The 120,683-nt window shown below is 30.4% G+C and overlaps 10 protein-coding genes and 1 pseudogene across 14 annotated transcripts; 7 read left to right on the plus strand and 4 right to left on the minus strand.

Annotated features, from left to right (window-relative positions):
- Positions 1 to 5,596: 5,596 nt before the first annotated feature.
- On the minus strand, positions 5,597 to 8,562 carry LOC113874141 (annotated as a pseudogene).
- Positions 8,563 to 18,844: 10,282 nt separating this feature from the next.
- LOC113847321 (patatin-like protein 2) lies at positions 18,845 to 22,026 on the plus strand. The gene is made up of 7 exons (XM_027476337.1): positions 18,845 to 19,162; positions 19,471 to 19,652; positions 19,923 to 20,112; positions 20,579 to 20,740; positions 20,852 to 21,154; positions 21,322 to 21,497; positions 21,628 to 22,026. The coding sequence occupies exons 1-7, from the start codon at positions 19,022 to 19,024 to the stop codon at positions 21,713 to 21,715; spliced, it is 1,242 nt and encodes a 413-aa protein (XP_027332138.1). The 5' UTR covers positions 18,845 to 19,021; the 3' UTR covers positions 21,716 to 22,026.
- An 8,855-nt stretch (positions 22,027 to 30,881) lies between these two features.
- On the minus strand, positions 30,882 to 34,460 carry LOC113874142 (patatin-like protein 2). The gene is made up of 7 exons (XM_027512363.1): positions 34,320 to 34,460; positions 33,709 to 33,890; positions 33,415 to 33,607; positions 32,998 to 33,162; positions 32,221 to 32,529; positions 31,932 to 32,110; positions 30,882 to 30,948 (listed from the first exon to the last, which is right to left on the minus strand). The coding sequence occupies exons 1-7, from the start codon at positions 34,458 to 34,460 to the stop codon at positions 30,882 to 30,884; spliced, it is 1,236 nt and encodes a 411-aa protein (XP_027368164.1).
- Positions 34,461 to 38,239: 3,779 nt separating this feature from the next.
- On the plus strand, positions 38,240 to 49,034 carry LOC113846971. Of its 2 annotated transcripts, XM_027475770.1 has the most exons (10): positions 38,240 to 39,126; positions 42,059 to 43,225; positions 43,343 to 44,485; positions 44,651 to 44,692; positions 45,771 to 45,847; positions 47,132 to 47,216; positions 47,288 to 47,371; positions 47,489 to 47,590; positions 47,669 to 47,767; positions 48,412 to 49,034. In XM_027475770.1, the coding sequence occupies exons 1-10, from the start codon at positions 38,389 to 38,391 to the stop codon at positions 48,520 to 48,522; spliced, it is 3,648 nt and encodes a 1,215-aa protein (XP_027331571.1). In that variant the 5' UTR covers positions 38,240 to 38,388; the 3' UTR covers positions 48,523 to 49,034. The 2 variants fall into 2 exon arrangements, with proteins under 2 accessions (XP_027331571.1, XP_027331572.1); XM_027475771.1 differs by lacking the exons at positions 45,771 to 45,847; positions 47,132 to 47,216; positions 47,288 to 47,371; ... (1 more) ...; positions 47,669 to 47,767; positions 48,412 to 49,034 and having other exon boundaries at positions 44,651 to 45,366.
- Positions 49,035 to 50,411: 1,377 nt separating this feature from the next.
- On the plus strand, positions 50,412 to 54,662 carry LOC113846852 (probable inactive heme oxygenase 2, chloroplastic). 2 transcript variants are annotated; one of them, XM_027475546.1, is made up of 5 exons: positions 50,435 to 50,871; positions 52,447 to 52,670; positions 53,454 to 53,561; positions 53,655 to 53,702; positions 54,329 to 54,662. In XM_027475546.1, exons 1-5 carry the CDS (start codon positions 50,481 to 50,483, stop codon positions 54,356 to 54,358), a joined length of 801 nt encoding a protein of 266 aa, XP_027331347.1. In that variant the 5' UTR covers positions 50,435 to 50,480; the 3' UTR covers positions 54,359 to 54,662. The 2 variants fall into 2 exon arrangements, with proteins under 2 accessions (XP_027331348.1, XP_027331347.1); XM_027475547.1 differs by lacking the exon at positions 54,329 to 54,662 and having other exon boundaries at positions 50,412 to 50,871; positions 53,655 to 54,238.
- A 2,131-nt stretch (positions 54,663 to 56,793) lies between these two features.
- On the plus strand, positions 56,794 to 59,453 carry LOC113874143. Its single transcript, XM_027512364.1, has 6 exons — positions 56,794 to 56,823; positions 56,954 to 57,192; positions 57,529 to 57,787; positions 58,462 to 58,641; positions 58,835 to 58,990; positions 59,289 to 59,453. Exons 1-6 carry the CDS (start codon positions 56,794 to 56,796, stop codon positions 59,451 to 59,453), a joined length of 1,029 nt encoding a protein of 342 aa, XP_027368165.1.
- A 6,561-nt stretch (positions 59,454 to 66,014) lies between these two features.
- LOC113845940 lies at positions 66,015 to 75,014 on the minus strand. Of its 2 annotated transcripts, none has more exons than XM_027473672.1 (16): positions 74,862 to 75,014; positions 73,524 to 73,926; positions 73,222 to 73,447; positions 72,887 to 73,132; positions 72,673 to 72,788; positions 72,030 to 72,128; positions 71,836 to 71,923; positions 70,776 to 71,005; positions 69,691 to 69,872; positions 69,255 to 69,454; positions 68,404 to 68,736; positions 68,198 to 68,299; positions 67,706 to 68,003; positions 66,859 to 67,007; positions 66,501 to 66,785; positions 66,015 to 66,274 (listed from the first exon to the last, which is right to left on the minus strand). In XM_027473672.1, exons 2-16 carry the CDS (start codon positions 73,820 to 73,822, stop codon positions 66,065 to 66,067), a joined length of 3,063 nt encoding a protein of 1,020 aa, XP_027329473.1. In that variant the 5' UTR covers positions 73,823 to 73,926; positions 74,862 to 75,014; the 3' UTR covers positions 66,015 to 66,064. The 2 variants fall into 2 exon arrangements, with proteins under 2 accessions (XP_027329473.1, XP_027329474.1); XM_027473673.1 differs by lacking the exon at positions 74,862 to 75,014 and having other exon boundaries at positions 73,524 to 73,647; positions 73,769 to 73,854.
- Positions 75,015 to 89,265: 14,251 nt separating this feature from the next.
- Positions 89,266 to 89,598, plus strand: LOC113848512 (precursor of CEP7-like). Its single transcript, XM_027478073.1, has one exon. It carries the CDS (start codon positions 89,266 to 89,268, stop codon positions 89,596 to 89,598), a length of 333 nt encoding a protein of 110 aa, XP_027333874.1.
- Positions 89,599 to 96,797: 7,199 nt separating this feature from the next.
- Positions 96,798 to 101,323, plus strand: LOC113846568 (polyadenylate-binding protein RBP47C-like). Its single transcript, XM_027474998.1, has 6 exons — positions 96,798 to 97,367; positions 98,849 to 99,314; positions 99,982 to 100,037; positions 100,123 to 100,253; positions 100,351 to 100,447; positions 100,845 to 101,323. Exons 1-6 carry the CDS (start codon positions 97,011 to 97,013, stop codon positions 101,004 to 101,006), a joined length of 1,269 nt encoding a protein of 422 aa, XP_027330799.1. The 5' UTR covers positions 96,798 to 97,010; the 3' UTR covers positions 101,007 to 101,323.
- Positions 101,324 to 103,235: 1,912 nt separating this feature from the next.
- LOC113846146 (50S ribosomal protein L27-like) lies at positions 103,236 to 108,064 on the plus strand. Of its 2 annotated transcripts, XR_003501640.1 has the most exons (5): positions 103,236 to 103,467; positions 104,391 to 104,500; positions 104,587 to 104,711; positions 104,840 to 107,421; positions 107,540 to 108,064. XR_003501640.1 is itself a non-coding variant. In XM_027474093.1 (4 exons), the coding sequence occupies exons 2-4, from the start codon at positions 104,419 to 104,421 to the stop codon at positions 105,071 to 105,073; spliced, it is 441 nt and encodes a 146-aa protein (XP_027329894.1). In that variant the 5' UTR covers positions 103,236 to 103,467; positions 104,391 to 104,418; the 3' UTR covers positions 105,074 to 107,922. The 2 variants fall into 2 exon arrangements, 1 of the variants encoding a protein (XP_027329894.1); XM_027474093.1 differs by having other exon boundaries at positions 104,840 to 107,922.
- Positions 106,398 to 111,432, minus strand: LOC113846145 (serine carboxypeptidase II-3-like). Its single transcript, XM_027474091.1, has 8 exons — positions 110,932 to 111,432; positions 108,666 to 108,773; positions 107,939 to 108,213; positions 107,590 to 107,850; positions 107,043 to 107,149; positions 106,853 to 106,939; positions 106,650 to 106,755; positions 106,398 to 106,577 (listed from the first exon to the last, which is right to left on the minus strand). Exons 1-8 carry the CDS (start codon positions 111,323 to 111,325, stop codon positions 106,428 to 106,430), a joined length of 1,488 nt encoding a protein of 495 aa, XP_027329892.1. The 5' UTR covers positions 111,326 to 111,432; the 3' UTR covers positions 106,398 to 106,427.
- Positions 111,433 to 120,683: the final 9,251 nt, after the last annotated feature.

Consider the following 120,683-nt stretch of genomic DNA (forward strand, 5'->3'; position numbering starts at 1 on the left):
GATTTCGTATTTGATTTTATTTTTCTCGAAAATGAAAGTTGTGTGGGCGCGATGCAATTATTAGAAATCAACATCCTTACCCTTTCGGTCAACTACGAGGAACGAGACAAAAGCAATTGGTTAAAGAATCTAGAGAACACGAGAAATAAAAAGGAGGAGAATTTGGCAGCACCCAGAAACTTTGATAAAATTCACTATTCTTAGAGTACGTGTTATAATATCCTAATTTTTTATTTGTTTTTTTATTTTTAAAATAAAAGAATTTTATTAAAAAAATTCTTTTTAGTTCAAGCAAAAATAGATTAAAATTTTTCATTTATAATTTGTTTAAGCAAGATGTAACATCCTCTTTTGCATTATTTAAAAAATTATGTTTTGTTTGATATTAAATAACATTAAGATATGTTAAGAATGTATTAAGAGAGGTTAGTACAGGAAATCTCGCTTAAGCGAGAGAAGTTTCGCTTCGGCAAGACCGAGCACTCAAAAGTATCTTATTTTAGAGTAATTTCGCTCAAGTGAGATGATTCTCGCTCAAGCGAGATAAGATAGATTCAGTTCAACTATCACCTCTCCTAGGTGAGAGTGATCTCGCTCAAGAGATTAGTCTCTCAAGCGAGGACTCACAGTAGAAATGTCGTGCTCTCTAGACACCATCTTGCTCAGGCGAAATGGAGCTTGCTTAAGCGAGCATATCAGAAAAACATTAAAAAAATCATTGTCTGCATATCTTGCTAAGGCGACAGACCTGTCGCTCAGGCGAGATGTCGTTGCTCAAGCGAGTTGTTCCTCTGAATTCTCTTTTCCATATCACAAATAAAAGCCTTAGAAATTCCAAAACTTCATCGAATTTGAATTCAAACTTCAACTCTAGAAATCATTGGTGAGTATCTTAGAGGAGCTTGAACCTTTCATTTTCACTAACCCCTCGACAATGATTGAGTGATGTATGATGTAATCATGAACTAGAGTAAAATATAAAGAGATGAGATAGAAATATGGAAAGGGAAATAAAATAAGAAAGGAATATGATAAGAACGAGTATTAATAGTTTAGAGGTATACTGGGAAAAGTTTTAGGTAAATGAGGGTGGTGGATGTTCGTCTTGAATTGTGCAAGACAAATAAGAGTAGGAGCACCACAGGCCTCACACTCGTTTCTTAACTAGTACTTCTGACCATACTTTTGCTAAAAGAGGTCAGGTCGACACATATTGTATCCATGTATTTACAACTATCCAGCAACTATCTATACTAAGGAAGACCTCGGGAGATCCCAGGGACAATGAAAGAAAGAGAAATGAAAGTTTTAAGTAACAAGGAATTTAATGAAAATGGGTTAAATAATTTAATTATATGCTTATATGATGATTGTGTGATTTCTTTATCTGTATTATTGAATTGTTTGTGATTTATGCTTAGTCATATAAATAGAGACTTATCCTTACGTAAACATTTTAAGGAACCAGGATGACAACACCAGAAAGAGAATTAAATTTGAAATTTGATATAAATTAAAATATTATTTATATATTTACTTTATTATGAATTAAAATATTAAAGAAACAATTATTTAAAAGTGAAATATTTTATATTGAAATGAATTATTATATTAACGCTGTATGGCATGAAATCTAAAAAGGAACAAAATTATGTTTTTTGATATATAAATAAAAAATCCCAATGATCATGAAAATTTTTATACGAATATAATATTAATTTAGTAATAGCATTGTGACTTGTATTTAGACGAGATAATTAAAATTTAAAATTTTTTTAAAAATAAATTATAAAATATTAAAATTTTTGAAAATTAAAAATTTAAAAACAGTATTTGACAAATTATTTATAGAGCAAAATGGATATTTAAACAAAAATGTCAATCAACCTAATTTGTTATCTACTTAGTTAATTTCTTGAATAATATAACATGAGTTTATGAGAGAAATTTTGCATGAGATGATAAATATTTTATATTGACGTTATTGTATGGCATAAAATCTAAAAAGAAAATAAAATTATATGTTTTGATATATAAATAAAAAATCCAAATGATCTTGAAAATTATCATATGAAAATGATATTAATTTAGTAATAGCACTGTAACTTGTATTTGGATGAAATAATTAAATTTTTAAAAATTAAAAAATTAAAAAATATGTAAATTATTTAAAATTAAAAATTTAGAAACAATATTTGAAGAATTTTTTAGAGTGAAATGAATCTTCAAATAAAAGTGTCAATTGAGTTAGTTTGTTATCTACTAAGTTGATTTCTTGAACAACATGACATATAAGTACATGAGAGAAACTTTGTATGAGATGATAAATATCTTATAGAATTGAACTCACTTAAAGAGAGACAACTCTTGATTTCTTTAAAATAAAGTTCACTGCCACTTCTAAATAATCAAATTTTAAAATTATCGTATGATAATATTTTAATTTGACCAAGTGAAGACTCCAAAATATTGCTTTCAATTCAGCATAAAGAGAAAAGTCATTATCATAAATAAATAAAAAAGTAAATCAAGTTAATCATTTGTCTCTACAATCTCGTATAACATCACCACAACTCATATGGTCCAACCTGTAATTAGCAACCACATTAATTTTATAGTACTCAAAAGATGATAGATCTCATGGCATCTCTTGAAAAGTGGTAAGTTTGAAGGTTAACTTGTTTGAAATTAGCAAAATATAATCTTTCTTAGGTTGACTAATTAATGAAATTCAAGAAGATTACTACCGTAAACAACTAGTCTAATCATTGATCTTAAAAATTAATACAATAAAATTAAGTAGATCATTAGTACAGTTCCCTATCCATAATTATGATATTTACTGAAATATATTGCTTTAAATATAGAAAGAATTTAGGGGAGGGAAAAAGAAGGAAAACAAAAATTAATTCTTTTATAATGTTTTAGCTTTTATAAGAAAAAAATAAAATAAACTTTAAAATTAGATTAATGAATTGATTTGTTTAATCAGTCATTCATTGAATGATAAATCATTACAAGTGACAGAGATACATGATTTGTATCCCTTCTAGACTAAAAATTTAGCCTAAAAGGTCTTATGTTATTTAGTTTTTTGTCACAAGGTTACAACAATTGTATATGTCCTCAAATATTTTTCTTGATTTGGAAGTGTTTTGATATCCTTTTTTTGTTGTAGATCTACACAGTGTTAGATTTGGACTAGGAAGCTATAGTTTTAGTCAATATGATATATGGGCACTTGGACTACGAAGCTATAGTTTTAGTCAATATGATATATGAGCACTGCATATAACGTGTGGGCTGTTGTTTTTAAAAGAATAATCTTCAAAATCAGATTTGAGTTCAAAAGTTATTTATGCATAAAAAAGATATTAGTATTTTATGATGTCCATTAAACAAAACAGTTATTTTCTAATTAATTATGTAAAATTATTTTAATTTTAAAAATATTTATTTCACTTCCTAAGAAAATAATTGGTATTTTGTTTTATTATCTATTATTTTTGCTTTATTTTCAATTTTCATAATTTAAGAAAAGACATAATTTATAAAATATTATCTTTTTATGTTTTTATAATAAAGAAACACAATTATAGAAAGAAGATATTTTTTATTTTAAATTTGAATTAAAGGAATAAACTATTTACAATAAATATTATTATTTAAATTTTTTATAAGAGAAATTTATATATAACGAAAGAAAATATTTTAAATTATAGATAAAATGTTACACATATTCTCAAAGAACACCAAATAGAAGGTAACACGGTCCAAGTATTGGAAAAGCCAACAAAAAGTGAGAAAAGGGTGCGAAGGTTAAAGAATAAACTAAAAATCTAAACAAAAGTTCATCAAGTAATATTTTTTTTATCTCTCTACACTCTTTATTATGTTGTTGATCTCATTTCATTGTGTGATATTATTTTATTCGCACTTTAAATTGTTTTTATTTCTTTTCTAAGTTCAATAATAAATCATAACAAAAAAATACATTAAATAAGATTTTTTTTTTAAATTTCTCTACACTCTTTATTATGTTATGAATCTTATTTTATTGTGTTGATATTATTTTGTTCGCACTCTCAATTGTTTTAATTCTTTTTTCTAAGTGTACAAGTAAACTCTAACAAAAATATTTCAAATGAGATTTTCTTTATAAATTTTCCCTTTTGATCGTATCATTGATTTTGTTTTATTGTGTTGATTTCCTTTTGTTTGCACTCTTAATCCTTTTGATTCTTCTTCTAAGTGCAATAATAAACCATCAAAATCTTTTTGTTTTTTGCAAATTCTAAAAGAAACTAATCTTTTCTAATCCTAAAAATCTTTCTTTTTTCATAAATTCAAAACAAAACTAATTTTTCTAACCCCAACAATCTTTCTTTTCTGCAAACCCTAAAAATGCAATCTTTTTAAACCCTAAGAGTCTCTTCTTTTTTTTTTAGCAAAACCCTAAAAAAGTATTATTCCCTTTATCAGAAAAAAATATGGATATTTCTTTTTTTTTTAAATAATTTTGAATCCACGTGACGGCCAAGTAATGTTGATAAAGTGGTGGATCTACCTTCAATGTTATTTGAATCGTAAGGGTTTATTGAGTAGTTGTGTGCTAACTTGAATCCTATGAAAGGATGGATTTATTTCCAAAATAAGAAAATTTTAATATTTAAAAAAAAATTTGAATCCATAAAATGGCCAAGTGATGTTATTAGAATAGTTGATCTACCTTCAATGTTGTTTAAATTGTAAAGGTTTATTGAGTAGCAGCGTGCTAACTTGAACTTGTGTAATGATTTGTTTAATTTAAAAAAAAAAATTAAAAATAATAATTTGATTTAAAAAAGTATTTGAAACCTATCCAAACCTAATTTTGAGAAGAATTACGTGACTTTGATTATTCTATTGCACTCGGGAGATATGTAGAAGCAAGAGTTTGATCTATCAAGTCTAAAATATTTTTAATTTTTTTTAAGTTCTAAAACATCATGAGTATCTTTTTTAATTTTCCTTTCATCTAAATTTGAATTTAAAAGAGACAAAAAAACAATTTCAAAATTTTCTTCTTTTTCTAAAAATAAAAATTAAATTATTACTTTTTTAATTTAATGAAAAATAAGAATTTTATTAAAAAAAATTTTTTTAGTTCAAGCAAAAATAAATTAAAATTTTTCATTTGTAATTTGTTTAAGCAAGACTATTGTTGTTGAAGTGAAAATGGATGACAAAAATGGATAGCTCTATGATAGATTGTTACATAAACAAATTTTTTTTTGCTTAAACAAAAATATCAGTAAAAGAGCAACAAATTTTATATGATGTTCTCGCTTAAATAAAAATACCTCTCAAGCAAAAATGAATAACCACTAAGTCATTTGTAATAATAATAAAAAAATAAATACAAAGCATTTGCAAAACATGATGCAAATTTGTAGGGACACATATATAGTTTATTGTGATTGAGTACAATGGACAAATTAAGGATTACCATATAATGGATCGACCCCAGCACTTTGCCTTATCCAGCTTTAACTCTCATATGACACATCTTAATCATACCATTTAACACAATTACTGATTGTTATCCTTTCAATTTCTAAGGATTTCCATTGGCAGATGCTTGAGTTTTTCGAATTCGTTTCTGTTTAGATAGTCTTTCCACAAACCTGAGACATAATATTAACCATGAAACTCATCTAAAATAAGTTAAACTAAAAAAAATGAAGACAAACACTAATATAAACATATATACAGTAATAATTTAATTAATTTCTAATAAACAAAATCTATTTCTACAAGTACAAGCGTAACCAGTAATCATTGATATTTTTATTTGTATACGACTTTTTATTTATAAATGATAATTGATAGGGATATAATTTCTATTCATAAATAGTTTTATCACCCGTGCCATTCTCAATTTTTTAAATAATACACGTCGCAATATTAATTAATATATAGTTTCTTAACCATATATTTGAGATTTTAATACCTCTTCAGGGCTTCCTCATTTGTTTCATACGGTTTAGCGGCTTCATAGACGCCATTCTTGAAATTAATCTTAGAAACCGGTTTCTTTAACAATGATTCCCCAATTTTCACGAGATCATTCAGATTCTTCTCCGTGGCTAAGTCTACCGAAGGTAAGTCCCCAGTTAATGTATCGTCCTGCAAAATTTGAATAAATTTGACATAAGAAATTAGAAATTCATTTTACGTAAATATAAGAATATTTATATATTCAGAATTAATTACATAAAAATCATAGAATGAGAACCTGAATTCGGAGATAATTATGTTCAGATTTGAGTGCTCGAACAACAGAGGATATGTGAAAGTCAACCATGTCAGCACTGGCTTCACTAAATGCATCAATTAAAGGGGTGCTTCCGTTCGTTGTGAATACCCAACTCAAGATGCCCCATTTAGCTGCTTCATCGGCACTGTATTTCATTTCCAGTTTCTGAGAGCCTGTTCCCAACGATAACACCAAAAACCGTTCATATTGCGTTGCTTCTACATTTAAGTTTGCGTATGAACCATGGAGGCTAATTTGGTTCGTCACTTCCGCCATGGCAACCAGGGCCTGGAAAAGCCAAAGTTATCACACGTCCTTATGTTGATCAATCAAGCCCATATTTGGTGCATCTTATGTAATATTAGTCTTATGTAATATTAGGTCATGTTAAAGGTATCTTAAAAACTAAAATAGTTAACTTTAGAATTCGAAGATAAACATCTGAAAGTGTACAAATTTTATTAAGTATAAAAGTATTTATCACTTCGAACATATAAAAATTAGGGTAACAGATATTATATACTTTATTAAAAATTTTACTATTTTTAAATATTTAAAATTTATTTTAAGAGTTGATACTAACAAACTATCTTTAAAATTACCATACATGTAAATTAATAATAAATTTTACAAAATTTATTAACTAATGCCGGTTAGCATCTCACGTTATATATATACAGAGAGACGTATCAAATAATTTTTTTACATAAAAATAAAAAAAAATTAATTATTGAATTTTTATTACAAATAGCTAATATTAAAATAAAAGGTTACTTAACTTTATAATTTGATCATGTATATAACCTTAATTAATATTTAATTTTGACTACATTTATATGATTATGTTGTTTAAATTTATTATTTCGTATTCTGATAAAGTGTCATTAGTGCGTACTGGGTTGTTTGCAGCGACGCCACCGTCTATAAGGTCGAATTTGCCCGTCACAGCACCATGGTCTGTTTTGGTTTCAAAGGAATGAGCAGGAAGATACGTTGGGGCCGCCGAAGTTGCAATGCATATATCCGACAGCAACGCATTCAATTCTGGCCTCATCTTCAGCTGTATGATATCTCATTTTAAAATACACAAGTGAGGGAGGGACATATATGTATATACAATGAATATGATAATATTTTGACTTTTCCCCACTCATATATGCTTACCTATCAAAATGAAGAATTTTATTCATAAAAGAATGAAAATCAGATATTATTATAAACAATTAATATTAAAATATACAATTTATGTGAGTTTTTAAAATTTTAACTATGTATGTATAACCTGGAAGCTGGAAAAGATGGTGGGTTGAAGGCGCTTTATGTCAAACGTTGGGATGACAACACTGGTGAGTGTTTGGTGCAATTTAGTGTCTCCTAGTTTTCCTTTGATAAGATTATGTAAATAGGTGCCGTTATACTTGGGTCCAAATAGGGTCGCGATATATGAGAATAAATTTCTGCACCTATTACCATTACACTGTAAATTAGAACATATTGAGAGGGTACTCTGATTGATATGGTGAAGTGAGGTATATTTACTTGTTTTGTGGGAAGATTTTTGGGCTATGCTCAAGGTAGAAGCCCTTAATATCTTTGGCTGCATATAAGGGTCGATTGTTTTCATTTGGAGCAGTAAGCATTGCAGTCACCAATCCCCCAGTACTTGTTCCCGCAATCACATCAAAGTAGTCAGCCAATCTTGCATCATCACCGTCCAGTTTCTGCACACCATGAATTCACTACATAATTAAAATGTTTAAAACCTAGCTATACTACAATTTATTTACCACAGTACTATGACACTATCAACGTGTTAATTAATTCTATGTTTTTTCTCCTTTCATTCACATAATTTTAGCATTACACGCATACTAGCTTTTAAAATTTCTTCTTGTTCATATAACGAATATCTAAACATTTACTGTGTGTAAGTTACACTAAAAGAAGCATCGTACTATATAATTAATTCGCTAAAGGAAGGTAATATAATCGGTCAAATCATAACTTTCTGTGATCTTATTTTAAGGTTATATTTGAAAGTTGAGTTTAGAAGGAGAGGAGAGGGGAAGGGAGAGCTTAACCCTTATTTGCGAGTTATATTAGCATTAATTCCTTTATGCATATACCTGAAGTTCCGATTAGACGAAACCAAGAATAATTGCTGGAATGATTCCTCGAATGCCACCTCCATCAATACTGAGCACGGTAACTAGGTGTCCTTCATAGCTAGGAATTCGAGTTACGGGTACTCTCTTTGTTTCCATTGAGTTTAATTGAAGTGTTAATGGAGGGAGCTTAGTTTGGGGCAAAATTTGTAAGACTTGTAAAATCCTCAACAAGATTACTGTGTTATTCCGAAAACTTCAGTTTTCATGGTTCAATTTGGTGTGGATGAATTGTATTTATAGATCAGCTATACAGAATAGTTATGTAGATGATTTCGGTATCCTAATTAATTATTGCCGTGTTTTAGCGTGCTAAATTAATTTCTACATACATAGACAATCTCGTCTTCAACAAGGGATCATATGCAGTGTTGATTTCAACGTTATTTCAATCAGATAATTCACATGATAATCATGTTTTCCTAATAGTGATGGAAAGAGATCGTATAGAATATTCATTGGATATTAAATCAATATCAAATGGCATTTCCAGCATAGGGCAAACGAATGTATTTATTGTTATCTACCATACAGTTGAATGATTTTACTAACTACTTTATCTAATTTTTTTATAAGCACTTTTTTTTAAGATTTTAATGATATTTTTTATAAGGTACTTTCTAATTTTTATGAAGTATTTATTATATATATATATATATATATATATATATTTTAATAAAGACTTTGTGAAATCTAAATTAAAATTAAGAAAGAAAGAAAAAGCTAATAGTGTAATTAGGTTCAACAATATTAAATAAGAGTAAACTTTTTATGTTACAATATTTTTAAAAAATAAAAAATTTAGTTAACTTTAATTATCTTTTATTCATCTGTGTAATTTAGTTAAAATTATCTAATAAAAATGATTAGAGAGAGTATTAAATATGTACAACAACTCTTTTTTGACGCTTACTTTTATAATAGTATTTTTTTTTTTCATTTTTAATATATAAAAATAATTCATTAATTTATTAAAAACAATAAAAAACAGTAATATATCATAAATTTATAATATATTCCAAAACTATCTAAAATAATAGTGGTCAAAATGATAACTCATATTAAATAAATAAATAAATAAATATATTCATTTGGACGATAAATGAATATTTTATTAACATAAACTTTATAATAAATAAAAGTATGAAAAAAACTAATAATATTAATAATTTGAAAACAGTATTTATTTCTTATATTTTCAAAAAAATTATAATGATCTTTTATAAATTAATATATATATATATATATATATATATATATATATATATATATATATTAAAATGGGACACAAGATAAAATTCACATGCTAATCGTGTCTTCATCTTAGCCAAATCAAGACGGAGATGCATGGAGTCAAAATATCAAACATTGAAACCCTATACGCACTTGACCACAAAAATGCCCTATACGCAAAATCTGTTTTAATTTATTTTAATCTCTTTGGTGTAGTTTTTACGGTATATTCTAAAACAACTATTTGTTTAAACTCACGTCCTGGGATGATATGCTTGTTTAAACTCAGCATTTATAAACAACTATTCATTGGCTTTAAGCATTCTTATTAGTAATATAATGATATGATCAAGTTCATTAAATATAAGGGGGTGATTACTTGCGGGATAGAGTAGGAAAAATATTATAATATTATACATGATGCAGTTTAATTTAATTTTGAAAATAGGATAAAACAATAATAAAATTGTTTTTCTTTTAGTTAACAATTTTATTGGTTTTCGATCATTTTGATTTAATTTAATAATTTAGAATGATTTATATTGAATACCCTTTAACTTTTTTATAAGAATATTTTAGTTTAAAAACTACTCTTTCATAATAATTTATATAATTAATAATTTTTGTAAGATATATATTATGTTAAAAATAATAACTTACGACAAAAGAAATAGTATTCCTCGTATACAACAAACTACACTTGTTAATGAGCTATACAATGAAAAAACATGAAACCTACCACGATTAAATTATAACGTGAATATATTTGATAAGGTATGGTATATATGTTGCTTAAGTCATTTTTACTTTCTTGCTGACTTGTTTGAATAATAATTGATTAATTCCTTAATACATATCTCATGTTAATTATTGTCTTAACAATGTTTGTTATAAAAATAAAATAAGAAAGATGTGTGAATAGTATAAATCAATTAAGAAAGACGTTTAAAATGTGAGTTGAAAACGGCTTCAGTTATAAGTTACTATTTTGGTTGTGAATTATTAATTTTTTTTAAATACAAAAGCGAAATATATCACAATTATTTTTAATTAATATATTTTTAAAAATTATTATTATTTTTTAAGTTAGAGACTGTGAAACTTTAGAAATTTTTGCTGGTCTACTCGAAATTTCTTTTTTGTCACACATAAATAATTTTTTCAAACTCGGATAGGATTATTTTAACAGAGAATAGTGTAATTTAAACCAAAAATATAAGTTACCTAATATTATATTACACACAAACTCTTAGACATGTGGGACGATAAGAATGATCATGGATTTGTTCACCCTTTCCTTATCTTATCTCGTTGAAAATTTCCATGGCGGCCTTTGACCAATTATAAGATTGAAAGAATCATTTCTTATGGTTATTAAGTACTACTTTTATATTTAGAGATTCATATTTAATTTAAAAAACTATTAAAAAGACCCGTTATTATCAAAATGGTATCGTGCATTGAAGGCAAGAATTATTTAGAAAATATTTATTTCAAAATAAAGTTGTACCCAATTTTATTAAAATAATAATAATCTTTTATTTTGAATGTGATAAGATTAAGTAGTTAATTTAAGAACAGAAAAAAATAAAAAATAAAAAATAATCTCATATCACTCTTTATATATCTACTCCGTGGTGGTTACCTTAAATAATTGTAAAAAGTTAAAATTACGTTAAAAATTTTATCTTTTAAAAAATAAAAATGTTGGAAAAAATAAAAATAAATTAATATACAAATAAATAAGATAAAAATTATAAAAAATAAGTTTGGTTGACAATTTAATTTCAGTTCACTTCTATATATCTTTTAGTGGAATGAAAAATTAATTCATGTAATTATCTGTAAAATAACTATAAATTTATTCGTTTTAATTTAGTTCATTTCTATACATTTTTATTGGGGTAGAGTTACATGTCTTAATGCGAATCTTCCTCTATATTATTTATTCTTTTGGAAATTGTCATTAGGTGTAATTAAGGAGGTGGTGAAGATTCAATGTCGGTTTCTTCAAAATGACGTAAAGGAATCATTAAAAATAACTTGGGTTAAATGGAAAAAATTATGCATGTCAAAGAATGAGGGTCGTCTAACGATAAGAAATGTGGAATAGTTCAATTGGAGCTTGTTAGGTAAATAGGTTTGAAGAGGTTTAAAGTCTCCAAACTCGTTGTGCTTTGATGTGTTATGGGCGTGATATGGATCATGTGCTGATATGTTAATTTCTTTGGAGGTAGCTCATAGTGCTTCAGATTGGTGGAGGGACATGGTGTGGGTCTGTAGATGGGTAGATAGATTCCAGTGTCACACAAGTACTTGTCGATGATTGTTCTTTCAATTTTTGAAATGATAAATGGACGAAAAATATTGCATTGGCAAATTTAGACCAAGGCTGTTTTCAGCAACAACTAATAAGGAGGCGTGAGTGGTAGATAACGAACGACTTGGGTCAATAGGTGTGAAAAATTCCTTAGAGAAGACAATTGTTTTCATGAAAGGAGGATTTACAATAGCAGTTGTGGAAAACTATGGAGGGTAAGAGGCTGAGAGTAAATGTAGATAACATGTTGCTTTGGAAGTGTGATGGTGACAAGAAATATAATGTGCAATCTGCTTATCACTACATTCATTATTTCTTTACTGTTGGTAGTGATTTGAAACTGGGTCTAGTGTAAGCCTTACACAAGATTTAGAAGGTCGGTATGCCGAGATCATTTGGCATCTATTGCTTAATGCAATCCTGGTACGGAAGAACTTGACCAAACATGTATTAACTATTCCCTCAGAAGCTTATGGATTGTGTAAAACTAAATATGAGAACATATTGCATCCCTTTTTGCATTGCGGTGTTTCCATGAAACTGTGATACATGATGTTTGAATGGTTTGATGTCAATTTATGCTTATCTGAAAATTTGCACGAGACATTACTAAGCATATGTGGAATCCAATATCGAAACAAAAATGGAAAAGAGTTGTAATGATATGATTTGCGATAGTATGAACAATTTATCTTCAGCAGAATAAATTCTCTTCAATAATAGTGTGTTAGATGCTGGTAGAATATTTGATTATATTAAGTATCGTTCTTAGAAATGGCTTAAAGTAGGACCTTTGGAAAGATCGATTATATATGTGAATTGGATTAATGATCTCTTAATATGTATGATTAATTTCCTTTAAAGTTGTAACAGATTAAAGTACCCCTTGTAATCTAAATTTATCCTTAATAAAATGTTAATTTTTAACCAAAATTTTTTTGATTTGTTTTAATTAAAGAGAAGGATAAAAAGCATTATACATAATCTAGGATTACCACAATATTACAACTTAGGCGTCATATTTAAAAAAAAAAATATTGTTTGGGTTAATCTTTTAAAAAATAAAGTACTTAATATTTAATTTTAAAATAATTCAAAACTATCAATTTGTCACATGACATGAGATAAATTAAATAAGATGCAAGATTAAAAATTGCCTCACATAAATTAATCATTTTTACATAAAAAAAATATTTATAAAAAATATTTATATTTTATAAATATTAGAATTACTAACCCGTTGTAACATAAGTTTTTTTAAAAAAAAATTAATTAACAAAACATATATCTAAGTTAATTCATTCATGATTAGGATAAACATTTTTAAAAATAATTTAAAATATATTTAAATTATCTAACTGTTACAACTCAAATATCTATTTACAAGAAATAAAATTAATCAGATGCCTCATCTAAATTAATTATTTTATACATAATTAACTATTTGCAAAATAACATGTAATATTATTAAAAAACTTTATTTTGTATTTTTGAAAGAAGAAGTTTATATAAACATTTCTAATTAACTAGTGTACTAATAACATACTTCGTGTAACATTCTTATCTCAAAATATGTACGATGTATGAATTCTTCTTAATTATTTAATATAATACTTCTTTTTTTGTTTCTTTTTTTTAATGAATTTATTATAGTAAATTACTGAAAATTTTTCTTTAAATTCTGTGTGTAAATGAAAATTTTAAAACTTGCAATACTAATATAACAACAATAATAAATATTGGAAAGAGTGAATAAATATCACAAATACAACTTAATAGTCTCTATGAGAAACTTAAATATAAAGTACATGCATTAACATCAAATTTTTACAAATTGTTTGTCAGAATGGATGGGACTTAAACAACATATTCATAACCATAATATTTACACTACATAAACAAGTATAAGTACCAAAGTAGTCTCCCCAAAACCAACTACTGAAGATATGTCCTACTTATCTCCAGCGTTCCAACTCTCAGGCTCATTAAATACATAATTGAGCCTATTATACTAATCTATCTAACAGTCTAATTCTTCCCTCAAGCTCTGTTATCCTGGTTTCTTGAAAATTTTAGTAAGGATGAGTGTCTATTATATCCTTTACAAACATTTAGCATAACATCATAATTTTAACATAAATACAACACATTCAATTTCATGAATTCATATTCACAAATATATTCACATCACATAACAATCAATAATTTATTATCCATTTTCCTTTCTCTTATTCCAACACGCACTCTTCTAATGCAGTGTGATCACAAATACCGATGCCTTCAACACTTTTCAAGGTCTTACTCAACTAGGTAAATAGTCGCCGGTTAGCCTATGCACCCAGATACATGTACAATAATCGGGCCCCTTAGCAAAGGCATAGTTAGGAGTCTAGTCAAAAAACGAGTGTGAGGTCATATGACGCATTCACTCTCAAAAAGAGTGCGTACACATACGCAAATGCTGCTCACCACCCTACATTTCTTCCAGATTATCATTGTCTCCAAACTCTATACCTCAAGTGTATCTTTGTAACTATTCACACTAAATTTCATCTATATCTGACTCTTAGGTCATTCTCAGGGTTATTCTCTTTCTCATTCATAAGATTGTGCTTAGTAAAGCACTTCTAGACTAATTCCATTTCACTCATATATTCATTGATACAATTTCAAACTTAATCATTTCATCTTATTCATACATACTCCACACAATCACATAATAATCATTCAACAAATTCAATCATCGTTCACATTAAGTACTCATCATATAATATCCACATATATTTTAACCACTTAATCCAAGCAACTAAACAGTCCAAACAATTAAACAAACATATTTTTATTCATACTCCACCCAACAAATATCTCAACCATATATTCTCATACCATATTCACATAACAGTACTCTATGAACATAAATAAATATTGTACTATAACGATAAAATAGAGTTTTCTTTACCTCGAAGATGAGCTCATAGACAGATATTGAAAAGGATCGAGAGACAACTATAAAGGTTCTCCTGAATATCAAGTGATATCCATAAAAAATAAAAACAAGAAAATGATCAGAGAAACTCAAGTTTAACCCGAAGAAACTTACTTAGAGTCGATTAGCTTCAATGTCTAAGTTTGACTTTGAAGATAAAACAGAGTTTCTGAGGCTTTTATCTAAGTAAAAGGAAGAGAGAGTTTAAAGAAAACTTGAAAGAGGGACGTTTGAAATAGAATGAATTTCTCATGCGAGAAATCTCTAAAATATTCTAACCCCACGTATTCTCACTTCAGCGAGGGATAATCTTTATAAAAATTAAATTAAAAAAATGTAATTTTTACTTTTCTTCAAGTTTTTAAGTCATAAATATAAAGAAATTCTCACTTTATTTTCCTTCCTTATTATAAATTATTATCTATAATGAATAAGAAATTAAGGATGTTATATTTTCTAACCTATTTTTGTATCCATGTCATACAAAGACAAAGTCTTAGAATCTAAAAATTTAGATCTCGTTTTAGGAAACGATGAAATTATTAAATCTATTATAGAAGACTTTAATATTTTTCTTGATGAAGATGACTTTAATATAATCAATGACAATAACCAAGATCTTTATCCAAACTTAAAAATTGCTTTAGATGATTAAGAGGCCTAGTGCTCTCCATGGAAAGGTACCCTAATAGTAAAATTGTTAGACAAATATATTAGTTTTAACTATTTGAATAAGATGTTAGAGAATATTTCGAGGAAAAAAGGATCCTTGAAAATCTTAGATTTAAATAACAATTTCTTTTAGTTATGTTTGAGAATATAGATGATTACAAATTTGCTCTCTTTAAGGAGCCCTAGTTGATTCTTAACCATTACCTCATAATCCAAAGGTAGAGGCCTTTATTTAGGCTTCAAGTATGGTAAATATGAAGGACTTCACCTTATTTGCTTTAGTTGTGGTAAATATGGTCATAGAGAAATCTTGCCTTGAAACCTATATTCCTAGCCCATCTCATACTAACTCACTTGTCTATTCTAATGAACCAGTAATGGATACGAAAGGAGTGACTAGTTCCTCTTTTATTCATTAAAGTTTCAATTTTGGCTAAAACCAAATATGTTATTCACTTAAAAATTAGTAATTATGGTGTTAAAGAATGGATATTATCTTCAATATATGCCAGCCCTTAGGAACATTTAAGATCTGAGTCCTAGAAGGAGATAATTACTTTCAGTGCCTCTATCAATCTCCCCTGGTGCTTGACTAGAGATTTTAATTTTGTCCTCTTTGAGTCTAAAAAATGAAGGGGCAGACATGCCACATTTCATGTTACTAAAAAAATTACAGATTGCCTCCATCTTTGTGGCCTCCAGGATTTAGGATAGAAAGGTATTCTCTTTACCTAGCAGAGGGGTAGTGTTAAGGAAAGACTTGATAGGGTAGTTGCTAATGAGTTTTGGAGACTTACCTTCCATCTTAGTATAGTTATTCACATTCTTGTCCTAAAGTATGACCATGTTGGTTTATGGCTGAAAGTCAGAAATAGGGATTCCATAGGTGATTATCCCAAACCTTTCAAGTTCCTTGCCCTTTAGATAACTCCTAGACAGATAATTAATTAGTTCCATACACAAGTTCAAAATTATTATTTAATTAACAATTCTTAGACCGATAATGTGAATAGATTCAAGAATAATATTTTTGAATAGAATAGAAATATTTTTGGTATATATTTAAAAATAAAAAATAATTATTCAATAGAATTGAGGGAATATCTAGGAAACTAGCTAGCAGGCACAATCCTTTTTTTGGTTAACCTAATGAAAAAACCTCTGAACAAAATACCAACTTATTTTAGATTAAGATGAATCCTTTTGGTACCATAACTATAGGTTTAATTGAGTTAAATTAGGGAATAGAAATACTAAATTTTTTCATAGAGCAACCACTATTCAAATAAAAATAGTATTGAAGCTATCAAGGATGAAAATGATAATTAAAAATATGACCCTTCTAAAATTATGCTTATTGCTCTACACTATTTCAGAGAGATCTATTTAGATACTAATCCTAATAATTTTAGTCTTTAGTCTCAGTCTTCTTTTCCTCCCTTTAGAGATTTAGATAAAGCTAGGTTGTACTCCAAATTATCCCTTAAAGAGGTCAAATCAGCTTTCTTTATCGGTAATTTCAAATCTCCTGGTTCAGATGGACTTCATGCACTATTTTTTAAAAGTCAGTGAAATTCTTTATCTCTCTTTATTTTTAAATTTGTATATCTTTGATAAGGAAAAATGGAGCATCTATCATGTTTTTTATTTCATTAGTCAACCTAAAAAAGATTATATTTTTCTAATTTTAAACAAGTTAACTCTCAAACTTACCTCTTTTCGAGAGATGCCATGAAATCTATCATCATTTGAGTACTATAAAATTAATGTGATTGGTAATTACAGGTTGGACCATATGAGTTGTGGTGATGTTATACAAGATTGTAGAGACAAATGATTAATTTGATTTACTTTTTTTTTTTATGATAATGACTTTGCTTTCAGTGATGAATTAAAAGTAATATTTTGAAGTCTCAACTTGGTCAAATTAAAATGCTATTATAAGATGATTTTAAAATTTGATTATTTAGAAGCAGTGAACTTTATTATAAAGAAATCAAGAGTTGTCTATCTTTAAGTGAGTTTAATTCTATAAGATATTTATCATCTCATGTACTCATGTCATGTTATTCAAAAAATCAACTCAGTAAATAACAAACCAGCTCAATTGACAGTTTCATTTGAAGATGCATTTCACTCTCTAAATAATTCTTCATATACTGTTTCTAAATTTTTAATTTTAAATAATTTACATATTTTATAATTTTATAATTTTTAAAATTTTTAATTATTTCGTCCAAATACAAGTCCTAATGCTATTACTAAATTAATATCATTTCCATATGATAATTTCCAAGATCATTTGAATTTTTTATTTATATGTCAAAACATATAATTTTGTTTCCTTTTAAGATTTCATGCCATACAGCGTTAATATAATATTTCTTTTATCATTTTAATTCACAATAAAGTAAATATATAAATAATATTTTAATTTATATCAAATTTAATTCTAATCGTGTAAATTTTTAAATCCAAAACATCACACTAAAATATAAATCTTATAACAATAAAAGTATAAATTAAAGAGACGAGTGTAAAAATATATAATATTTCGATCTATAATCATTTGGCATTTTTTATGATCATTAATACAGAAATATTAAAAAATCGAAAAAAATCTTAAGTTAAATAGATGATTTGATTTCGTATTTGATTTTATTTTTCTCGAAAATGAAAGTTGTCGTGGGTGCGAGGCAATTATTAGAAATCAACATCCTTACCCTTTCAGTCAACTACGAGGAATGAGACAAAAGCAAGTAGTTAAATATTAATGATTGACAAGTCTCCTTTGAATCTAAACAAGGAAGATTCAATTCATGTTATCGTTAATCCTATCACGTCTTAAGTGGGTAGGTCTACAATTCTTGAGGATCTTTTATACCCACGTGTGCTACTCAGCCCCTTCGCAATTAAACTAATTATTTATACTAATAGCCATCGAATCTGATATGTGTGAGTCTTTAGTAAACGATGGAAAATTATGCACTCGTTTGGTCTATACACTCTGCATATTCTCGGAAAATAGCTCATTTGAAATAGCGCGTGTCCTGTTATAGGGAGATCAATTCCACTTCTTTTACCATTCTGCAGTCTCTGACTATGTCTTCCTTCAACATTGATGGGTTCCTGCCACTATATATAGCACTATGAGGATATCCAACAGAATCATACCCATACCATTGATTCTTTGTTGCATAGTACTTTCTGCCCTAAAAGAAACAGCACCCTTTGCTTTGATAATAAGCTTTTCTTCCTTTAACATTAATCTTTACTCAAAGAGAGAACACATATTTTGTGCACGTACACAAATCACCAAATAACCTTAATTTTCAATATATCGATCCATGGACGTAACCAATTTATCCATCGAACAAATTCAGCCCCCTACTTACGGAAACTTGATAACCATTCTTAGCATCGATGGGGGTGGTATTAGGGGCATCATCCCCGCAACCATTATTGAATTCCTTGAATCTCAGCTTCAGGTATGATGATAATGCACCTACAAATCTCCAACTAGCTAGCTAAGTACATAACTACTGTTTTTAAGGCGTTCTTAGAGAGGTTAACATTTTTCTAACATATGTAAGATTGCACATGATAAAAAATTAATCAACAATAATGTATTGTTGGTAGAAACTGAATAAGTAAAAAGCATGCACGAATGCAAAAGCTTTTTATGAAAGAATAATATTTTAAATAATTTTTCAAAAAATAGAGAATCAGTTGATGTAAGTATTATTTTATTATTTTAAACGAATGATTAATTAAATAATTGATCTCGATCATGCAGGAATTGGATGGTCCTGATGCAAGGCTTGCAGACTACTTTGATGTGATATCAGGAACAAGCACAGGAGGTCTTGTAACCGCTATGTTGACTGCTCCAGACAAGAATAATCGTCCACTTTTTGCTGCCAAAGATATCAAGCCTTTTTACTTGAACCATTGTCCGAAAATCTTCCCACAATATAGGTGATTAATTAATATTGCTATATAATAAACAACGGATGTCTTGCTTAATCTATTTTTGTTTAGCTACATATAAGAGTGTTTAATTGTAAAAATTTTAGGAAAATAATTTATGATTCCACAGTTTCTTTTAATATATGATATAATCTATTTATATAACAAGAAGTTATACAACAAATGTTTAATTAATTATTGTTACCAATTGCCAACATTGTTGTAATTAGTATGAATTAAGATTAAAAATTATAATGGGAATTCGTTAATATTTGGCAGAGGCCTTTGTGGAACGCTATTAGCAAAGGTAATAAGATCTTTGGGAGGACCCAAATACGATGGAAAATACCTTCATGGGGTGGTGAGAGAGAAACTTGGAGACATTTGCTTGCATGAGACCCTCACTAACGTTGTCATTCCCACCTTCGACATCAAGTGTTTGCAGCCAATTATTTTCTCTTCATATCAGGTAATTCCTTCTCTCGCTTTCTCTCTTCTTTGTTTTATTTTCACCGGAAAAATTAATGTGGTGTTGGGGATTGAGGGCTATATTTATTTGTTTATGGTCCTACTTGGACTTTCGGGGGTCGAAAATTTGACTCCAAAGAAATAATACAGCATCTCAAACAGTAATTACATATATTGACTACGAAATTATTTTCTTTTACAAAATATAGTACTGTTGTATTAATTTGTTTGGTTAAAGTCAGCTATGCTGTTTTATAAAGTAGAACGAACAATTAACTCTCTGATTTAATTTATATAAGTTATAATATATTTTATGTTTTTTCTTAAAAAATCATATAAATTATGAGACGTAAAAGTAATGATTAACTATATGATTGACTGTGAGAGAAACAGTTATAAAGAAATTCAATTTAGCAAAGTCAAGTCAATGATAAAACATAGGCTAAAAAGATTAGAAATTCTTGCAGATTAAGAAGAGCCCATGCATGGATGCTAAACTCTCAGACATATGCATAAGCACGTCAGCTGCACCTACTTATCTCCCTGCCCACAATTTCACGAACCAAGATTCGAAAGGGAATGTACACCAGTACAACCTCATTGATGGCGGCGTTTGTGCAAATAACCCGGTATGCATAACTATAAACTATTCACTAATTAATCGCTGTTATAAGCTTTATTTAATTTCTAATTTTGCAAACATCACTAATTTAATTGTTTTGGGGAACTCCATGATCCAGACTTTAGTTGCCATGAACGAAGTAACAAAGCAGATCATTAAGGAAAATTCTGATTTCTTTCCAATCAAGCCTCTCGAATATGGCCGCTTCCTCATAATTTCAATTGGCACTGGGACAGCAAAAAATGAGGAAAAGTTCAATGCACAAATGGCAGCCAAATGGGGCTTATTGGATTGGCTAACACACAGTGGTTGCACCCCCTTAATTGACGTTTTCTCTCAATCCAGTGCCGATATGGTTGATTTCCATTTATCTACTGTAACTCAAGCCCTTCATTCGGAAGATAACTACCTTCGAATTCAGGTAAATTTCCCAATGATACATGAGTTTAATTTGATATATTACAAATATATATATATATATATATATATATATATATATATATGTTTTTTCTAATGTCAATTGATTAAAAATCATTCTAGCTAATGAAGTATAAATAATGATCAAATTTGTGCAACACAACATTGCAGGATGACACATTGACCGGAACGGTTGCTTCAGTTGACACTGCTACAAAGGAGAACTTGGAGAAACTTTGCCAAGCTGGAGAAAAGCTACTAAAGAAACCAGTTTCTAGGGTCAATTTAGAGAATGGTATGTTTGAGCCACTGAAAAACGGGGAAACCAACGAAGATGCTCTCAAAAGGTAAGCTTAAAAACGACATTTTCATCGTAATAATTTGTACAGCAGTTCATTTAATTACATTGCATGTTACAGTTCAGTTATTACACGTTGCAATTTATATTAATAACGCTTCTGTTTATAATGCATTCAGGTTTGCAAAGATACTTTCACAGGAGAGAAGAGTGCGTGAAATGAAATCCCCACACACTAAAAAGGCTAAATTTGGAGGCACTAATTAATTCCATTGGCTTCATTGGTTTAATTACTGCTCGTAATTGTTGCTTATAGAAAAGATGTCTGTAAAATATTAGAATAGAACGGGTTTTAGATAGAGGTCAAAGATTAAATTGCTTGTTTAGACAAAATGTAACTTTAATGATTCGTTCATTTTTTTTATTTGTACTTTTTGTCATTCTTTTTATATCAGTTGATTTTTCAACTGTAAGTCAATAATAATAAAATCTTACTCTTGATGTAATTGTTACTCTCAAATCTTGTAAAGTCAGTTTGATATTCCTTGTGTATTTGAAATTTTAATTTGTATCCTTGTTAACAAAATTTCTCGATTGTAACTAATTTTTTATATTGTCATCTATATTATCCATAATAATAATTTAATTAATAATTATTACTATAATTTTATTAATTATAGTAAAAATGTATTAGTTACATATACTTTGTTATTGATATAAAATATTAATGATAAGTTTTTATTTTTTATTTAAAGTTCTTCACTAATTTAAAGTTCTTTACTCGCTAATTAGTATTGATAAAAAAATTTATATTTATCTTGTTAGAAGATACATATCATCAACCACATTTAAATAAAATAATATTATTTTTACAAAAATAATTCAAATCACATTTAAAAAATTATTATTACAATTTGTCGGTGATACTTTGATTATAGAAGAAGCTACTGAACAAAATTTGTGGATGACAAAGACTATTTTACAAAGATTTGAGCTTTTATCTAAGCTTAAAATACTTTTCATAAAATTTGTATTATGGAGGTGAATGTGACAGGTAATTTTCTAAACACAATATCTCGATTTCTAAATTACAAGGTGAGATCTTTGTCTTTTCAGTATTTAAACATTTATGTCAGGAACAAACCGAGAAGAAAAAGTGTTTGGCAAAAGCTTATTGAGGTACTTAATCACAAATTAGCATCATGAAAGCACAAATATATCTCTATTGGGAGTAGAATAACACTTCTTAATGCTGTTCTAAATAGTCTTCCACTACATTATTTATCCTTTTGAAAAATGTCACCATGTGTAATTAAAGAGGTGGCAAAGATTTGTCAGTTTTTTTTGGAGTGGAGTGAAGGAATAATTAAAAATAGCTTTGATTGAATGGAAAAAAGTATGCATGCTAAAGCATGAGGGTGGTTTAGGGTGATAAATATGGAATGGTTCAATTGGAGCTTGTTGGGTAAATGTGTTTAAAAAGGATTAGAGTTTTCAAACTCAATGTGCTTTGATGTGCTTAGAGAACAATATGAATCATGTGTTGATATGTTAATTTTTTTGGAGGTAGCATATAATGCTTTAGATTGATGGAGGGAAGTGGTATAGGTCTGTAAGCAAGCCAATAAGTGGATAGATTCTAATGTCACACGATTGATTGACGATGATTGTTCTTTTAGTTTTTTGAAAGATAACTGGGCAAGAAATATTGCATTGCCAAATTTATACTCAAGGATATTTTTCAACAACAACTAATAAGGTGGCTCAAGTGATGGATAATTGACGATTTGAGATGGATTAATGGGTGTAGAAAATTTCTTGAAGAAGACAATTATTTTCATGGAAGGAGGAGTTATAGTAGTAGTTGTGGGAGACTATAAAGGGTAAGAGACTGAGAAAAAATGTGAATGACATATTGATGTAAAAATGTAATGGTAATAAGAAATATAGTATGCAATATGCATATCACTACATTCATCATTGTTTTACTGCAGATAGTGGTTTTGAGTTGTGTCTAGTACAGGCTTTATGCAAAATTTGAAAAGTCAATGCACCAATGAAGGTAGTGGTATTCATTTGATGTTTGCTGCTTAATACATTCTTGTGTGGAAGAATTTGATCAAATGCAAATTGACGATTCCCTTGGAAGCTTGTGGGTTCTGTGATATCGAAGATAAGAAAATACTGTATCTTTTTTGCATTGCAGTATCTTTATGAGACCGTGATACATGATGTTTGAATGATTTGGTGTCAGTTTATATTTACCTAAAAATTTGCACAATGTTGAACATGTGTAGAATCCAATATGAAAAAGAAAAAGGGATGAGAGTTGTAATGATATGATTTGCGATAATATAGATAATTTGACTTCACCGGAATAATATTCTCTTCAATAATGATGTGTTAAATGCTAGTAAAATATTTTATTCTATTAAGTACTGTTCTTGGAAGTGACTTGCAACAAACCTTTGGGAAGATTAATTATATATGTGAATTGAATTAATGATCCCTTAACATGTATTTGTTAATTCTTTTTAGAGTTGTAACAGGTTGGAGTATCCTCTGCACTCTAAATTTATCCTCAATAAAATGTTGATGTTTGAAAAAAATTAAATATTTTTGTAAATTAAACAAAGAAGGTAAGAATTTAGGTAAGTTATAAGGTCAAATAGAAGGAAAAAAAAATTAAAGAACCAAACTAAAATAAAATTAACGACACATAAGCTTTTAACAAAATTTGTGGTTAATTATATATAAAAACATGATTATTATATTTATACGTTGGTTGAAAAGGAGGATATTATTTTATTTTGTTTGACAATTTTATTTATTAATTGTCTTCTAACCTTTTAATATCACAGAACAAATAAAAAAATCTTGTTTAGAGTCATGGATGAGTTTTTTTTGCCAAAATAGGATAAAATTAAAAAAAAAATACCAAAATAAATATGAAACATTTTTCCAATTTAGAATATTTTTTGCTAAGTATCAGTTATGAAAGAGTCGACACTTATTTTTTAATAATAAAAAAGAAAATGTTAGCCTTATATGTTTGAAAACTTAGTTTTTTAATAATAAAAAAAAAGTATCGTCCATCTAAAACTAACACATTATTTTAATAATAAAAATATGTATCGGCTGCATAAAGGCTGCTTGATGGCCTTTTTGGTAACACTTGTCAAGCGGACCAAGCTTCGATGTAGTAATTTGATATCGTCCTCAGGGATTTGTTGATAATAGTAATTTCCTTTCTTGTTGTATATAAAAATCTAAAAAATGTGATGAAATATTGATTTGTTCTAAAATATATAAAAGCAACAATTTGAAATTTAGTAAAAAACCTTATGCGAGAAAAGATTGGATTCAAATATACTTTCTAACTCTTTTATCTTCATTGAATAAATATGATTCCAATTCTATTACTTCCACATTTATTACATTACTTAACTAGATCCCTCAAAATTAAGTCCTAAGGTAATTAATCTTACAACATGATTCCTCTATGTTTTAAGATTTATACCTTACATTAAGAACACAACTTGAACATATGTGGCTAACAACCCCAAGTCTATTCCTAGTACAAGTGATTATTAGGTGTGTGATTCAGTTCGGGTTTTCAAAAGCGTTTTCCAACAGAATTCAAAAGCCAAAGATCATAAACCGGGTGATCAAGTCGAATTAAGCATGAAGAATAGAATCACACTCAAGTAAATAAACTGAAAATCATATAAACTCACGAAGTAATTGAGTTAGGAGTTATATTGAATCTAATCCAAAAGAAATTAGTCACTCATAGTGAGGGCCATATCAAGATGCAGACAGAAATTACAATGAAAAAAAGTGAAGATGTGATTCCCGTTTTGAAGCAATCCTCCCTACGTCTTTCGTTGCTCCGTTCTTCCTTTTTTTCTTTCTCCCCAAAAGTCCCTTCTTCTCTGATCTATTATGCTCTTATCCCCTTTTTACTTCCTAGACCTTTTTTTTTATAGGTGGTCTTCAAAACAAAGAGAATTCGAACAGATTTTAACTCCACGGCTATAGCTATGGATTCACCGCTGTAGTTGTAGCTTTGGCTTGCATTAATTTTCTCACGGCTATAACTACAGATTCACAGCTTTAGCTGTAACTCTCTGGAATCCTCTTTTTATTGCACACTTTCAAGGCTGTAGTTGTGACTTTGGAGCTGTAGCCCTGAATTTCAGACTTCACCAAATTCTGCACAAAAGAGAGATGTTTTAAAAGAAAACACTACTACTCTTGTGACTTCTTTAATTAGATTAATTCATCCAATTAAGAGTTAAATATACCCAGAATTATTTACATTTCAACCAAAAAATGTGCCAAATTAATGATAGAATATGAATTTCTAGCACTTAACACTGACACACAACACACCTTTTTTCTCGCCACCATCTTTCGTTCATTCCTTTTTAGTTTCAGTAGGCATTTGTAAGATAGTTTCTTTTACATGGCCTGACAACCAAAGCGATCCACCACACGAGTACTATTCTATTGTTGGGGTTACCTTGAAGTATCTTTGCATTGCATTGAGTGAAAAATTCACTAACCTTCACCAACTAAACCAACGTGACTACAGGCAAAAAGAATTCCACATATTACTTGACTTGTAGTCTTAGCAGCTGCCACATATTCTGCTTCTATTGTTGATTGTACAACTTTACTTGCTTATTCAAAGCCCACGAGATTATTCTTGATCCTAGTGAAAAGGAATAACCAAATATGTTCTTCGTGTCATCGATCGATCCTACTCAGTCACTGTCGGTGTAGCCAAGTAGCTTTGAGTTGCTCATAGTTTGGTACCATATACCATACTCCATTGTGTCTTGTAGATATCTTAGGATTCTTTTTGTTGTTCTGAAGTGAATTTGGCTTGGACTTTGCATGAATCTTGAAAAAATACTTGCAATATACATTATGTGTGGTTATGAGATATAGTAAGCTCTCAATCAAACTTTTATAACGTAATGCATGAGCTTTTGGTGCTCTATCATTTTTTTTCAAATTCTCATTTGTAACTAATGGAGTGCCAACAGTCATACATCCATTTATCTTAAATTTTTTAAGTAGCACTTCAATATATTTCTTTTGTGAGATAAATATTCCCTCTTTCTTTTGTTTTACCTCTATTTCAAGGAAGTAGTTCATCAAGCCAAGGTCAGTCATTTCAAAGGTCTTCATCATATCTTTTTTGAACTTAGCTATCATTTCAACATTGTTCTCTGTGCAGATAATAGCATTTACATACAAGGAGACTATGAGTATGTCATACTAAGCTTGGATCTTAGTGTATAAAATTACCTCTCTTTTGCTCCTCCTGAATCCTTGATCTGTAAAGTATTGATCGATTTTGTTGTACCATACTCGTGGAGCTTGCTTCAATCCATATAGGGCTTTTTCAGTCTAAGTATTTTGCCTTCATTACCTTTGTTGACGAAACCTTGTGGTTGCTCCATATAAATCTCTTCTTGAAGAATGTCATTGAGAAAGGCAAATTTTACATCAAGTTGATAAATTGTGCAGTAAGAGTAATTAGAGTTCTTATAGTATCTAGGCGAGCAACTAGAGCAAATATTTCATTTTAATCAACTTCAAGTTGTTGTAAGTATCATTTAGCTACTAGTCTTGCCTTATACTTTTGTATGGTGCCATCGAGATTAAGCTTGGTCTTATAGACTCATTTTACCCTAATGATATCTTTATCTATAGGGCAATCTACTAGCGCCCATGTGTTATTTTTTTCAATCATTTTTATCTCTTCTTCCATTGCCTTGACTCATACTTCTTGTTTTGATGCTGCTTCAAAACTCTCAGATTTAGTTATGGCCAGGTTACAGATCTCATATATATCCACTAAAGATTTAACTCATCTTGGAGTAGACTCTGGTGAGGAAATTTGTTGTTGTAGAGATAAAAATCTCTCAACTAAGACTTCTTCAATTTCTTAAGGTTGCGACATTGGTATAGAAATATTTTTCTAAATCTTTTTATCTTTCCAATTCCAAGTAGCATTTTCATCAACTTCAATATCTCGACTAATGGTGAGCTTTTTGATTTGCAAGTTGTAGACTCGATATCCTTTTGACTGTGTGCTATACCCCAAGAAGATACTTTGTACAGTTTTGCCTTCTAGTTTGTGTTTCTTCTCTTCTAGAATGTGTATGTAGCAAATTGATCCAAAAAACCTTAGATATTTTGTTGATGGTTTTTTCCCACTCCAAGCTTCAATTGGGGTTTTATTTTAGACAGCTTTAGTTAGGCATCCATTAAGTATGTAGACAGCAGTATAAGCTGCTTTAACCTAGAAGATATTTAGTAATTATATCTCCTTCAGCATAAATCTAGCCATCTCCATTACTGTGAGATTTTTCTTCTCAGTTACTCTATTTTATTGTGGAGTATATGCGACAGTAAGTTGTCATTGAATGCCTTCATCCTCACAGAATTTATTAAACTCTTGAGAGGTATACACTTTGCCACGATCACTTCTTAATACTTTTACCTGCTTACCACTTTGTTTCTCGACAAGGGCCTTAAACTTTTTGAACATTCCATAGACTTCTGATTTTGCTTTGATGAAGTAGACCCAAGTTATTTTAGAAAATCATCGATGAAAAGGATAAAATACCTATTATTATGAAGTGATGGTGTCGACATTGGTCTGCAAATATTTATATGAACAAGCTTTAATAAGTCTTTTTCTCCCCAAGCTTTCTTAATAGAAAACGGTAGTTGATGTTGCTTGCCAAAGAGACATCATTCATAAGCTTCATTATTTTCTTCAAGATATGGGAGATCCTTCATCATATTCTTTTGAAATAACAATTTTAAGACATAAGTATTCAAGTGGCCAAATCTTCGATTCCAAAGTCGTGAAGTATCAACTTCTGCTTTCATAACAATGTTAGCGCCTTGTTGAAAGCTTATTGGAAAACTTTTGTTTCTTTTCTCCATCTTTAATTGGTCAATATCTTACTTTTTTACTGTCATATATCTTACATGTGTCCCCTTTGAAGTAGAGAGAATAACCTTTCTCCATCATTTGGCCAACACTTAAGAGATTTTCCTTGAGGTTGGGAGCTAGTAAAACATCAGTAATAAGTTTCATAACTCTTTATCTCAACTATAATGGTGCCTTTGCCTTTTGACTCAACGATAATACTGCTCCTTATTTGAACTTTCTTTTTGATGGATTCATTGATATACTTAAAGATATTTATATCCTTGGCCATGTGATTGTTACAACCGCTATCCAAGTACCAATTTTCACTCGTTTCAGTGTTGGTATCTTGGGTAGCATAGAAAAGATGTGATTATCGATCATACTCTTCAACAAAATTTGCTTGATATTTATTTTTGTTGCAACAATAGTTTTTCATGTGTCCAAATTTATTGCAATGTTGACATTGTGATTTTCCACAATATCGACATTCTTCTTCAGTATGATTTGTCCTTTTACAGATGTCGTATGAAAGATATTTATCTTGATTATTTCTATAGAAATTTCTAGAATTCTCTTTGTTTATCCATTTTTTTTCTTCATTCATTCCCTTTATTCTAAGATTGTAATTTGAGCTTTTATCAAAAGACATTTTCAATTGAGTCCTTATCACGCCTTTTCAACCTTTGCTCATAAGCTTCAAGAGACCCTGCCAACTATGTCATTGATAGAGTAGATAGATCCTTTATTTGCTCAATAGTAGTCACAATTGGATCATATTTACGGGGAACTTTGATTAATAATTTTTCAACAACTTTTTTGTCAATAATATTTTTTCCGTAAACTCTCATTTGGTTAACTATTTCTTTTATTTTGGAATAATAGTCTTTTATAGTCTCAAACTCTTTCATTTTTAGTAATTCAAACTCTCACTATATAGTTTAGAATTTTATAGCATGTACCTTTTTGCTTCCTTTAAACTCCTTTTGCAGCACAGTCATGCTTCTTTGGCTGTTGTAACATCCATTATTCTTGAAAAAATTGCGTCAGTCACAGCTTGTTATAAAGTAAACAAAGCCTTCAAATTCTTTTGTTTATTTTCTTTTAGTTCTTTTTTTTGAGCTGCAATAAAAGATGATATATTTGTTAAAGTAGTGAATCCTTCTTCCACAACATCCTACAAATCTTGGAAGGTGAAATATATCTTCATTTTTATGCTACAAAATTCATAATTTTCACCATTAAAAATGGAAACAAGAGATGATGGTTAAGTAGTGCTAGTCATGGGTTAAAATTTTTTTGGAAGTGGTTTATTTTAATTTCAGAATAGTATGGTAATATTTCTATGCTCAGTAAATGATCGAATATAGCTCTGATGTCACTGATAGTTTTTAGTGTAGGTGAGATGAGTAAAATAGTTGAAATATGTTAGTGAAAATAGTTGAAAATGATAGTTGAAGAAGTTTGATTAAGACACTCAAGAGATAGAGAATTGATAGTTTATTTACTTCTTAACATTTACAATGTGATAGAATGCCTATTTATAGGCATGCTCCACCATTATGTTTGGGTGGTTCAATATTTTAGAATTATCTCTAGAAGTATTATGAAACTAAAAGATTTACAATATTCTAAAACTATCTCTAAAAGTATTTTAAAACTAAAAGATTCAAATAGTTTTTTCTAAATTGTTCTTAGTATTTTATTTTTAAACTATTCTAAAAATTTGTATCAATTTCTAATAGAAAAAATGTAGAACATTGAACATTAGCCAAACGGCCACATTTGAAATAGAAAATCTACAAGAACAGTGCTAGTAATATAGACATTTGCTTGGAATGCTGTTTTGAAATAAAGTGTGTTGTGTGTCGGCCGCCTATATATATTTTTTGTTATTAAAATAATAAGTGTACACTCTTTTTTTATTATTAAAAAAATAAATATAGATCATATAAAGAATGATATTCTCTTTTTTATTATTAAAAAAATATCAATTTTTTCATAAATGACATTTGTAGTGACGTGACAAAAAATATTTTAGATTGAAAAATATTTTGTATATATTTTATTTGGATAATTTTTTTTTATTTCTACCTTATTTATGACAAAAAAAAAAAACCTGTCATGGGTTGTATTCTATAAAATATAATTTATATTTTAAATATTGATATCTTGATTAATAATATAATTTGATATATGAGAACGGAGTATTCGGCACAAGGATCCATTTCATCCGACTTAATTATGAAACATTAATACTTTAATAAAACATAAATGAAGGCAAAAAACATGGCACAACCTTTATTGATAATAACCGAAGGATTAAACACAAGGGATTTTGTAAACAGTTTTGGGCATGGGAGATGGGAGTGCATAATCGTTGAGTCGTTGCAGTCGCTAGCATAAATATTAATGTTCAAATACAACCACCAAATTATACACCATACATCATATATCTTCTACTTCTAAGTATTACTATAATTTCTTATCAGACTTTCCCAGATTACGAATTTGCTTCTGTTTAGATAGTCTTTTTGCATACCTGCAGCAAGACAGTTAAGTGTGAAACATTGTAATTAAATAAAATAGGATATCATCAGCATAACTTATTTATATTACTCTGTTTATAGCTTAAGTAAATTTAACGATAAATTATTTTTTTAATGATTTTATATTTTCTCAATATATATTTTTAGACTTGTATATAACTTAACACTTTTTTTTTAATAATTTTTACGATGACTTATAACTTAAAGACTACATTCTACACCCTACTATATATGAAATAATTATAATTATTAATTTTATATTTTATAAATAATAAAATTAATAGTTTATTTAAAAATATAAATATTTTTTATTTTTTAAAATGTTACAAGAATCATAAACATTAATTTTTTTTTTAAAAAAAATACAATACACTCTCAAATTTTCGGATAATTTCCTTGATTCTAGTTAACCACGTTATAGCATTTTTAAAAAGCTTACCAATACTTTGTAAAAGAAATTGTAATATATAAAATGCTGACATTAAGTTCTGTTTAATAAGTTGAAATAATATAAAATAGTCTATTTGAAAATACATTGTATAAATAACACTTAATTAAGTGAAAAAGATTGAATTAGTTAGGAAGGATTTCTATCGTTTATATGGTTATAGATTTAAATCATATTTTTAATATGTAAATATTTATTTTAGTTTCTCAAATTATAAATGTTAATCATTTCAGGTAATAATTTCATAAAAATATCATTTTAGTACTTATTTTCGTTTAAAAAATTACTTGTTTTAGTTTTATTTATTTATTATTATTTTATATTAAAAATAATAAAATAAAAGTCATATTTTAAAGTGAGATTTTTTAAATTAAAAATTAAAGTGATTGATAGTTACAATTTGAAATCTAGAATAGATATTTATACTCAATTATTAATATTATAAATACCATATAGTTTTGTATCTATAAAAAATATTAGTTAAAACATCCGTATCATATGTTCTAATTTTTGTATGGACTTCAATACCTCTTCAGGGCTTCCTCGTTTGTTTCATAATAATGGGTTGCAGGTTCGTAAATGCCAGTCTTCAAGTTAACCTTCGAAACTGGTTTCTTTAACAATGATTGCCCAACTTTCACGAGATCTTTCAAATTCTTCTCGGTGGCCACATCTACCGAAGATAAGTCCCCAGTTAATGTGTCGTCCTACATTTTCGAATAAACAATTAAATTAGATAAAACTAATATCATCTAGAATAAAGTTAAGATAACAATTAACACCATTTATATAGTCCATAATGATTATTAACGTGAACCTGGATTCGCAGGTAATTGTTTTCGGAATTGTGTGTTCCGAAAACGGAGGCAAGCTGAAAGTCAACCATGTCAGCACTTGCTTGCATAAAAGCATCAATCAAAGGGGTGCAACCATTCATTGTGGCTACCCAACTCAAAATGCCCCATTGAGCTGCTTCATCTGCAGTGTATCTCACTTCCTGTTTTTGAGCTCCTGTTCCCAACGATATCACCAAAAACTGGTCATATTGTATTGGTTCTACATTTATTTTTGCGCTTGGTCCATCATGATTAATTTGGTTTGTCACTTCCCCTATGGCAACCATGGTCTGCAAGGCCAAAGAGATCACATCTGTATCTGTAATTTATTAATTAATTCGCTAGCTAATGAATTATAGTTTTAAGTGTTGACATTATTAAAGCCATGCAAACTAATTGAGATGTTTTGTTTATATGTTTTAAGATTAATTCTGAACATTTAAAAGTGATATTATTAGAAAATATTTATTGTGCAAAAATTATGGAAACATAATAAATAATTCTTTCTCAAAAAAAGATCACTTTCAGAAAATTTTCTTAGTTAAATATTTTTCTATTTCATACTTCAAATATGCAAGTAAAAGGAACATTAAGTACATTCTTTTAAGTATTTCTCAATAACTGATTTTTGTGTTTCCATCATAATAACTGATTTTTTTTGCTAAAGCTATATATATCTCTCCAACAGGTTAATTAATTACAGCAAATATGTGTGTGACGTGTACAAGTAAAGTTTCTGCAGAGATATTGGCACGTACTGGGTTATTTGCCGCGACCCCTCCATCCACAAGATCGAATTTGCCTATGACTTTTCCAGTGTGATCTTTGGTTTCAAAGTAATGAGGTGGAAGATATGTTGGAGCTGCCGAAGTTGCAATGCATATGTCCGATAGCGAGGCATTCAAATCTGGCCTTTTCTTCAGCTGTGATCTCTCATTTGAAAAACAACTAAATGTAATGTATATATATTATACAGAATACATAATATTGATTTTTTCTCATAACATATTAATAAATAATGATTTTTCTACGATATGTGTAAAAATATATAATAAAAATCAACGAATAATAATTTTGTATATATTAAAAATTTTAATATACAGATTATTATAGTTTATACCTGAATTCACGTTAAAAACCCCGATTAATAATTTAGGAGATCTAGAGAGATGGACCTGGAAAGTGGAAAAGATGGTTGGTTGAAGGCATTTGATGTTAAATGCTGGGATGACAACGTTGGTCAGTGTTTGGTGTAATTTTGTGTCTCCTAGTCTTTCCTTTAGAAGTCTATGCAAATACTTGCCATTATACCGGGGTCCTAATAGAGCTTTGCTGAGCTTCACGATATGTAAGAATAAATTGCAGCATCTAGAAGGGTAACATTATATTGTAAATTAATACTACACCGTTAGTAGATAAATAGAATGATATTGAGAGAGATGTGAGTGTGTGTGTAAACACGTATTTACTTATTTTGTGGGAATATTTTTGAGCCATGCTTAAGGTAGAAATCTTTGATTTCACTGGCTGCAAATAATGGTCGGTTATGCTCATTTGGGGCAGTGAGCATTGCAGCCACTAATCCCCCAGTACTTGTTCCCGCAATCACGTCAAAGTAATCTGCCAATCTTACATGATCACCATCCAACTTCTGCATACACCATGAGTTGACCATATATTTTAAAGGTTTTTTAAAGCTAGACTTCCAATTAGTTGGTGTATTAGTATTGTTGCTATTAGACTATAACTTTTCCTTTTTACTTGTCAATCAAATTAACCATTCATTCAAGTAATGCAATACAGCGTGATTATATTAGGACTAATATTAAAATGATTAAGAAATCAATAAATTTCTAAAAAAGAAATTATAGGAGAAAAAATTAATATAAAAATATTTTTTTGATAATTTGAAAACAACTTATATTTTTCTATTTTTAAAAATTTTTTAGAAACTTTCTCATTTAACTTATATAAACCTTGAATATATAAGTTATTTTTAATTTATAAAAAATATTTCATTATTTTTTAACTCTCCCATAATGCTGATGTTTAAGAATTTCACACGAACTTTAACTCTTACCTGAAGCTCTGTTTCAAGGAAATCTAGTATGATTCCTGGTATGATGCCCCTAATGCCGCCCCCATCAATGCTGAGAACGGTAACTAGGCGTTCATCATCGATTGTTCTTGAAGGTACGAATGCTTCCGTTGTTGCTTCCATCGTGTGATTTGTGGCTACGAGAGATCGAGAAAGGAATGTAACTACTCTAAATATAGCAACATTCTTTAAACCTTCATTCAACAACGTTAATTATTCTGATATTAAGAAATGTCAAGTTTTCGTATGTTAATTTGATGGAGCTCTTGGGGCTATATATAGAGCGAGATCGACCCACAGAATAAATAAATCATTCTGCATTGCTTAATTTTAGCGTGCTAGGTTTAATTTTCAGATACACATTGGAAATATTATTTTCATTTAATTAGTAGATTCTATAGATCGGTATTGGACGAGAATGATCAATGCACCTGCAAGAGGAGATGTGTATTGGAGACGAAATCACTATTATATTGAACCCTATATATTAGGTAAAACAGTAGTTTTTAAAAATGTCCCTTGTTGTCTTCAACCATACAAGTAAGTTAAATTAAAAATTCCCATAATCAAAATAAATAAATACGTATTGAAGCCCTTTATATTTACTTGTTAATCCTGTTTTCTTAATTGAAAGCTTAATTTGATCTAAATTTAATTGTCTTAACATTAGAGTATTTTTTTTTATTACTGTTAAAATTTATTTATGAAATGGTATAATCTATTTTTTTAATTAATATATCTTGATGTTATACACTCAACTGATTAACTAAATTTGCAGTCAAAGAACATTCATTGAGTTTAACATGAATTTCACTCATCTGCATTATACTCACAAGTCTAGACTTACATTCGATTTAAATATAACTCTAAGCACTAACTGTTACCTCTATATGTATCTCTTCAACTTTGATATTTTTGACACACTATTAACTTTATTAGATATGTGATGCATATTGTAGAAGGCATTAAACATACTTCGATTAAGAAAACGCTTATAATATCACGGACAAATTTACTTTTTGACTAATTAACCTTTATTATTCTTAGTATATTATCTCCTTTTCATTGTCCCATGCGTGATATTTCGTCAGCACATCCTCGTTGTCTTCCCATTCCTTCAAAGTTTTAACACATAATCACGCAAGCTATATGTGCAAACTATCACCATCCCAACTCTAAGGAGATGCAAATACATCTTTAAGGAGGTGATTGAATAAAATAAAATCTTATATTTTATATACTATAAGTTTAAGTGAATATAATTTTTTCATACGTATTTTTAAAATACAACGACATTTATTTAAACGACATTTATATATTTTTTTGTTCAAAAGAGTTACAAACATTAAACAGGTAACAAAATATCAAGTAAATTTTTTGAAGCAAATTAAACTTCTTGTTTTCTTTAAAGGAAAGACACGATTTTACGGAACTAAGTACAAACAAGTGAAAAATTAAAACTAAAAAAACTCAAATTTTAAAAATGTCCCATATATATAGAGAGAGTAACGCCAACGTTATCCCATATTTATAAGATAAGCGCATCAATGATTACCTCATCCCAATTATACGTGAGCCATATCTCTCTAAACTATAATTTTAGTATTATAGCTAATCAAAGTGGTAAAAGTAAAACACTATTTTTTTTTCTAATTTTAAAAACACGTGAGAATTTTTTTAAAAGACTAAAAAATGTAAGGTCAGCTACGCAACTTTAAAAACTTATATATATACACACACAATGTCAATAATGAACCTTATGGTAGAATAAAGATGGTTGTTACAATCACATTAAATAATTATCTACTAGTTTTCTTGTATGTTGTGAGGAAGAGTACATTAAACGAATGTAGAACGGTAATTGGTATGTCATTTTCAGTTTTTATTTGAGTTATCGAAGTAATTAATTAATTAATTCCTTAATTCACCTTCCAGACCTATAATAATATTATTATATTTAAGCACAAGGAGGGTCTGAGTTGATGATAGCTACATGCATTAGAATACCCTTCTGGTTGACAGCTTTCATCTCAAGGCACTACGAATAGAATTAATTGGGAGGTTTATGCCAATATCCTCGATAAAAGGGTAATGAATCCTGCATGTTCTTAATGAATCCGAGTTCTATAGTTATATAATTGTTTCTTATTTTTTTAAGTTATAAGTGTAAACATATAATTACTAAAAATTAAATTATCAAATTATTTTTTTAAAAATATAAGTTGTCAATACATTAGGTTTTTTTTAATATTTTTTTATAATTCAGTGAAGCTTTTATTTGATATTAATAAGAATTGGATGATGATAAAGATAATTTTTTATATAATTTTTCTTAAATTATTACCAGTGTTACACATTTCAACAAAGAAAGACACCCAAATAAATAAATGATTAACTTGCATTCAAAATTTTCAATTATAAATTTGAAATTTACACTATTAATTTCAACAGCATAATAAAGACTTTTGTTGGGTTTAACTTATCTGTCACTTAATCTTTTATCTTTTCTAACAAAAAAACATTGTAAAGAAAAAGAAAGAATATAAAGTAAAAAAATGTTAAGATATAATAATAAATTTAATTTTATAAAAATATATCGTTAATGACTTATAAATAATTTAATACACATGTTCAAATTTTTATTAATTTATATAATAAATATATTTAAACCCTTTAAATTTTATAGGCACAATAGCAATCACCCGTTTTTTTTTTTAAATAAAATTTAGGATTTTTTTATATTTTAACATTAGGACAAATAACAACTCTCTCTCTCTCTCTCTCTCTCTCTCTCTATATATATATATATATATATATATATATAAACTTATAATACAATATATTTACACTATTTTTATCAAGGAAGAAAAACATTATACGTCCAATATTTCATTAATGACTTGATTATCTTTCTCTACAAAGTGATTTTAAAGATCAAGCTAATTTTATCTAAAAATCTGCGCCCTCTTGACACTAGGCAGGGTGGGACTGAGTCGAAAGTAACTCTTCTCTCAAGATGACAAGATCATCTATGGTCATCATAGGTGACGCTAAACAAGTACAAGAAGAACCCAAAACTTGGTCCACTATATTTATATTTTTTAAGATTCTTAGTCTCGTTTGTTTATTGTTTTATAAGCGTATTGGTTCATCCCCACGTGAATCTCGATTGGGTTTTCACAATGAAGAAGCAAAGGTCACAAATCATATAAGAAAAAATAATTAATCATGATGTCAATCAATTAAAATAAATCACTGATATAGTTTTTTTATTAACTATTACAGAAATAAAAAAATTAATTGACATAATAATTCATAATTAAAAAATAGTTTAAAAATGTTATACTATCATTTTATTTAAATTAAATATTTAAAATACATTATAGCATGTAATAATAAAAGTATATTATGGTATAAAAATGATAATTTTATTTTTATTTATTTTTATACTAATAATTTAATTTTAAAAAATATTATAACCACGACATAATGATAGAGATAAACAAAAAAGAGTAATTGAGAATTTCATGCTGAGAAAAACATGTGCTGTTGATTTTTTAAAATTATAAATGATTATTTTATAAAAATATTTTTATTTGAATCAAGAATATTCGTGATATATAATTTTTGGTAAGTAAAATATTAGTAAAATTATATGTATTTTTTAATATAGGAATTTTTAATTTAACTTGTAATATTTATTTGTTCAAAATTTAACTTATAATATAAATGAGAGTCTCATTCATGCTAGTTGGTGGTTTGGGCTATGGTTGACTAAAGCCCAAGCCCAAGATGTGTGTCTCTTCCTTTTCGGCCGAAAATGTTCCGTGGCATATTCGTGCAAGAAAGTTCCTGATATAGAGAGTGAATATTGTCCATCTACCTTAACCTCCAAAAGCGAGATATGCTCCCGCCATATCGCCCGAACTTCTGAAAACATCATCCTCAAAGCAAAAGGAGAAGAAGAGACTCAAGTCAATAAAACAACCTTCCTAATCCAAAAGCCATTAACTCACACCACATTTCAATAAAATCAAAACGAATCACGACAATGCATCGAATCTGTTTTAGAATCCGACCCCTTCTTCGCTTCCCTCGTCATCGCAACATTTCTTCTTCTTCTTCGAGAAAACCAATCAATTCAACAAACACCAATGTACAAGATTCCACAAATGCCCTTCCCTCTATCCCTGACCATAGCCGCACTCTCTCTCCTATTTCTTCTCAATCTCTCTCCCGCACTTCCGTCATCGCTCTCTCCGCCGCCGTCGTGTCCGCTGTCTTCGCCTCCGTCGCGCTTCTCTCCTCCGATCATGACGAATCCGATGGTGGCGTAGCCACTAATCCTCTCTATGCTGGCGCGGAGCTCGCCGTGCACAAGGCCGGCGACTCCCTCAACCGGATTTTTCACCACGCCAAGCGCACTGGCGTCGCTGCCTCTGTCCTCTGGCAGTCGCTTCACTCGGTACTGTCCTCCGCCAACCACGAGGTCCGCTCCGGCTTCGAGATTCGCGTTGCGGCCTTGCTCGCCGACATCGCCGCCGCGAATTCTGGACGCAGGGCCGCGATCGTCGGTGCCGGCGGCGGAGCCGTTGTGGATTGGTTGCTGGAGTCGGTGGCGGTGGCGAAGAACGGCGGCGGCGGAACTCAGGCGGAGTCGGCGAGAGCGCTGGCGTATTTGATTGCGGACCCTAACGTGTCTGCTGCTGTGCTTGGGCGACCTCATGCTGTTCCGAATCTTCTGAGGTTCATTTTTTCTTGCCAGCCTCGTCGTTCTAAGAACAAGAAGGTAACTGATTCTCTATCATGTTTTTCTGTGTGAATAGTTTGTTATAATATATTTTGCTAAGCTTCCAAGGGACCTAGTTTAAGATTGGCATTGGCAAACTGAGCAATCAATTGGTCTTTACCCGAAGTTTGTCACTAGATTCCAGCTTCTTGTCTTAATAAATAGAGTTTTATCTTTTAGGTTTAAATAAAATTTTGGTCTTATACTCAAGTCACATTTGTAAGTTTATCCTTATTTTTTTTTACATGCACATTTATTCTCGATTAGTATCTGTTTGTTGCTTTTCAACTAAACTATGTTAAAAAAACTTTCCAAGTGATTAATGGATGCTACAACCAACGGAATTTCAATTCCAACATTGAGTGTTTTAATTAAAAAAATGGAAACAAATGACGACGTGAATGAGTAGGGTTTTCTAAAATCCCTAAGTTTTCAAATTCGGCAAGGAAACAATAAAAAGAGGAACCAAATTCAGGCACATCAATGTTGAAATAAAACAAAAACACACACAATAGGAGGGAGTTCGAATTGGAACAAAGATTTGAGATTGCGAAAATTAGAGTGTGATTTCTCCCTCCTTCAACATGCCTCACGAGCAAACAAATACCTCAGCACCAACCTCCAAGAACCTCCACACCTTTGCTTCAAAACTTGCCTTTTTTCTGTTTCATTGGCTTGAAGATGGTCTTCATCTGGTACATATCAAGTGTAGCTAGCTCATATAAGGACAGAGCAAAGTTTGCTGGTTGTCCAAAGAAGGAACATGTTGCTTGCAACATGCCCATAAAAAACAAAGCTAGCATGCATTATAGGCATTGATACTACTATTTTCAACAACAATTTGATATTTTAGATAAGTATAGCACTCACCTCTAGTTTAGCAAGGTCTTGCGAATCCAAATTGCATGTTGTGAGCACATGAAGGCCAATGGAGGGATTAGCAGATAATGGAAACTCTCCTAGAGTGGAGTCCCCCAAAGCAATGGCATTGTTGCCTTTGAAATGTTGGAAGTGGGGTGGCAACAATGGTAGTAATTGGCTAGTTAGGGTTGTTATGATATTGGATAGTTGGAGTTCCATTGATTGTAGCATCCATGGACACTGCCATCCTTATGCAATGTCCAAACTTTGCAAATGAAAAGCCATCCATGGGTTCCGCTTGTTGAGGTATCCATTAGTCACGTGTCGTTTCGTTAGAAAGTAACAACAAGGACTAAATCGAGAATAAATATACATATAAAGGACTTATTTACAATTTTTTACATGTAGGAAATAACTTACGAATGTGAGTTAAGCAAGAATAAAGACTAAAATCATAGTTGTAAATCTCGGATAGCGGGTGTAACAGACGACCCTCAAAACGCTATTGCGGAATAGCACATAGCTGGATTGCTGCTATTTTAAAGTTTTTCATATAGATATGAAGTATATACATATGCAAATAATTATGTATATAATAATGCTAAACAAATATGATAAATAGCATAAAAGAACAGAGGTAGGACTCTAGAATCATAGAATAGAGAGAAGAAAGGAAGTGGCTTTTGCCAAAGAAGTCATCCTAAATGAGTGACTCTGCTGGATTGAAAATTGTTGCAAAGCAGAAACGAGATAGAGATGGGAGGAGAGAGCGTCGAATAGAGAAGGGGGAGAAGAAACACAGTGTAGAAAAGTGGGTTGTCGTCATGGGTCTCTAGTTGCAAAGTAGAAGAGCAACAGAGATGAGAGGAAGGGGTGTAGAAGAAAGGAAAAAAACCTAGGGAAAAGTGGGGTTAGGTTTGAAAATTGAGAAGACTATTTTGCCCTTAAAATAACCTAAAGATTGTGTCATCACAAGGGCAAAATGGGAAAATAAGCTTATTACTTAAATATTACAAGTGATCTTTATCTTGTTTTTTGGCTAAAATTGCAATGCATATACTTCATCTTACTTCTTCTCAAGAAAAAAACTTAGATTCTAAAATTTCTCTCAGTAACTCAAGTTTAGCATTGACATCTTCTTTTAAATTCTCAACTAACATTGTATTATCTATAACTTAGAGATAATCTTATGTATATCACTTGTAAGCACATTTAGAAATAGGTTAAACAAATAAGGGCTCAGAACAGAGTTTTGATGTAAGTTTATCCTTGTAGGAAAGTATAGTCCATATAGAAGTTCTCACATGTAGTTATCTCCCAGTACATGTCTTGTATAGTCCAAATATATTTTACATGAACTCCTTTCTTTTCTAAAGTCATCCATAACACTTCTCATGGTATGTATTTATATATTTTTTTCAAGTCAATAAAAATCATATGTATGTCCTTTTCTTTATAATAATTCTTTTCCACCAAATTGATTTTCTGCTGTCCTAGTTTTATTTTGTAGTCTATGGTCCGCCACTTTTTCTCATAACTTCATATTATGACTCATAAATTTAGTCCTTTTATAGTTTGCATAATTTTGTGTATCACCCTTGTTAGGGATCATAGTGTTTTTCTTTCAATCATTTGACATTTTTTAAATCTCAAAATTTTATTAAAGAGCTTAGAACGTCACTCAAGTCCTTGTTTTCCTTAACTTTTCCAAACTTTAATAAGGATATTATCAAAACCAACTGTTTTACCATTGTCCATCCTTTTAAAAGCTTTTTTTATATTTATTTCTTAAGGATATTTTGTTAGCTAAGTTATAATCGTAGAAGTTGTCTTTTGACCTATTTTTTATTTTTATGCACAGGGTGCCCATAATAAAGGTGTATAACTATCTTTTTTGTATTTAGCCACATCTCTGGCTTAGCATAACAAGGTTGTGTGTGTGCTCATTTTCTTACTATGGCCATTGTAGATCAATTTCTAAAATGCAAACCTCAGTAAGGTGTTGTCGATATTGGTCTTTTTTTTCTTCTGATTTTTACATTGGTGACATCATGCAACTTTCTTGTGGCAGAAGCATTCACGACGCAGTGCATTTGACATTTCTGATTCTTTGAAAGGCAGGAGCATGCTTGTGGCTGCCATTATGGATATTGTTACATCCAGCTGTGACAGTGCAGAAGTGGTATCTTTTAAGCCATCATTGCCTGGAAATGCTGAAACCAGAGACATTGCTGCTGCCCTACAAGTTATCGAGGAAGGGGGTTTGCACTTGGATGAGCCACCTGAAGGTGAAGATGATGATGGTGATGGGACAGGAGGTAAAGGGATTGGAATCAAGATACTTGAAGGCACCACTGTTTTAGGGCTTTCAAGAAACAGCTGTGTAATGGAGTCGGATAATTCTAATGCCTCTCATGAAGAATTGTTGAAACATCGTACTCCTCAAACTCTCAGATATCAAAATAAGTATGAAAAGTCACTGGCACAAGAAAATATGTCTTCTGCTGTTGTTCCTGGACTCTGGGATGATTTACACTGTGAACATGTTGCTGTTCCTTTTGCCACCTGGGCATTGGCAAATTGGGCCACCGCTTCACGGTTAAATCGATCTCATATACAGGAACTGGATCAAGATGGAAATGCTATAATGTCGGCTTTAATGGCACCTGAGAGAACTGTAAAATGGCATGCAAGTTTGGTGGTGCGGTTGCTATTAGAAGATCGCAGTACACCTTTGAATGAATCTGTTTCTGATTGGGGTTCCAATCTTCTTTCTACTATATCTCAAGCATGCAAGCATGAAGATTTTTCTTTGGCTCGGGTATCTTTCTCTGCTTTTCTCTTATCAGTTGAGAGGAGCCCTGGAGTGCAGAAGATAGTGATGGAGAAGGGTCTTAATTCAATGAGAGATATCGCCAAGCAGACCACAAAGGATAAGCAGGTGCAAGAATCAATGGCAAAGGCATTAGAACTACTTTGTACTGGAGACCTGCATCTGTCTCTTGAAGAGAGTCAAAAATGGTCAGGGATTCTTCTTCCTTGGGTTTTTGGAACATTTTCCTCTGATACTATACGATCTTCAGCCATAAAGATTCTTTCTCAGATCTTGGAAGACTACGGACCAACAACTGTTCCACTTTCGCAGGGATGGTTAGTCATGATGCTATCTGAAGTACAAAGTTCCATCAAGAAATCAAATGATAAGGGAACGGGTCAACCTAAGAGTGATAATGTAAAGGTATGGAAATATTGTTCTTTCTCTTTCTGTTAATATGACATTTCATTTTATCCGATAGTTCTACTTCAATTCCAAGTCCACTTTTGATCTACATTTTAGCTGTGTTGACTTTTGCAGACGTTAATCAATAATTCAAATATTGCTTCTGCTGCACAAGTAGCTACTCAACTATCTAGTGCTGTTGTTAATCTGGCAGCTAAACAAGTGAGGATTACATCAAATTCTGGGGATGCATCCCCTCTGGCAGATTTTCTTTCTCTGGAACCTTTTGCTGGACCATTTAAAAATTTAAAAAAAGATAGTATGCCTAAATTAGATGCTGCAGACTCTGCTTTTGCAACCCTTAAAGGAATTAAGGTTCTAACTGAAGTTTGTGCTGAAGACTGTGTGTGTCTGGACAAAATTGTTGATTTTGGGATTTTATGTTTGCTGAGGCGCTTTTTGTTGAGTGATGATTATGAAAAACTAGCTGCTATTGAAGCTTACAATGCATCATCTAAAGCACATGAGGGGCAGGAACGGATATCCAATGTAAATGGGGAGCCCCCTATATCAGATGTAAATGATTCAGCTAGTGTCCGGGTTCCACCCACTGCTCATATCCGTAGGCATGCAGCTCGGCTGTTGACCATACTCTCGCTGCTTCCCAAAGTCAAAAAGGTCATCATAGCTGATGAGACTTGGTGCCAATGGCTTGATGAATGTGCTAATGGGAGGATTCCAGGTTGCACTGACCTTAAAATGCAAAGCTATGCCAGGGCAGTGCTTTTAAATATATTTTGCAATGACCAGCTTAAAGGAAAGTCTGAAAGTGGAACTCCTTCTGATGGTGGTATAAAAAATTATAGGAACTCCTGTCCTCGCTATGATGACAGGATATTGTTGATAAATTCTCATCTTCCCCATTGGAAGTGTCCCAAAGAAACAGATCAACAAGATAACTCTAAGGACACAGCTGTGGCTACTTCTGCTGATACTGAGGATGGAACAGAATCCTTGAATGATGGCAACAGCTCTAATTCTATTGATTCAACTAAAAGCAGCCAAGATGCAAATTGTCCTCCACTAGATGTAGTTTTTGTCCATGGCCTTCGTGGCGGGCCTTTCAAAACTTGGCGTATAGCTGAGGACAAATCCTCAACTACTTCAACCTTGGTGGAAAAGATTGATGAGGAGGCAGGAAAGCTTGGAACCTTTTGGCCTGGTGAATGGCTTTCCAGCGATTTTCCTGAGGCTCGGTTGTTTACCATCAAATACAAGGTTTGCTTTAGATAGTTAGGACATGTTTCCCTTAGTAAGATGAGACATTTAGCTTATGAATTTTGCATTCTTTTTTCGCTGGTGGTTCTGACATCTTTTCTAGAGCTTGTCTTGTGGATGATTTACCTACAGCTCCATCTAACTCTTATTAAATGCTTTATGCAGACTAATCTTACACAGTGGTCTGGAGCTAGCCTGCCTCTTCAGGTTACAATTTTTCCTCACCTCATTATTCATTATCATTTACCAAGTAACAGCATCAGATTTTACTGCTCTACCATTAGCTTGGCTTGATAGTCATCTAGCAAGTTTCCAATACTTGAATGTGTGCAAACTGATATTGGCATCTTCGTCCTCTATGAACCTTGTTAAGGGTTATAAGAAATTACCATTTTTAGTGCCAGTCATTATGAATTTGCATTATTTTCTGCATCTTCTTCTATCTGCCCAAGGATAAATGATTTGTCATAAACATTAGCACTATTTTCAAAAACATAAATCTATACATCATTATCATACTACATATTTTTGTGGTTTTAAAATATCTTTTGGTCTCGTCCTTTTAACCTGTGCTTAAATGAATTTTTATTAAAGTGAGATTGATATTTGTGGATGAAGATTTAAATAGTTTTACTATGATTGAGTGGAGGACATGTGAGCAAGTTTCTTTCGTTCTGTGCAATTGGAAGCTGTTTGGTTTTAGAAACCATTTTCTTCTTTCATTTTTAAATACAAAAATGTTTTTTGTTTTCATTTTTTTCAAATATTTATATAGGATTCTAAGAAACAGTGAAAATGACAAAAAGTTTTCATTAATTTTTATATAAATATTTGAAAACAGAAAACAAAATGAAAATAAGTTAACATTTTTGTTATTAAACGTAAAAAAAAAAAATTATTTTCTCAACCCTAACAGCCCCTCAATTTGTTCTTTTTCATTATTTTGTTTTGCATATTACATGCATGCATTATGCATAACAAAGCTCTAGACACTTCTCTAATTTTCCGCAACCCTAATGAAGTTTTCCTCACTTTTTGCATCAAGGAGTATGTTTGGCCATTTGAACCTTTCTATGTACAACTTCTCTAAAATGATATAATCACATCTCTACAATCAAATCCTTAAGACTATCAATCTTCCCATCCAACCCCCCCCCCGGATGGTTTAAAGTTGGCAGTTTCTCCTGTATCTCTTCCTCTGCTTTCCTTGCACTTGCCTATTGCCAGCATCTTTGTTTTCTAGTTACATTCTAGTTCATATACTTGTTTATTTTCAAATTTTTAGGAAGTTAGTTCTATGCTATTGGAGAAACTTGTTGCTGCAGGAATTGGGGATCGACCTGTTGTTTTTGTTACTCACAGGTTAGTATGGCTGCCTAAGAATGCTCACATTACATTTATGCACTGGAAATTGGACTTCTGTGCACTCGTTGGTTTACTTCTTTTTTTTTATGATTATCATGCATCTTTTGAAAGCGAAAGTGAAAGTGATTATTGCTTTATAGGATATTTTATTGACTGCTAAATATATACGCTTCTAAACAATCGTGAATAGTTAGAATTGCACAAGGGAATGCATGCAGAGGACCTGACTATTGTTGCTTTTCTTATTGTACAACTTCTTAATGTTTTATAACAATTTGTTCTTTCTATCTCTCTTTCATTGGCACCTTGGCAGAAGCTCAAGATGAATTTCATTAGGGATTATACAAGATCAACAGAGAAAGGATTTAAATTTAAGAATTTAAGATCAACATTGATTCACAATTGTATAATGCCTAAAATATAAGACGCTAAGATACTGCAAATACTAAGTTCTATATTTTTTTTCTATGATAATGAGTCTTACAAAAAAAAAAATTAAAAAGCATCATCTTTTAATTTTTTACTTTATATTTTAAGTTTTTTAAAAGTTAAAATATTAATTTTTAAACAATACTCGTCTGTCTCCATTATTACTGAAATATTGGCTCCAGTATCAAAGTCGTATAGAGGTATCGGCTTATGTGTTTGAGCTGACAAAAAATAATTTTTAATCTAACACCTAATAAAAAGTATCTGACATGTGTTGATGAAGTGTGCGCGAGAAATGTTGGTGTCAGAAACGTTTTTGATGTGGCGACACTTCAAACAAGAGAGTTGTCAGTGTTTCATAAAATTGTACTCAGTTTCCAGCATTATTTTAAAACGATAAACAAGAAAGTAAATCTAAACAAGGCATGCACTTACAGAAAAGAAAGTTTTACATACTTAAAAATAAAAGTAACAAAAAAGGACGCAGAACCATTGTTTTAGTAGCTGTTGATTATTGGCAGTATTGAGATAACACCGACACTACCTTGTTCTATTTCAGGAAAGAATTATAGCCTGAGTGTGCTTGATGTAGATGTCACTTTTTCTTATGAACAAGTTGTTATAAGTATTTTGTGGTTTTAAAGAAAATTTAAGTCCTGTTTCCTATCTGTTGACTACTTTTATGTTTCTAATATAGACTTTCTTCTAGAAGGCCTTTCAGACAAAGATAAAATTGTTGTTTATTTATTTATGTCTAAATTGCAGTTTCTGAATATCTTTGGCACCAAATTATTTATTTAATCAAATTGTATGTCATTTTGTTTTGTCTTGTGTGCTTTTCTATTGTTTCAGTATGGGAGGCCTGGTTGTGAAGCAGATTCTTCATAAGGCAAAGGATGAAAGTTTTGATAATCTTGTGAATAATACCATAGGAATTGTAAGTATGGACTCCTCATTAAATATATGCTTAAAATCGAGGGTATTTTTTATGCTTTATTTCGGTTGTAGGTGTTTTATAGCTGCCCACATTTTGGTAGCAAACTTGCAGATATGCCTTGGCGAATGGGCTTTGTGCTTCGTCCTGCTCCATCAGTGAGTATTTAAAGTTACCTACCCTCGTTCAACAATAGATGTTGGTTAATTTTTTTCTATTCTACTAATTTCTACATTTAAAATATTTTTAAGCACTTGATTCTTAATGTTGTACAGATAGGAGAGCTAAGAAGTGGATCTTCAAGACTGATAGAGCTTAATGACTATATTCGTCATCTTCACAAGAAACGAGTCCTTGATGTCCTCAGCTTCTGTGAGGTAATCAGCACTTTAGTTACTTATTAATCTGTGCTGTTATCTCCATAAGTCTGAGTTGTCAGTGACTGCTTTATGCAGACCAAGGTAACTCCAATTGTTGAAGGTTACGGTGGATGGGCCTTTCGAATGGAAATTGTACCAATTGAGTCGGCATATCCTGGATTTGGGGAACTTGTTGTAAGTATATTTTGAAATTCTATCTCATTTGACAAGAAAAAGAAAATGAAATGAAGAGTAAAATGTTTTGTCAAATTAAGTCATTTTTATCCCAAGCTGTAGATCAGCTGGTATTTTCCCAGCCCCACTAGAGGTGGAGGTCTGGACTTTGATCCCCCAACCCTTCCCAAATTCGTAGTTGCAAAACCAGCTCTACTACTAACTATGGCTAATGAAAAAGGTTCCTTTTTTTCCTTTGAGGAAATATAATGCAGTAACTAATTGTCAGTTCCACTGTAGTTTAATGAGGTTGAGACAAAACATAGATCAAGTTCCTTACATCATTGCCATCAAGTTCTCCAATTAAATGATGACACAGATTTTTATTTGGAATTCTGTAAAACATATTTAATGGAGGTTATTTGTTATTGGAAAGAACATCCAAATGTCATCATTTGAATGAAAACTTCATGGAAAGAATATAAGGAACTTGATAGATTCCTTTTTGGCTGGACTGAATTCACATTCTTCTTTAAGTATTTTTATGCAAGTCGGTTGCAATGGGCGATAATATTTTAAGTGACCTTTTCGTTTTTGTAGTATTGCAGTCAAGTGTATTTTTTAATATTTTTTTTTTTGCTATTTATCTTCAAATTTTGAAACAGGTATTGGAATCAACTGATCATATAAATTCTTGCAAACCAGTGAGCCGCTTAGACCCTTCTTATACAGAGACGTTGAAGTTCTTGCGGAAATTAAAAGCTTCTTATGCCTGAGCTAGTGTGTTTCAGCCGGAGATATGTAAATTCCTTGAAAAGTGCTAGGTAGGTCAAATGCACGAGAAGCCTGTGTATCCTGTGGTTTGGACTCGATATAGGTTGATATAATTTAACATGTTTAGTGAAGCTTCAAGGTGGACTAACAGATTTCGTGCAAGTCTTCTATTAGATATGGCTTGCCCCTGTACATTTTTTCATTCATCTGCTTCAAATTTCGTGAATGTAGTAGGTCAGCTGGCCCTTGGGGATTGTAACCAGTGTCCTTTGTACATAAATAGGAAACAGAAATATAAGCTGTGTATATTCATGTAATCATATCTTGTTCGCTCATCTGCTGTCCTCAGCAAAGAGATTTTAGACATGGTCTATTATTTTAAAATAACTGTAAAAATTACACATACCTCATTTAGAGAGAATTTGATTTGGGGAACATCACTTTGTTCTACAAAATAGTGTGCAAATTTAATAGCTCAATGTGAGTTAAATTAAATTCTAGTATCATTATGTGTGCAGTGTTCGCGGATACATACGTGAAATTTTAAGTGTAAATAATTTGCGTACTTTCTCATTTTTTTGTCAGGCTTTTTCAGTAATGAACTGGTTAAATAGGAATCAATAGTTTTAATTAAATTGTCAAGTGATCAAATTTTAAATTTCTATAATTTTTTTAAGCATTTTTTTATTCTAATAAAGTTGCACAAAGGCTCATTATAGCGGAAAAAAAATCATTTGGTTGAAGGCAATTGGCAAAGTAGGCGTTGCAGATTTATAGCTCCATTCACAGCTATAAGAGGATTGTCCAAAGTGGCCTTCTCTTTTAGTGTGTTATACTCGATCTAAGACCAAGAAAAATTGATGCGAGACTTTCATATATATATATATATAGTAACCAATAACTTCTTAACCTAATATCTAGACTGAGTTAATGATCAGTCTAAGTTTTATAACAATGCTTTAAATATTAGCCTCATTTGGATCATGTTGCAATGGAGTTAAGTGTTCTTTTGAAAGTAAAAAAGGGGTTATCATTTTATTAAACTTAAGTAACTCTATCTCATTGAGAAATTATCATCTAAATTTTGTGTTGGCTCTCATAATAAAGATGAGGATTGTGCTACTAATTAAATTTACATCTTGTGAAATTATGGGATAATGTTTATAATTGGTCAATTCACTTTGGTTTTAATATTTCGAGGTTGTTCACAGTTTCTCTTTTATATTGTGTCTATCATATTTATAGCCTAACGAACATTTATATGTGTAAACATTCAATAATCCATTTGCATTTATTCTAAGAAATTATACTCATGAGCGACACTTATCAATGACATCTTGAATCTTTGACAATTCTGTCACATTGGTGTACCATATGAGACTGTTTTGAATTATAGTTGTACATCACTTGCATTTAAATATTATATAACCACCAACACATTATGTCATGATTATGTAATTTATTTGCCGTTGATACAAATACTGAGTGGAATATTAGAATGTCTTTCTAGATACAAAACCTCCTTTCCACCATCAACCTCTCATACTTTGTGAGTTGTATTGAGTATGTAACTTTTTAAGGTTCACAGAAAATATATTAGATTAGTTAATTTTGCACATTGCAAGTTCAATCAATTTAATCCCACGAACGGAAAAGAAAATGAAAATTTAAATCCCAATTGTGAAATAGTATTTATTTAAACAAACATTTAAAAAAAATTGAAGTGAAGAAGAAAATTGAAATATTTGTACAAGAGTAATTGAATAAAAGGACAAAAACATCCAACGAGTAACGTGTAATTTACATATATCTTCATCGAAGCATTATACTGTGAATCGTTATGTAAAATCCAACGCATTTAATTTTAATTAATAATTGCTATAAACAACACAACACATTCAATCTGCAAAGAAGAAAGCAGGGACAGTCTTGACAGTAGCAATAGGAATAGGAACGAGTGATGTTGTTAACAGCGAAACCCATGCGACAACTATGGTTCCCACTCCCAGTCCCAGAAAAAGTTCCCAAGTGCAATTGCAGGTTATCATCGATAACATTAGCAAGCACCAACACGCCAATTACTACTCTCACTCACTCTCACACTCCTAAGCCTAAACCGACGGTAAAGAAGAGAAAGAGGTATCGGAGGCTGTACCCTGGAGAGACCACCGGCATCACTGAAGAGATGAGGTTCGTCGCCATGAGACTCCGCAACGTCACCGTTTCCCAAAACCAACCGGATTCCGACACGTGGCACCCCTCCATGGATGGCTTCCTCCGTTACTTGGTTGACAACCACCTCATTTTCACCACTCTCGAACGCCTCGTCGATGAATCCGATAATGTCTCTTGTAAGTCCTATTTTTTACAATTTCAATTCTGATTGCCGTGGCGTTACAATACCTCCATTCATTTTTAAACTTTTATTAGTTTCGTTTCGAACTTAATAACGATTTTATTTTACTTTCTAAGTTGTTGAGACGCTTATCATTCTTAATTCTTGAAATGTCTATCACGTTTGTGTCTGCTGTTAGTTGATAGCAATAACACTTAATAGAAGTGTAGTGTTCATGTGGCACGTTAAGTATTAACTTGGCGTGTTAACTGCCAATTGAACGAGTGTTGGAAGTCGGGTAATGGACCTAATGGAGGTTCAAGGCAAATGAGGAAGAAAATGATAACTTCAGGATTTTGTAAATTTGAGTGTAAATTTTCATAATTATCATCCTAAGACTTTGTTTGGGAGTTAGTTTTTAGAGGGAAATGGAGAGAAGGAGAAGGCTTATTTGGTGATAATTCTTGTTTGAGAGTTTTAAGATGAGAAGTAGAGGTTTTAAACCCTCCAAAATCCTCTTAAGCCCATGCTTTTAAGTTCTCCCAATTTGGAGGATTTTTTATCAATCCTCCTTCCTCCTCCTTTACCCGGCTAAGAGTCACATGACATTGTTTGGAGTGTGATGTGCCACTTAACCTGCCAGGTTTTGGTGTGTCAAATAAGCAACTTCATTAGTTGTTACTAATATTAGTCGACTGCAGGGACTAATGTTTTATACAAGTTAGGTGCTACTAGGGAGAAAAAGTTTATTAAGTCAGGAACTAAAATAGTGATTTACTCGTTCTTTATGCATCAAGTAACATATATTTTAAGAAATGTAATTTATACATGGAAAACATTAAGATTACTTCTTGGGATTGATTTTAAGTGGTTAAAAATGGTTAGTTTTTATTGTGAAAGAAAATATTTATTACATCAAAAATGTGAAAATGTAACAAATGTTTTCTTATTCATTAAAAATTGACTACTTTTAAATGTTTAAAATTAGTCTTAATGACTAATGTTAATGAAATCATTTATATAGTTATTTATATTAAAATAATTAATTCTAGTTTTATTATTACTTTTTAGTATTGTTCATGATTTTTAAACTTGTGATTTAACTCAAACTCAAATGAGTTTATAATCTTGGTAAAAAAATTGTGTCAAATTGCATGTAAACTTAGGTAAACTAGTGAGTTTACACCCAATTTACGAGTTCAACAAAACAAAGAGAAAATCGCATTTTCTCAACAAAATAAAACCAATTGGAAATAGGGCACCACTTTTATTCTTTCTCTGCAAGTTGTGAAACAACACATTTACAATTAGTACTCCAAAATCACATTATTATTATATGATTTGGCTATTTAAGTATGATTTTAACTTTATTACTGTACTTTATCCATTATTATGACTTTTTAATAGTATTTTTGTATGAGGTGTACGCTTAGAAGTCTATGATTTAAGTTTAAGACTATACATAAATTCTCGACTTTAATAACTTTGGTATTGATATTATTCTTTCACATATTAAATTTGTTTTTGTTTCTTTTTAAGTTGACAGATAGAAAAGGAATTGATTTGAATTTTTTATGATGAGAATTTGCAGATGCATACATGAGGAAAACGGGGTTGGAAAGATCAGAAGGGCTTTCAAGGGATCTGGAAAGGTTGGAGGAAGAAGGAAGTGTGATTCCAAATCCCAGCTCTGCAGGGCTTACTTATGCCAAATATTTGGAGGAACTTGCAGAGAGAAGCACACCCTTGTTTCTCTCCCATTTCTACAATATCTATTTTTCTCATATTGCTGCTGGTCAGGTCATTGCAAAGAAGGTAGGTACTCGTTTCCCTTTTACCTGTCTTGAAAGGGAAGCAAGGGACACATTCCCTTCTACCTTAGTTCTGTCTCTCCAATTGAAACATAACACTTCAGCAATACATTGTCATATAAAGAATGTGATTTTCTTAGGTATCATTTTTCAACCAGAGAGACACTGATCAAATAGAAGAGCTAGGTCAGGGAGCCTTGTGAGTGAGTCAGTGATGTAATTTGTAGATAATTTGATTGTGTTTCTGGATTAAAAGTGAAGGGAGTGTTTGAAAGTTGATAACATGAGGCAGGCCCATAAGAGAAATCTAGTGCAAAATAGTTTGTTATATGTCCATAACTCAAGATTCTGATTCCCTTTAAGACTTTAAATTTCATTTGCACTAGCTTGGAAAAGGAGAATCTGATTACAAGTATTATGTAGGTATTTGAGTAATCAATTATTTCTTGAGAATAATGGCCCTTGAAAGGGATTTTGGAACTTTGAATAATATAGAGCATGGTATTAAGCCATTTTGAAGAATATGGTGTGGTGTGGAGGGTGGATCTTGTCCTTTAATTTCAGCAGATATATTGAATGTTAGCTTGCTATTGAATTTGATCCATAAAGATATGCACATATAGGCCTCTGCAAACTCATGCAACCTTGTAGGAATGAAAATATATATATAATGTCTTTCCAATGTTAATTGGTGCTGAAATCTTGTAGTTAACTTAGAATTCAATTATGTACTTATTGTGAGACAATCAAGAACTTTTTGATACTTATTATATGTTGTTGCCTTTAGGTTTCTGAAAAGCTCCTGGAAGGTAAGGAGCTGGAATTTTACAGATGGGAAGGAGATGTTCCTGAATTGCTGAAAGGTGTTCGTGATAAGCTCAACTTGCTTTCAGAGGTTGATTACTAAGAATCCTATAATTGTGGCTTTAGTATTATATTTAGATGCTGTGTCATTCTTATTGTTTTTGTTCGTTTGTGGTTCATGCAGCATTGGTCTCGTGATGAAAAGAATAGATGTTTAAAAGAAACTACAAAGGTATTCCGGTCTATGGGACAGATTGTTCGTCTGATTGTCTCATAAATAGACCTCTGGTTCTCTTTTTCTTTTTCTAAACAACACATCTTTTTTATGGTAAGCTTTCTAAAATCACCTTGTCTTCCTTTATCTTGTTGAATTTGTGGCCTTTAACTGATGGAGGACTAGTAGCCCCAACTCAATGATATTTGATGTATTCTTAGACAATGTATTCAATCCTTAACAGAGAGAGAACTGTTTGTTTCGCTCATGCTTAAATGGAAAAACAATACACTGATCATGTCATCCTGCTCTAGAGCATCCTACTTCTTACATTACATTGTATGTACAAATTGTGTGATTGTACAATTGGACTTTTATTGGTTAACCCCAAGAACTGTGATTCTAGCATGTGCCATTTAGCTTTGCGTATGCTGTGTTGTTCAGGGGGGTTTGACTGAATTGTAGCTTGGGAACCTTTTTTTTTTTTTCCTTCTTGCAGCTAATTTTCTGTGTCCTCGTGTACATGTTAGAAAAAGCGTATTACTATTATAACGTCTCATATTCGTGTAATTTTTTTGAGTCCCCCCATAATAAATAGAGAACTCACCTTGGTGTAATTGTTTTCGCCACACATGTAACAAAAGGAGTGGCCTCACTTCATAGCTCAGATGTAACTTAGTGGGAATTATTCCAGGCTCGGAAATTCCAAAATAATCAAGATTTTTCAGTATTACTGAAGTTTTCCGTCGTATTGTGGCCATTATTTCCTACTTGCACTATATTTTTTGGCTATTTATTAATATGTAGTTCAACTATTGAATCCTTTGTAACTTAAATATTCTCGAGTCTTGAAAGTTCCATTTTGGTTAGACATTCATTATGCTTCCGTTGAAAATTTCCTTAGCATTCTGTACTGTATAAAATTTGTAACGTGTATAGGAGTAACGAGCGTTTCGCAGATGCTCTTTTTTTCTTTTCCGCGTTTTATTATATGTCAAACCTTAATTTGTGTTGCAACTCTATGAATGTCTCTGAACAATGAATCTTCCTGTGGAACATTAGGAAAAGTTTGAAGAGCTTTGCCAATCTGAGTGGCAACATCTACTGATTCTTGACTTCATTCATCAAGTTTCATTATCAAGAAATTTATTCGGTTCCTCGCACGCGCCCTTTGCAATTTTGTTTGTTAGTAGAACCCTGCGATGACACATGTTAGGTGCAGAGAGTAATTTCCATTTTCAGACGATAGTGTCATCTCTATTTTTATGGGTGATACTTCTGTTTACATGTCAAATGCGATTTTAAAATAATTTAAAAATAATTAAATTTAAATTTTAAGATTATAATTTTAAAAAATTAAATTAGAAATTGTAAGAATTTAATTTTGATTGTAGTATTAATGATTAGTAAAAACAAAAGTTGGGCTACGTTTAACTGACATATTTTTTATAAAAATATAAATTATATTTATAATTTATTAAGTTATAAAATTAAATGAAGAATAATAAAATTTAATTTTAATTGTAGTATTAATTTTTAGTAAAGAAATTAGTTAAAATAAATTTAGTTGACATAACATGTATAAAAATAAAAATTAAATTTATAATTATCTGACTCATTAAAATTATAAAATTTTAAAACATTATTAAAAATTGTAAGATATTTATTTTAATTTCAGTATTGATTATTCTAAAGATAATCTTAATTATTTTTATATTCATAATTTTAAATATTTTTTAAAATTTATAATCTTAAATATTTTTTAAATTTATAATTTTAATTTTTTTAAATCATGATTTTAAATATTTTTAAATTTAAATTTTAAGTATTTTTAAAATATAAATTTAAATATTTATTAAATTATAATTTTAAATATTTTTAAATTAATGCCAAAAGTAGATATAATACTATCGTTTAAAAAGAAAAGATACTTATTATAAAAAGTAAGTATCATTTTAATATGTGCGAGATTATTTAAAAAAAAATTAATTAGTATTGTTCGTAGAACTCCAATACACGTAGTCACGTAACAAAAAAAATTTAAAAAAATAAATTTTAATTAATTTTATTTTAAAAATAATTTTTAAAATTATATTATTTATATTAAAAAGACCGTAAGTAATTGTAATATTAATGACCTTACTTTCTCAATGCATTACTAACCAAGCTACAAATTTTTCTATTACTCAAATATCAATGTAAAAGTGAAAAAGTTTACTCAACTATCGTTTTTTTCTTTTCAGATGAATTATACTTACACCTCCGGATGTTAATTAAAATTTCACTTGATACCTTTTCAATTATACAAATTACTCTAATTTTTTATGCATTTATATAAATCAGAGAATGTCAAAGTAATATAACGAGACAAAACTTGGATGCAATTGCTTAAATGCTGTTACTAATCGAATTTAGAATTTTACTTCGGGTAATCTATTATAATATTAAATATAAATATTTTACTAAAATAAAACTCTAATTTTGATTATCAAACAACCTTAACAGTATTTGCAAAATAATACCTAAGTTTTCTGTAATATAGAAAAGGAGAGTTGTACTAGATAAAATTTTATTAAATCTTAGGATGTGGGAATGTAATTTTTCCTTGTTTTTAACAGTTACTTAGAAACTAAAATACTATTCCCTCTACATCGTAAAACTAAAGTTACTTGGTTTGCTGATGCACGGCTTGCTAAGTGCTTGCCCATTAGCTTGTGTTACTAAATCAAATTGATATGGCAAAGAAAGAACTGTGGACCCACTGTTTTGTTTGTTTCTTTCTCATGTCATGGAATTTAATCAAACCGTATACCTTTTTTCTTCTGTCGTCTTCGAGAGAAAGTATCGACAGTTAAATATACACCAACACATACTTAACATAAATATAGCATATACTATTTCTGTCCGCCGTGTAATTTAAGTTAAAAGTTAAACATAGAAAAGAATGGAACCATGGCACGACCAGGTTGCTTGAACAACGCTGAATTTCACGTGGAAACCTCGAAACGCTGAATCTAACTTCAGAAACATAGAGATGAACAAAGGGGTGGACATATAAACAGTGGAGGAAGAAGAGGGTCTTTGTCGTTGTCTTTCTTTACCTTGAAACATGATTGAACAAATATTTATCCTCAAGAAGGTGAGAAAAGTACTACCATTGCTACTATGTTCTTTTTTTATTTTATTTTATTTTTTCATGCTTTGTCTTAATCACATTACTGTACAATATTGATTTGCAAGTGTGACATCTTGTAACTCTTCCATTACAGGACTCCTTGGACACTAAATCTATTAAAAAATTTCCATCAACATTGAGGTTGGTAGTTTTACTCATCGTTGCAACTTGTGGTGTATACATTTGCTCTTTTAATTTAGAGCAACCAAAGGTTCGCATAAATACCAAGTTATTGGAACTTAAGGTCATCAACCACCACTCATGTCACCTTTCTGGTGTGGAAGAGTGGGAAGTCCCTTACTTGCATTATCCAGAGCCCAAAACTCACAGCAGGTAGATGCTTATATATGGTCCATTTTATGTGAAACTCGAGAACAAAATCTTAAACATTAGATCTTATCATGAATTATCAAGATTAAAATACATATAAGTCTGAGTTTTTTTTTATCTTTTTTAAAGTGATTATGTGACTTTCCAAAGCTTTTAATTTTGATCGTTTATAATTGTACGGTCCAATTTTACTTTTCTTACTCTCTTATATAAAATTTACTCTTCTCACTAAATACATCTTCAGTGTGGTGTGTGTATAAAATCAAGTATTAAATTTGGCTCCGGTTTGTTATGTGGGTTTGATTATTTAGCTATATATAATGATTGGTGAATGAGCAGAGAGGAGTGTGCTTGCAATCCCGTTCGTCTATTTTGCATCTTGACAATGCAAAGATCTGGAAGTGGATGGTTTGAGACGTTATTGAACAGTCATATTAATGTAAGCTCGAATGGAGAGATATTTTCTGTGACCAAAAGAAGGGAGAATGTTTCTTCAATATTGAAGACAATGGATCAAGTGTACAATCTTGATTGGTTCACTAGTGCTTCTAAAAATGAATGTTCCGCAGCTGTGGGCTACAAGTGGATGCTTAATCAGGTTGGTACCATGACCACATAGAATTGCTTTTATATACCTAGTTGAAGTGTGTCCCAACTTCATGATCCATCATGAATTATGGGTGCTTAGAAAATTTATTTTTACTTGTGAAAGTAACCTGTGAATTTTTATTTATTTGGATAAATTAAAATTTATTAAATAAGTTCTTTTAAACTACTTTTTTTTAAAATAGACCTAAGTTCAATTTGGATAAAATTTTAGATAAGTTTTTATTAAAAAATTAATATAAAAATAAAATAAATTTTTTTTCATAAGTTAAAAATAACTTTTCTTCTCAAATTTTAGAAAAGGTTAAATGAAAAAGTTTCTCAAAAAAATATAAAAACATAAGTTGTTTCTAACTGATAAAAGAAAATTTATTTATTTTTTATACTGATTTGTTCTCTTATAAAAACTCATTTAAAAGTTTTTAACACAAGTTTATTGTTATTAGTTAAACTTATGAATGAGTTTTTAAATTACTACGCACTTAATAAATTTTTATACTTCTATTGAACATATAAATCAATTATCATTAATTTATTTTAGAAAAAAATTTGTCACTTATAATGATATTATCTAATTTAAGAAGAATTGTGTCCGAGTGAAGGTATTTGTGGTAAACAAAAACAAATTTAAAAGTTGTGATGTTAAATTTTATTCAATATTGGCAGGGTTTGATGGAGCATCATAAGGAGATAGTGGAATACTTCGAAAGGAGAGGAGTTTCAGCAATATTCCTTTTCAGAAGGAATTTGCTCCGTAGAATGGTATCGGTGCTAGCAAATTCGTATGATAAAGATACAAAGCCACTGAATGGAACCCACAAGTCTCATGTCCACTCCACATTAGAGGTCTCTTTCCCTCTCTCTTCCATAGTGGTATGTGTCTTTGCGTTTGTATTACATGTTTGGATTATGCTATTGTATGTTGAGAAAAGTTAATTAACTAAAAGTAACTTTTATACTAGAATTATGTAAAGCAAAACATTAGCTAATTAGTGTTAACTACAAAAGGGAATCTGTTAAATTAATTCTACTTGGGCAGGCTGGAATTCTCGCCAAATACAGGCCATGGATCAATACCACGTTGCTGATGGAAGAGCTAAAGCAAACAGAGAAGACAGCTACAAAATGCATTGAATACTTTAAGAACACTCGCCACATTGTTCTCTACTACGAGGATCTTGTCAAAAATCGCACGGTAAGTCTACCAAGGCTAAAAGCATGTGCTATTCCAGTGCCACCACAATTCCACAATTATCTTTTTTTATTTTATAGTTTAGTTTTGACTCATTGTCAGGCCACATAAAATTTTATGCTATAAAGTAATCATGTAATAATGATAATGTATTGATAAAATTTTTTGGTTTTTGGGTTATTAGTTGTCATAGCAAAGTGTAAAAATACATTTATCATAACACAATATATTTTACGCAGTCATGGATCAAAACTCAACCATATTGGGATATAATTTGACCTTGGGTTTTTTTCATCCTCAGAAACTGAAAGATGTTCAAGATTTTCTGAGATTGCCGTATAGAGATATGCACAGCAAGCAAGTGAAGATTCATACTGCTCCATTATCAAAGCAAATTGAAAATTGGGATGAAGTGCAGAAAACGCTTAAAGAGACACTATACCATAATTTTCTCCTCTCAAACTAGTTGAATTTAGTATGAAACAATAGCTGATTTTGACGTGAATGGACAAAGATTGTTCCTTGTCGTAGGTCGTACGCACGAAATATAGTACACGTGAATGCAACTTATTGGAAACTTTAATTTAAAGCAATAAAGCATTTAATATGGTCAACAGAGAAATGGCTTGGGTCAACTTGATAAAATATTTTTAACTTCAAATTAGTTTTGTATATTTAAAATTGATACTATAACTTTAAGGTACCGTGAAAAGAAAGAAAGATACAACACACGAGTCTAATGGAATCTACATTTCAGTCGCACAAGAGAGGCAGGGAGAATGCAACTGAATATAAGTTTTAATTAAGTTTAACTTTCTTCTTTCTTGGACATAGATTTGAATATTATTTTATTATTAAATAACATGATACAAATATTATATATATATTATGAAATGTTAATTTATTATGAATAGTTGATCACTTACTAATTATATTTAATAAACATTGTCTTTTTTACTCCATAATAATCATTTCATATTTTTCAAGATTTTAGGATCTAAATTATTTATGTATATCAACTTGTGTGCATTGGAGAGAGTTAGGACACAAGTCATTTATAATTAAAACCTCGTATCAACAACCATTAAAAAAATATAAACAAAAGTAGTATGTCAATAAATCATTTTCATAATAGTGATTGAACACATGATTTCTTACATAGTTAAGATTGTCGGTAGAATACCAAAGTGTTCTTTTCAACTTCCATCCAACGTGGTCTTCGATTTATTTAAGGACAAATCTTTTAGTGTTATTTTTAAATTAAAATAAAAGTTTTACATTAGTAAGAGGGCGTGCACCAATAAATTTCAGTCGGTTTCAGATAAAAAAAAATTGATCATGCATATTAACTTTCATTTTTGTCTGAAATATTTACCGAATTAGGCGACTTTTGTTAAAATAATGAGTGAATTTGATGAGTGATTTTATTCAGTTAAAATGTCTGAGATATTAAATTTTTTTTTTTGCTTCGCACAATCATTACACTCACCCTTCTTTACCCATCTCATTGCTAACTTGAATTTCATATTATTTACTTGCTTTAACTACTCATGCTATGGATGTGGGAGCATCAACTTGGTTTGCAATGAAAAAGAAAAAGAAAGACAAAGAAAGAAGGGAATAGAAAAATTGCGACCCATCTTCATGACAGATCCTTGAGAGTCAACAGATAGTTCAGTCAACCTTTTAGGGTGAGTAGAAAAAGCATAGTTGATGAGTTATTAACTCATATAGTAAATTGAATGTTTCTAGCACTTTTCATTGAATAAATGATCTAAGTTAATATAATTAACTGAAAATTTAAATAGAAAGATATTATTCTTGGAATGCACTAAATTGTTCAATTATTAATATTTTGTAGTTTTTTTTTTAAGGTTTTAAAAGAGTAAGTTGCAATTGAATCGAGTGGAAGGAAGTGAAATATTACAGGGCTAATTTATGGACACACACATAGCTGATTGTGGAGACACAAATCTGACAGAATATATAAAAATAGAATTTTTTGCTAAAGACATCACCTTTTTCTTATACCTTTTAGGCACAGAATTTTAGATTTTTTGTACATCTTTTATGTATGAATGTTATTCAGTCATTTCTTCTTTATAGGATTTTGATAGGAAGTAAGGTTATATCTCTTCATTCTCTTTACTCTTTAATGAAACAGTGATTTCCTACATTTTATATTTCATGTAATTTTCTTACAGCTAAACATGATGTTTATTTCTACAAAATCTATTTCAATTTCTTCTCTTTTATTATTTCTGCAATATCTTACTAATTTTATTAGGGCTTGAGGATGGATGACTTAATTCTTAACTCATTGAAATAATATAAATCTAAGATATAACTTAGTTTACTTCTATTCTAACTTATTTAACCCCTAAACTTAATGTTTCTTAGCATTCAGAGTTGATAAAGAGAATCTTCTAATTGAAACATTTGAATTATTATTGAAAATGAATTAAGTAGCTCATTATGTGTTACCTAGAAATAGGAATCTTTAATGGTGTAGTCACTTTGATTTCTAACTTAATCTTAACCTTTCCTTGATTGCCTAAAGAATTAGGAACTGGGAGTTGGTTTAGAACCAATTAATCAAGGAATTGATATTAGGTACCAAGAAAATTTGACCATTAGATTAGTTGTATTTTGGGTTATTCATACTTTTTACAAAGGGAAAGAATTAAGGATTCCTAATTCAATATATTAATTATTAACTGTTTTGTTGAATTTACACTCATTTCTATGCTACAATTTATTTGTCATTTTATTTTAGTTTCTTACACTTAGTTTTATTCTCACATTGAAGTAATACTTAAAGTTTATGTTAATTTTAATTAATGGATAATATTTAATTTTTTGCATTGAATTTGTACACCGTTTATCACCCAACTAGAGATATTCTTGTTTGTAGACAATAAAATTTAATTGTTATTGCAAACGATTTGGTACACTTACTAATTTGTTTATCAATAGTGCATCAAGCATAATGTTTGTTTCTAGTAAAGTACAACATATAGCCACACTGATCAACGGCTCCAAGATTCTAGATAGTAGTCAAATGATTGGAAGATGTTCTAGACTAACGTAACCAGTACCTCTAATGATAGAAAGCCCACTGGTTACTAGATTATGCTAGCAACTTCACAGTGCGCATAATAGAATTGCATTTTTTCAGATTGAATTGGATAACAAAAAATCTTAAATCTAAAATTGAATTTGACCATATAAATCCATTGTAAACTAAAATTTTTAAAATATTGATCCAAAACTCATCCCAATCCACCCGCTACACAGTTTGTTCTTCTTAATCGGTGCGAGTTTGGCCAGATTGTTACGGTATGTCTACCCGTTACATGAGCTATTAGCACAAAAATAATTTTTAGGTAAACTAAAAATGACTTTTTATATAAATTCTCCTATTAATATAAATTCAGTCAATTTAATAAGTTGTCACATTTTATATTGATTAATAATTGATGTTTTTACATCAATTTTATTAACAAATAATATAAAATCTATATATCCTACATCAGTTTTACTAACAACTGATGTAGAAACTAATAATTTTCTACATCGATTAGAAAATCATTGTTCATGTAGAGATTTTACATTGGTTTTAAACATAATTATATAAAAATTCTATTTTTTTAATATACTTTTCATTTTATATTATATCTTAAAACTTAAAATCTAAATATAATTTAGACACAGCAAAATATATATATATTATAATTATAATAAAAAAATAGTATGTACAAATGAATATTTTTATATAAATTAAAATCAATTGTAATGTCTAAAATATTTTGAAAAATTACTAATATGTAAAACAAAATTAGCCCAATATTTTTAATCTTCTCTTTTGGCATTGGATTGCCATCTTTAAATATCTACAAGTTTAAATTACAAAAAATATTAACTTTAAATATTATAAAGTTATAAGTAATAAATATATTTATCAAAATTTAGGAATTAGTAATAGTGGTTGTGATGACCATTTTTATATGTCTCACCACATAATATTCACACCTTCTACTCTCTTTTTTTTTGTTGTGACTAAAAGAAAAATAACAAGCATTTAATATTAGACTATAATAAGTAATTTACTTAAAATTAAAAAGAAATTAAATATTGAACAAAAAGAATAGCTAAACATACACATGGGTAAATCTATATAGGTTTTTTTCTCGTAATATGTTTACCCACCAACACATTGTATGCTTTCATACATCTATTCAGGGTAAAGATATCATAAGAGTGAATTAGGTGACCATTTGATTACATATAACATATAAAATAATTTATAACAAGTATACTTATATACTTACACATCAATAATGACTTTTATTTCTTTCTTGGGCTTATTCCACACGAGCATAAAAAGACAACTTCGTTACATTTAGGACAAATTATAAACAATTGTCAATGGCTCCTACAAACCAAAATGGTCATTAGAGAAAGTAAAACTAATTATATGAAAATGTTCATTAGCAAAACCTTACCCATAATAAAATAGTTAAGGTATTAATGCTTGATTCCTTCACACAACCTTCTTTGAATGCATATCTGGATAGCTTCACACTTGTTCCTTAAGCTTTTAATTTGAAGAGAGTAAAGAAATCCATACAAAGCATTCATACCTTTTGAAAATGAATGTTGATGTAGGTAACTACAAAATGGTCATATAAAATTAAGTATTGGTGCTTTAACATTTAATTAACATATCAGTAAAAAAAAAAACAATGAACTTATATTAACCAAAATTGAATAACTGAAATGCAAATTATTTCTTTACTCATTGTAATTTTTAAAATGTCCTTTTGTGTCAAATATAATGGGATTGATGATGCATTACCAGTTATTTTCAAACTGTACTTGCAAGGGTTCCTTTCCTAACTTCATTGCTATTAGACATAAGCATTCGAGTACATCAAGTTGGAGCACCTAATATTCTTTGTAGTTTTACTATACAATTTGATGTACTTAATAGATATTAAATTTCAAATAGTATATATAAGGAATCATTAAAAGAAAGTATACCTGATCAATAGAAAATTGAATAAGGGATTTCTCTCATTATGCTAACCTCCTCAGTTAGCATAGGGACAACAAGAGTATCATTATCTTCAACTTGTTCAACCATTACTCTAAGTGAACAATCATCTATTTTTTGATGGCCCAACTTGTGCACTGAGTCATATGTCACTAGCTACAGAGAACCCTCTACAAACAACTTACACTTATGATTGACAACATTCTCAGCTAGATCCACTGGGGTATAACTCCATTTGGTGTTGATATGTTTTTCAGGATGAGAGGCTTTAGGAACACAAGTTTGGAAATTTATATTCCCTTGAGAGAGACCTAACAAGACAAATTCCTACCAGCTCTCAAATCGTATTTGATCTCTTCTTTAATTGTCTCCAATTCATCGCATGTAACTACTCCTTTCTTTTTTGGGTACTTAGTTCAAAGTATTGTCGAATACCCACATCCCTTCCAACAATAGAAATATGATCAGGGTGTTCAAGTTGACCAATAGCAGCAAAAAGAATGTCATTATGTCCAACAAGTGTAAAGTTTCTATGTGAGTTTTGCTCTAGTAACATATCCTACAAAAATATAAATAGTTAATAATTAAATTAAAAAATTATTTTGTCACATAAATAAAATAAATTAATAAACAGCTAATAAATAAAGAAAGAAGTGATACAAAATTAATGTTTCATTAAATAATCACAATTTTGTTACTAATTACGCGACTCTCGTTGTAGGTGTACTCTTCTAACTTATTTAGATGTGTTTTCTTTCTTTTTTCGTGACATGTAGGTGGTAATAGAGGAGAAACAACATTAAAAAGATTAGATTGAGAGGCTTGAGAAGATTATAGGAGGGAATTAGGGTTAATACTTAACATTTTATATATTTGGCTAAGTTCTCTCTATAGTCATTAATAATTATATAATCATATGAGTTGCTCCACAACTTACCTATCGAGAGTTATATTTTAAGATATGACTTATAGATAAATATATAACCTATTATTTCTCGTAGGATTGAGAGATCAAATTTAACAACGTTCATAATAAATAAGTCTTTAACAAGTAAGCTTAAAACTCTATTATAATAATTATTAATATTTTTAATTATTTTTATTTTTTTAATTTTATATAATCTTGTTTGAATAAATTTTTACTTACAATGAAGTAACTAAAAATTTAAGAAAATAAAAACCTAACTCATTTTTAGTTTTTAAAAAGTTTTTTGTGGATACTTTTATAAAATTTTGATTAAGATAAAGATTTCACTATTTATTTTATGTAATTTCATATCTTATGTTTTTTACTAAGTTCATAGTTCTTTTATAAGTTATAATTATTTTATTTTTTTGAATGGACAAATTTTTTTTATTTGAATATTTGAGTAATATTATATTTCAATTTATAATTTTTTTTTCAAAATTCTTTTTTATACAAAATAAAAGATTTAAAAATTTAATATAAATATTTATGTTACTCAAATAAAAGAATCCATATCAAAGTACTGATATTCTCTAAAAAGAAAGAAATTCATATTGTTGTCAACTTAGTTAATTTGTTTAGGTAAGTGTAGGTAGTATTAACTTTTTTAACAAATATTCATTAAAGAGAAAAGAATAGTTCAAAAACTTTTCTTTGAAAAAGTTATTTTCTTTAGTGAATTTAATTATTATAAAGTTACTACATTTTTTAATAATTGTTTAAAATTTTGATGGGATTTGAGCATGAGATTTACCATGAAGATTTGATCCTATTTGCTGAGTCGCTGATCATTACAACTTTGTTACTATATTTTAGGAACTTTTTTTTTTTAATTGTTTGTTGATAAATCGTGCTGAGTTTCACAAATTGAAATGTTCTATGCTATTCGAGAAAAGACCAATCACAAATGAAGTATCGAATGCGCGCACTCCCAGCTTCGGTCCATCTCACTTTGCAGAAATAGAAGAGACAAAAAGATGAGGAAACTAAATTTTTTTCTTTCATTTCTTTAAATTGCTGCCTAAATAATGTTACAAATAACTAAATCAACAAATCATTGAACTGTCCCGTTGGCTGTGGTAGCACCATCATTGTTATCTGTCCGACCAATAACAAAATGATCAACAATTTTGACTGTATGTACTGGATCCTGGTGGGCAGTGGCAGCCCTCCATTTGCTGGGAAAGCTTCTCAAATGACTCAATTGCTGTGGATGTTTCGTCTCTCCGTCCCACTCAGGATCAAGTTTCCACTCCTTAGGAACCTACAAATTGAAATTTTCAACGATGATTAATATAATCTGGAGAATACTAATTAAATTCCACCACAAAAACCAAACATTAGTGGCTACGAAATTTAAAGTTTTTCTCAAACACGAAAACAAGGTAGTCATGATACCAAGAGAAAATCTGTGTCACTCTGTTCTTGATGCTTTCACTAATTCAATACTTAATATGAAATAATAGATTTAAATCAGTGATAGTTTCTACCTTATCCACTGCCAGAGTAAAAACTTCAAGATCACCATCAGAATTGATGTGAAATCGTGTGAATGATTTGTAATTAGCTATCCGGAGAGATGAAAAGGCTTCGTCAAAGTGTAAGTGAAGCCAGTTGATGCAAATGTACAAGTAGCTCCCAAACACTAAGGAAACAACAGGGGTCGAGAAGACCCAAAAATAAAGGAAGACAGAAGCATAATATATTATAGCACCCCCTCGTGAAAGAGACTCTAATCCATTCTTGCAAATATTGCTCCGAGAGACAGCCATGACCTGAGAAAATAATCTCCATGACAGTATCTATTGTGAGAAAAATCAAAACACAAAATCCAGAGAATTCTCTTACCTCTGGCACATCAAAAGCTGACATTAAATATTTGATGCATGCTGGATAAAGTCCAAATGTCCATTGTTCAATACGAGCTCTGAGGCCAGTTGGATCAGGAAAGTGCTCACTTTCCACTGATCGATACCACTGATACAAAGAGTGATACCCTGCGTTACACAAAAAAGTTGACATTATAACCCAAAATATCATCATCACTATTCACACACGCAATCCCACATTACGAAGCATAAAAATCCTTTTCCATAACTGTGACGAGTAATGGCAAATAGTAACTTGATCATGTGTCAAACTTCACCAGATTAGGAGTCATGTCCATATCACCACCAGAGCTAAGTTCTATCAGTTCATTATCAACCTACTGAATCTAGCTTCCAACATTGAAATGAAACAAAAAATAAATAAATAAATATAAAATGTGGAAGTTTATATTTTATAAGCTCTATAGCTATGAACATGCCCTAAAGGATGTATCAATATGATGTGACTGACCAAAATCTGGCTGCAGGTTACATACGATAAAGACCTAATTAGTTTGGTGTAGATGTAGCAGTCAGCTGACAAGGCAATACAATTTGTCATAGTTTTCTGGACTTTCAGGAAAAATGACAGCATAATGCTACATCAGTGAAAGAGTGCCATGTAAACATCAATTTGACAAGGGGATTTAATTGCATTAATTTCAAACCTACGACTGCAATTAGAAGTGGGGACCAAAATAAAAATTTCATGAAACTAAAAGGATTAACAGTATAACAAAGCCAAAATGTATTGTTTACAGACTTAGGAAGAAAAAGTTATAAAAAATTATATCAATACAAAGCATTCAATAGATAGTAAAACAGACCTGAATTTGCCAGCAACTTATGTCGGATGCATGTTTCAATGCCTACTTCAAGAAGCAACATAAGAATCAGAGCTGCAGCAAGGTGAGCAGAAACATGAAGAACTCCAATTATTGCTCGTTTCTTCCGTGACAATTTTGGTGGAACAAAAGAATATGCTGCAATTAGTAATAGTATAGCTCCCACTAGTGACACACACGAGTGCTGCAGAATATATATAAATCCATTCCACACTGTACCAAGGAAACTCTTTACGTGACCAGAAAATGTATCATCTTGGAGGATGTGATTCAGCTCACACTAGAAAATAAGTAAAAGAAAACAGTTGCATCTTAGCGACAGTTGATAGTGACTTAACAGATAAGCAAAATGCTATTCTCTGCTTACTCTATGGACCAACAAGAAAGAACAAGAATCCAGTGGCTCAAAAACCATAATCAACATTGAGATCATAAAAAGAAACTAAAAAATAGCAATGATATGGAGGAACTCACTTGTGGAAACATTGAGAAGACAAGCACAAAATATATAATGCCACCAATAAAATCAAATTGCCAGTTCTTCTTACGAAATTTCAGGATATTTCCCAATGCAATCTGCATCAAATTTAAAGATGTGTTACACCATAATATGCAAAACAAGGATTTAGTGCTTAACAGTTAAGAGAGGGATGACAAGCAATTATTAACATTCATCATACCCTGCTTGAATCTTCAAATGAAGGATATGAAGCCTTGCATTCATAGGAAACTCCATTAAGTTTTTTAAATTTACTGAAAACATGGGTAGGATGTAGAAATGCTCCACCACAACCATTAACAAGAAGATGATGAACATGAACAGGCCCATCTGACTTTACATGAGAATGACGCATGTAATGATGCAAGTCCCCAGCCATACGCAACTTACATCTTCCTCTCAAATAATCACAAATCAGGTGAGACACATTCTTTCCAGTGGCATCATTCCAATACCAGTCAGTGAGCCAATTAGGTTCATGTGTCATAATGATCACAGAGTCATCCTCTTGAACCTTAATACAGAACAGTGACGAGCAGGTGAGCTAAATCAGTACATAGGTCATATCACATAATTGAGGTTTTAAGATAAAAAGGGTCCAAAGTAAGATCCAGTAATAAAAAGAACAGTATAACAAAAACAGAATACCAAATATCTGCTAATCAAAGCTTGTTTTGTAGAGCAGGACAGAGATTTATAAGCAACAAGTTCATAATTGAAATTTGAAACAAAGCATCTATATAAGCTTAGATCTGGGAAATAAGTTGTTCCCAAACATTCACTTAGCCAAGCATGACACTGTCAGTTATTGCCAGAACATTTTCTAATTAAATAACCACATTCTATAAAAAATCACTGCCCATCTCAATCTTTGTCCTGAGACTTGACATGCTGACCTTTCAGTGATTCTACCATAATTGACAGTATAACTGAAACAAATTTTGCCAAGAACACAGTTCCTTTAAAAATGTGAACAGAATCATTAGTGAACTTCACCATTCATAAATATGAAGAAACAGATAGAATATTTACCTTTTCTTTTACCAGTTCTGAAAAGAACTTGAATTGGTACACATCAATATCTCCATGAAGGGCAAGATCAAGCCCAAAAACCCACCATCGTTTAGGGAGTTGTAAGGCAAAATAACTCTTCTTCTGAGGCATGAGCCATCCACCTAACCAACTTCTATGACATATATACCTCATAAAGGTCTGGAGTCCATCAAACCAGTCTTTCAAGCAACAACAATAACAATTACTACATTGTATTGGCATTGGGCATAAATACAAGATTTAAAAATCTTTTAAAAACTGAGATAAAGTAAAATGACCAAAATAGCCACAATAATCACTGGAACAAAAAAAGCTATATAATAGCTACAGAAGGGCAATGTACAGTTATTCAATAAATACCATGAAAAATAACAGAAGGAATTTGGTAAGGCTTAAATGAGGAGCTAAAACTAACCATGGTTTCCAGGAATAATAAAACACTGAGGTCCATTGTACTGTTTAATTGGAGCCCCAAAAGGTACCTCAGGCTTGTTCACAGCTATCTGCTCTGCTTTATACCAAGGAGGAGGTTGAAGAGCGTACTCAAAAGGAACAAAAAGACGCCTTTCATATGTGAATGCTGATGGATTTGGATACCTACAACAGACACAAAAATTAGTCATTGCAGAAAATAAATATAGCCCACATAACATTACAAGAGAGAGAGAGATTTATAAGTTAAAACTGCAAATGACACTACACAGATTCTTTAATTCAGTTGAAAAAGCAGTTTTGGTGTCCCACAATAAGCTAGAAAATTACAAACATGTCCAGCAAATATGATTTTCACAGAAGTCCTACTAGTCAGCCATCTGGTCAATGGAAAAAGGGTGAAGCAGAAAATCAGTAATTAACATCATAGCATGCAAAGACCTGAAATTGGTAGAAACCAAGCCGCAAATACTTTCAAAAGGGTGGTAGATTTGGTGGGATAATTGCAAAATCACAGTCAATAATCTAAAAGCTTGAGATGAAATTCACAAGTTCAAGATAAATATTCTATGCTTCTACTATGGGGATTTATAATTCACATGTTCCCAGAAAACAAACAAAAAGTAAGATACACAACACTTGCTAAAATACTCCTAATTTCCTAGCATTCAAGTAGAAGTTGAAAAATTGATCCCCATTGATATAACTACAAAATGCAAAATCCAGTAAAAAAGATACATTTTGCCTTTAATATGTACACCATTACTGAAGCAAAAAGAAGTCGGGTATTGTTCTAGCAAGTTAATGTGTAATATAAAAGAGTACATGATGGCATCTGGTCATAAGCCCTCAACAAAAAATGTACAAAAGTGTGGACAGGAGACTCAATTTCGTTTATCATGATTTTGTTTTAGACCTAGGAATTCAAAATTCTCAATCAAGAACATCATTAAATGGTGTCAACTGACTCAACTTATCATTCCCAGAAAGCTTTCAAATAATAAATAATAATTAACCAAATCATGTAATAATAGCCATGAATACAATAATTAGGTGCAGTCAACTTACGCAAGATCACCCCCAATAAGCAGCAAGTCCCCACGTGGTAAAGTAAGCTCAGAATCATCTTTCAGTGTCCGAATGAAAGGCTTAGCAAGTAGCCGTGCAACAGCATAAGATGAGTTTCCACCATCACCAGTATCAGCCATAAAGTCAAACCAAAAATCATCTTTCTCAGTAAAATGATCATATAGAAGGTCACCTTGTTGATTTCGATCACTAACCCTAGTCATTGCTGCCTGTCAATGAAAATGAGACTTATTATATTCTGGAATACAAGCAAAACAATATTCCTGTAACAAGACAGAGGATGAATAGAAGGCAAACTTCTTCACATCATCATAGAATAATGTGTCTTAAAAGTCCCACTTTCCTTGCTGTGTAGTTAGTGAAAATTATTCTGATATTAGGATAGTTGATTAATATGGGTCTGATGCTAGGAAAGTTAGTGATTACCCTTTACTTAGTTCAGCCAAGAGTTTACTGTAACATACAGCCTTCTAATTTTCTCAGTCATTCAGAAATGATATTTTCAGATCTTCTTTCAACTATGCATGATCAACATTCAGATAAGAATTTAAAAAATGCCCTGTATGAAGACTCATTATGATTTTATACATAAAATTAACTACAAAGACAGCTAAAAAATGGTTCAACCGTAGCAAGCTACACAGAAAGTGAAAATCTGCACAAAACAATTTAAATCTAAATCTGGAGACCAGAAATTATACAGTACTCAGAATTTTAAAGGCATTAATGATTTGTGAGTGCACAAATCCACAGTTCAGGCCTTGATTTTGTTTTATTGTTCTTGGAGAAAACAAGACCAGAAACAAGGTCATGGGCAACAATATCGAAAACTACTTTCTACAATCCTATTCACATTGCCCAACATCCAATTTGGATTAACTAAGCCCCTTTAAAAGGTATGCAAATATATGCAGTGACTGTAGTTGTATATTTAATACAACAAAGTGTATACAGTCAGCCAAGTATATCAGGCTATAAATTTAAATGACATGTTGATAGAACATTGTAAATAGTGGGCATAGGAAAATAAAAATATTACCTGCATCATACGCATATCAAAACGCCCAACAAACACAGTTACTGATACCAGCAGGTCAAAAACTGTTTTGAATAAATCAGCAGATGTTCTGCATAATTTAACGAGTGTAACCACACATTCAAAATAACCTTCAGCACCCCCTTGAAATATACTAAAAAGTAACTGGGAAACATAATATAGTTATATATACATACCCCGAGTACCAAGGAACCATGTCCAAAAAATCAGGCTTCATCTGCTTCTTCTTCAGCTTCTCATATTCTTTAACAGATAATGGGTGAGTGAGAGCCCACCTGCATAAAAACAAAGATATTAAAAGAAAATGTTGATACAATGTATTATTAATGTGATGCCCCCCCATAATAACTAATTGTTCATTGTGCGCTGTTATGCCAAGGGCTCATGGCACCATTGCACATTGTTTTATGGAGAGAGATATAGTCCAAAATAATAGAATTGCAAAAATAAAACAACTAATATTCATTACCAAAACAGACTAATAATACATAAGAAAACAAAAACTTTTTTTCCTGAAAATTACATTGCGATGGCTGGAAAAAAAGAAAAAGAACATTGCGAAAAAATTTATTGCAAGAACTGTAGATGCAAATTTTCAAAAATGTTCAACAGCAGTCATTTTCCAAGAATAAAAAATGACATCACATATTGACTTAGAAATTAGAGGATATTTTTTTTCAGTGTCAGTAATTTCCATTAAAATTTAACATCAGAATAGTTTTATACTTTGAAACATTAAAAAAATTACTCACACTATGTGGAGGAAGATAACAAAGTTTAGCACAAAATAAGATCAGGTATAAAGTACCTACTACTCACCCTGTCGACCTCTCCACCACATAATTCGCAATGTAAAGCCCAATAAATGTAGCCCAAAGTGAGTAGATGGGAGAAATCTCATCTGATGAACCAGGACATGATCCATTGCAAGCTATCTAAAACATAAAGATAATGTTGGCATCGTACCATCTAAAGAACCACAATGAAAATAGATATAGATTTATGAGTTAACGCAGCAGACAGTATTAAATACCTCGCCATAAATAACCCACTTTGACAAGAGAGGATAATCACTTGCAGATCCAACTGGAGCAAACCAAGATGAGCAAACCTGGTCTTTCAACTCATTCATGCGAAGAAACTTAGCGAGCCATGTGTTTCTATCCTCTTTCTTCCAGAAAGAAAACCAGTTAGAATTTTTTCGGTCAAGTGGTCTCTCTCTTAACATGGCTCGATTGCCACAATGACTATAAAATACACAGCATGCCACGCTAAGTACCTATTATTTATTAAAGAAAAATAAGCAGCATAAAAACAACATTTCTTATTTTAAGGACAAAATTACAAACAATCATCTTTCAAACTTACTGCACAGTTTTGTAGAATGGTCAAGATCTCCGGTCTCTTTCCAGCCACACGTGAAACAAAGCCAATATACCAGAGGCCAAGAAATATAATGTGAAAGACAAGAAGAAATAAGATCGAAGAGACATATATCGTCAAAAACAATGATAGACTCATCCTCATATCCACCCCCATTGACTGAAAGCTAGGAAGATGATACACAGCTGCCACTAAAATCCAGGCTATGTACCTGCAGAGTGGACACCTAATTATTTCAAATTCCATAAAATCTTTCATAAAGAAATAAATTTGTCAAAGCAACTCACCATCGACTGAAATTTGAATAGCTCGGCTTGAATGTCTTGCCTATAAATGGTGAGGAAAAGAAATAAAAGAACCCAAACAAGCAGGCATACATAGACCACCATTTAATATTGTTGTCTAATTTTTCTACAAGAGTCTGTATATTGTCAGATGAGATGAAAAAGAGACAACCCACAACAACAGCAATTACAGCATGGCGTGAATGCTCGTGAGGGTAAGGATAAGTGTGGGTTAGAATAGTTCTAACTGTCTCCATTTTGAGTGTATCAAGAATGCGAGCAGACTGCTTATTAGAGCCCATTTGAATCAAACAGGACAAAAATCTAATATAATGTATCAAATTTCATGCAATGAAGTTCACTTTAGGAGTTCAAGAAAATTATAGAGAACAGCACCAGCAGAATCCTGCACAAGAAAAGAAAGAGAAAAACAATAATATCAGTATTAATGGCAACAAGGTAACCACATCATTGACACCAAGAGGAACAATAATATCCTAAGCTAAGCTAAGAATGAATTTAATGTTCAATTAAGTAATGGCATAATGGCCAAGCATGGAACACAAAACAACAACAAAAATTTAATGAAAAGAACAAAAACAAGATTTAATAGTCATAATTACCCAGGACTGGCTCAGTAAATCCTAGTTCAAATCAACTGAAATTCTACAATTGTCGTTTTCCTATTTTCATGACTCACGTTCTCCTCCAACACTGACAAATTCCGTCTCACTTCTTTGCTACTCTCATCCTTGCCCTTTATCCTTCCTTCCATTTCCCTTATAATCGAATTCCTTCACACTTTCATATCCAGACATTTTCACATGCGTATGAATAGGGAAATCATCGTCATTATTAAAATAAACAAGTATATGAACTGGAGGAACCGGAAATGTGAGTAATTCAAGAGAATAATGCATGGTTAAGAAAATAAAAATTAGTTCCTATTAAGCAGTTAATTGAACTTCGAAAATTAGTTATATATTAGTTAAACCAATCAAGTTTGGTAAGAAAACGAAGCCCTAATCTTAATTTATCGTCATTTCATTTATTATTACTCTTTCCTTTGGTTTTCGTTTTCCTTATCCTACAAGATTGCGGCAAGATAATCGAAGAAAGCAATATAATCGGAAACAAAATCTTCAAGCTACAAAGATACGACGCGAAGCAGAGGAAAAACAAGAATAGATAACAACCGCAAGAAAAGCAAAACCAAACGCGAAAGAAAGAAAGCGTTGGAACCAAAACGCAGATACAGAGAGACAGCAATCACAAACGACGTTACCGATGTTGAAACGACGAAAATTAAATAGAAGGAGAGAGGGAAGAAGAAGAAGGTACCTGGGATCGCAAGAGAAGGCGGAATGGAAAAAGATCACATGTGAAGTGCGTGCAATATAAGGAATTAGGAAAAGAAAACTTAACAGGGGCATCTCACTCAGACCCACTTGGCATCTGAGAATGTCTGCGAAGAACATAGCAACGGCATATTCTTTTTAAAACCATTTATTACATCTTCACCCCAATCCTCAACCCAAATACGCAACCAAACCCAGTTTCTTCTTTATTTCACACATGCGCCACACCCCTCGTTAATTAATTAATCTTCCTGATTAAGAAATTAATAAATACTTTTTTACTTTTGAAATTTGAAAAATGTTAAGAATCGCAAATAAAAAATGTTATGAACAAAAAAAATATTCATTAAAATATATTTTATTTATAATTCTTTAATCTGTTTAACTAAGTTACGGTATCGCTATTTATTTTCCAATGGCAAATAAGATTCACGTTTCAAATCACGCTTTCAAATCGCATTCAAAGTTTCCGCGGCTTCCTTCCGCGTCATTCTCACAACATGCGTATTGCAATTTCCATCACCGTCCTATTGACTACAAAGACCGCAACTTGCAGGACCGTTATCCTTGGGCCTATTGGACCCCTTCTTCTATCATAAAACCAAGCCAAGGCCCATTTCTTCATAGACTTCTACGACCCCCAAGCCCAGGTCAGTACATGGAATGAACAGAAAAAAAAAAAAAAGGCCGGTGCTGGCATCACAAGTGAAAAAGCAGAAAGGTTAAAAACAGCAAACGCTTTCTACCAAAAATAAAAAACAAAGGTTCAGTTGTACCAAAAAATCTGTGATGTCAACGCACACTTTAAGAATCTAGGGTTCGAGACAGGAGAGTTAGATTTGGTATCTTCGAAATGGTTACTTTGTTTGTACTAGATTTCAGAATCCCTGTGCATGCTTAAATTACTTGTATACCCTCGCTACTTGCCACCCGGGAACTTGTAATTTGTGGGGCTTCTGCCCTTTGCAATATTATAACCAAAAAACGCACATTTGATTCTAAACAATAATGAATCACAAACATTTAACATCAAGTTTAGTATAATTAACTTTCAATTATTTAAAATTAATTTTAACTGTAAAATTTTATTAAAATAGGTATTTTTTATTAAAGATATGACAACTAATTTTCTAACAAAAATCTAATTTATCAACTTTAAAAATCTATGATTATTTTTAGGATAAAATTTTCAATCATTTAAAACTGCATATTTCTTCTCATAAAATAACAATGTCTAGTTTTATATGATTATTATTCTTAATTCATTTGGAAAAACACTAGAAAAAAGAAAATTAACTACATGAAAATAAGTAATACAAAAATTTAGTACGTTTTCAGACTAAGTGAATATTTTACAAAGAAAAACATAAATAATTAAAAATAGAATTATATTTATATTAAATTTTAAGATATACTTTAGATATTCGAATATTAATACAACCTTAAGACAATTTCCTTTATTACCGACTTCGGCACCTTAAAAAAGGATAACGAGTGCAATGGCATAGAATTAAGAACGACATTAATCAAAGTCACCCTACCTTCAATCGATAAATACCTATGCTTCCATGACGCTAACCGCTTTTTAAGAGCCTCTAACACACCCTTCCATGCACTAGGCTTTCTCGGGTTAACACCTAACTGTAACCCGAGATACTTTAATGGGAAACTACCAATCTTACAATGTAGGAACTCCGCAGCCAAGTTTTCAAAGTTATCACCAGTGTTAATCCCCAATACAAAAGATTTATGGAAGTTAATTTTCATACCTGACATTAATTCAAAGCTACGCAATACTGCTTTCAAAGTCCACAAATTCTGCACCGAAGCCTCTCCCATAATCAATGTGTCATCCGCAAACTGCAGCAAAGAAATATCTGGTCCCCCTTCCCCAATCATCACACCAGAGAACAACCCACAAGTCACTGCCTTCCGCATAAGAACTCCTAACCCTTCCGCTACCACAAGAAAAAGAAAAGGGGCAAGAGGATCCCCTGTTTTAGGCCCCGCTCAATATGAACCTCCAATGTAGGACAACCATTAATCAAAGCTGATAGGCTTCCCCCACACATACAAGCTTCCATCCAACTGACCCATTTGTTTGAAAATCCAAAGCTATGTAACATAAACAAAAGATATCCTCACTCTATCGAATCATACGCCTTCTCATAATCAAGCTTTAACACAAAACACCTCTTATTATACCTCCGCACATAATCAACTGCTTCATTAGCCACAAGTACACTATCTAACATGTTCCTTCCCGGGATAAAGGCTGATTGTTCTTCTGAAATTATTGAATCCAAAACTCCTTTCAACCTATTTGCCAAAAGCTTGAAAACAATCTTATAAAGACAACCTAATAATGAGATAGGCCGAAAATCAGATATCTGTTGTGGGCAAGACACTTTTGGAACAAGTGCTACAAAATAAGATAATAAAGACCTAGGTAGCTTTCCATTTCTACAAAATTCAGTAAGCATACCCATCACTTCTTCCTTGATCACTCCCAAAAACCTCTTAAGGAACACAAAATTGAAACCATCAGGCCCCGAACTTTTATCACCCTCACACTCCAAAATCATCTTTCTCACTTCCTCCTCCGAAAAAGCATTAACAAGCTCCTCATTCTGTAGAACAGAGACTCTTGGTAAATTATTAATATCAATAGTAGGTCGAAGCCAACTTCTACTACTAAAATGAACCGCAAAATAGGACACCACACCTGTTTTAATCTCATTAACCTCTTCGACACATCTCTCTCCAATTTGGAGCGCATATATATTATTTCGTCGCCGCCTCCCATTAACACATAAATGAAAGAACTTTGTATTTAAATCACCCTCTTTCCCCCATCTCACCCGAGCTTTTTGGGCTATGAGACTCTCTCTATTCTTCCTAGCCTTCCAAATATCACCCACCAACATTTGTTGACGCTTCTTCTCCACATCGGAAAGTTCTATCACAGAATTTTTATCATCAATCAAACTCAACTCAGTTGTCAAATCAGAGATCACCTTATCAACATTTCCAAATACCTCAATATTCCATTTTTTCAATGCAATCTTAACATTCCTTAACCTCTGGCTAGCTCTCTGGGCAGCCCATGGAAGGGTAATATCTCTTTTCCACGCTTCCTCCACCACCTCCACAACTTCTTTATGAGTCAGCCAACAATTATTAAATCGAAACGGCTTCGGACCTCAGTTAACCACTTTGTGCTTAAGAATAATGGGACAATGATCAGACACATCTCTGCTCAGAACCTGAATAAAACCATCTCCCCAGTAATCAAGCCAGGAACTAGAAACAAGGACTCTATCCAGCCTGCTCATCATAGAAGCATCCCCTTTTATCCATGTAAATTTTTTACTCACAAGTGGAAGATCCACAAGTTCCATTTCCTGAATGAAAGAATTGAAGCCCTCCATTTCAGAGATACCATAGTCTGCCTGACAACCCTTCCTCTCTGTCACTTGTCTCACAGCATTGAAGTCACCCAATATACACCACATAAATTTGCCAAGACCCCTTCTTGTCATGAGCAAATCATCCTATAACTTTCTCTTCTTACTTAGTCTACACGATGCATAGACATTCACCACAACACATAGGTTTTCAGTAGCCAATACCTGCAAGCAAACACCCAGGAATCCAGTACCAGAAAAGGAGAAAAGTATTTTACATTTGGAAGTATCCCAAAGTGAAAGCATACCCCCACTTCTGCCAATGGAAGGCAAGGCACACCAATCAAAATTCACAGAACCCCATAAACGCGTACATAAATTACTATTACATATTTCAAGTTTTGTTTCCTAAATCGCTAAGAACTCCAGACCTTCAGAGCGAACAATCTCACACACCTTCTTTTGCTTTACCGCACTCCCCAGCCCTCTACAATTAAATGAGCCAATCTTCATTTAGTATCAAAGCGAACCCCATATTCTTTCGCAATTGTTCTATCACGTACCTCCATCTCAATCAATTTCTCTTGAACCTGCTCATCATTCCCATGTACCACCAAACCAACCTTTTTGCCAATGTCTAGTAACTTCGATGCCATTACCTCATCATTACAATCTGTAGCAACCATTCGCTCCCCCACCTCCACTGAAGGATTGGAAGGATGCGAGTTGTCGGAGCTCTTGGAAGCATTAGCTGAGATTTCATCAGTTAGCGATACCTGTCCTCTAAGTTGCGATGACATTGACGCTTCTTTATTATGATTCTTAGGGTTTTTTCGAGAAGGTTCTATGAAAACTGCGCTCTTATGTCTCTTCCCTCCTTCATTACCTCGACTACCTTTCACAGAGCGTGCCTTCCAAAGGGATTCACGCACATTGACCCTCTCTTTCTCATTTTTGGATTGAACTGGATCAACTTGCATTGTCCCAATTGTCTTCATATCCCGTGTTTCTGGATTTTTCTAAATCAATGCATCTAATCCAAACGGGTCTGACAAATTCAATCTATCTCTTACTATTTGGACTCCCCTCTCCACATTTTCAGAAGGCTCATTTACAGCATCACAGATAGCCACCGTCGGACCCATAGCATCCACACCACTAGCCCCCAAACCCTCATCCACCAAACACCCTTTTGCTGTAATGGAAGGGTGTTAAGGATGGATCTAAAATTCCCTGGGTGAAATGGAAAACTGTATGTAGACCGCGGAAGAATGGTGGCTTGGGCATTAGGAATGTGCAGTGGTTTAATTGGGCGCTTCTTGGTAAATGGTTGTGGCGAGGTGTTAACTGTTCTAGTTCATTGTGGGTGCGGGTGTTGGAATCTAGATATGGAAGATTAGCTTCTTCTCTTCAACGTTCATCAGTTCACAACAGATGTTCTTTGTGGTGGCGTGATTTGCTGGAGGTTATTCATCAAGGGAATTCATGGGTGGATGAGAAGTTTGATAGAAGTGTGGGTGCAGGTTTACACACTCTTTTTTGGAGAGATAAGTGGGTAGGAGGGGTGCGATTGTGTGAAGCATTTCCGCGATTATTTGCAGTGGCGAGAAATGTTGAATCACGTGTATTGGAGAATGGTTTTCATGATGGCACTAGATGGGTTTGGAATGTTAGTTGGCGAAGAGGACTCTTTCAACATGAGATCTCGAGCTTTAATCTTTTGTTGGAGCTTGTGGATGAAGTTTCTATTAAGTTACTACAAGAAGATAAATGGGTATGGAGGGCAGATTCTTCAGGTTGTTATTCAGTGCAATCTGCGTATTCATGGCTATTTGAACTTTTTGGTGGTCCTAATAGTGTAGATCAGTGTACGGCAGATGCCTTGCAAAGGCTATGGAGAGGGAAGGTCCCTCTTAAGTGTCTGGTTTTTTCTTGGCAATTGTTGTTGAATGCACTTCCTTGTAAAGGTTTACTGATTGATCGTGGTGTTCAAATTGATGATATAACTTATTGTTTCTGTCATGGTTTGGAGAAACTTCCCACTCATTTATTTTTAACGTGCTCAGTTTCATCTCAAATCTGGTACTTTACTGCGCGTTGGCTTGGATTCTCACTGGTTTTGCCTTCAGATTTATCGACTCACTTGCTTTTTTGGGTTGGTGTTGGCTGTAGTAAAAGAGAAGGAATATGCTTATTAATTATCTGGGTAAGTACAGTGTGGTCTTTGTAGTTGCATAGAAATAGAATTATATTTTTCAATGGTGTTTTGGATGAGAGGGAAGTCCTAGATTCTATTATTCTGAGATCCTGGAAATGGTTTTCACTTGTTAGTAAGGGAGAAGCTATTATGTTAGCTGATTGATATTTGAACCCACGAAATTGCATCTGTCTTAATTTTGCATAAGTATATTTTTGCTTTTTATTTCTCTGAGTAAGTAATTTTTTGTGTATATGGGTTTTGAGTTCCCCTTGAACTATTTTTAATAAGATTTGTTTTGCCTATAAAAAAAAAAAAAATACAACCTTAAGACAAAGGTAGTATAATAATCAGGCAAAACAACTTTATTGATCCAATGGGAACAAAGGTGGAATTCGCCTCCCTCTTTCCCACAAAATTTTCTTGAAAAACTATAAACAAAGTCTATTTTTTATAAAAATGAAATGAAATTATTATGTATTAATGTTAAAAATTTTAATAGTATCTTCAACCAGAATTAGGAATCCAAACAACTTTTAGACCTAATTTTAATTAAAAAATTTAGTATATTCTCTCTTCATTTTATATTTTATTTTAAGTTAATCTTTTAATTATCCTTTCTCATTTGACTCTAACTTACAAACGTATTTTAAATAAATTATCTTTTATAAAAAGAATACTAACTCTATTGAAAAATGATCGTTCATAATCCCTTTTTTTATTGTGAACTATAGTGAAACATGCTACATTTTAGCAAAATTTTTAGTTGTTTCTATTTTTTTCCTTTCTTCTACTTCCTCTCACCCTTTGTCTATGCTTCATGAACCATTTCTTTTTCCTAAGATGTCATCCCTCCGTTCATCGTAAGTATTGTTAAAATATCAAATTTAGGCCTAAATTTCAGCACTATCAACTTGAATTCTTGTAATACAACTTAATAAATGATAAAATATAAAGTATTAATTCAACATTTAAAATGTCATATTTCTCTTTTTTATTTTAATTAGAAGGTATATAAAAAATTCCATAAACCTTTGAAAATAATATAATTCATAAATCATTTTAAATTTAATGTTAATTTCAAATGTCATAAAAAAAAAAGTTGAAGACTAAAACTGACTCACTTAAATGAATGTACGATGTTTCTTTCATATTTTAAATACAAAGCCTCTCCTCATGATTCAAATTAACCACAAGCCAAAAGAGAAAAATAGGTCATAAAGGAGCAAATAAGCAGCAAAAAGATGAGGAAAAAAGGAGGAGAGAAAAAAATAAGACAATAAAAAAATTATCAAAATTTACTATGTTTTCATTAAAATTTATTAAAAAAATAAAGAATAAAGAATAATTTTTTAACAGAGTTAACATTTTTTATAAAAAAATATTTATTTAAAATACTTTTATAAGTTAAAAGAATCAAAATAAAAATATATATATTGAAAAATAAAACCAAAGTAAAATCAATAATTAAAAAATTAAATTTACTAATTTTATCTTTAAAAATTTTTTATTACTTTAAAGGTTTAAAATAAATTAAAAGTGTATTTTGTAATATTTTTCTTTTATCAATGTAATAAACTCTTTTAAGTAGACTACGAAGACTATAATCGAATAACCCATCACGCCTAATATTTTATGTTAGTAAATAAATTTAAACTTTTAAATATAATAAATTATGTAGTCTATATTTATTTAAATAAGAGGATTTAATTATATATATATATATATATGAAAAAGATTTTTTCAGATTAATGTAAATTTAAAAATTCTTACATTTAATATGAATATTTTATTTATTTAACTTACATCTAATAATTAATAAAATAATAAATTACAATATATTAAATATAAATTAAATGAAAGATTTAGATTAAATGTAAGAATTTTTAAATTTACACTGATATAAAAAAATATTGTCATATATATATTTATACGAGGCAGAATCTTCTTAGATTAAGTCTAAAAATTCTTACACTTAATCTAAGTTTTTCATTTAACTTAAATCTAATGGGTTATAATTTATTATTTCACTGACCATTAGATTTAAGTTAAATGAAAGGTTCAGATTGAGTGTAAAAGTTTTTAAACTTACACTAATGTAAGAAAATTCTTTATATATATATATATATATACAAACACACACAAAATATTACTATTAGTATAAAAACTTAACGTATGTTATCAATAAATCAAAATATTAATATAACAAAACACACTTAAGTGTATATAAATCCATAATTTTTATATAGTAAAGTACACACTTAATTTTTAATTTAATTTATTTATATAATTATATGCTCTAAATTTAGATTTAAATTTTTATATTAAAAACATTTTTATATTTATGGATGCATAGAAATATATCTACTTCCCTTAATAGTAAATGTTGAGTACTTATTATGTTTAATAATTTTTTGAAACAGTAAATGTCATGAACATAATTATATGTCAAATTGCATTCAAATAACATTAAATATCAAATATAATAAAATGACACTTTAATAATTTTTTTCCAAATTAACTAACAAATTACATGTTAGTTCGTGTATATATATATATATTGCTTTAATAGTTGCTCCATTAATATATATAAATTACATTTATTTTTTATATTCATTATTCATCTTCACTTTTTTTTCCTCTTCAATTATATCATTCATTATTAATTTTTTTATCTCTCTCTTGTTCCACCTATTTCGCGCACTATTTTAGAATCTTAGCACAAAATTTTCTATATATAAAATATAAGATGGTATGCACAAGAATCTTCATTTGTTTTGGATCTAACCCGCTGCCATTGCTTTCTATCTGCAGACCCTACCATCTCTGCCAACATCACATATCGAAACCCTGATTTATCTTTTTTAAATTGATTTGACACCATAAACATTAAAATAGTGCTCATCGCTGGCACCCAGGTCCATTCTTCCTTCGATGGTTCCCTGGCTTGAGGAGCCAACCCCAAGTTTCCATGAACCTCTATTGTTTTCTTTAATAATGGACAGAGAAATGACCTTCAAAGTAAATTCACATCATCATATTCATTTGACTAATAACTTTGATTCTGGGTTATTATTATATTTTATACTAAAGACATAAGGGTCCACAGGGATCCTTGTGGGGTTCAGAAGTGTATATACCTTCCTTTTGCTAGCAATTGGTTTTACATTTCAGTGCGCATTTGTTGAAGATCGCTTACACTTTTAGTAACATATCTTGACATTGAAGGGGCCAAGGAAATGATCTGCTACGGACTCTTAATTGTCTGTCTATTTATTTAAGACACTGAACTCAATATATTGTTTTAATAAACTGTAGATAATCTATTCATTCACCCCGCACCCTGCAGAATATCTTTCCTTTTTGGCATGGTTATTGCTTTTAATAATAAGTTTCTAATTAATAAATAAATTATATTAATGATAAAATGCATGTTTTTATTTGTTTATTTAAAATTTAAAATTTAACATTTTTCAATAAAAAATATATTAATATTTTAATGTGTACAAAATTTACACAAATAGAAACACTTTCCCAAAAGAAAAAGTGTTACGTATTTATGCTAAAATAATGGAGTTGAGTGGTAGGACATTATCATCTCGAGGCAACGAAGGTGACGAGTTTTACAACTTAAAAACTCCCTCTACAAAGCTCTAGAGCGTCATAGAAGATGCTTTGGTCAAAATATTACCCCACAAATCTTTAGTTTGATCTTCGTCATAATAACGTAATGAGGTACGTAATTTAATTATTAAGTAAAGTCAAATAGAGGAGTATGCTTATTTCATCAGAATTAATAAACCATAATGTTAAAATATAACTAGTGGAGTAGTAGTTAAGTAAATCAACATCATTTTCCTCATATTCTAAAAAAATCTAGGATGTGTATCTATGAACGAAGGCATATGCTTGCAAAGTATATTGTTTTTAATATGTTATAATATTATATATCAAGTAAAATTTATGTAGAATTTATTTAATGAGACAGACAATTTTTACCTAGTAATAATTTTTTTTTTAAAAACGTGTGTTATTAATATCGTTCATAAAAAAAAACATTACAAAATAAACTTACTCATTTCAGAAATTTATCCCTTTGTATTTAGAAATAATAATAATAATAATAGTAGGTAAAAACAAGTTACTGGGCGTTAAATGTTACATCATTCTTTCACATTATTTTTTCATTTTAATACAATTAAATTGCAATCCTTCCTAAGGAATTTACAGCCTAATCCCTAATGGTTCCGATTCCAAAGAGTACTCGCACAATCATAATTATCTGAGCAAATTCTCATTTTTTTTTTTAGTTCATACTTAGAGTGAATTATTACAAAATATATAGTCTAATAACTTAAAAATGATATATACACATTCAACATCCGTTACTATCATTAGGTTCAAACTTATACACTATCATCATTTAATTTTTTTTATAAAATAAAAAATTAATTAATTTAATGGTTGATTTGAAAGTTTTTGTAAAATTTTATATAAAAATATAATTAATAATTAATAAATATTAAATTATATTACTATTTTAATAGATATTATATTTTTAAAATATAGATACTTATGAAAATTTAATTAATATACTCAAGTGTGTAAATCATATGAAATTTGATAAGCATATTATAAAGATAATATAAAACAATGGAATAGTTAAATTAGTTTTATATTTTATAAAAATTAAATATCCAAATTTATTAATTTTATTTATGTTGTTCTTACACACCAATTAAAATATATATCATTTGAATTAAAATATGTAAAATTTACATTTAACTCACCAATTTTTACTGATTTATTATTGTGATCATGTACTTCCGCAAGTTTAGCTCCAAAAGTCACAATTTGCTTCTTAATAACAATGTTAAAAATATATTCTCTAATACATTTTTTGACACATTTTTATTTATTTATTAATTTATTAAAAATTATAAAAATATAAAAAAAATTATTAAATTAAATTAATTTTTTTAATTTTATTAAAATTTAATTAATAACTAAAAATATATTAAAGAGTGTTAATAATATTTTTCTCCCTCTAAGAAGCTATAATTACAGTGAGAACAAAAGGTAATCCAATCTAAATTTACTTAAACATAATAAGAAATTTGTACTAATAAACTTAATAGAATTATTATACAATGAATTTATTTAATGAAATGACAACTTATTACTTCAACTGTATTTATATTTTGATTAAAAAATGTTTAAATAAAAGTAAATTTTTACGTTTATACTGCTACGGAAAAAAAATTTGTATATTATGGCCAAAAGTAAATATTTTTTCTACCAAGCCTTGCTCATTACTCAGAAAGGAATATCATCTTTCTGAAATTAGGTAAAAATTAACACTGAAATAGTTATTATTTAACATATAAATTTTTAGGATAAAAAATTTAAACAGAAGTATTTTATGACTTCTTCAATACTCATATAAAATGACATGATCTAATAATTTATCAAATCTTATCATTATAATTTAAATTTTTATCTAAAGTAGGGTGATGGGTTAAGAAGCATTAGGATAAGATAATGTTTTCTATTACCTTATTATATATATTTTATATTCTTTTAAATATTTTATAAAAATAGTAGTTAATAAAATTAATTTTAATATTTTTATAAAAAATATTATGTGAACATTTTTAATAAAAATAAGTTTAGAAAAAATATATTTTTTAAAAATATTTTAATTATTTTATAAATATAATTTAAATTTTTTATAATTTATTGTCTAAAAATAAATTTTAATTGTAAAAATTATTATAATTTAATATCAAAATTTTATATTTAAATATATATGTATATATTAAATAGTCAAAAGATAAATAAAAATATATTTTTTAATTATATTAATTTTAATAAAATAATATTTTTTCATTTAAATATATTTTATTTTGTTATATTATTTTCTGTTTATTTCAAACATTAAACATAATGATATAATGTTATTTAATTTATTATCTTAATGTATTTCAAACATAAAATAAGACAAGAGTTCATCATTTTGTTATCATTATCATTTTATTATTTTCTATTATATCATATTCACTAAATGAATCTTAAGCAGTTGATGTATTTGATTAACTCAGTTAACACATACACACATATTAAGAAAAAAAATAATATAAAAAATAAATAAATTTTATCTCATAAAAAATAATTTATTTCTAATTTATTAAAGATATTTTTATTTATTTCTTATTTTAACATTTTTTTTGAAAAATTTCCCACACTGAATAGACTTTATAGTCTAATTTGCCACTGACTTCAAACATGTAAATTCCACCAATTTGGTTCAGAAGACTGGCACAGGAATCCCCACGTTGGTTCTTGCTATGTGGGCAATTTCCTTTCTGAAATTGCATGATTGCAAACTGTTCTCATAACAATTTATACTCTCTCTTTTTTCTCGTAACAGTCGAACACTAGACATACACAGTTATTCTAATAGAGATTTAAAGAGTAATTTGTCGTTTTGTATATGAGAACTAATCGCGAGTTTTTGTTGGTAGTCTGTTAATTTTGTTGTTTCATAATAGGGTCGGGGTGAGTGGGGGGAAGAGAAGATGGAGAAGCAAAACCATTGAACACAGACCAAAGATCATTGATATATGAAATCACTATTTTCAACCAAACAAATTAGAAATGAGAAAATCTAGGTATATATTTAATTTTAAATTAATTTTGTACGTCCATTTAAAAATGGGTATTGAACTGAAGTTCTAGTTCAAAGTGTGTAGGACACTTCTTCACCATGGTGGACGTGAACTATGATGAATGATATAGTTACTTCCAATAACTTGACTCTCTCACAGTGATCAAGTTAGTGCCGCCAAACAAGTTGGAAATTTTGAAGTCTGAAGTGGGATTCGGACCAGAAACGTCTCATCACGCTAGACATAGTGGGAGTGTGTAGTCGTGTAGCACTGTTATTGATGAGTGAATTTTGCCAACTGCACAAGACATATTGTAGAGCACACCATGCAAAAAAGAAAATTTCAATAGAAACCCTGTAAGATACTCTCTCAGTTGCACCAAAAGAGACTTGCACCCAAAAGTGAAAGTACTTCCTATAGGATTTGTAGTCAAATAAAGTATATTCTTCTGTTTCTTATTGTATATAATTGTATTTTTATCCCATCATTTTAAATTATGAATAATTTTAGTTTCTTTTTTTCTTTTCATTTTATCAAGTTAGTTTTTAGTAAATTTAGTGTTGTCATTCATTCTCTTTTATTTAAAATACTCAAATTTTAAAAGTTGACAAGTTAAAAATTTGATGAATGATTTTGTAGGATGTTAGACTAGGGTTTGAAGATGAGAATTTTTAAATTTTATTTTATGTTATTTTGAATACAGTTTGATGATTAAATTAGTGAACTGAAGTAAAATAAAGTCTAAATTAATTTAATCATTTTAACTTGTAAGATTTTTTGAGTAGAAATAATTTGAAGACTTTCTTTTACTAAAATCTAAAAATAGAGAAGTTTATTAGAGAAAAAATTACATATAATTTAATTTAAAAAGAAACAAATATTTATTTATTATTTAATATAAATTATTACAAAAAATTTAATTATCATTCTTAAAAATAAAATAATCCTTACAATTATATTTATTTTCACAAAAATGCATTATTTTATTTTGTGCCATAATTTTTCTTTGATTTTGATCACCCAATTTAGACCATCCAACATGACTAAAATTAATGGTCTTCCAATCAATTTTTAATACAATTATATTTTTTAGACTTAAAACTGGTATTATTAATTAAATTAAAACAACGCATCTACTAGTGTCGTTGAGTTATGTGTTTGTTAATTGGGTTATATATCTTTTAAAAATGTGCATTAAATTATATTAATGTATTATTTTTAATTAAAAATATTTTACATTAATTCTTGAATCAATATTGAATATAATATAAATATATACAAATCATAATTAAAGAAATCGTTTAATGGTTACAATAAAATTTTAAGACATTTTGAAAGTAAAATTTTAAAGTTTGATTTTACTTAATAAATTTTTATTATCAATAAAAATTTGTTTTTTAATTAAATAAAAAATTAAATATTTTTAATATTTCACTTAAATATGAATCTAAGGTAAAAATTATAAAAAAATAAAAATAAATTCATACCCATTTAAAAGTAAATCTAACATACATTATTAATAGTTAAGTTAGTAAACTCAATTAAACAGTTAAAATATTGTTTAAGAGTCAATTTTTGAAAAAAAGAAAAGAAAAGAAAAGAAAGAAAAAACTTATATGATAATTATTCTTGGAAAATTTTATACAAGATAAGGAGTTTTAAAACCCTAAAAAGCTCTTCTAATTCTATATTTTAAAGTCCTTTAATTTAAATAATTTTATATCAATCATTTTTCCTATTGTCCTTTAATCACTTTCTTTTTCTCTTTTTAAAAACTAAATTCACACCCACATGTATGTTGCCGAACTATAGGATTGTCTGGTCCCATAGTTCCTGGAAGATTCGCCTTGCAAAAGAGAAAGAGAATCTGAGGGAGCATAATCATGTCAAGTTTATATTCACCATTTTAAATATATTAGTTTTTCCACATTCTCATTAAAAATTAGATTAGTAATCAATATTATTCGAATCGCAAGGCCTCCTCCCTCATGGCCTATATATACCCTCCACGCACACAAATATCTTGCAAGCACCACTTCACACTTTTTCTCTTACGTCTTCACATTTATTCGAATCTTTCGAGTTTCCTCTAAAACCTCTCACTCCCTAAACACAATGCCCAATTTGAAGATTGTGTTCACTGTCAATTCTATTCTTCTAGCCTTAATGTTTTTCAATGGAAGTTTTTCAGCTATGGGAAGGCCACTGAAAACATCATACGAAAACAGTGTTAAAGAAATGGCTACAGCAGAAAACAATATTCTCCTGTGGCGCCGTAGCATCTTAGAAAATGCTTTTGCGACCAAACTAGATTCTAAGAATCCACGTGATTATAACGTTGTTGAAAAATGGATCGATGATTTCCGACCAACGGATCCCGGTCACAGTCCCGGCGCTGGCCATTCCTCCCCAAACCCCAGGGAAGCCAACTTGGCTCAAAGGCCATAGGTGTATAATATACATCATTTTCGTGCATATAATAATGCTTCATGGATTAATTAATGTTCATTATGGCTAATTGGCTATGTCATAGAACATGTACTTCATGCTTTGTGTTTTCCTTCCAAGTCTTTTAATTTGTGCATTTGTATATCATATTCATAAGGCAGCGGTTAATTGCTGCTTCCTTCTCACCTTGTTTTTTATATCTCATGTTGATGTAAACATCTGATTATGAATAATAATTAGTGTTAATTAAATAATTATGCTGTTTGAGTAAAGAATTCTTTTATGATTATATTTAGTTTAGTTCTTTAGATAACCGTTGTTATTCTTTGGTGCAGGAGAAATGAGAAAACTATAAAAAATAATGACTATTTGCATCTTATCTGACCTTTTTACATTATCTCGGTTCCTCCTATTTTAAAATAAAAGGCTTATTTATGTTTTTTTTTAATTTTCTATAATTTTTTATTCTACTCCCTTTTTAAATTTTATTTTGTCCTTAATTTATTTAAATTTTTCACTTTTAATCTCTAATAATGATGTGATTGACTAAAAATTCATGGTATATCATTATTTTTGTAGACACGCATTATTAATGAAAATTAAAATTTATTAATTTTAAAAGTTTAAAGTCTAAAATTTTAAAAATAATAAAATGAATAAAATAAAAATTTTGCAAGAATATATAGAAACTATAAATATATTTAAATACACAAACTTTTACGCTTAATTAGCTTTAAGGTTCTCTTGATGATTTGAAAAAAAAAAAAAAGCGAATGTAGATTGATGAGTTTTTTTTTTTTATTGGTCAAAATAGACCGATGAGTTTTGTGCATCTGAGATAACGAACTTTCATGCAAAACAATCTTAGTTACAAATTCAGATAAGTTATACATTATTGTCTAACTTACATTTTAGTCAAATGATAACTTTTTGTTTGCACATTCTTATCAATACAAAATATCAATATTATTTATCAATCAATTTTTTAAATATTTATACCACAAAAAAGCTACACTTTTTTTTAAACTTTTTAGCTAAAAAAATCTAAAAAAAAATAAAATTTTATAATTTATATTATATTATGCCCTTCTACTAATGTTACTCAAGGTTTCAAAACTCTTAACCACAACTTTGTTTGTGAGTGCAAGTTTAACCTTATCATCCTATCATCATAACAAAGCATACACACTGTTATTTTAAGTATTAACCTCAACTTTGCGGGGTTTCTCTTATTTTATTTTATTTTTTTCAAAATATTGTATGGGGTTGAAGGCTAAGCGTTTTTGGGCCTTCCCTTATTGTGGAGTTGACCTGGGTCTTTGACCCAAAAAATTTACGAAACTTTAAATTCATCTTGTTTTCCAGTAATACAATAAGCTGTGACTGTGCCTCTCTTAATAATTTAGTAAGAAGTTAGATAAATATAAAGAACATATTTAAATCTTGTGAAGTGCAAAATCACACCTCAATCACTTTTTTCCAAAATTCTCATCCCTCTCCCTTGAATTAAAAAAAAAAAAGAAAAAGAATTGTGACATTACGACCGAAAAATTAGAAAAAATGACAAAAAAAAAAACAAAAACCAGTATTGTTCTTAGTCAGAGAAGTCTATAATTTTAGGATTTTTTATAATTTTATTTTAGCGTGTTTGAGATTTTTAAAAATTAATAATTTTGTTCAATTTAAAACGTGTTTTTAGTTTTTTTTTTTTGTTTATTTATTGTGCATTATTATAAAATTCTTATGATTTGGCATTTTTTTTTAAATTGCTACTGAATAAAGAGTTTTTTTTTTTTAATTTATTAACCTTTGAAGAAAAAACTGATAAAAGTAGGCACTAAATTTTATTCAAAGATTAACAACCATATGACAATTTTATTTTGATTGACTTATACATTATCATCTAACTACATGTTATTAAATTGTTAACTAAATTTAACCATAAAATTAGTAAATGGTCAATTTATTTATTTTTACAATATATACTAGTATATCATTACTTATCAAAATTAACCTAAATCAAATAATATCTATTAAAAAATATATAACATTCACAATCGTCTTTTTTTTTTCTTTTAAAATTTTTCCATATATTTCCTTGTTTGGTCAAGTCGGAAAGGTAGCGTGCAGATTCATAAAAAAATAAAAATGCAAACACGCACACAAATTAACAAAATATTTTATGATACCATTTTTGTAATAAATTCTTTTCTACACAAAGTACTAAAATTGCTTAAAAATACAATAAACCGTCATTTTAGTCCGCTCATTCATAAAATTTTATGGAAATTATTAATTATTTGAGTTTCTTAATTAATCTATTGTTATTTATTTATTTATTTATTTATTAAAAATAAGTAAAAAGGCTAAATGATTATTTTTGAAGTAAATACAATCTATCTTTAAGTAATTTGGAGCTTGCATTGTTCAGTTGAGTATCCTCATGCTCAACAAGTCAGCCACATTCATACTTTCCCAAAAAATTCTTTAACACAATCGATTATACTAGAGACAAGCATGATTATGCTTTTTATTAACCTACGTTTCAACAAATAAAAGTAATTTATATTTGAAAAAGTAATTATAATTTATGATTTTAAAATAATACTTGAAGCTTCTCAAACAAAAATTTTGTTATGTTATTGAACTGTGACTTTTAATTTTTTAAAAACTTAAATAAACGAACAATAAAATTTTAAAATTATTTTTTCAAAATAATATTTTTGTTTAAAAAATGAGCAAACTAACACTTTTTTTAAAACTATAATGTCACATTATGATATTATTAAAAATATTGTGACTTGATAATTGATTTTACTCAAAATGCTTATAACAGCTCTGAAGTGGACGAAGGAAGTAAGAATTTTTCTTAAGAGATGTTTGGGTTTAGGGAATTAGAAGAGAATTAGAGTGGGGTGAATCTACCAAATGAGAGTGACAGGGATGGAGATTTCCAGTGGGTGTATGTGATGGAGAAAATTTCAAGCAAAATTAAATAGTTACATTGTTTTCAAAAGAGATTAAGTTTTATAACAATAGTGTGTCTAGATATGCAATAAACAGAAAATTACAAGACAAAGTTAGAGTGTTGTACATGAGAATGTGTCAAAACCATTGATTAAGATTAAAGTGGAAAGGAGAGGTAGTGTTGGTGGGCAAAACTATGCATGTATGGTGAAAAGAAAGGGTGCTGTTGGAGGGACAAACAAGAATGCGATGTGAGTAGCTAATAAAAAATAATGGTGTTACAGCGACATGTTGATCAGGATACAGTTGAGAGGTGTTACAAGTCGGTGATGGAAAGGTTACACTAGCCAAACTCAATAGTGTGGCTGACTTCCTTTAATTGAATGAATGTCATTACTATGGGTGGACGATCGGTTATGTTAGAATTGGAGGGTCCAGAGGATATGAGGAGGTTATAGCTAGGTATAAAGATGGCATGTCTAAGCTGTTTTATATCATTGATTAGTAGCATCCTTGTATAATGATTATTAACAAGGGTATGTGTGCTTGTTTGTATTGTAATGTCCTGAATTTTTGTAATATTGATTATTATTATTATAATTATTATTATTAAATGGATGTTAGAATGTACCCTTGAATGCGTGATGAATACTGAATGATGTGTGTATGAATGTGTATGGATAATTATGCGATTATATATATACGGTGATGAGGAAATGTGTGTATGTTTGGGGTTAGACTGAAATTTGGTGTTTTGGTGCAGGGTGTTCTCGCTGTAATGAGAAGGCCCTGTGAGGAAGGTGTGAAACTGTCGCCTTATTGCTGTAGTGACAAAGTAACAATTTGGGGATGCATTTCTGGGTGCAGTCTCGCTGTAGTGAGAGGGTCTCGCTATAACGAGATTCTACAGAAATCAGGGTGTAGTTTTCTCTTATATTTTCGTTGTAGCGACAGGAAGTGTAGTTGCTGCGAGAGCGTCACGAGCAGAGGGTATTTGAAGGGGTTATGGTTGGAAAAATTCATTTCCCATCTTTCCTCTTCAAAATCTCTTTGATTCTGTCAATCCAAAACCCTATTTTATCGATTAAATTGCCTCCAAAGCCGTTCGTGAGCTAGATTGAAGCTTAGATTTGTGTGGGGAACGCTTAGAGGTAAGTTTTAATAGTTAGAGTTACAGTTTCTCATCCTTATTCTCTGTTCTTTTGGTTTTCCTTGATCCTCATAAGATTCCTCCATGTATTTAGGACTAAGTTCGTGTGAGGAACACTTCCTAGAACTAAATTCGTGTGTGGGTCTTCAATCTGAGGTAAGGGGAGGGGGACTCTACCTTATCTCATTATATTTTGTTTATCATTATCTTGCTAAATATTGCAATATGACTGAGTTAAAGGAAAGAAAGTGTGTGATTAATAGAAATTATTGTGTGTTTGAGTATAATGTGGTTTGATTGTGGGGTTGACATACCCTTGATTGAGAATGTGAGTGAATGGGTGTGAGCATGTCAATGATTGATGATTGAATAACGCAAATGGTTAGAAATGAGTGTAGATGACATGTTTAATGTAAATGTGAATGTTGTTGAAAATGATGTGTAATGGAATATGGGCACTTGTGCCGTGTGTTGTAAATGAATGTTAGCTTATATGTCGTGTAATGTGAATGAATATGGGTCGTGTGTCGTGTGCTGTAAGTAAACATGGGCAATGTGTGCCGTATGTGATATGAATATTGTGTGTAATTGAAAATGTATGTGAATGAGGCATGTTGAACGTCGTTGTAATGATTCTATGAATAGTTCAGCGATACATTGAGATGTAGAAGAAGGGGACAGTAGAAATACCTTGGGAAAGAGAGAGTGGTGATGACACCAACAGTGAGCGGGTGCATTACGGGTCACACACTTTCTTCTTGACTAGATCTTTGACCACTACCTTTGCCAAACGACTCGTGACCGCGCACGTGGTATTTGTGATGCGGGGGTAATCGGCGACCATCCATGTGTGAATCTGTGATCACAGTGCCACAATGAGCGTAACTGCATGCGGTGAGTGCACACGTGTAAAATATTTTGGTGTCGTGAGCACATCAATCGTGAATTGAAATGAATTGCTGAACTTTATTGTTTGTAATTATACTTGTGTAAAATGTATTATGAATAATGTGAAGTATGTGTGAGGTGAGACTTTATGTTTAATTGTGTGTGTTGAGTAGTGTAGACTACTCACACTTACATTCATTTTTCAGGTGACCAAGACGATCAGCACCAAGCTTAGTGAAGGGATGGATGAAACTGTTATAGGATTAGAAATTTATTTGAACTCTGATGTAACTAAATTAATCCTGTAGCAATGATTTGATGCAAGTTGTAACCCATCCTTATTTTGAATATTTTAATGAACTATGTATGGGAAAAACTATTTTTGAATGAAATTTTATTTTCTCCCATTTCCTGAAATTTGATATTTGAAATTAAATATAAGGTGTTATATGTATGGCATGTCATATCATGCCTGATCAGAGGCATTCTTTCGATGTCACCGCTCAAAAATTTTGTGTGCATGGACATGATACGATGTCTCGAAGACTTGAATTTTGCAAGAGTTCACCTCAAACACATGTGCCAATTAATGACGATATAAGGATTCATGTTAATGATTTCGTGTTCTTAATTTGGATAGTCTAGGAACATGAGGGAGAATGGCGGTGGTATTATGATTCAAATACTTCATTATTGGAGAGTTATGATGATGCTTTATTTAGACGTTTTGAAGGATGAAAGTTCAGATGATAGTGAGAAGGGTCATGATCTAATGGCAGAAAGCGCAGCAAAAAATAGTGACAAAAAATGGTATGGAGAGCACAGAGGAGAACAACTGGTGGATTATCAGGGACAAATTTTACAAAAGATATTGCACAATATCAAGAAAAGTTTGAAAGTATGAAATCAAATAAAATTCCATGGAGAAAATAGTGAATGCGCGAATGAGAGAGAATTTAAATTATGAAGTGAATATCAATAATGACTGGATTTTTAATTATAACATAGATGTGTGATTGTATGAGGATGCATTGAAAAGAAGGCTAACCGATGTGGACCTTTGTTGGTCAAAACTTATGAGGAAGGGAATTGGTGGGACATAAGAGTTGACGAAGGATTATGGCAATTTGTTGTTATTGATAAGTGAGCTTAACAAAGGAGTAATAAGAGGCAAAGATGTGACACAAAAAAAGTTTATTGACAAATCTAATGGCCTAATTATTGGGCATTCTCATGGATTGCTAATCACGTATTGAGTTAAGGACTAGATTTCACTCAATTGTTGAGGCGATAGTGTAAAAAAAAATGTTAAGAGTACATTTTACAAGATGAGTAAGAAGAAGAAATCAAAGAAATGCTTGAAATATGTATATTAAAAGATGTTGCAATAATATCTTTGATAAAATTAATTGTGAATTAGATTAACGATCTACATATATTGTTAATTTTTTAAAAAATTATGAGGAGAGTACTTTTTTATTCTAAAGTTGTATGTTTATGTTTAAAAAATAAAAAACTAGTTCATGAAAAAAGTTAAAATATATGAAAAAGTTTAACTATTAACTGAAGTATCATGAAATTAGCTATTCCTTATTGCTAATGTTAGAAGTTCAAATATAAAATATATATGCCTAAATAAAAAAACAAAAAGTTTTAGTTAGTTCTAGTTCGTGAAGTTGCTAACAAGGCTTAAGAATTTCCTAGCAAAACTTTTTTATTAGAAAACAAAACTTTTCAGGATTAATTTAGGTAATTAATAATGGAAGAATTAAAAAAGCTTTTATCACATTATTATAAATTTAATATAATTATTTACAATAAAAATCTTTAAGTTTGAATTACTTGAAGTTACTTAAAATAATTGATATGGACAAAATCCTTTTAAAAGATTGACATGAGGATTATAACCGATAATTGATAGATATATCATAAATCACGAGATTATAAACCAAAAATTGAAAAAAAGAAGAAGAAAATAAACAGAAAATATCCACGAGAAGAGTCAGGGGAAGAAACGAAATGTGGCGGCGGATCCAGGTGCAGAAAGCGAGAGAAACAAAACCATAACAGTTATCCCTCACAATTAGATCCAAGGGTTACTATCAAACCCAAGGAGCTAATCCAACGGTGAGAACGACAACCGCGTTTACGAAGCCAACCCATGAATCCTTCATCCTCTTATACCCTCGCCGCGCCCACCTCTCTTTCTCTCTCTTCACAAATCCAGATTCACTCTTTCTCTCTCTAAAAACTGAACTCTCTTCTGTTCTCTTTCCCTTTTTGGCCATCCTTTCGTTCTTTCCTTATTTGGCCTTCAACACTATACTCGAATCTGCAACATTCTTTTACAGAGAGCGCGGGTGTGTGTGAGAGAGAGAGTTTGTGCATTTACCGTTGATTGATTAAGATGCAGCAATCGAACGGTTCTGATTCATCGCAACAGCAACAGTCGGAGCAGAACGCACAGCGACAACCGCCGCCGCCGCAGGCTCAGGCGGTGGCGAGGCCGCAGCAGTGGGTGCCGATGCAGTATCCGGCGGCGATGGTAATGCAGCACCACATGTTGCCGCCTCAACATTACGCGCCACCTCCCTACGTGCCTTTCCACCACCAGTACTCGCAGATGCCGCACGTGCCTCATCAACACCAAAACCAACAGCACCAGAACGGATCCAGCGGCGAGAACAAAACCATCTGGATCGGCGATTTGCATCATTGGATGGACGAAAATTATCTCCATCGCTGTTTCGCTTCCACCGGCGAGGTATAACCCACACACACACATATATATATATATATATACATACATATATTATTGAATGAAACTAATTTTGAACTGTATGTATGTATAGTTTAGATTTGTTGTTGTTATAATGTCAAGTATGAACAGCTAACGCAGCTCAATGCGAGTGTTTTTTTTTTCTTGTTTAGAGTTGATTTCGAGAACGTGGAATGACTCTTATTATTATTTTTTTTGTCGTGGAGTTAATTTCTGTGTTACATTGTGTTGTTAGGTTGATGCATGCTTTTCTTGGTTTAGGTTATGTTTGTCAAGTGTCAACCTCATCGATGAGGGAAAAAGATAAAAGTTTATCTGGTATTCGGAGAGTCTGAGACTAATAATCTTTACGATGGAAATTTGATATAAATTTATTATATATGTAACGTTTTAAATTCAATCCTACGGTATGTATGGTTATGATATCCAAAATCGTTTTTAGTGGAGTATATGAAATTGTTTCCTTTGTAGGAATAAAGTATCGAAGGACCACACTTATGGGTGAAAGTAAATTCCTAATTATTTGGCAATTAATTATTGAAATATGGAAATGTGGATGCCAACTTTAGCCTTTCACTACTATTGTTCTTTTGATTTTTTATTTGGGCAACTTAAGTTCGGGTTGGAGCTCAACATAGATTAACTTTTCAAGCAGAAATAATTCGTTTTGTACATTTTTTCCTTGTGTTAGAAATGTGATACTGATACATGAGCATAAAATGTTCTACTAAAAAGAAAGGTAAATGCTAATTGGATTTAATTCCTTTAGAAAATATGGACTTGTTCACCATTATTTTAAATAAAATATTTTGTAAATATAACTAATTTTAAATTAATGGTGAATATCTCACCATCTTCTCACTTTACTCATATTTTCATTTTAGAAGAGAAAGATCCAATGCTAACCAAGTGCTTTAAGAACACTTGTTAAATAATAAAAAATAAAAAGATTTTGCTACAAAATGTTATTTATGTACTTTGTCTTGTAACTTTTAATTCATCTTAACGTGATTGTCAATGGGAACTTTCCTCTTGTTTCTTTAACCTTAGCCAGACCGAAAAAATGCTTTAGTAGTCTAATTTTATACTCTTTTTTTAAAAGAAAAACTATACAAATAGAACTTCAATCTTCTATTTTGCATATTCTCTATTCATTAGTTGTACAAGAAACCAAAGTCACTTTATTTCCCGTATCTAATTTCATTTTCTGGCTTCTACGCCATGCATCAACATATAAAAAAATTGATTTGAACTCTTAGGAATTATGTGTTTCTGTGCGTATCTGTACTCATGGGTGTGATAACTGATAAGATTGCAGACGAATTCTACTTCTCTGCCACTCTAATTCCATAAAAATAAAGCTGCATTTTGGAAACTTAATTTGTTATGACAGGTGTTGCTGTACTTCTCATACTGTATCAGACAGAATCCTATGTCAAGCTTCTGACTTTGTATATTTTTTTCAGATTTCCTCCATCAAAGTTATTCGCAATAAGCAGACTGGTCTATCTGAGGGTTATGGATTTGTGGAGTTCTATTCACATGCCACGGCTGAGAAAGTCTTGCAGAATTATGCTGGAATTTTGATGCCCAATACAGAGCAACCATTCCGTCTGAACTGGGCAACTTTTAGCACGGGAGACAAGGGTTCAGATAATGTTCCTGACCTTTCTATTTTTGTAGGAGATTTAGCTGCAGATGTTACGGATAGTTTGTTGCATGAAACTTTTGCTAGTGTATATCCTTCTGTAAAAGCTGCAAAAGTGGTTTTTGATGCCAATACTGGCCGTTCAAAAGGCTATGGTTTCGTCAGGTTTGGAGATGATAATGAGAGATCCCAGGCGATGACTCAAATGAATGGAGTTTATTGTTCTAGCAGGCCTATGCGAATTGGTGCTGCAACTCCAAGGAAGTCATCTGGTCATCAACAAGGTATGCCAAATCACAATATTTCCTGATGATTTATGTAATTTTTTATTTGGGAGGAAAAAAATTAGAGTACACGACATATTCCATTCAAAGAAAATGCTTCCAGCTACCTATTTTACCCTCAGATTTCAGTTGTTCTACATCAGGTTGTTATTGACGAACTTTGAGAACTACTTTTTTTGTGCTCATATAAACAGTAATCTTAGTATGATGGTTTAACTAATGATTTCAATGTCTATGTCCATTTCATAGCAAAAGTAAAACAAAGACAATTACTATGTTTTATACCGAAAATAAATGAACATGAAGTTTGTTTGCTGATTTCATTGGATAGGAGTAAGGGTAGTTCGAAAACCATCTGATCTATCAAATGCTTCTAGTTATGTAAGGCAGATTTAAGTTTCAATTTGGTCCATTGGTGTGTGGCATTGCATTAATTGCTTTTCTAGCTTCAAAATAAACTAATCTAATCACACAGTTAATGCTCTCTGTCTCCTTGTCTTGGTTTTACATCCCTTCAGTTTGTTCTTTTGATAATACATCTTTTCAATTTGTTTTTGATCCATGTAACAGACCTACCTAGTGGATAAAGGCTAGATTGTTGCTGTTTTGTTTTTCCATTGCATGCTACTGTACCAGATAATTATTGATTTTGTTAGTTTTTGTTTAGGAGGCCAGTTAAATGGCACATCCAGCCAATCTGAAGCAGATTCAACAAACACCACTGTAAGATTTTCACATTTTATTATTAGGGATTGGAATTTAGTGATTTGTTACTACTTTTCAATAGCTAACCCATGATTCATTATAGATATTTGTTGGAGGACTTGACCCTAATGTTACTGATGAAGATCTTAGGCAGCCATTCTCTCAGTATGGTGAAATAGTTTCTGTTAAGATACCTGTTGGAAAAGGGTGTGGTTTTGTCCAATTCGCAAACAGGTAGAAATTCTGGCCTTCTCAAATCTTTGTATATTGACAGATAATATATTTTTAATCTCTTTATTGATGCATGATATTATTCTGAAAACCTTTCCAGAAATAATGCCGAAGAGGCATTGCAGAAGCTAAATGGGACAATGATTGGCAAGCAAACAGTTCGTCTTTCTTGGGGCCGCAATCCAGCTAATAAGCAGGCAAGATCTCTATCTCACATGCAGTCCCACTTTCGCATTGACATTGTTATTATGCTAGGCCTGTTAATTTACAGGAAGTGTTGTTTGTTGACCAATGATCCACCGAGTAATACCATATATTGTACCTGTTTAAATAAAATGACCTATTTGGTTCCCTGCTGTTACCATCAACTAAGTCTAAGTTTGCTGTAATCATTTTAAAATGAAAATTATATGGACATTTGTTGGGTTTTCTTATAAAAATAATGGATAAAAGATTAGTTTTTTTTTTTTTTTTGTAATCTTCTCCCCATAAAATACTTTGTAAGCGACAGGGTCCTGGATTGTCTTCATGCTGTCTATCATTAGATTGCATTTGTGATAATTCACTCACAATTGGTATTTCTTTGGATAACAGTTTAGAATGGATTTTAGCAACCCCTGGAGCGGAGCTTATTATGGGGCCCCCATATATGATGGATATGGATATGCGTTGCCGCCTCCTCATGATCCCAGCTTGTATGCTGCTGCTTATGGGGCTTACCCCTTTTATGGAGGCCACCAACAGCAAGTAAGCTGAATGAAGTGCACTGCAAGAGTAGCTCTCACAACAAGTTACAACAGTGTCACGCTTGAATATGCAAATTAACTTTTCCCCCTTATATGTAACTTGTTTGATCTGTTGAATTCTTAAGAATCCCTCCTAATTGTGGAGTGGAGTTGAATTTTGACAACCTGAGGTAGCACTATAGGGATTCAATTAATCATTTGTTTAGGCCTGTAGGAGCAATGGCTAACGACGAACTTAAACTTATGAGAATAATTATGACAGCGTGGGTGCTTGCTTGCATTTTATTTTTTTCCAGCCGTTAACCTTGAAGCTTTACCGTTATCGGGATCATTTTTCATTTCTTTGCCAATATATTACTTCAATATAATTCTGAAGCGATTATAGAATTTGATCTTATTAAGACATCTCGTTTATATTGATGTGTTGTACGAATTAGAATTCCCTGAGGTTATTTTCCTCAAGTTTCTTTGCAATCGAGTCGCTTTAGCTTAAATAGTTGAACTCTAAAGCAAGTGATTTCCGAGGAGATAAAATTTCTAGATTTTTCAGCTTGAACAATACTCCATTTTGGCATCCCTTAGCCTCAGAAAAAAAGAAGAAGAAGCTTGGCGTCCCTTCAAATAGGCAATGAAATGGTATAACATAATAACTTATTATATAAACTTGTCATTGGATTTTTCACCCTTATTTGAAAAGAATATAAACTGATGAGTTTTTATTTTTATCTAAGTTGAATTTTTTATTGGTGGATTTCACATGAAACATCCATCAGTTTTCCACATTGATTATAAGGATATACCATAGACCTAATGTTAATTCATGAAGAGGAAGTTCTCCACGAAAGAAAAATGAAATAATTGTTACTAGTGCTTGGAAGCATGAGTACATTGAGAGCGACGAGTATGAGCCCATTGTACCCAACCACATGCTCCAAGTCCAACTTGCCTACGATGCGCGGTAAGATTACTTAGATGTTGCTTGTCAGTTCTGAACATGTAGTAATGTTTCATTACCTCATTGCTGGAGTACCATGGATGTCATGTTCTCTCCACTGGAAGATTTCAAGGCATTTATTAAATACCGAGATGATGTCATGGGAAACTGTCTATCTGGATCGCCATTGCGTTATTGAAACAACAGCAATGTTACCCAAAGCCACGATATTGTAATGTTCTGAATGTATCTGAGGCTCAGAGCAATTCATTTCGTTTATCACCTATACATCCTGGTGCTTATACCCCTTAATATCTTCCACCGACCTTTGTTTTGGAAATTTTGAAAAAATTATTCTCTCAGCAAGCTTCTATTACAACGTAATTTTGTGTCTTGAGAAATGAGTAAACTCGGTTATGAGGATTAAACAAACATGCTGTAAATTTGAAATTATAAAATTGAATATCAATTTTATCTACTCTTTTGATTATATAATAATAATAATATAATATAATATAATAAAAAGTAAAGCTTGAAAAACTCTCTTAAGATGCTTTTATAGTTGTTTTATGCTTGAAAAATATTATAATTATTTTAGACATTTTTTTTCAAAATTTTAAAAGGCAAAAGTCATAATAATCGTGTTGTGGTTGATTTATTTAGAAAACGATAATTATACAGTAGATGTATGATATCATAATGAAAATACAATGTAAATAATTATGTATTTACAATTTTTATTTAAAATTTTTAAGAAAAAGAAAAATTTATTCTTTAGACACTAAAAATATTTTCTCCCTTCATATACTATAATTAATACATCTTTATATCATAAAACTAATCTCATAATATTGTTGAGAATTGAATATTAAATACTTTATTAATTAAAAATATTTTTAATGAAATTATTAATATGAATTATATTTTATTTTTATGTTAATTTATATTATTTAATAATAAATAAGTCTTATTAGTTTACACATAATACAAAAAGTAATTAGTTATAGAATTTAATTTTAATATACTGTTATTGTAAAAATTTACACTATTAACTGATTACAATATATGATAAGCATGACATTTAAATTAATTATTATAAAGTTAATGATTTTTTTCACATGTCAATATGTAATTATTATAAACTTATAATATATCATTAATTTATTTTGTATCAATATCATATACAAATAAAATGTATTAAATTTAGTTAATATTTTCTAAAAACTAAATTTTTTATTCTTTGGTATTTGGTTTATTTACAAATGATGTTTTTAATAAAAAGTAAATATTTTGACACTGTTCTACAACTAAATTTTATTAAAGAAAAAACGACAGTAGTAGAAAACCTTTCGAGTTTGTGGCGAGAACTGCGAAATACGAACCCTCCATCAGGACCCAGATTCTCAGACCGCCGTGACTTCATTCGTGTCTCTGTCATTCCTCCGCCGTGAGCTCCTCCGTCGAAAGCCGCCTGAGTATTTTCCGGCATCACAGGCGACCGAATTTCCTTCGCCGTTGAACATTTCGAGTCTTCAAGGTCATTCTCTATTTTCTGCCTTTTTTACCCTGCAATTTATGTGTCTCTATATTTCTGCTTTTCATTTTCATACTCTCTGTTTGTAGTATGATATTTTGTTGCGTGCTTCATTGATTGATTATGCTACTGCAATGTTCTCACTTCTCTGATCTTTTAGCTTTTTTGTTAGTTTACATTACAGTGTTTCTTTATTTTATAACGTGGCTGCGTTTAAATATTCTCATTCGTAAATAGCTAGGTTCTATTGCTATGAATCTGATACTGTGAAGGCTTTTCCTTAATGAAACACTGTTTATGTAAAACTTCGATCTAATTCAGAAGCTACACTTAAGTAGTGTTAGAGTAAACGTGGATCCATGACCATTTCAACGGGAATCCAAACACGCTTGCTATTCTTTCTCTCTTTTTCTGAACCATTTCTATAAATTTATTGTATAATGTACTCATCATAAATGAGGATAATAGGAACCAATTCTTGTGCTTGCAAATTGCAATGATTGATTTCTGTTTTGGGCAATGAGGATAAATCTATGGTTATTCGTGTTAATCAAGATTGAGTTGTTTATACTCGATATTGTATCTCTCTAATTATCTGTTATACCATTCTTTTAGGCCTTTTTTCCCTAAGGAGTTGTTCGGAAGGGGATTTTTAATAGTTTTTTAAATTATAACTTCTATTTTATTTTTGTGAGATATTTTGTCCTTGTTATAATTTCCTGTCTAGATATTAATTAAATAAGATGAACTCGTTGTAATGATCAAAGGACAAGGGATTAGTATGACCAGTTCTTATTTAAGTTTTGATCTTTCCACAAATTGATTCATTCTGCTTGGTAGTTGTTAGTTGTTAACGCAAGCAAAGCTGGTTCCCTTGGTTTGTTTCACTGCATTTGATTTTTCATATGCTGTTATATGTATTTCAGGTAGTGTCTTTATAGCATAGAAAACAGTATGAATTTTGCAGCATCATTGTGCAGAAGATTGAATATCAAGGAACTTGTGACAAATGTTCCTGTTTACAGAAGCACTGCTGGTATAACTTCATGATCCTATATTGGCTATTGTATTATAGGTTTTAAAAGTAAGCTAGACTAATGGATTTTTGACCCACTATTTTAGATGTTTCTGGCGATGGATTGAGTTTGGTGTTCAGGCGATGGGCTACCAAAAAGACAGCTGGTTCCACAAAGAATGGACGGGATTCAAAACCAAAGAACCTTGGAGTGAAGAAATTTGGTGGGGAGGTATTTGCTTTATGCTTTAAGCTAGAATATTAATTTTATGTCATGCAGTCAGAAGAAGAGAGAACTAAAGCTGGATGTTCTGAACTTAGTTTGTTCACTCATGATATGGTTTTTTTCTTGCCTTGCAGAGGGTGATACCTGGAAATATCATTATTAGACAACGTGGCACTCGTTTTCATCCAGGAAACTATGTTGGAATTGGAAAAGATCATACACTTTTTGCATTGAAAGAGGGCTTGGTGAAGTTTGAACGGAACAAGCTGACTGGTCGTAAGTGGGTGCATGTTGAGCCTAAGGAAGGTCATGTTCTCCATCCTTTGTATGCAGATGCTTCTGCATCTGATGTAAAAGTTTCTATCTAAGTCTCGTGTGTCATCCATGAAAGAAATTTTTATTTAGTGGAAATTCAGCTTACTTTCTTGGCTTATGTGAACTCCTAGATGTTCTAGGACCAAATGAAATTCTCTCCAAACGTCTCTTTCACTGTGATCATGCATTTTTTCATCAATCAACAAGAGCTGTCTTAAGTTAAATTTGCACATTGAAACTTGCTTGATCTGTTGAGTTCTTTTGAATCCCTCCTAATTGTGGAGCAGAGCAGAGTTGAATTTTGACAACCTGAGGTAGCACTTTAGGGATTCAATTAATCATTTGTTTAGGGTCGTAGGAGTAATGGTTCACGAGGAACCTAAACTTACTATCAGAATAATTGACTTGATTATGACAGCAAGTTTGCTAGCATGCATTTTATTTGTTTCCAGCTGTTCACATTGAAGCTTTGCTGTTGTTAGATTTTATGGTAATTGCTTTTTCTTCTTTGCCAATATTTTATTTCCATATCCCTATGCTATTCTGAATCGGTGATAGAATTTGAGTTCATCTTATTTAAGAGATCTCAATCATTGTGATGCGTTCTATGAATAAAAAATCTGGGGTTATTTTCCTGCAGTTTCTGTATGTGCATTCATGGTTAAATTAGAAATCTAGTTCAACTAAGCTAAAATAATCGGTTGCAAAGAAGCCTTCTGGTCCCTTAAAATTATCATTTACTCTGCTTTTAATTTGGATTGATTTACTTTTCCTATCTATCGAATAATTTGAACCGCATAATTTTTTAATTTGTTTAATCCATGTCCAAATAAAACTGAAATCCACCTCCACACCAAAACATGGAGATTGCGCCATATATTATTCTTGCTGTATATTGCATCAACAGACGTAAGATCATAGTCCCCTTCTGCATTCTTTCTATACATAGTGTGTGTATATATGAAAATCGCTAACTTTAAGGCCCGATGAAATAAAGTGGATATTGGCATAGACTTAGGTCCATTAGCCTAGGTTCTCTCTCACTCTCTCGTACTCATATTTTGGAAAGAGGGGTGGGATGGGGCGTTTAATACTCGTTGGGACCTTAAATAGTTGAATTTGGAAGTAAGAAATTTCAAAGGAGATAAACAATTCCATGCTTTTTCTGCATGAATATTAGAGTCAGTTTGGCATCCCTTCAATTAGGCAGTGAAACGAAGTATTTATATAACCTTTTATATAAAGTTGTGGTTGAAATTTTTACCCTGATTTGAAAATTAAGGGTATAAACTGATCGTAGGAGCTTATTCTTGTTTGTTTAATCGGAGGTGAATTTTATTGATGAAATTTCATATGCAACATCTGTCAAATTTTCACATTTAATTTTAAGGATATTACCAAATATACCTAAGGGGTTAATTTAGGAGGAAGTTCTCCACGAAGAAAAAATGTGATCATGGTTAGTGCTCGTTGTGGTTGGAAACTTGGAACCATGTGCCCAGCTCCCCGTACACTGACGAGCGTGAGCCCTTTGTACCCAACCACGTATCCTCCAACCTGCATATTGTACCCAATAAGATTACCTTGAAGTGGCTTGTAAGTTCTGAATATATAGTAATGCTTCATTACCTCATTGCCAGAGTACCATGGACGCCATGTAGTCTTCTCCGGAAGTTTCAAGGAATTTACTGAATACCGAGACGATGTTATGGGAACACGCCCATCTGTATCGCCACTGCATCATTGAATAACAACAACAATGTTACACAAAGCCACGATAATGTTTTGAATGTAACAGAGGCAGAAAGCAATTTATATACTCGATCGATCACCTATAGATCCATGTCCTTATACCACTTGATATTAACCGCTTTATAACGGGTAGAACTGTTGCTGGGCTATCTGTCCATCCCACCCCACTGAATAGAAGCATTAGACACATTAATTCAGGAAATAGAACGGTTACAATGAATGCATTTTTAAAATGCAGAGAGGAAAACATAAGTAGAGAATTCTGCGGACCTGCAAGCAGACCATTTTAATGCTTTAACATGAAGAGCCTGTTGTACTTCAGCGAGATTTAAGTAGGAACTGGTATAATCTTCAGAACAAGGGTCGAAATTGCTTCCCTACAATGTTGAATAAAAAGGAATTTCTGGCTTAGTTTTGACAAAAATAATAGCCATTGATCTTTGTGTTCTTAATACTTTCATCTAAATATTTTGTAATTTTTTTATTTCTGTGAACTTCCGTCCTTCCAAATTTGTATGATCATTAATGCCACTGTCAATTTTGGTTGTTACATATTAAAGGGTGTCATAGATCTGATGCATGTAGCATGGAAAGCGAGAAGGTGGTGGAAGTTAAGTATGTAACTGAACATATATAAGAAAACGGCAATGTAAAAAATGATAATCCATTTAGACTTTACTACGATTACATATGTTAATGCCCTTTAATATTTTATTTAATTTTTTCACTACTTATCTCCTTAACCAAGTATACTACTCTGCTCTTAGGTCAGACTTCTCGTAACAAAAATGCAAAAGTAGCATGACATGCAACTTACCGAGTAAGTGGCAGGACTAGCACCGGTTTTTCTTGCAGCTGAATCACAATGTGGAGCGTATAGGTTGTATACGTCAATATTTCCTATTTCATCCATCCCTCTATTTTGATATTGGTAGCATTCACTTGTAAAGTTACCGCTCTGATAGTCACAGTGTCTTTCAATTCCTTCATGGGTCTCATCAGAGTTTAGAGCATGTGTCCAAAAATAGTCATACATTCCCTTTGTACATGTATTATCATCTATCCAGCCATTCCCGATCTGCACCAAGAATAGAAATTTGAGGGCAAAGCAAATTTATGTTTAAATGAAATAAATGGAACGTTGTACAATGGAAAGTTTGACTCACCGCAATCCCTTTAAGGTTGATCACTGTGTGATTTGTAAGCTTATTATTTGTAAGAATAGTGTAAGCTAGCTGAGGAACATAATGGCCAGCATAGCTTTCACCAGTTATGAAGAAGTCTCGAGTTTTGTACTGTGGAAATCTCTCAAGCCAATTTAGAATAAAAATATACGAGTCCATGGCTGTGCTTTTGTCACCAGTTTTAATGTAGTCAGAAGAAGTGTTTGAATATGAAAAGCCAACTCCTATTGGAGACTCTAGGAAAATAACGTTTGCCACTGCCAATTGTTGAAGCGACTCATCAATACTAAATAATAATGCAAGCACAAAAAATTTCCTTATTCGCTCTTTCCTTCCATGACCTCCAATTAAAAGTGACGCATTTGAATTGTTTCATGTTATTAAGTAATATTATATGGTCATATTAGAGAGAGAAATAAACCATTTTTATCTAAGAACTTATTATAATTGGTTGTATGACTCAAATCTTGATAAAAAATATTATTTGTTTTTCTTGTTAACATGACCATATTGTATTAATCAATAATATGAGAAGATTCAATTTAAAGATGACACATAAGTAAAAATAAATAACAATATAGTAAGTGAATGTTTAATAAGTGTCACTTTTTTTTATTAAAAAGACTAGGAAGGAGATAGGAGATGAAGACAAGTAATTTCAATTTCATTGACACAAGAAATTTTCATCTAATAGCTAGTGTATGCTTACCGTTGTTCCATGCATATTCATTTCTGTACAGTGTTCTTCCATCACTGTTGACTCTAAAAGGTCCTAGTTCTTCCATGGCTCCATAACCAAAGGAAGAACAGCCAGGCCCTGTATATCATACTTTTAGTGATCTTTTTATCAAGCCATGCATTCATTAGTAAAAATTGAAAGCATTGATAAATGATTTTGATTTTCTCAAGTTGTTACAAGTAGAATATTAAGTCCTGATGACGTTAGCCATATCATCCCTCGCGTGGAAAACTATATGTTGTTTCAATAGTACTAGTTGGTAGACTTACAATGTGTTCAGTTTTGTGTTTTATTTACCTTGCCCCGCATTATTTCAATGTTAAAAAGTAGGTTCAAAGTTTAGACGCATATTTATATACATATAGAAAAAAGATGATATCACATTAGTATAAATCTAAAAATTTTTACATTCCAATTAAGCTTTTTATTCAACTTTTATATATATATATGAAATATTGAAGTTTAAGATGGGATTCCACTGTTTATAAAAAAAGGGACGAGATTGCTCAGAGAGAGAGCAAGAGAGGGGGCTAAGTACAGAATTTTGTAGATGAGTACCTACATCTTGAAATTTAGTAAGTTAAAAATAGAAAGATATCCAATAATTGCAACTCAATTCTAAATTATAACATTGAGGGACTAAGTTCTAAATTTTCGATTATGTTCTTTGTTTTAACATTAAAGGATGGGGAGATTTAAGGATGAAATTAATCTTAGGTCACTCACAACATTCATCATCAAAATAAAAGAATTAATATGTAAATAGTCCCTAATAGGATAATGATAATTTCGTCCCCTTTTTATCACTTATTTTATATCTTTTTTTCCATCATGTATTACATAATTTTTTATTTATAGTAAGAGAAATACATCTTAACCTTCCGTATGAAAGAAAGTATAAAAAAAAAAAATATATGTGATGTCAGATGAATATCACCCCATTCAAATATTCAAGATTAAATAGGAGATTCTTAAATGCTTTCGATTCCTATTGATGCTGAAGGGGCACCGATAAGAGTCTTCTAATGCATACATCTAAACTGATCAAGAATGATTATCACGTTTGTATTAATTATTAATTAAAATTTATTAAAATTATATAAATTTTACTTTTTTTACTCATAAATTAATATTTTTGTTTTTATATTTTGATAAATTTTTATAAAATTTAATTAATAATTAAAAATATATTTTTTTAAAATATTACTAATTTTTCTATTATTAGGGTTGGTGGCGAACATGACTAATGGCTTCCGTGATGGAATTCCACAGCTTATGTGTGCGGCGATTGATTGGGATTGGGAATAAACACCTCATCATATATTATGAATAAAAAATTAGCATAAAAACCCATTGCTAAGGTGGGGTCATTGGGTCATATGATTCAACGTTGAAATCAATTCCCTTGGCAAAGGAATACTTTCAACGAGGCTTTTTAGATTCTACATTTTTTGTTTAAGTATTCATTCAACAGTTATTTAATATTATGTAATAAAATTATAAAATATTAGTATATAGAGATATCAAATTTTTAGCTATAGTATTATTCTCCAATTTTAATTTCTAACCCATTAAGGAAAAATAATTTAAAAATATTTAACATTGGCCATAATAACTTTGTAACTTATCGATCCATATATATATATGAACAGAGATGGTTGGATTTCTTCATAATTAATTAATTAATTTGGTTATAATTATGACATCTTTAGTACTATATATAGAATGTTTTAGTTTTTTTAAACTAAAAATATCAACTGATTTAGGAGTTAAATTAAACAAATTCCTTTATTAAGACTAGAGGTAAAAATAAGTTAAGTGAAAATTCCTTTATTTTTAAGACTTGATTTAACTTTTTTAGAAGTCTTTAACTTAACTTAAAAGACTATTTAAAAGCGTATTTTGTAATAACGTTTTTTAATTATGCTAAAAACCTACATCTAAATAAGGTAATGGACTAAACTTACATATAAATTAACATGTTTAAGCCTTTAAAATATAATTTTAAAAGATCAAGCTAAAAATGCATGATAGTAATATAAATTATTGTTATTATTATTATTATTATTATTATTATTATTTGGTCTATTAAACTTAAAACAAGTTTTTGAATAATATAATCAAACATAAATTTTTTAATTAAATAGACATTAAAATATTTTCAAATTAACTTATTTAATAGTTTGACTTAAACTATGATCATGTGAAAATCAACAAATCTCTCCTGTGCATTTACCTCCATTTAGCCATAGAACAAGAGGCTTGGTGGAAGAATTTTGAGGTGACTCCACAAAGTAGTAGAACAGTGCTCTCCCTGCCTTTGCATCCACTGTTACATAGCCAGCATATTGATCAAAATCCACCCCTTTTGGCTGTCCCGGCAAAGCCTTCACTTTATCTGCTTCCATCCACCCAGATTGTTCCTTAACAACATGTACCTTCGAAAAATATGTGGCCACACCATCACCACCATCTTCAGCAATTGAAGCTCCTCCATGTGAGGCCTTCTTAAACCTCTTTGATTCAATAAACTTATAGAGGTATTCGCCCTGTTGGTTTGCATCGCATGAAATGGCAAAGTAGCACCCAGACAAAAGCAGTGACCACAACATTAATTTTGTTGACAACATTGGACTCTTCTGTATATGATGTTGTGAGTAGCAGTGCTATCCCCCTTCCAACCTCTCAAATCAATTATATTTATATATATAATAAGATTTTTTTTTACCAAGGTAGCATATCTCATTTAATTAAAATACATAAATAGAGAAAACAATTAACTTATATTTTTAGTAAGTATGACGCATTTTAAAGTACCATTAACATATTATATATTAAGGTATATGATACTCTTATAGAAAAATATTTGCTTAACAAAAACATCACCTATATGTTACAGGAATTGCCTAGAATATCGTATATTATGCATGAGTAGTACTGGACATTGTTTCTCTTTTGCATATGCTAGCTGTCTATAAATAAAGGCAGTGATGATAAAGTCATATTCTTGCGCGATGTGTTTCTCTCGTCAACTAATAAAGTCAAGTTACATGCATAATTCGCATATGGCGTACTCGTTTATGCTTTCATTGTTAGAGTATTATATTCAGCATTCACACACTCTTTATAAAATAAATTACATGTATATCTTGATTTGATAAACAATCAACTGTATTTAATTGCGGGCAATTTATAGTTTTGACTTTGTGAAAGAAAATATTATTATTATTTGGTAAGATGAAAGTATAACTACTATTAAATTTAGATAGTAACATGTATTTAGTTGTTTCAGTTCTGAATGTATAAGAAATTTCAAACGTGGTGTAAGCATGAAATAATGAATTTCATCGATCGCTTTATAATAAAGTTTGTATAACTAGTATTAATAAATGGGTTTTATTTTTAAATACTGAAAGTGTTAATTTTAGTATAAATTTCATTTTGTAAAATTATTTGATGTGAAAAATATTAAATAGGTAGAATATATTTCAAATATCATATTAATTAAATTCGTTTGAAAGTATATGTCTTGGATTTATAAAGTTTTAATGTCGTGAAAATGTTTTTTATTTTAAGATGAATAAATATTTTAAAAGATATGAAGTCATGTTCAGCATTTATTGTTTTCCACACAAAGAAAGTTTCCTCAGCAACTTAGTTACTATAAATAAGAGTATACATTGACGTGAAACTGATCCACTAAATATTGGTTTTTACTTTGGACTTAATGTATGTCATTAAATGTTCCGGAAGGTGGCGTGAACGCATATTTGCACTCACTGCATTGGTGTATAAGGCAAATAAAATCAAGAAAATGAAACTTGCATCACATTTGGCATATATGTTGTCGTAATTGAGTTGCTAAAGAAACCATTATTATCTTGATTTTCTGCCATCTTTTTGTTCTAAAATTAATATTGTAATAGAGAAGCGTTAAGTAATCCATCTATGCACTTGGACACTCTCCATCCCATCAAAGAGAGAGCACTATCAGTGCTTTCTTTCTTCATTTTCTTGGCTATTTTTTGGTACCCAATTGTTAGTGGAAGATTAGAAACACTTTAGAATCATGCCACATCTTAAAAAGACAAAAGGGTGCTTATGCTTTGATGATATAGGCACTTGTGGATATGATTGTTTCTTGTTTACCGTCTTTTAAAAGAAAGATTCAATTATTAATGGCGTTGTTTGTCATTTAAGATTTTTAGACAATGACCATTTTTTTTTCATTGCATCAGGGAAAAAATGTGAAAATTTTCTATGCTTATGTCCTTCTAGCTCACTTTTACCATTAAACTACATTAATGTTAACACTATAAAATACATTCACACTATCATTTAAGTTTTATTTTTTTTCATTCTTATATTAATATTTTTCTCTCGTAATTTTTAATTTTTAATAAATTTTAACTAATAATAGAAAAATAAATTAAAAAATTGTATTACTAACATTTTTGACCAGCTATAATCACTCACGAGACAAGGACTATCCGATGTACCTATTATGCCAACCAAAACATTGTCCAAGGTCCAAAAATGTTGTAGACTTGTAGTTAAAAATTGGGCCTATTATCATCAATTAAAAAATAATTTCCCCCAACCCAATTCATGGATCACTTGGATATTTATGTTCGGCAAGTCCACTCTTTATTAGGCTAAACAAGGGCACATTGTTATTGTTTTGATTAGGCCCAATTTTTTATTTGAGTCGAGTGATTAGTGAACTCTTCCATCAAGACCAAAACAAATCAGCAATAATGAACCTCTAAAGCACCTACCTAGTGGCTTCGAGTTTGAGGATGAAGTTAATGATAATTTTGCAACTAAGAAAAATATATTCATTAAAAATGAAAATAAAAAACAAACTAGACCTCATTTAAATGTTGGGACTCCAATTCTCAGTTTAAAATAATGTCAATTCAATAAACATTATTGTTATCTAAAAGATGAGACGTAATAGTTCAAGATGCAAGCATTTTTTTTTTCTTAATTGACGGTTGCATTGGAGAATATCTGTACCTAATACGTGATTAACGAGATGGGGCCATGCTAGAGAATTCAAATCCTCAAACCAAAGCTGTTTCAAGGTCACTATGGTGAAGTGATGGAATGGATACCAATTCCCAACGATAAATAATTCTTTATATTGAAATACAAATGAAAGCTTTGCTACATGAATAAACAAGTGAATGAAAAATTCAAACTAATCCAGAATGCCTCGAGCAATAAAATACTGGGTATTGCACCTAAAAACAAAATTGGATGCCCTACCCGAAAAAAATATATAGAATTGAAGGATTTCTTTGGTCATGATAATATTTTAATATTTGTTTTTTTATCCAAATATTATAATATTTTCTAAACAAAATAATGTGTCGCATGCTATTAACATTTTTGTACTGAAGAGAATGGGGACCCTCTTTTTCCTTGCTGCAAATTAAGAGCTGGCAAAGTCGAATATAGAGAGCCACATAGAATCTGACAAGGAAGGGTCAGTGCACAAATGATCAAACTTATGTTACTGTATTTTCTCTGAGCTTGTCTCATTTAACAGTCTGTAACCCATAACTATTTTGGATTGTTATTCACACCGTTACTGTTTATCAATAAAGGTTTATGCATCTTCCGATCTAGTGGGTTATCATTTTTCTCGGCCCCTTTCTCTACTCAGTACTCATGAATTTCTATGTTGCTTTTGTTCATGTACCAACCGGAAGACAATCTATCTGAGGCCCAATTTAGATAAATTTTACCATTAATTTAACCTTTTTTACAAAATTTTTACGTAACTTTTTCAAAAGCTTATTTAATAATAATAATAATAATAAAGTTAATTTTAACTTATATTAAAAAGAGTATAAGAATCATAAATAATTTCTGTATAAATTCTTCTTTAACATATTCAAAGACTATGATTTAGTTTGGATAACCTTTTAAAGAAATTTTTATAAAAATTAATATAAAAAATGAATAAAATTTCTCTCATAAATTAAAAATAGTTTATTTTTCTAAATTTTAGAGAATATAAACCTGTGGTGCACACGTTGAAGTTAGCATTACTCATTTTACTCTTTCTATAGCCTTGAAGATGAATACAAGTTTAACTATACAGAAACGTGGAATCAGACATGATATTAACTACATTGACGCATTGTCATGTCTTGTAAAAATGCAAAGGCAGATTTGGTGTCCAATGACCTGAGGCTGAGGGGCCAGCACTGTTCACTGGCTAGCTATACGTCAATAAGTTTGGAATAGGGAACCACACCAAAAAATTTTCTTCTTGCTTGCTAGCTATCACTATGGTAATTGAATACTTTTATTTACCACAAATAATTATGCATATTTTAGTGATGGATATTTCTTGAACTCAAGAACACCGATTAAATAGTAATAATTTTAAGCTAACTAAATTACATGCTCGGTGGTTTGGAATTTGATTAGTGTTTTATGAACGGGAAATAATTTTGTATTCTGATTCTGGAAATGATGGTGGACATCATTGCATCCCAAAGTTACAGTAATGATGCCAAAGAACCAAGTTTCTAGCATGTAGCTGCTTTTCACCTTTTATTGGTTACAGAAAAGTCCTTCTGTTCCTATTCCTCAGTTCAGCTAGACAGATATCTAAAGTAAGTCTCCAGAAACCCATGTCCATGAACATGTACAATAGTCACCACCTTCTAAAACATAGTCCCACTACATGGACCCCTCTTCAACCTTTTGACCTTTTATCTTATTAGTGAGCAAATCCAAAGAAAATTTTATTTTTATTTGGATCTGGCATTACCCCCACCAAATATAGGTCAAATACTTATACCTACCATGTGATTAAGTGGAGACGATTGCTAAATGGTTAGGTGCATGTGCTATATTGGCCACCCAAACTGGTACAACTGACCCTTTATATAAATGCTGAATAATCTTCATTTAACATATAGTTTGTTAGTTAGCTTAGTCACCTAAAAAGTTATATATATATGCACATGAAATTGGTTAGTAAATAGTTATTGTCTCAAGTTTATATGAATCATGTGTTACCATTGTATAATTGTTTCTTTGGTAATTGTTCCCATATTTCTCAAGAGTTTTGATATACATACATCTTAATTAAGCTAATTGAAAGGGTAAAAAAGGGGAAGAAAGTGAAAACTATGGATAAGAGTGAGTGATCAGGACAATGATTTTGAATGCACGACGATTTAACTCCTTTTAGTCTTCAAATCAGTCCCCACCAAGAAAAGCTTTAAAAGAGCAAAAAAGTAAAATGGTTCACTTTATACATGGAAGACGTGGATCACAAACCATTAAGAATTGCACGTTTTGTACTATATGTATGTGGGGTATATAGTGTATACAAGTAGTTCACCATTCACTAGCATCGAACATATTGCATATGGAATCTTGATACAAATGCCAATAAAACTAGAAACCACTTCTCACAGTTTAGAATCTTATAATGTTTTTAAAGTTGTACCGAAACTAAACGCCAATTTAATTGGTGGATGCATTTTCAAAATTTCAGCCACCCCACAAGAATTTCATCCAATGCTATATGAATGAACTGGTGATCAATTATTTTGTTCATTCATTCTGAATTAGTAACCGCAATTAAAAGCACTTTATGTTGTCTTTTACTGTGGCCATGGAAAGATGACAATGAAGAGGTGATATTGGTGGGTCTAAGTGTCATATAATATGTACGGAAATAGCAGGAGGACAGTGCTCTCGTAAGGAAAAGAGATTTTTGGTTATGCTTTCCAGCTCAAAATGGCAACTTTATGTGCCTTCCATGAAACTGTCATATATAACTTACTGTGATTTTTCTTTGATTTGTTACAGTGATATTAAATTATTGACTTCCTTGGAACCAGATTTTAATTCCAGTAAAGAATGATTATATGATCAATCATGTCCCTTAATCTCTTAGAGCGTAATGAATATTCCTTGGACCTTCCTTTCTAGTTTGAGCAGTGCTAGCAATACTGCATGTAACACATATTTTTCTAAGACACTTGATTAAAATAAGAGTGTGTTGGTAGCATTTTTTTAGTTTAGTGCCCTAACTAAAATTAGTCCATACTAAACTCTAAGATGAAAAATTAATATCACTCTCACACAAGTATGAATACTTAACCACACAGATGGCTCCATCTAAGAATCATCAAGGACCAGAAATGGTTAGCAGATTTATGTAATTTGGTGAACAATAATGAGCTGTTGTTATATATAGTTCACACTATACACAGATTATAGTGATAAATCACTTGTTGTACACAACTAAGGATGCATTCTGCCGGAAATTTATACAAAATAATAAACTCTAGGATTTGATTTTACTCTAGAACTTGAGCAAATATGTACATCTTGAATTATGTCGATTTTCGCGAAAGAAATCACTAAAAAATAATATATACTAGTTATAGAAGAAAAAAAAAAAGGTAGACATTTTCTAATAGCAGTACATGTTTACAGATCTTCACAGCTCGTACAAACGCTCTTTTGTAGAGGTATAAAGAAGAGGATCCCACAGGGGTAAAAACACCATGTCTCCTTTTAACTCTTCTCTAAAAGAATCAAAAGATAGAGAGCTTTTTTTTTTCTTTTGTGATTTGGTTTGTCTGCAAGCAATCTTAACAGTAAAAATTACAACAATTTCATCATAAGCAACGATAACTGTAAAAACTAAAAAAAAAACTACACTTTATGCAATTCATTTTAAACTCCAGCCAATCCTTTTCGGATCCGAATACTGCAATTAAAAAGAGTATTGGTATAGTCAAAAGCAAAATATGAATACTTTGTAATATTATATATTTTATAGTTATATATAATTTATACAAATGATAAAAGTATGGGTACTCTACCTGCAACTGTACCCTTTTAAAATTCACTGAATCCGGATCCATCCTTTTGTGGGTATAAGAAACAACCGCACAAAATGACATGTTGCATATGCAAGGATTGGCTTCTTATTGCAAATTTGTTTTATGAGATCTTGTTGTCCTGTTCTGGTGCCCGCAGGTATCATTGTTAGTTGCAAAGCTCTTTTCAATGGAAATGGACAATGCAGCAACCAAATTGTCGCGTAAGCTCACAGCATACAACATATGATTACCATAACTTACCTTAAATGTGGTACATGTTTCCCATAAATATTAATAGTAACATACATTTCGTTATTCTCTTTTTTAATTATTGAAGAAAATCTTATGCTTAAGCAACTAATAAAGAATAAACCCAAGCAAGGTCTAGGCTAGGGTTTAAATTTTGCGTATAGAAAAGTTTTTCGTTGATGAATTCATGTTGTTACTAGTTTTGTTGTATATTTTTCCCCAGCAAGTTTGGCTCATTGCAAAGTTGGGGAGGTAATTATACCTTAAGTCCATAAATAAAATTGAGATGGTAACATATAGATGAGACTTTGATTAAGAAATTAAATAACTAAGAAAGGCAATAAAATTATTTGAAATCTTCTTATACTAATTTAAGTTTAAAAATTCTTATACTCAATGTGAATCTTTTATTTAATTTATATCTAAATGTTATAATTTATTATTTTATTAATTATTAAATATAAATTAAATAAAATACTTATATTAAATATAAGAATTTTTAAATTTAAACTAGTGTAAGAAATTTTTTTAACTAATTATTTAGCTTAGTTTTAATCACTTTATTTTGTTACTAATTTTTGTCATTTTTAAATATTAGTTTTGAGATTGATAATTCATCTGCCATAATTTTGAAGAAAGATCTGCTTGCGGGAACATGATTAGAAAATCTGACAATCGTGTATCGCACCCAAGCTGTCTAGGTTATTTCAATTTGATTTTTGGTGACCATTTCAATGGAGTCAACAAAATTTTACATCAACAGTCAATATTAATATTTTTCTTCTCGTCCTCTCAATTAATAATTTATAGTTAAATTTAATGTTGTGTAATTTCTTGATTTTGATGAAACCAAAATCAAATATAATTGCATGAACATAAAAAAAAACATAATTAAGTGTGCTAGATTTCAACAAAAGATTAAATGATTCTTTATAAAAGAAAATTAAGCATATATCATCTTAAGACCATATTATACAATAAAGAGCTATTTCTGAAACATGGTCTAAACAAAGAGATGAATGGTTTGATGAAATCTTGTCCATGCCATCGTCTCATCGTCTGACTTTGGATCATCTTATTCAAAGCTTCCCTAATATGCTTCAAATGTTCAAAGCACTATGTGTGACACCTAAATGGAGACGTAACAACGAAAATTAAATTTTATGAATACGTGTCTTAACATAAAATTTATAATTTATAACGTTAAAATATTTAAGTGAATTTAACGTCATATCAAACATGCAATAAAATTGATATATCCTTGAGTTCCAACCTAAAGTATTTTATTTATTTATTTTTAACTGGTTGGTGGGTGAAATCTAAAGAGATTTATTAAAAAAGAATGTTTCAGTTCTAGCCCATCGAGCTAGTGATGAAAATTATTATTTTTTATACAATCATGATGGTTTTGACAAAATTTTACATATAGGTTTGTAGCTATTTTTATATATTCATTTTGAATTCTGTAATATTTTTATTTATTTACTGTATGGCGGTATACCATTTATTTGTTGATTGATTCTAATGTTAAATATGAATTAAAAACTCTAATACCGAATAATTTCATGATTTTTTAATTTTATACAATTGAGTATAGATTTAATGTCGGATTAGAGCTTAATTTTAGTGCATTGACAGTATAAATATTTTTACTTTATTAATTAAGTAAAATATGTTATGGATATAATTTTTATATTAATTATAAAAAAATTAAATTTTTTATTGATATAACAATTTATGATTAGGCGACGGTATAAACAAATATTATAATGTCAGAGTATTTAAATTAAATCTAGATTTAATAGTCACAAAATTTAATGTTAGGTTTATCATTTTTAATAAAATGAGAAAGTGAGTAAAATAATTTTTTATTATATAATACTAGTTTTTTTAAACATTAATATTTTATTAAAAACAAATTTAAAATACGAGAATATTATATCTCATTACAATTATGAAAGAAATTAACAATATATATTAAGATTATTAATTCAATTTATATATATAATACATCTTTTTAAAAGCTTTTATGCAATTTATTTTAAAGAATAATATTTAATAAAATCAAATATTTTACTGATATTTGTTATTAAATCTTACATATCGTGTGAAATTAAAATAAATATAAATATATCATCATAATATCTCAAATATTTATTCATAAATATATAATATTTATCTTAATTATTTTTAATAAAATGAAATTCTTAAAAGTTTTTTAATAATTTTTTTAAAGTCCCATACATCACATGGGTTGAGATCTAGCTCGGGATTAAAGTCGCGAAATGATATCAATACCTATACACTTTATTAGCGTACATCAAATAATTGAATTAACTTTTGAAATATAAAATGTTAAACTTAGACATAAAATCCAGACCTTTACACTTATTTATTTGTTTATTAAATAGCTTCTCAATACCTAAAATGTTAAAATATTGACTGAATTGTGTTATTACTAAGCCTGCTCAGTAACATAATTATACTAATACATTTGCATATTATATATCATTTGGAACAAATAATACCTTAGATATGCATGCTATCAATAACATAACATGTAATTAAAGCTAATTAAAATCATATATAACAAAAAATATTCGTTTGCATTCAATTTTTTTTTTTGGGTTTATTTGTGTCTATTTTATTTTCAAATAACTCTTAATAGTAAAAAGTAAATAAATTATGAAATTAAATGTTTATTTATCATTAATTTCTATGTTTCATTTCATAAGAATTTTTAAAATTTAAATTAAAATAAATAGTTTTTCCCTTTTATTTTAAAAGAAATAATTCTTTTTATTATAATCTTTATTTTTACATTAAATATATTATATATTTTAATGTGATTTTAATCATCTATCTTCATATA

The sequence above is a fragment of the Abrus precatorius genome, unplaced genomic scaffold (assembly GCF_003935025.1).
Source record: "Abrus precatorius isolate BTA unplaced genomic scaffold, Abrus_2018 Scaffold8, whole genome shotgun sequence".
NCBI lineage: Eukaryota > Viridiplantae > Streptophyta > Magnoliopsida > Fabales > Fabaceae > Abrus > Abrus precatorius.

Excerpts from the sequence above, each read along its gene's own strand:
- LOC113846971 (XM_027475770.1), top strand. The coding sequence starts at position 38,389 with ATGCATCGAATCTGTTTTAGAATCCGACCCCTTCTTCGCTTCCCTCGT. Across the intron at positions 39,127-42,058 it reads GTCGTTCTAAGAACAAGAAG|AAGCATTCACGACGCAGTGC; the intron begins GTAACTGATTCT and ends TTCTTGTGGCAG. Across the intron at positions 43,226-43,342 it reads CTAAGAGTGATAATGTAAAG|ACGTTAATCAATAATTCAAA; the intron begins GTATGGAAATAT and ends TGACTTTTGCAG.
- LOC113874143 (XM_027512364.1), top strand. The coding sequence starts at position 56,794 with ATGATTGAACAAATATTTATCCTCAAGAAG. Across the intron at positions 56,824-56,953 it reads AAATATTTATCCTCAAGAAG|GACTCCTTGGACACTAAATC; the intron begins GTGAGAAAAGTA and ends CTTCCATTACAG. Across the intron at positions 57,788-58,461 it reads ACAAGTGGATGCTTAATCAG|GGTTTGATGGAGCATCATAA; the intron begins GTTGGTACCATG and ends CAATATTGGCAG.
- LOC113847321 (XM_027476337.1), top strand. The coding sequence starts at position 19,022 with ATGGACGTAACCAATTTATCCATCGAACAAATTCAGCCCCCTACTTAC. Across the intron at positions 19,163-19,470 it reads TCCTTGAATCTCAGCTTCAG|GAATTGGATGGTCCTGATGC; the intron begins GTATGATGATAA and ends TCGATCATGCAG. Across the intron at positions 19,653-19,922 it reads AAAATCTTCCCACAATATAG|AGGCCTTTGTGGAACGCTAT; the intron begins GTGATTAATTAA and ends AATATTTGGCAG.
- LOC113846145 (XM_027474091.1), bottom strand. The coding sequence starts at position 111,325 with ATGTTGTCAACAAAATTAATGTTGTGGTCACTGCTTTTGTCTGGGTGC. Across the intron at positions 108,214-108,665 it reads TGAATATGCATGGAACAACG|TGGCAAACGTTATTTTCCTA; the intron begins GTAAGCATACAC and ends AACAATTGGCAG. Across the intron at positions 107,851-107,938 it reads TCAACCTTAAAGGGATTGCG|ATCGGGAATGGCTGGATAGA; the intron begins GTGAGTCAAACT and ends TTCTTGGTGCAG.
- LOC113846568 (XM_027474998.1), top strand. The coding sequence starts at position 97,011 with ATGCAGCAATCGAACGGTTCTGATTCATCGCAACAGCAACAGTCGGAG. Across the intron at positions 97,368-98,848 it reads GTTTCGCTTCCACCGGCGAG|ATTTCCTCCATCAAAGTTAT; the intron begins GTATAACCCACA and ends TATTTTTTTCAG. Across the intron at positions 100,448-100,844 it reads GCAATCCAGCTAATAAGCAG|TTTAGAATGGATTTTAGCAA; the intron begins GCAAGATCTCTA and ends TTTGGATAACAG.
- LOC113846146 (XM_027474093.1), top strand. The coding sequence starts at position 104,419 with ATGAATTTTGCAGCATCATTGTGCAGAAGATTGAATATCAAGGAACTT. Across the intron at positions 104,501-104,586 it reads TGTTTACAGAAGCACTGCTG|ATGTTTCTGGCGATGGATTG; the intron begins GTATAACTTCAT and ends CCACTATTTTAG. Across the intron at positions 104,712-104,839 it reads TGAAGAAATTTGGTGGGGAG|AGGGTGATACCTGGAAATAT; the intron begins GTATTTGCTTTA and ends CTTGCCTTGCAG.
- LOC113874142 (XM_027512363.1), bottom strand. The coding sequence starts at position 34,460 with ATGGAAGCAACAACGGAAGCATTCGTACCTTCAAGAACAATCGATGAT. Across the intron at positions 33,608-33,708 it reads AAAATATTCCCACAAAATAA|ATGCTGCAATTTATTCTTAC; the intron begins GTAAATACGTGT and ends TTACCCTTCTAG. Across the intron at positions 30,949-31,931 it reads AACGAGGAAGCCCTGAAGAG|GTATGCAAAAAGACTATCTA; the intron begins GTATTGAAGTCC and ends GTCTTGCTGCAG.
- LOC113845940 (XM_027473672.1), bottom strand. The coding sequence starts at position 73,822 with ATGGGCTCTAATAAGCAGTCTGCTCGCATTCTTGATACACTCAAAATG. Across the intron at positions 73,133-73,221 it reads CCATTCTACAAAACTGTGCA|GTACTTAGCGTGGCATGCTG; the intron begins GTAAGTTTGAAA and ends AATAAATAATAG. Across the intron at positions 66,275-66,500 it reads TTACTCTGGCAGTGGATAAG|GTTCCTAAGGAGTGGAAACT; the intron begins GTAGAAACTATC and ends TTCAATTTGTAG.
- LOC113846852 (XM_027475547.1), top strand. The coding sequence starts at position 50,481 with ATGTTGTTAACAGCGAAACCCATGCGACAACTATGGTTCCCACTCCCA. Across the intron at positions 50,872-52,446 it reads TGAATCCGATAATGTCTCTT|ATGCATACATGAGGAAAACG; the intron begins GTAAGTCCTATT and ends GAGAATTTGCAG. Across the intron at positions 53,562-53,654 it reads AGCTCAACTTGCTTTCAGAG|CATTGGTCTCGTGATGAAAA; the intron begins GTTGATTACTAA and ends TGGTTCATGCAG.
- LOC113848512 (XM_027478073.1), top strand. The coding sequence starts at position 89,266 with ATGCCCAATTTGAAGATTGTGTTCACTGTCAATTCTATTCTTCTAGCC.